Source organism: Schistocerca serialis, chromosome 12 (assembly GCF_023864345.2).
Source record: "Schistocerca serialis cubense isolate TAMUIC-IGC-003099 chromosome 12, iqSchSeri2.2, whole genome shotgun sequence".
In the NCBI taxonomy this organism is placed as follows: domain Eukaryota; kingdom Metazoa; phylum Arthropoda; class Insecta; order Orthoptera; family Acrididae; genus Schistocerca; species Schistocerca serialis.
This window is the reverse complement of record NC_064649.1, coordinates 108,691,242-108,835,420: the sequence shown is the minus strand read 5'-3', so window position 1 is coordinate 108,835,420 and position 144,179 is coordinate 108,691,242. Positions and strand designations below refer to the sequence as shown.

The 144,179-nt window shown below is 41.5% G+C and overlaps 2 protein-coding genes and 1 non-coding gene across 3 annotated transcripts in view; all 3 read right to left on the bottom strand.

Annotated features, from left to right (window-relative positions):
* The window catches only part of LOC126428153 (39S ribosomal protein L32, mitochondrial), a 15,645-nt gene extending 10,570 nt beyond the window's left edge, over window positions 1-5,075 (bottom strand). Inside the window, exons 1-3 of the mRNA XM_050090062.1 lie at window positions 4,788-5,075; window positions 4,462-4,704; window positions 4,239-4,381 (exon numbers count right to left, since the gene is read on the bottom strand). Of these exons, the coding sequence (XP_049946019.1) occupies window positions 4,239-4,381; window positions 4,462-4,704; window positions 4,788-4,878 (477 nt within the window). The 5' untranslated portion in view covers window positions 4,879-5,075. The remainder of the gene's footprint in view (window positions 1-4,238; window positions 4,382-4,461; window positions 4,705-4,787) is intronic.
* Window positions 5,076-65,138: 60,063 nt separating this feature from the next.
* LOC126428341 (translation initiation factor eIF-2B subunit alpha) lies at window positions 65,139-109,937 on the bottom strand. The gene is made up of 8 exons (XM_050090274.1): window positions 109,794-109,937; window positions 109,475-109,576; window positions 109,235-109,374; window positions 104,242-104,358; window positions 91,444-91,556; window positions 84,238-84,382; window positions 73,235-73,360; window positions 65,139-65,334 (listed from the first exon to the last, which is right to left on the bottom strand). Exons 1-8 carry the CDS (start codon window positions 109,804-109,806, stop codon window positions 65,179-65,181), a joined length of 912 nt encoding a protein of 303 aa, XP_049946231.1. The 5' UTR covers window positions 109,807-109,937; the 3' UTR covers window positions 65,139-65,178.
* A 14,200-nt stretch (window positions 109,938-124,137) lies between these two features.
* Window positions 124,138-124,211, bottom strand: Trnas-gcu (transfer RNA serine (anticodon GCU)). The gene has a single exon. It is a non-coding gene; the product is annotated as a tRNA-Ser (tRNA).
* Window positions 124,212-144,179: the final 19,968 nt, after the last annotated feature.

Here is a 144,179-nt window from a genome sequence, read left to right as displayed (position 1 = left end):
CGAGGCGGAAGTACAGAGGCAAAGATGTTGTTGAAAGACAGGTGAGGTATGAGAGGCGGCAACTTGAAATTAGCGGAGATTGAGGCCTGGTGGATAACGAGAAGAGAGGATATACTGAAGGGCAAGTTCCCATCTCCGGAGTTCTGACAGGTTGGTGTTAGTGGGAAGTATCCAGATAACCCGGACGGTGTAACACTGTGCCAAGATGTGCTGGCCGTGCACCGAGGCATGTTTAGCCACAGGGTGATCCTCATTACCAACAAACACTGTCTGCCTGTGTCCATACATGCGAATGGACAGTTTGTTGCTGGTCATTCCCACATAGAAAGCTTCACAGTGTAGGCAGGTCAATTGGTAAATCACGTGGGTGCTTTCACACACGTGGCTCTGCCTTTGATCGTGTACACCTTCCGGGTTACAGGACTGGAGTAGCTGGTGGTGGGAGGGTGCATGGGACAGGTGTTACACCGGGGGCAGTTACAAGGGTAGGAGCCAGAGGGTAGGGAAGGTGGTTTGGGGATTTCATAGGGATGAACTAAGAGGTTACGAAGGTTAGGTGGATGGCGGAAAGACACTCTTGGTGGAGTGGGGAGGATTTCATGAAGGATGGATCTCATTTCGGGGCAGGATTTGAGGAAGTCGTATCCCTGCTGGAGAGCCACATTCAGAGTCTGATCCAGTCCCGGAAAGTATCCTGTCACAAGTGGGGCACTTTTGGGGTTCTTCTGTGGGAGATTCTGTATTTGAGGGGATGAGGAAGTGGCTCTGGTTATTTGCTTCTGTACCAGGTCGGGAGGGTAGTTGCGGGATGCGAAAGCTGTTTTCAGGTTGTTGGTGTAATGGTTCAGGGATTCCGGACTGGAGCAGATTCGTTTGCCACGAAGACCTAGGGTACAGGGAAGGGACCGTTTGATGTGGAATGGGTGGCAGCTGTCATAATAGAGGTACTGTTGCTTGTTGGTGGGTTTGATGTGGACGGACGTGTGAAGCTGACCATTGGACAGATGGAGGTCAACGTCAAGGAAAGTGGCATGGGATTTGGAGTAGGATCAGGTGAATCTGATGCAACCAAAGGAGTTGAGGTTGGAGAGGAAATTCTGAAGTTCTTCTTCACTGTGAGTCCGGATCATGAAGATGTCATCAATAAATCTGTACCAAACTTTGGGTTGGCAGGCCTGGGTAACCAAGAAAGCTTCCTCTAAGCGACCCATGAATAGGCTGGCATACAAGGGGGCCATCCTGGTACCCATGGCTGTTTCCTTTAATTGTTGGTATGTCTGGCCTTCGAAAGTGAAAAAGTTGTGGGTCAGGATGAAGCTGGCTAAGGTAATGAGGAAAGAGGTTTTAGGTAGGGTGGCAGGCTCCATCGCAGCGAGGCCCTCGACGTGCGGAATATTTGTGTATAAGGAAGTGGCATCAATGGTTACAAGGATAGTTTCCGGGGGTAACAGACTGGGTAAGGACTCCAGGCGTTCGCGAAAGTGGTTGGTGTCTTTGATGAAGGATGGGAGACTGCATGTAATGGGTTGAAGGTGTTGATCTACGTAGGCAGAGATACGTTCTGTGGGGGCTTCGTAACCAGCTACAATGGGGCGGCCGGGATGATTGGGTTTGTGAATTTTAGGAAGAAGGTAGAAGGTAGGGGTGCGGGGTATCGGTGGGGTCAGGAGGTTGATGGAGTCAGGTGAAGGGTTTTGTAGGGGGCCTAAGGTTCTGAGGATTCCTTGAAGCTCCGCCTGGACATCAGGAATAGGATCACCTTGGCAAACTTTGTATGTAGTGTTGTCTGAAAGCTGATGCAGTCCCTCAGCCACATACTCCCGACGATCAAGTACCACGGTCGTGGAACCCTTGTCCGCCGGAAGAATGACGATGGATCGGTCAGCCTACAGATCACGGATAACTTGGGCCTCAGCAGTGGCGATGTTGGGAGTAGGATTAAGGTTTTTTAAGAAGGATTGAGAGGCAAGGCTGGAGGTCAGAAATTCCTGGAAGGTTTGGAGAGGTTGATTTTGAGGAAGATGCGGTGGGTCCCGCTGTGACGGGGGACAGAACTGTTCCAGGCAGGGTTCAATTTGGATAGTGTCTTGGGGAGTTGGATCATTAGGAGTAGGATTAGGATCATTTTTCTTTGTGGCAAAGTGATATTTCCAGCAGAGAGTACGATTATTAGATAAACATCAGATTAAAAAGTTATTGTTAAAAAATATTAACAGGAATTACAAAAGAATGGAACAATTGACAGAAGTCAATCTTGGAGCGCATCTACTTGGATTCTGGAGGAATGTAGGAACACACAAGACAAATCTGCTCCTACGACTTACGTTAGAAGAGAGACTAAAAAAGGCAAACTTAAATTTATTGCACTAGTAGAGGAAGTTCAGACAATACTGAATGGAATACACTCTTTGAAATTCTGAAGCTGACAGAGATAAAAATACAAGAAGTGAAATGTTGTCTAAAATGTGTAGCTACAGTCAAAACTGCAGTTATAAAAGTCAAAGGACATGAAAGAAAGGCAGTAATGGAGACAAGACTGTGGCCTACCCCCCCCCCCCCCCCTTTCCATGTTATTTGTACACTTACAGGAAGCAATGAAGCAATTGAGGAGACATTTGCAAAAGTAATTAAAGTTAAGGGGAAAAACTAAAACGTCTGTGATTTGTTGATGAGATTGTAATTTCTATTATAAACGGCAATGGGCCTGAAAGATCCATTGAGTACAATGGTTAGTGCCTTCAAAACGGGTTATAAGACAAATATCAAGAATAATAAGAGTTATGGAATGCAGTGAAATTACATCAGGTGAAGCTGAGGAAATTAGATTAGGAAATGAAACTCTGAAAGTAGTAAATGTGTTTTGCTGCAAAATAACTGGGAATATAACATGAACAATGGTAATAGAGAGAAAAGTGCTTCTTAAAAAGAGATATTTGCAAACATCTAATATATAAACAAGTGGTAGGAGGCCTTGTGAAAGCAATTGTCTGGAATGTAGTGTTATACAAAAATGAAACATTGATGATTGACAGTACAGGCAAGGAGAGGAAGAAATTTTTGAAACATGGTGTTACAACAGAATGCTGAAGAATACACGGGTAGACCGGGTAACAAATGAAGAAGTAGGCTACTGTATCAAATTAGCACAAAAAATGTTATGTGATACAACTAGGCTAAAAGAAGGTAATGGCTGGTAGTATGAGAGGGGGGAAGGGGGACTGAGGGTAAAAATCGTGAGGCAGACTGAAGCTTAACAACAGTAAGCAGGTTTAATTGGACATAGGTAGCAGTGCAGTTAAACAGAACTGAAGTGAATTGCATAGAACGTTCCAACCCAGAGAGCATACTTTGCACTAAAAACTGCAAATGTGTTTGCAAGTAGAAAAGATATGACAGAAACAATCATTCAAAACAAAAAAGTCTAGTAAACATGGGCTGTAAAACGCATACACAAAGAGCTACGAGCACTTCTTTATCTCTGGTATTGTGCAATGGATATTTTCTAATACAAGCTCTTTGCTTTTCATATTTTGTGAGGAGGTAGTACGGACCAAAACAAGAAACAAATGACCACTAATCATGGGCCCCAACGTGCATTCCTTTAGATCTATAAGCACCTGCTCATCTTCACTGCTATCAAACACATCTCTTCCACTGAACAAGTCCTGCTCATAGCTATGATGAAATGTATTTTAAAACCCATGTTTACTAGACTTATTTGCTTTGAATGATTGTTCCTGTCATATCCCTGAATATTGACCAGTACTCCTGGAACATGCTGCATAAGTTAGTCCACAGATTAAAGCAATCACACTGTAAACATCAGAGACTTCTTAAAAGTTTTGTTTGGTGACAAATTATCACAGCTAGCTTCACATCTACCTGTATCTCAGATTTCTTTTCTGTCATAAAAAAGTGTTCTCGTTAAAGTTGGTACTAAAATTATAAATATTGGTGCTTTGTAATTAGTTGTCACATTTTTCAATCATGCTTAGGTAAGAGGTAACGTAAGTGGATGAAGTAATCTCTGTCTGTATCTTAATCACTGACTTCTCGTTACATAATTTTGAAATCAATATGTAACTAACTGCAAATACAAGAACCACATAAACTCACAATTGTGTTGCATAGCAATTGCTTACTGGTTACACTGTTCCAGTCTTTCTCGGTAACACATCCAATACATTTACTCAGATTGGCACAGTAACATACAGAAACATTATGTCAGCTGAACATACCTTCCAAAATTCATCCGACTGTTCTTGCTTCTCACCCTCATAGACGACTACCACTTCTTGTTCAACAGGATTCAAACCTAGTTCTTTTTGAATTTGTTCTTGCATCGCTTCCGTTTCCAGCTTCACTTTCTCATAGCAATGGGCTGTTTAAAAATGAAATTAACTGTTTATGTGACGCTGTTTTTCCGCGGTACAAAGGCGAAAGAAAATGCTTTTTACTTACGACACAGATTTCTTGCTTCGTAAGAATTGCCACATGTGTTACATGTTAGTAAATGCTTCTTTGGCTTGAGAATCTTGAGATGGTATTCGGGATTGCCATACTTTCTCTTTAGCCTCCTTTCGATCGTGCGCCTATTTCGTGGAACAGCCCACAAAAATCCGTCACCCACAATACTTTCTAACGAAAAGGCACTTGTTGACGGCGTTGGAATTACATTTCCAGCGTATGCTAGAGCGTAGTTACCTATTAATTATTGCACAGGATTAATTACACTCTTAATATTCTTGTGTATACAAAGTATCCGAAATACTGCGGATTGTACTTGCCATGGGGGAAGTTCTGACCCATAAACATTTGAAGAAATACTTCTTCTATTCTTTTCAAGGCAGTGCGCAATCTAAAAATGACTGCAGCCATAGTGGTTTGCAAAACTAATCGAACTCAGAATAATTTTACCAACATGCAATTTATAACCTCAACATCGCACAACCGGCACAAAATACACCAAAACATCAACATTGTCTTTGGTAAATAAACATACCAAAGTTTGTGGCTGCCACTAAGTTCGACTTTCAACTGTCCAAAACTCGAACGCTTCAGCCATAAACCTTCACTTATTCTTCTTATATTGGCGTTTCAGCCACATACGGACAAAGCTACTTACCAAGGCTTTTCTTTTTCCCTGTCCCTGGACTTCACGTTAAGTCCACAACTGTCATATTCGCTTCCGGGCTGTTCCTTCCTCGCTTCAGTCCATGTTTTGGCTTTTCTTGGAAATCAAGATGCGGTTGTAATTTTGTCTTAACGGAATGCTTTCCTGGAGATCCTTCTGTGATATACCCACTTCTTGCAGCTCATGTTATATCTCGATGAACAACGCCTCTCTGGTTTCTGGTTGAGATAATAGCGTAAGCTTCCATTGCTTAACCACGTAGGACTCATGCGGTTATAAAAAACAATTCTTCTGTTGCAAAGTACAAATGTGGTATACGATCTTTCGTACACGTTTGTAGAGTTCGTATTTTATATTATCTTCTGAATTTGTCTCTTCTTTGCCTGAACACTGGAAATTCCCATGCTCTCTATTTTTATCTCCATTTTCTCGATCAGGATATCGTTTCCTGATGTTAATGGGTACTGATTTCTTCTTATAGACGTTTCTGTTTAGTTGATATACTGCTCCCATTTTCCTGACCTGTGATGCAAAAGCTTCTTTCTCAGAGGTCTATCAACGCTTCTAGGTACTCAAATTTCTCCGCTTCTTTGATTTTCCTTTCTTCTGTCTCTAGTACTTTTAGTGTCTTCTTGTTTGTTCCATTTTCTCGGAGATGTTGCGTCCTCCTTTGCTGCTTTTCTCTTCAGTCTACTGATTTATTCTGCAGCTGTGTCTAGCGAATAGAGACAAAAGAAAGAAAGAAAGGTCATATGCATGTATTAGACAGTCAATTATCAAAGTAATGTTTCTATACTTAAGGCCAACTCCATTTTTAACAGCTTTGTTACTCACTCTTTTCGGCACTCACGAATAAATTTCTCGAGTAAGCCTGCCCAGTTGAAAAGTGAAGGTGAGAGTCCATCTCCTTGTCGGACTCCCATTCTAACTTCAAAACGGTCTGAAGTCTGAGATAAATTTCAGTTACGAGCTGTGTCATTTATTTATTTTTGGCTGTAGGGCTGCGTCTGGTTTGTCTGACTGGTTAGCCTGTCTGTTTCGATTAAAATAAATCAAGCATAAACGATAACTTTGCTGGGACGACAAAGACTTTATTTGTACGTAGGTCAGGTAACACAGAACTTCATTAAACGCGGTGTACATCAAGATAAACTCGAGAGAGAACAAGACTCTTGTTGAATAAGAATGAACATATCAATTGCTGTAAACTAAGAGCAAACGACACGCTATAGACGAAATACAGCGCTCCTGGTGGCCAGCGTGGAACCGATTTGACAGCGTGAAATCAAACACTAATAGCACGACACACACGTGAGAAACGCACACACTACACTGCTCTGAACTGCTGGCCGCGGTCGCTACAACAGATCCCTCGGCCCAAGTGGAGCGCCATCCAGGAAGCGCGTCGAAAGTGAACGCGTCGACCAGATCTCGTGACACGCCGGTCCCCCAGTACTGACGTCATGGCCGGTGCTGGTGCAAGATTTGCTGTTGCTGGACAAGTTATGGGTGAGGCTGTGCCTGTCGAGTCTTGGTGGAGGGCGGTCACTGAAGACGTATGTCGGCTTGATCCTGTCTATTGTAACAGTAGTGTGTTTGCTGTCGACCAGAATGTATGAGGGGCGATCTCCCCTCTTGACGATACGATCCAGTCTGGTGTATGATGCGTAGGGCCGATTTGACGCCATCAGCAAACAACATTATGTTTGTGCATATACTGAGGTCTTTGTGGAAAAAAAGTGATAACAGCTCCGAGTCAGGCTGCGGTGGTCGGACCTCCGTGATGTGATCTCTAAGGTGACTGGCGAAGGTAGACATATTTGTATCAGGTTGCACAGCAACATCTACAAATTCGCCAGGCAGTCATAGCGACTCTCTGTACACCAGTTCTGCAGAGGAACCATCTGTGTTTATGCGCATTCTGTAGGCCAATTACAAGTGTCGGCAGAGCTTCTGCCCACCTGTCAGTGTGGCACGTTAGAGCTGCTTTTAGTGTTCAGTGCCAATGCTCCATTGTTCCATTGCTGACTGGGTGGTAGCTTGCAGTTTTGTGATGATTCGTGTCACAGAATGCTGCCAGCTTCGCGAACAATTCTGATTCGAACAGCTTGCTGTGATCTGTTGTAATTTGCACAGGACACCTGAAACAAGATACCCAGTTTAGCTTTGGTCCGTTCCCCTCCCCCCCCCCCCCCTTTAAACCAACCAAGCAACCCAGTATAGCAATAAGGCAAGCACCAAAGTTTCCATGGAGATGTTACCCAGAAGTGCCGCTTCTGGCCAACACATGAATTAGTCATTCATTGTCTGCATGAACTGTGGACTGTTGAAAGGCAGTAGTGGTCCCATGATGTCCTTGCGCAAGTGAGTGAAATGCGTGGAAGTGTCAGTGAAGTTGCTAACTGGTGCATGTACGTGCCAGATGACATTCCAATGCTGACACTGTATGCAACATTGTGTCCGCTCACAACAGTCTTTCTTCGTTCCTGGCCACGTGAAATGATGTGTGATGACACATAATGTAGATGGCACGCCACATGACACAGGTTGTGTAAAGACTTGAAGACTCTCTTCCAAAATCTTGCTGGTAAAAATGACTGTGATACTGTTGTTGATTCATTGCAGTATAACATGATGCAAGAACGAGGAATGCTGACTAATTGCAAGTCTAACGAAGAAGTTGACTTGTGAGAGACAGTCTGCTACTACATTCTCAATCCCAGATATGTGTTGGATCGTGCTGATCTGTGCGATAAACGTAAGTCGGTAATGCTGCCGCAGTGAACAGTCGACTTTGTTCTACAGAAATGAATATGTGAGCGTCTTGTGGTCAATGAAGACTGTAAACTCATGAGCTTCCAGCTGAGGTTGAAAGAACTTGGCTGCCACATAGATTGTTAACAGTTTGCAGTCATAAGTGCTCCAATTCTGTTGAGTTGTTGACAGTTTCTGTATGCAAAAGGCTTTTTAATTGTTGCGTTGCTGCAACACAGTGCCCAACACCATCTGGTTCACGTCCACCACCAGTGCTAATGGTACACTTGGTTCAGTGTGTGCCAACAGTGCAGCATCCACTATCGCTTGTTTTGCTTGCTTGAATGCAGCAGTTATGAGGTCTATCTAAGTTCGAGCTGCGTTTCCTTTGCATTTTGGACCTACAAGCACAGCCGTTAACGGTTCTTCTTCTTGTGGTAGAAGCCGACGAAAAAAATTTAGCATCCCTAGAAATCGTCGCAGCTTCTTCATTGGGGAAAGCTGGGGGATCTTCAGGTCCCACTTTTTCAGGTAGTGGTATGGAGCCTGACTGCATAATGCAGCGTCCAAGGAAATTGATTTGTACTTACTTACTTACTCCTCGGCTCTACAGAACTTGAAGGGCGTTGGCCTGCATCACAATATCCTGCCATTCTATCCGATCCATGGCTTTCCGTCTCCATCCTCTGACACCCAGCTTTTTCGTGTCTTCTTCAACTCCATCCACCCATCTCTTTCTGGGGAGTCCCCTCCGCCGTCTGCCTCCAGCCTTGCCATCAAAAATCCTCTTACATGCTCTGTCTTCTTCCATTCTGACCATGTGCCCTGCCCATCGCAGTCTTCTTATTTTAATGGTAGTAACAATGTCAGGTTCTTCAAAAAGGTGTTGTAGTTCTGCATTCATACGAATGCGCCAACTTTCTTGCTCATATACTGGGCCATATATTTTACATTGCACCTTTCTGTCCCACATGCTAAGGATCTTTTCCTCATTTAACGTCATGATCCACGGTTCGGCACCATACATAACAACTGGTCTTATAATTGTTTCGTAAATGAGGATTTTGGATTTTCGTGATAGAAGCGAACTCCTAAGCAGGGGTAATGCGGCAAAGTAGCATCTGTTACCTGCTGCTATTCTGGCTTTCATTTCACTGGCAATGTCATTTGTCTCAGTGATCGTCGACCCAAGGTAGTTGAAGTCTCTCACCCTTTCAAACTCCCTGTCGGCTATCCTGAGATTTGGTAGGTTTTGTTGGTTGGTCATTGCCATATACTTGGTGTTTTCGATGTTGACTGTCAGGCCAAGTTCCCTTGCACCTTTCTCCAGTTGTTGATAGCCTTCACCTAGAACAGCAGTATTTCGTGCGAGTAATGCCACATTTTCAATGTAGGCTAGGTACTGTAGTAAACGATTTAAGAAGGTTTCTCGTTTATTTAAATCTATCTGACTTATGACCTTTTGTAGGCAAAGGTTGAACAGCAATGAGGAGATATTGTCAGCCTGTCTAAGACCCTTCTTCACTTCCACTTCTCTGGAGATTTCGTCCTTTATTTTTACTTTACAGTTGGTTTCGCTAAGGGTCATCATAGAAAGTTTAATGAACTTCTTAGGCGTTCCAGCCTCTTCCATTACACTCTGAAATGCCACTCTTGAGTTGCTACCATTGGCTTGTTTAAAGTCGATATAAAGCTGGTGTAAGTTAATTTGACGTTTGTAACATTTTTCAAGTAGCTTGCGCTATGTGAATATCTGGTCAGTTGTTGACCTATTTCTTCCTAAAGCCACTCATAGTCTCCAACTCTCTCTTCCACATATGGAGTAAGCCTGCTGGTTAGAATCTTGGAGAAAACTTTATAGTATTTAGTAGGGATATTCCTCGATAGCTCTGGTCGTTTAATTTATCTCCTTTTTTATGTATGGGGCACATTATAGCTGTTTTCCGCTCCTTTGGCATGCTCTCCTCTTGCCAGATATTCAGTATTATTTTATGAATTGTTTTCCACAGTGTTTCCCCACGATACTTGAGAAGTTCGGACTGGATCTGATCTTCTCCAGGTGCCTTATCGTTTTTTAAGGTCTTAATGGCTTGCATCACTTTCTCCAGTGTAGGTTTGGGTGTTAAAACCTCTGGTCCATAGTAAGTTAGTTCGACCTGTTCTTCTCATTCTAACCCTTCTACTTCTGGGTTCAGTAACTCTTGGAAGTATTCTGCCCACCTGTCAAGTATTTTATTACTCTCCCCTATCAAATACCTTTCTTTGCTCCTACATATATTTGTTCTGGCTTGGAACCCGGTCTTTCCTTCTTTAATCTTTTGGTACATTTCACGACTTTGCTTCTCTTCTCCTAGCTGTTCAATTTCTTCCAGTTTTTTTCTCTTCTAGTGCTCTTTTCTTCTGTCTGCAGACTCTCTTCACTATACGGCGCTTTTCATTATATTCGTTCAGATTTGCTCGAGTTCTTCTCTGCAATAATTTCATTCGTGCTATATTACGTTCCTCAATTCTTCTCATACATTCTTTGTCAAACCAATCTTCCTTCCTTTCAGCCCGTTCATGTCCTAAAACCTCTCCAGCTGCCTCGAGGACTGCAGTCTTACATTGTTTCCACATTACTTCTATATGTTCGTTTGATGTGTCGGTCTCATTCTCAATCCTCTCTTCTCTTTTCGTCTGATATGCTCTCTGTATTTCTTCTAACTTCAGTTTCTTAATGTCAAACCTCTTTTGTCGCCGTCCGGTGTGGCTGTGCGGTTCTAGGCGCTTCAGTCTGGAACCGCGTGACCGCTACGGTCGGAGGTTCGAATCCTGACTCGGGTATGGATGTGTGTGATGTCCTTAGGTTAGTTAGGTTTAAGTAGTTCTAAGTTCTAGGGGCTGATGACCACAGATGTTAAGTCCCATAGTGATCAGAGCCATTTGGACCATATGAACCTCTTTTGTTTGCGGCCTTTTTGTTTGCTCAATAGTGAGGTCCTGTGTCTATATTTAATTCTCACTAGATGGTGGTCTGAATTGCAGTCAGCTTCACGTTGGCTCCTAACATCCATTATGTCTGATCCTTGTCTATCTGGGTTCTGGTTCGTCCATCTGGTGAGATCCATGTTTCTTTGTGTACTTTTTTGTGTGGGAAACATGTACTGCTGACAGTCACGTTTTTGCTTATAGCAAAATCTACAGCCCTAAGTCCATTGTCGTATGATATTTCATGGTTGCTTGAAAGGTCTCTTCTTTTCCCATTTTTGCACTCAGGTTTCCTATTAATATCATGGCATCATGTTTGGGAGCCTGATCATACAGTTGTTCTACTTTGCTGTAAAACTCGTCCTTTTGTTGTTCATCTGCCTGCTCTGTGAGTGCATCATTGCAATGTTTAAAAATTTTCCCCTTAATCTTAATATGGACATCCGTTCATTGATTGGTTGGAAGCACATCACCGCATGTTTCAGTTCTTTAGCGACCACAAAACCTGTTCCAAAGGTATTCATCCTACCACCACTACAGAAGATAGTGAAATTTCCTGCATCCATTATGTCACTCCCCTTTCACCTAATTTCCTGGAGACCCAATATTTTTATACTGTTGTTGTTGACTTGTGTTAGCAGCTGACATAGGGCTACAACTTGGTATAGGCTCCGCACATTCCATATTCCTATGTACATACCTCTCATCCTTTTTTTGTTTACTGGGGTCGTCATCGAGATATCTTTCCGGCTTAATCCTTTGCTAGCATTCGCAACAATTGATGTTTTAGAGGGGGAGATTGTTAATCTTCCGCCCAACCATTTGGGGGGTTGCCCCTTACAGCTCGCAGGGTAGCTGGCTCCATGTTCAGGGGGAGCATCCTTAGCCTTTATAGATCACTCTACCAACTGCAGGCAGCAGGTGATTTGTATTTAGTTTACTGCCTTAGGGAGACAGGCTTCACCATGCCTCTAGAGCCCTCCCTGCCCTATGTTGTAGGATGTTAAGAATGATAAGGGAGAGAGATAGGCTTAGGATAGGATCGTCCAAGAGACAGGAGATAGGTCATTGTGGGACATATTTCGTTTGGCTCCTCCCCATTGGCCTGTCCGGCATGGGTGGCCCTGCTGGTAACTACGCTACCGCCGCGCCGGCATAGTCCTCTGCATCCAGAGCACGCAAACCTCCTCGCCTGCACGAACAGTGCTACGTTAAGGCAGTGTCCCCTGAGGTCAGTGTGTGCCAACAGTGCAGCATCCTCTATCGCTTGTTTTGCTTGAATGCAGCAGTTATGTGGTCTATCTAAGTTTGTGAAAATTTAATAGTCATGGGTGACTGGAATTCGGTAGTAGTAAAAGAGAGAGAAGGAAACGTAGTAGGTGAATATGGATTGGGGCTAAGAAATGAAAGAGGAAGCCGCCTGGTAGAATTTTGCACAGAGCACGACTTAATCATAGCCAACACTTGGTTCAAGAATCATAAAAGAAAGTTGTATACATGGAAGAAGCCTGGAGATACTGACAGGTTTCAGATATATTATATAATGGTAAGACAGAGATTTAGGAACCAGGTTTTAAATTGTAAGACATTTCCAGGGGCAGATGTGGACTCTGACCACAATCTATTGGTTATGAACTGTAGATTAAAACTGAAGAAACTGCAAAAAGGTGGGAATTTAAGGAGATGGGACCTGGATAAACTGAAAGAACCAGAGGTTGTACAGAGTTTCAGGGAGAGCATAAGGGAACAATTAACAGGAATGGGGGAAAGAAATACAGTAGAAGAAGAATGGGTAGCTTTGAGGAATGAAATAGTGGAGGCAGCAGAGGATCAAGTAGGTAACAAGACGAGGGTTAGTAGAAATCCTTGGGTAACAGAGGAAATATTGAATTTAATTGATGGAAGGAGACAATATAAAAATGCAGTAAATGAAGCAAGCAAAAATAAGATCGACAGGAAGTGCAAAATGGCTAAGCAGGGATGGCTAGAGGACAAATGTAAGGATATAGAGGCTTATCTCACTAGGGGCAAGATAGATACTGCTTACAGGAATATTAAAGAGATCTTTGGAGAAAAGAGAACAACATGTATGAATATCAAGAGCTCAGATGGAAACCCAGTTCTAAGCAAAGAAGGGAAAGCAGAAAGGTGGAAGGAGTATATAGAGGGTCTATACAAGGGCGATGTACTTGAGGACAATATTATGGAAATGGAAGAGGATGTAGATGAAGATGAAATGGGAGATATGATACTGCGTGAAGAGTTTGACAGAGCACTGAAAGACCTGAGTCGAAACAAGGCCCCGGGAGTAGACAACATTCCATTAGAACTACTGACAGGCTTGGAAGAGCCAGTCCTGACAAAACTCTACCATCTGATGAGCAAGATGTATGAGACAGGTGAAATATCCTCAGACTTCAAGAAGAATATAATAATTCCAATCCCAAAGAAAGCAGGTGCTGACAGATGTGAAAATTACCGTACTATCAGTTTAATAAGTCACGGCTGCAAAATACTAACGCGAATTATTTACAGACGAATGGAAAAACTGGTAGAAGCCGACCTCGGGGAAGATCAGTTTGGATTCCGTAGAAATGCTGGAACACGTGAGGCAATACTGACCCTACGACTTATCTTAGAAGCTAGATTAAGGAAAGGGATACCTACGTTTCTAGCATTTGTAGACTTAGAAGAGAAATCTTTTGACAATGTTGACTGGAATGCTCTCTTTGAAATTCTGAAGGTGGCAGGGGTAAAATACAGGGAGCGACAGGCTATTTACAATTTGTACAGAAACCAGATGGCAGTTATAAGAGTCGAGGGACATGAAAGGGAAGCAGTGGTTGGGAAGGGAGTGAGACGGGGTTGTAGACTCTCCCCAATGTTATTCAATCTGTATATTGAACAAGCAGTAAAGGAAACAAAAGAAAAGTTCGGAGTAGGTATTAAAATCTATGGAGAAGAAATAAAAACTTTGAGGTTCGCCGATGACATTGTAATTCCGTCAGAGACAGCAAAGGACTTGGAAGAGCAGTTGAACGGAATGGACAGTGTCTTGAAAGGAGGATATAAGATGACCACCAACGAAAGCAAAACGAGGATAATGGAATGTAGTCGAATTAAGTCGGGTGATGCTGAGGGAATTAGATTAGGAAATGAGACACTTAAAGTAGTAAAGGAGTTTTGCTATTTGGGGAGCAAAATAACTGATGATGGTCGAAGTAGAGAGGATATAAAATGTAGACTGGCAATGGCAAGGAAAGCGTTTCTGAAGAAGAGAAATTTGTTAACATCGAGTATAGATTTAAGTGTCAGGAAGTCGTTTCTGAAAGTATTTGTATGGAGTGTAGCCATGTATGGAAGTGAAACATGGACAATAACTAGTTTGGACAAGAAGAGAATAGAAGCTTTTGAAATGTGGTGTTACAGAAGAATGCTGAAGATTAGATGGGTAGATCATATAACTAATGAGGAGGTATTGAATAGGATTGGGGAGAAGAGAAGTTTGTGGCACAACTTGTCTAGAAGAAGGGAGTGGTTGGCAGGACATGTTCTGAGGAATGAAGGGATCACCAATTTAGTATTGGAGGGCAGCGTGGACGGTAAAAATCGTAGAGGGAGACCAAGAGATGAATACACTAAACAGATTCAGAAGGATGTAGGTTGCAGTAGGTACTGGGAGATGAAGAAGCTTGCACAAGAAAGAGTAGCATGGAGAGCTGCATCAAACCAGTCTCTGGACTGAAGACCACAACAACAACAACATGTGGTCTGTCTAAGTTTGTGCTGCGTTCCCTTTGCATTTTGGACACACAAGCACAGCTGTTAATGGTTATTGAATTTCCGCTGCTTGTGGTAGAGGCTGACGAAAAAAATTTAGCATCCCTAGAAATCGTCGCCGCTTCTTCAGTGGGGAAGGGTGGGGGAACATCAGGTCCCACTTTTTCAGGTAGTGGTTGGAGCCTGAATGTGTAATGCAGCGTCCAAGGAAATTGATTTGTGGCTGACCATAAATAGACTTTGCTGTGTTCAGAACAACGCCATACTCGTCCAGTCACTTGGAAACCGCTATGAGATGGTGACACTGTTCTTCTGGCGAAACTGAGAATACCAACATGTAATCAAGGCAAGCAAAACAGAATGGCAAGTCTTGCACCACTGAATCGATAAATCTCTGCCATTTCTGTGCGGCGTACTTGAGGGCAAAGTAATGAATTTGCTTTAGAACAGGCTAAACATAGTAATTATGGCTGTCTCTGGGATGTCTTTCTCGGCGACAGACGTCTACGTGTGTACCTCAGCACAGTCCAACACACTGTACAGGCATGAAACCCCAAACGAACAGCTGGTGTAGACCTAAGTCTAGCTCAGACTGATGTGGGCCTACCTCGTGATAGAAGTGCAGTATCCTCATAGCCACTGTAGTGTCTCTGTCGCCACTATGTTATTCTCATCGCCATTGTAGAGTCTTGTGCCAAGGGTGTAAGGGAGAAGATGTTACCGGTGACTGGTATCCCCTTTCTGAAACACATATGTACTCGTGGATTAACACATTCTTTATTTACATGAACGAGAAGTTTTTACTTAACTGGAATAGATTCCACGTGTTGTGCTACAAGCACTTCAGTCATTGTCCTCTTGCAGACAATATCGGTAATCTTGCTATAATCTGACGCTTTGTACTGTTGTAGCCTAAGCCTTCTCTGAGAATTAATGACAGATGCCAAACTGGAGAGCGAGTTCATGCGTCAGTGACTCAGTGACTGAGCTAGTGACTGAGACCTCAAGTGAGTGGCCGAGCGGTTCTAGGCGCTACAGTTTGGAACCGCGCGACCGCTACGGTCGCAGGTTCGAGTCCTGCCTCGGGCATGGATGTGTGTGCTGTCCTTAGGTTAGTTAGGCTTAGGTAGTTTTAAGTTCTAGGGGACTGATGACCTCAGAAGTTAAGTCCCATAGTGCTCAGAGCCAATTGAATTGAGACCTCCGGTCAGCGACGGCGGCCTAAATACTTGTAGTCGAGAGACCGTTGATGGCATGTTGCTTGCGAGCCTGTCTCTGGCCTCTCACGTGGTAGACGCACTTGATCGAGCGCTACTATCGATCTTAGCGCTACATGTTTGCCAACTGGTGTACTGGCGTCAGCTTACACCAGCACAAAAAGAATGATTGTTTTCAGCAGTTAGACAGAATAATTAGTGTGGCCTGGTCCAGTGTAGCGTTGTTCATGTGAAGATACATAGATCAGAGCCAGTGCCAACCAGATATTTCTGATCTGTACATCAGTCACTTACAAGCAGATGCTGTGACTCTGACTGACAACTGTATGATGTGTCTACATCCGACTACACTTGGCATTTGGGTTTGGTACAGAGATGTGCTTGACTGTCACGTCTACATCTATATATCTATATGGTTACTCTGCAATTCACACTTCAGTGCCTGGCTGCTGTGGTACCGCCATATCTCCTGCTGCATTTCTGTCCCAGCAGTAGACGAGGTAGTCGACGACCCACTGTATGAGCGCTTCCAGAATCTGGATCGGTCATGGTCACTTCTGCCATCATGGTGGAATAAATATAGCCAGATCTGCTGTGCCAGTACGTCCAACGTTGCCGTCAGAGCGTTTCAGTCGACAGGCGATACTCTGCATACTGCACAGTTGTTATGCTGATAGGCGTGGGATATACAGGGTGTTACAAAAAGGTACGGCCAAACTTTCAGGAAACATTCCTCACACACAAATAAAGAAAAGATGTTGTGTGGACATGTGAAACGCTTAATTTTCATGTTAGAGCTCATTTTAGTTTCGTCAGTATGTACTGTACTTCCTCGATTTACCGCCAGTTGGCCCAATTGAAGGAAGGTAATGTTGACTTCGGTGCTTGTGTTGACATGCGACTCGTTGCTCTACAGTACTAGGATCAAGCACATCAGTACGTAGCATCAACAGGTTAGTGTTTAGCACGAACGTGGTTTTGCAGTCAGCGCAATGTTTACAAATGCGGAGTTGGCAGATGCCCATTTGATGTATGGATTAGCACGGGGCAATAGCCGTGGCGCGGTACGTTTGTATCGAGATAGATTTCCAGAATGAAGGTGTCCCGACAGGAAGACGTTCGAAGCAATTGATCGGCGTCTTAGGGAGCACGAAACATTCCAGCCTATGACTCGCGACTGGGGAAGACCTAGAACGACGAGGACACCTGCAATGGACGAGGCAATTTTTCGTGCAGTTGACGATAACCCTAATGTCAGCATCAGAGAAGTTGCTGCTGTACAAGGTAACGTTGACCACGTCACTGTATGGAGAGTGCTACGGGAAAACCAGTTGTTTCTGTACCATGTACAGCGTGTGCAGGCACTATCAGCAGCTGATTGGTCTCCACGTGTACACTTCTGCGAATGGTTCATCCAACAATGTGTCAATCCTCATTTCAGTGAAAATGTTCTCTTTACGGATGAGGCTTCATTCCAACGTGATCAAATTGTAAATTTTCACAATCAACATGTGTGGGCTGACGAGAATCCGCACGCAATTGTGCAATCACGTCATCAACACAGATTTTCTGTGAACGTTTGGGCAGACATTGTTGGTGATGTCTTGATTGGGCCCCATGTTTTTCCACCTACGCTCAATGGAGCACGTTATCATGATTTAATACGGGATACTCTACCTGTGCTGCTAGAACATGTGCCTTTACAAGTACGACACAAGATGTGGTTCACGCGCGATGGAGGTCCTGCACATTTCAGTCGAAGTGTTCGTACGCTTCTAAACAACAGATTCGGTGACCAGTGGATTGGTAGAGGCGGACCAATTCCATGGCCTCCATGCTCTCCTGACTTCAACCCTCTTGACTTTCATTTATGGGGGCATTTGAAAGCTCTTGTCTACGCAACCCCGGTACCAAATGTAGAGACTCTTCGTGCTCGTATTGTGGACGGCTGTGATACAATACGCCGTTCTCCAGGGCTGCATCAGCGCATCAGGGATTCCATGCGACGGAGGGTGGATGCATGTATCCTCGCTAACGGAGGACATTTTGAACATTTCCTGTAACAAAGTGAAGTCACGCTGGTACGTTCTGTTGCTGTGTGTTTCCATTCCATGATTAATGTGATTTGAAGAGAAGTAATAAAATGAGCTCTAAGATGGAAAGTAAGCGTTTCCGGACACATGTCCACATAACATATTTTCTTTCTTTGTGTGTGAGGAATGTTTCCTGAAAGTTTGGCCGTACCTTTTTGTAACACCCTGTATAGCGTCTTACACCTTCTCTGCTAGTTGTGCCACTGTATCTAAAGGTATGTTACATTGTGACACGATAATTGCGTTAAAGGCAGGCAGTAACTGAATACTTGGTTTGGTTCCCAGCAGGCTGTCCACTATTGTGCCAACATCGATTTTGCTTCACAAATGGCGCAAGTACTGGGACGGTTTGCGATCCCTGTGCCTAGAATTGGCAGTGACTTTCTTCTTGGGAGGTGGGTACATGACGGATTAGCTCTGCTTTGAGACAGTTGTACAAAGCAATCTCTGATGGCGAAGTTATCACATCTTGCATTTCAGCTGTGTGCTGACGGTGACGTTGGCTCACAACCAGTGCGAACTTGGTGGCATCAGTATTTATACTCGAATAAAAGAAACTGGCTTCGACATGAGCAAACCAAAATTCCGTGTTGTGAGGTCAGATAGGCAGTAATCGTACGGCGAGCCTGGAGACAGCAGGGGTGGTCGATGTCGGATTTTCCGTCAAGCTGCAATATTATTTTTTTAACTGTGCATCAGGCAGGCGTAAAGAACGACGGGGTCACCAATTTGGCCATGGGGCTAGTCTGACCCTTTGGACTGGCTGGCCTGTTTGGATTAAAATAAATAATGCACAAACGATATCTTTTTGCTGGGACGACAACGACTTTATTTGTTCGTAAGTCAAGTGATAAGGACGTCATTAGATACCTTATGCACCAAGACAAATTGGAGAGAGAATGAATAAGACTCTTTTTGAATGGTTACTAAGAGCTAAGCACAAGTATAGAACTCAAGAAAGAGCAAACATGAACACATCAAGTGCTATAAACTAAGGGTAAAGGGCACGGAGTTTATAGACAAAATACAGCGCTCCTGGCGGCCGATATGGGACTAATTTGACAATACGACTCGCGGCACGAGAAACGCGTGAAGCACTCTCACACTACGCTGTCAAGAAATGCTGGCCGCTTTCGCTACATATTCGCCCCGCGACCCTCTCACAACATTATAGAATTTTTCACAGTAATACAATAAATAGCTCTAACATACATGCACAAAGAATATATGTTTTACGAGACTAAGACAGGTGGCTGAATGTGGCCTTGCTTTCAGCATGTGGCCTTGCCTGAAATAGACATCAGTGAACCTGTGCTCGGCGCTGATTTCCTTCGCCATTTCCGGGTACTACCGAATTTGGCCAGTAGTACGTTGGTTCACTAAGACAGCGATATCATGATTACGTGCATTGTACACCTTTGGATAGCGATTGCCTTGATTTTTGCTATGTGGTGCAATATTTATTCTGACTGGATCACAGGAGGAATTGGGGTTATGAATAAAAACCTGGAACTAAGCATCATCAAGTAACGAAAAGAACTAGTTTGAAACTTTAGCTGTTTGTCATACTGAGACAAATATATATATCATAATATGGAGAAAAGTTCTTGCCAAAATCTCGAAAAGTTCTTGATCGATTTACTTCAAATTTTTGTCAATACTCTGACAAACATTCAGGCTGACATAGGATGTACATATTTTTTAAACAGCACTGTACATGTTTTTTTTAAAACAGATTGCGAGAAGAAAAGAACGTTGTGCTTTGCAAATGTGTGGTTTAGTTTTCTTTCTCGCAGTCAGTTTTAACTACGACGTCGGGTTATTTAAACCATTAGCCAAAATTTTGTATTGTGTTGTATTGTATGGAACTGGGGACCTAGAAACGATGGGGAGGCTTCGTCCCCCCCGCCGTAGCCCTCAGTGATCAGTGATTCACAACCCCACAACAGACTGCAGCAGTCCACTCACCCCACTGCCCCCCCCCCCCTCCCCGCTGAACGCAGGGTATTGTGCGGTTCGGCTCCCAGTAGACCCTCCCTCTGGGAACATCTCACACCAGACGAGTGTAGCCCCAAATGTTTCCATGGTATAATAATTATGGTGTATGCGTACATCGAGACAGTGTTTGCGCAGCAATCGCCGACATAATGTAACTTGCGCGGAATACGGGGAACCAGCCCACATTCGCCAAGGCAGATGGAAACCGCCTTAAAAACCATCCACAGACTGGCCGGCACACCGGACCTCAACACTAATCCGCTGGGCAGATTCGTGCCGGTGACCAGCATGCTTTCCCACCCGGATAGCAGTGCGTTTGACTGCACGGCTAACCGGGCGGGCTAGGCACATTGTTAGTCCTTTATATTCTTCCTCCTTATATGTAATTTTTAAAAAAAATCATACAGATAACAGTGTGCTGATTCGTTGTATTCCTTGCAGTCAGTTTGAACAGAAAATAGGACAGTTATCAGCTTATGATTAGAATATTATTATAGAATCTGAATTGTCCAAAACTTTGTAGACCTAATGATACTGTCATTGAAGCTACTACCCTGATACACCAAGCACCTGGAGAGGTCTTGGTTGGTTGGTTGGTTTGCGGGGGAAGAGACCAAACAGCGAGGTCATCGGTCTCATCGGATTAGGGAAGGAAGTTGGCCGTGCCCTTTCAGAGGAATCATTCCGGCATTTGCCTGGAGCGATTTAGGGAAATCACGCAAAACCTAAATCAGGATGGCCGGACGCTGGATTGAACCGTCGTTGGAGAGGTCTCTTTCAAACCGAATATACTAATAAGAGCCATACAGGCCATGCCACCTGCCCACCACGAGCTATCCAGTTCTTACCAAAGATTTCGTCCAAATGCATTTCCATTTCATGTGTGAAGTTCGCAGGTACACTAAGGTGGGGTCACCAAGTTTCTGTTGCACCTTCAGTGGAACATTTTCCAACAACACTGGTAGAGTTTCTCATAAGTCACCGGAGGAACATGTGTGAGCCGGTTAGATTATCGTGTACAGAGCAAGCCCAAATGTTGACAGTGAGCCAATCTTCATGACCACAAAGAAAGATGGTGTTCAGATTTTCCCATGCCCACATGTATTGATTGTGGCTGTTGAACATACCCTCTTGTATAAAGAATGCATCATCTGTAAAAAATAAATGGTTCAGAAAGTCCAGTTGAATGCCACACCTTTGCAAAAACTACCAGCAGAATTCAATTCGACATAAAAAATCGTCTGGGTTAAGGGCATGAATCTTCTGAAGGCGGTAGGGGTGCAAATCACCTTCATACCATACACGCCAAATCGTGGAACGGCTTACACCCATTTCACGTGAAACACGCCGTGAGCTTGTTCAGGGTGTGTTTTCCAGCGATTCTAACACCTCCTCTTCAAGCCCTATGGATTGACGATCGTGCACCTGCAAACACAAAATGATAACATCGGGTTTCGAATCGAAGTAGGCCTTAAATGCACATGTGCCATTGTGAGAACACGCCAATGGAAAACGTACCTTAAGTGAACCTGTCTCTAATAGTGACCTGTGAATGACAGTAAACGTGTGTCGATCTGACACTTGACAGTTTGCAAACCACCGAACATACAAACTTTGGACAGAGTGAGCATTTTCATTGGCTGCTCTTTAAACAAAGTGCATGTCTGCCCTTTCCTTCCAAGAACAGCACTCCATTTCCTGTCCGCTCCACACAGTAACAAACACAAGGATGTCCCCATTTGATGACACAAACTGATGCAGGGTGAACCAGACGACGCAGTCTCCACAGGTGCTGTCCTCTAATCAATATCTATCAAACAAAAAGTAGCACAACCAAGATCAATGCATTCATATCCCAGTAAGAAGCGGAAAACCTGTAGCATTGTCACACTTGGAATATCCGCAACTATGTTGAATACAGCATTTGCAAATAAAGGTTATAAAAATTCAACCTCTCGTCCCTTTTATCTTCATGTCACAAATACATAGAAATCGTTGCCCTGCAGACCTGCTACCATGACTATCTGTTTGGTTTGATGATGATGTTTGGTTTGATAAACTGTGTGGTCATTAGCCCCCGTACAGAGGCCCAATTTTAACACAGTCTGATTACTTTACACAGTCCAATATAGCCACTGCCATGAATGATGATGATGGTGATGAAATGATGAGGACAACACAAACACAGAAAAAATCCCCAACCTGGACGGGAATCGAACCCAGGACCAGGATTCAGATGCAGCAACGCTAGTCACTATACCACGAGCTTCGGACATCTGCCGATCTGGCACTTGACAGTTTGCAAACCACTGAACACACAAACTTTGAACAGAGTGAGCATTTCCATTGGCTGCTCCACAAGCACAGTTCATGTCTGCCCTTTCCTTCCAAGAACAGCACTCCATTTCCTGTCCGCTCCATATAGTAACAAACACAAGAGTGTCCCCATTTGATAACGAGCTGATGCAGGGCAAACCAGACTCCGTAGTGTTCACAGATGCAACATCTATCAAACTTCTGTGTGTCTATATACCGGGTGATCAAAAAATCAGTATAAATTTGAAAATTGAATAAATCACGGAATAATGTAGATAGAGAGGGACAAATTGACACAAATGCTTGGAATGACATGGGGTTTTATTAGAACCAAAAAGATATAAAAGTTCAAAAAATGTCCAACAGATGGCACTTCATCTGATTAGAATAGCAATAATTAGCATAACAAAGTAAGACAAAGCAAAGATGATGTTCTTTACAGGAAATGCTCAATATGTCCACCATCATTCCTCAACATTGGCTGTAGTCGGGGAATAATGTTGTGAACAGCACTGTAAAGCATGTCCGGAGTTATGGTGAGGCATTTGCGTCGGATGTTGTCTTTCAGCATCCCTAGAGATGACGGTCGATCACGATACACTTGCGACTTCAGGTAACCCCAAAGCCAATAATCGCACGGACTGAGGTCTGGGGACCTGGGAGGCCAAGTATGACGAAAGTGGTGGCTGAGCACATGATCATCAACAAAAGATGCGCGCAAGAGATCTTTCACGGGTCTAGCAATATGGGGTGGAGCGCCATCCTGCATAAACATTGTACATACCAGCAGGTGTTTATCAGCCAGGCTGGGGATGATGCGATTCTGTAACATATCAGCATACCTCTCACCTGTCACGGTAGCAGTTACAAAACTGGAATCACGCATTTCCTTGAAGAAAAAGGCCCGATAACGGTAGATGTGGTTTTAATAAAACCCCATGTAATTCCAAGAATCTGTGTCAATTTTTACCTCTTTATCTACATTATTCCGTGGTTTATTAAGTTTTTAAATTTATACTGACTTTTTGATCACCCGTTATATATAAAGCTGAGTATATTTATGTATGTCAAAGAACTCCTCCATGCCCCAGGATTGGGCCAAATCTGACTTACAAACTCCTTGCCTCAAGAGGACCAACATAGGGTGTTTATAACACTGTAGCTTTAATACAGGGTTATTACAAATGATTGAAGCGATTTCACAACTCTACAATAACTTTATTATTTGAGATATTTTCACAATGCTTTGCACACACATACAAAAACTCAAAAAGTTTTTTTAGGCATTCACAAATGTTCGATATGTGCCCCTTTAGTGATTCGGCAGACATCAAGCCGATAATCAAGTTCCTCCCACACTCGACGCAGCATGTCCCCATCAATGAGTTCGAAAGCATCGTTGATGCGAGCTCGCAGTTCTGGCACGTTTCTTGGTAGAGGAGGTTTAAACACTGAATCTTTCACATAACCCCACAGAAAGAAATCGCATGGGGTTAAGTCGGGAGAGTGTGGAGGCCATGACATGAATTGTTGATCATGATCTCCACCACGACCGATCCATTGGTTTTCCAATCTCCTGTTTAAGAAATGCTTCTGCTTTAGCCTTTTCTGCAAGATTTTACAAACCGTCGGCTGTGGTACGTTTAGCTCCTTGCTTGCTTTATTCATCGACTTCCACGGCTACGCGTGAAACTTGCCCGCACGCGTTCAACCGTTTCTTCGTTCACAGCAGGCCGCCCCTTTGATTTCCCCTTATAGAGGCATCCAGAAGCTTTAAACTGTGCATGCCATCGCCGAATGGAGTTAGCAGTTGGTGGATCTTTGTTGAACTTTGTCCTGAAGTGACGTTGCACTGTTATGACTGACTGATGTAAGTGCATTTCAAGCACGACATACGCTTTCTCGGCTCCTGTCGCCATTTTGTCTCACTGCGCTCTCGAGCTCTCTGGCGGCAGAAACCTGAAGTGCGGCTTCAGCCGAACAAAACTTTATGAGTTTTTCTACGTATCTGTAGTGTGTCGTGACCATATGTCAACGAATGGAGCTACAGTGAATTTATGAAATCGCTTCAATCATTTGTAATAGCCCTGTATTTATTGAGATACAGACTGGCCTGTTTCTATAAGCGCCTGCCACATAGGCTGCCCAGCACGACAGATGTGTTTTGTGGATAGTTATCAACCTGCCTTGTCGACCTGCTTGGCAGGGCAACCTACACTCCAGGTTCAAGAAGAGATTATTTTTTCCAGCCCCACATGTATAGGCTATCCAGCACAACAGGTGTCCGTGAGACGAGTGATTGTTACTGACAGTTCCGGCGGGCAGACGGCGCTGTTGCCGAACGTGACTCACAGCACGCGGCGCCCTGTCTGCTACACGCATTCTCAAGCAGCAGAAATAAATGCGAGGCAAAATACAAGTCTTATTGGTACGCGTGAATTTATTTAAAGTTGATGCTTGAAATATATTAACTCGAAAACTGATAAGAGCTATTTAGTACAAGTATCTGAGATGCTGAAACATAATAAAGTTATTTGTTAAACTTCACAACTGAAATGAAAACTATTTTCGCAAGTTGTTGAACATTAGCAGTTTTGGTTTCCATTGTTAAGTATTAGCATTATTAATTTGTTCTACTACAAGCTACAGAATAATTGGTCAGTGTATTAAGAGTTATAATCTGAAGAAAGTACTCACAATATGATGATCTGGTTGTAGATCGATAGCAAACTCCCTCCTTACATTCCTGAATACATTGTAGTTACTGTAATGGAATAACACCACTCACATCACTGTCAGAATCTGATTTGACATTGTCTTCCTCAGCACTACTCGAACTATCACTGCTCTCTCCCAGATGTATAATTAAATTTTCGATGCATTCTTCCACAACCCCTTCGGTTTTGGCCGTCTCTCTGATGGCACTTGCAGTGCTGTTTACAATTTAAGCCCACGTCTCGCTTGTTACTTTATTGATAGCTGCTGGAAGGAGAGTTTCCACTTCAGAGATCGTGAATTTTTTATTGTTTGCAGCAATGTAATTTTTTATCTGCGCCAACACTCCTTCAATTGCATTGAAGTGACAGTGGTATGGAGGAAGCCGAACGATTTCATGCCCGTGCCTTTTAGCAATCTCGTCAATTACATATGTTGGAAATTGGGGTTTCTTTTGTGCCACAATTTCGAGCAGTTCCGCCTATCTTAAATCTTCTCTGAAATCTACTTTTCGCCGTTTCAACCACTGAATGATATCGTCTTTTTTTGTTGCCAAGGTTGGTGCCTTATCGTGAACAACGGAATGATGAGGCGCATTGTCCATAACAATCACTGATGGACTTGTCAGATTCGTCATAAGCGATGTATCGAACCGTTCATGAAATACTACACTGTTCATTTCTTCACGGTAATCTCCCGTCTTTTTTGACCGAAACATTTTCAAGCAGTTTGGCACAAAACCTTTCGATGTTCCTGCATGTAAGACAATAATACGCCCTCCTTTGCCAACAGGCACTGCCATTGTCCCCTCGGGCGTTCCATCATTCCAGCCTCTACGTAAAGAATGGCTGGCATTGACCCAAGTTTCATCTAACCACACTATACTTTCGAATTCCACACCCATGATCCTGCACAGAAATCTGCACCGCCATGCAACTACATCTGTCCTTTCCATTAATATTTTGCGGCCGTTAAACAGTGAATAGCTGAAGCCTATATCTTTCAACACTGTACGTAATGAAAATTTGCTCCCTTTATAAAGATCGTCTTTCTGAAGCGACACCAGTAATTTAGATAGAGTGGGATGTTCCCTTCTCTTATAATAGCTGTATATATGACGACGAATAGCGTCTTTCTGAAAATCATCCAAAGCTGTCACCTGCTTATTTCTCGGTCGCTTCTTTCCTGGTGTGTGCAGCTTTGTTGTGCCACTCTCGTCACAATCTACACTATACTGTTCTCTTCCTATCTTTACAACAGTGTTCTTACTTATTTTCAATGCTGCTGCAGTTCTCTTCACAACCTGAACAACAGGAATTAAGGGCCTACCTTTGTCCTTTTCTTTCTCAAAGTAATCCCTCACAGAGCACACGAATTCACGGGCATGGGTGTGTAGCACACTTTTCTTCCTCTGTTTCACTTCTTGTGTTGGGCTGGTACTACCCGCCGCACTAGGCATTGTTTACAACGAAACATAAACAAAGAAACACTAAAAACAACAAAAACGAAATAAACTGCGAATTCAACTTCAGACAAACGACGAACGACCGCACCGCCTGCACGCGAGACACTGGTGAGTTTCATAAGCGCGCGTGACCGGGTGTCAGAGCGGCAACGTGGCCCTTGCTACCCGCTCAAAGTCAGGCCGTCATTGGCTGCCTGCCTGCGGTCGCTAGGCAACGGAAAGACGCTACCGAGCTGTCAATACCAAAGACTCGTCTCCCAGACTATAGTAATATTAGTGTGCAGTGCATGGCAGCCTACCCGTCATGGGGAAGAAGGGTTTCAAAGCCCTTGGCATATAAGCTGTATTACATAGAGGCATGTTGTGGGAGTAGTACCAGAGTGTGTTGTCAGGAGAGAAGGGGCAGTAGAGCATGCATTGGGAGAGATGGGTCAGGAGGAGATGTACAGACCGAGATGGAGTGGGTGAAAGAAAGAGACAGAGACAGAGGGTGGTGGATGAGGTGGATACAAAGTGGGGAGATGACCAACAGAGACAGGTATCTGATGGTCAGATAGGAAAACAAAAACGTGATTTCTCCAGTCCCTGGCATATAGGATAATCTCCATGACAGGTGTATTGTATGGAAAATGCATCGACTGCCTGATCGATCTACTTTGGAGGGCAGCCTACATGTCAGGGACAAGAAATGATTTTTCAGCCTCCTACACGTAGGCTGCCCTGCATAACAGGCATGCTATGCTGTTCGAGGGTCATTCCGCAAGCAATGCCTCCTATATTTTTGTGGTGACTTTGGGGGTACATGCCAGATGTGTAATGCCAATGATTGAACCTTCCTCTTTCATGTGCAAGTAGTTCCATTGTTCTACAGTAGTTGGCGCCAGCAGAGAAGTGTTCATGAATGGATTCTGATGTGGATGTGCATATAAAACAGCAATGTGTGATTGAATTCCTCACTGCTGAATAAATTGCGCCAATTGAAATCCATCGACGCTTGCTAAAGATGAACGGAGATGATACAATAAATGTGAACAATGTCAGGCAATGGGTATGGCATTTTCAAGGTGGTGAAAAGGGTGTATGTCACAAGCCACGGCCTGGTCGACCCAGTTATCTCTTGCAATGAACAAGGTCTTGATCTACTATTCCATACTGATCAGCAGATAACAACCAGAGAATTGTGTGCCAAGATCAAGATGAATGTTGGCTTTAATGCCTTGGAAACAATTTTGGAACATCTCGATTATTACAAAGTCTGTGTGAGATAGGTCCCACAAATGCTTACAGGAAAACAAGGAACTAATCGAATAGAAATTTGTCAGGACCTGCTGGACCAATATGAAACTGATGGTGACAATTTGCTGAATAGCATCGTCACTGAAGATGAGACGTGTTGTCACCACTATGAGCTGGAATCGAAAAGACAGTCCATGGAATGGCGACATGTGAATTCTTCGTCAAAGAAGATATTCAAGACGCAGCCATCTGCAGGCAAGGTGATGTGCACATTCTTCTGGGATAGACAGGATGTGGTTCTTTTGGGTGGCCTGGAGCCTGGGGAAACTGTCAATTCAGCACGCTACAAGGCGACACTGACTAAGCCGAAAGCCCTAATTTCCAGGATAAAGCCAGAAAAGAAGACCAACTTTCACCTGCAACATGATAATGCCAGGCTTCACACCAGTTCTGCGACCACATAGCTCATTGCAAAATTCGGCTGGACTGTCTTACCACATCCACCATACAGCCCCAATTTAGTGTCTTCAGATTTCGATCTCTTTAAGCCTCTGAAAGATGGACTATGTAGCGAACATTTTCAAGACTAGGATTCTGTTGCCAAAGCTGTAAGAAAGTGGTTACCCTCAGCTGGTTCCGATTTTTAGAAGCGCAGCATGCAGGGTCTGGTTCATTGTTGGCAAAAGTGCGTAACAAATTGTGATGACTACATGGAAGATGGTAGTCTGTAGCTGAAATATCGCTCTGTTTAGCTGTGTTATTGTGATTGATGTATCTCCTGTAGTTTCCATGTATAAAAATAGGAGGCATTACTTTCAGAAAGACCCTTGTAGTAGTATCAGCCTGCCTTATCAACCTGCTTTGCTTGGCGGCCCATATGTCATTAGCAAGAAATGGTTTGCAGCCCCCAAATTGTAGTGTGCCCTGTATAACAGGTGTGTTGTGCTGAAATAGTATAGGCCTCGATGAAGGGATGGGTACGGAGAGAGGGAGACAGGAGTGGATGGAAAGAGAGAAGGGGGGAGGCAGATAAGAACAGAGACAGGGAGACGAGGAGAAGGACAGAGAGTGGGAGGTGATAGAGAGTTGGAGGAGGAGAAGGCAGATGACAAGGAGGGGGCAGAGGATTTGAACAGAGATATAAGTGAAGAGGGGATAGATTAGTCGAGAGAGGGGGAGATGTACAGACAGAGAGGGAGGAGGAGGTGGTCAGAGAAAGAGAGGAAGAAGAAGATAGAGAGAGAGGAGGGTAAAAAACGAATGGACAGAGAGAGGTGAGGAGGAGATATGCAGAGAGAGGGTGTGGAGAAGATGGACAGAGAGGGGGGAGGAGGAGATAGAGAATCAGGAGGAGGAGAAGATGGAGAGACAGAGAATGGGGGAGAAGATAGACAGAGATGGGAGGATGAGGTGAACAGAGTGACAGACGAAGATGTGGGAACAGAGACGTGGAGCATGTGTGGGCAATATTGTGTTGAATGCATATGTGGGAAAAGCCAGACCCCTGGACCTAGTTGGACTAAATTTGACACATAAACTCATTGCCTCAACATATGGGGAGTTTATAACACTCTAGCTCTAATAAAACCTTAAAAAGGCTTATGTTTTCATTTATTCTGAAAACATATTTGTTTATTTATTTTATATACACGATTTGGTTCCGGAAGCATTCGTATAAACAGTATTTGGTCTGAAACTTCCTGGCAGATTAAAACTGTGTGCCGGACCGAGACTCGAACTCGGGACCTTTGCCTTTCGCGGGCAAGTGCTCTACCAAATGAGCTATCCAAGCACGACTTACGCCCCGTCCTCACAGCTTTACTTCTGCCAGTACCTCGTCTCCTACCTTCCAAACTTTACAGAAGCTCAGTTGGTAGAGCACTTGCCCCCGAAAGGCAAAGGTCCCGAGTTCGAGTCTCGGTCTGGCACACAGTTTTAATCTGCCAGGTTGTTTCATATCAGCGCACACTCCACTGCAGAGTGAAAATCTCATTCTGGAAACATCCCCCAGGCTGTGGCTAAGCCATGCCTCCGCCATATCCTTTCTATCAGGAGTGCTAGTTCTGCAAGGTTCGCAGGAGAGCTTCTGTAAAGTTTGGAAGGTAGGAGACGAGGTACTGGCAGAAGTAAAGCTGGGAGGACGGCGCGTGAGTCGTGCTTGGGTAGCTCAGTTCTTAGAGCACTTGCCCGCGAAAGGCAAAGATCCCGAGTTCGAGTCTCGGTCCGGCAGACAGTTTTAATCTGCCAGGAAGTTTCATATCAGCGCACACTCCACTGCAGAGTGAAAATCTCATTCTGGAAGCATTTGGTCTATAAAATCAATCAAGAAAAATGTTTCTTAAACAAGTATAACATGTATTCTCAACAGAATACACATTATTCCTGTATAAAGCAACAGTAGCCCATAAATTAAAATTATTTATTATATATATTTTATAATATGTAATATATATATTATATATATATGTTACTGTCAATGGTTCACAGCTCTTATTGAAAGGAATACCACTGATATATATATATATATATATACACTCCTGGAAATTGAAATAAGAACACCGTGAATTCATTGTCCCAGGAAGGGGAAACTTTATTGACACATTCCTGGGGTCAGATACATCACATGATCACACTGACAGAACCACAGGCACATAGACACAGGCAACAGAGCATGCACAATGTCGGCACTAGTACAGTGTATATCCACCTTTCGCAGCAATGCAGGCTGCTATTCTCCCATGGAGACGATCGTAGAGATGCTGGATGTAGTCCTGAGGAACGGCTTGCCATGCCATTTCCACCTGGCGCCTCAGTTGGACCAGCGTTCGTGCTGGACGTGCAGACCGCGTGAGACGACGCTTCATCCAGTCCCAAACATGCTCAATGGGGGACAGATCCGGAGATCTTGCTGGCCAGGGTAGTTGACTTACACCTTCTAGAGCACGTTGGGTGGCACGGGATACATGCGGACGTGCATTGTCCTGTTGGAACAGCAAGTTCCCTTGCCGGTCTAGGAATGGTAGAACGATGGGTTCGATGACGGTTTGGATGTACCGTGCACTATTCAGTGTCCCCTCGACGATCACCAGTGGTGTACGGCCAGTGTAGGAGATCGCTCCCCACACCATGATGCCGGGTGTTGGCCCTGTGTGCCTCGGTCGTATGCAGTCCTGATTGTGGCGCTCACCTGCACGGCGCCAAACACGCATACGACCATCATTGGCACCAAGGCAGAAGCGACTCTCATCGCTGAAGACGACACGTCTCCATTCGTCCCTCCATTCACGCCTGTCGCGACACCACTGGAGGTGGGCTGCACGATGTTGGGGCGTGAGCGGAAGACGGCCTAACGGTGTGCGGGACCGTAGCCCAGCTTCATGGAGACGGTTGCGAATGGTCCTCGCCGATACTCCAGGAGCAACAGTGTCCCTAATTTGCTGGGAAGTGGCGGTGCGGTCCCCTACGGCACTGCGTAGGATCCTACGGTCTTGGCGTGCATCCGTGCGTCGCTGCGGTCCGGTCCCAGGTCGACGGGCACGTGCACCTTCCGCCGACCACTGGCGACAACATCGATGTACTGTGGAGACCTCACGCCCCACGTGTTGAGCAATTCGGCGGTACGTCCACCCGGCCTCCCGCATGCCCACTATATGCCCTCGCTCAAAGTCCGTCAACTGCACATACGGTTCACGTCCATGCTGTCGCGGCATGCTACCAGTGTTAAAGACTGCGATGGAGCTCCGTATGCCACGGCAAACTGGCTGACACTGACAGCGGCGGTGCACAAATGCTGCGCAGCTAGCGCCATTCGACGGCCAACACCGCGGTTCCTGGTGTGTCCGCTGTGCCGTGCGTGTGATCATTGCTTGTACAGCCCTCTCGCAGTGTCCGGAGCAAGTATGGTGGGTCTGACACACCGGTGTCAATGTGTTCTTTTTTCCATTTCCAGGAGTATATATATATATATATATTCATCAATTATACAGAGGCATATGCGCCAGAAGCTAGTTTTAGAGAACAGTACAGTTAAAGATTTACTGCACTCTATTAACAGAATCTTTAAAAGACATTAATTAGCGTTCAGATGTGAACATATAAAGTATAACTGTAAAACGCTGCTTGACAAATATTCAAGCTTTCTGAACGCTAATTTCATAGAAGTGCTATTTACATAAAGTATGCTCTCACGTTTGTGATGGCCGAAACTGTTTTCCTATAACGTCAACATTTGGCAAGAATTGATCTACTATTAATCATTAATACAAATAATAAGTAATACACAATAAAACATAATGAATAAACTAATGAATATAACGAAATACGTAACTATAAAGTGTAGTGCACCGAAGACGACCAACTGCTGGTTCAGGTTGGGTTCTGCTGTGAGGAGCATGAGTATGTCAGTAATGTGTGGCATCATCGTCCACTGCTGCCTCTTCTTCTCCTTCTGGTGTGTCATACATGCTCTCTTAATAAGTAAATACACTTGTGAAGTATGCATGATGATTCGCGGGACTGTACGGAAGAAGTGAACGATGTTTTCCTGGTGAAATAATTACAGGTTTAGTGCACTTATTCAGTAAACTGACTGTCGAAAGATTGAAACGATGATCAAAGCTCTTCACACGTCCTTAATGGAGATGCACTTGATAAGGTGCTCCGCTGTACGTAGGTTTAATGCCAAATCCCATTCTGTAGTTACCGGAGAAAACTAAACTCTTCGCTCTGAAAATTTGTCGCTCGCAACTTGCCTCTTCGTTAAGTGCTTTTGCAAAATTCCTGTATCTTTAAACTTGTTCTCGTTACCATAATGGCATCCAAAGGGTTCTTCGTTCTGTAAAGGTGTGTCTGGCACAGGTCAGAACCATTTCATGTTTTTATTCTGCCTACTACAGCTATCGCCGAAAATACGTAACGTCTTCGCTTCTGGTGGTATTTTACTTTCAGTATAGCGAAAGACGCAACCTGAAATATCAGCAGAGCCTCGTTTCCCAGTGCTTTCATCTCACAGGTACATTGGAGCCGTTCTGTCCTTTATGCTGTGGACACCAAAATTAAAAGTAAAATTGGATTCTAGAATTTGTTTTGGATGTGGGATGTGCCTGCTGAATTTCTATGGCAACAGCAGCAACTGTTGGAGCCTCGTTATCAGCCATTTGTTTTAACAGTGTTTGTGCCATCATTGCTCTGCTTTTATGCGAACTCTTTCCCCGTTTTAATTCCGTTATTTCGGAATCGTTGTCTTGTCTCATTGTCTCTTTGTTTTGTCACAATAGTTGCCGGCGGCAGACAAAGGATGAGTAAACCAAGATTTAATTCTGTGTTAAGGACGTGATGGTAAAATGACTCAGAGACTGGACGATCTTCAGCACAGTTTTCAGCAATCCAGTCACAACCAAGCTCGTACATTTTGGATACATTTAAATCAGAGTCTAAGTAGCTCCTGTGTGGACTTTTAGCTGTGCTGTAGTGGCAGGATAAGGCAGGGAAACTGTTAATGTGTGCCTTTATTTTGTCTCTATCTAACTCTATCAGCCTACTGTCATAAAGACGCCAGCAGCTGTAACATGAATTTGTAGACAGCTAATGTTCACCTACCACAACCCGAAAAGATCCACTACAGTAACTTTAATCATTAGGTACACCATCCTTGTCACTTGAACAAATTATTTTTCGAGGTTATAATCCACACTTCAAATTTGCGATAAAGATCTTGCCTACTAGTTGTTTCCAATAAACCTGGGATTTCGGTCTATAGAATCCGAGCTACATCCCGATTACGATATTTTTCATCGTCGGTATGCCACAAACTACTCATTTGACTGAATTTATCAGCTCCCCACAGTCCATGTTTCGTGTCGTATCGGGCATTATGACCGAAAACAACAAACTGATTTGAATTTCACCGACTGTCGTCCGAAATCTGAATGTTCGGGCGATGAAATCGGTTACATTGTGACTGCTCACTGGTTTACTGGTTTGAGAGAAGTGGCGTATTAAAGTAAACGTCGACAAGTGCGAGGCAGTTCTGTTCACTCGCAGGCCGAAATTACTGCGCAAACACCAAAATTGCAGACCAATAACACTACATACAAGCCCAATACCCTTCACTGCGAAAGTCAGATACCTCGGTGATTGGATAGACCGGAAGCTTACGTGGGGGGAACACATACAATACATGACCAACAGGCCAAACGCGATGCTCAAACAACTCTATCCTATGCTCGATACGAATAGTACACTGAATAGGAGGGTGTCTAGGACATTATACATGACACTGATTAGACCGCTGATGACATACGCGGCAGCATCCACACACCTGGACCGCCTCCAGAAAATACAAAACAAGGTATTACGTATCACAAGCAATGCTCCCCGATACACACGGTGTAATGGTACTTTGACTACCGCGCCTTCGCCAATACAAAGATATGATTTACGATCGCGCATGCGGAAGAGCGCTGCGCCAGCGACTGATTTTTATAAATAATTTTGTTCTTTTTTTTTACTTTTGCGTAGGTTTTGTTTTTAACAGCTAATTGATTACTCTCTCTCTCTTGTCTTCATACGAAAGACGTGTATTTTTCGGCGCTGTGTTAAATATGCTTTTGGGTGGAAATTAAAATTATATTACAAAAAAATGGTTCAAATGGCTCTGAGCACTATGGGACTCAACTGCTGTGGTCATCAGTCCCCTAGCACTTAGAACTACTTAAACCTAACTAACCTAAGGACATCACACACATCCATGCCCGAGGCAGGATTCGAACCTGCGACCGTAGCAGTCGCACGGTTCCTGACTGCTCGCCTAGAACCGCGAGACCATCGCGGCCGGCAATTATATTACAAAACGAAGTTGTTTCAATAGTGATTCGAAATGGTTTTCGCCAAATTTATAAATTAATCCTGACAGTGACAACTTAAAGAAATTTTCAACAGATGGAGAACAATGAAAACAGGTCATACTACAAGAAAATTAAGAAGACAGCCACGAAGACTATATTATAATTAATACTACGTTTCTAACAAAATTATAAGGTAAATTTCAACTAATTTCTGATGCTACTTCCGTACAGTCGCTTTTTGTAGTGTTGGCGACGCGATCTGCCATGCACGGTCAAATTACAGCACTATCTCAATCAATAATATGAAGTCCGCCTTATCCGTAACTGAAACCACCAAAATTCAAAACCCAATCAGATTTTCTATTTTATATTTTCGCGGCAGAACCCCGAGTAAAGTAAACACTACAACGGACAGCGGACCTTCACCGAGAATACCGACTGGGGACTCTCCAGGAGGTATTCAGAAAACTCGCCACACGATGGTACAAGAAATCAAGTCACTCGAAAAATCCTCACGTCCTACACCTGGGCAACAACGATCACAACCATAGATGGAAACACAAGCGCCCAAAGACACTCCTTAGGGACTAACCATCTATGGTAACTTCGTAACTACGCAAACGACACTGAGGCGAGCCTCTGCACTTCAGCCACTGACTAGCTTGCTAGCTGAGCCTCTGCCATGAGAACTGGCAATCGCAGGGAAGCCAAACATGGCTCGCAAACAAACCCCCAACACATATCACACTGCCAATTCCTACAGGACCATCGAACTGACAAACCTATAACGACATGGCTATGTTACAGGAGCAACAGCTGGTCCAGGAGACATGGTCGGCCCAGCAGCAGCAGCGCTCACCTCCTCGACAGGACTGGTCATTCCATGACAATCTGGCATTTCTTCTATGGTACTGATGCATGATACTCAACCACTGACATAACCTTACTTTGCACGGTCTGTCGCAGAAAGCAAGAAACCGCTACTGCCCTTACTATCCAACCTGGCACTGTCGCAAAGCTTTTTTTCCATTGGCGCTTTTTTCCCTCTGCCCTTCAAACCGCTCTTCTTTCAAGCTTGACATTTTCGACCACTTCTGTCACCTAGATGCGCCCGTATTAATGGGTAACCCTACCCAGACGTATGGATAACGTCGTAGTTCCTCGCTCCTGCGATCTCCTCGATTCTAAATACCAACAATGAAGAGGTGACAGTAGACCTTTTGAGTTGGTCACCATGCTTGTGCGAGCGTGGATGGCCTCACACCTATATACACTGCTGGCCACCGTAAATCAAGTGAAATTTACACCATGAGTTTGCAGCGATGAGATATGCAACTGATTAGAATTTCAGCGCAGACGCACATCACGCGCGCCTGTGGCGCCACCTCATAGCGCCATTTAAGGCTTGGCGATTTCGACGAGTGTACGTTCGGCACGTGTGTTTACCTTGTGGTTGTTTCACAAGACGATCAGTTATGCCTCGTAGACAACAGCGAACATCGTTTGATCAAGTATCCGAGTTCGACAGAGGAAGGATAGTGGCTTACCGAGATTGTGGATTATCATACAGAGAAATCGCTAGTCGTGTTGGACGAAACCAAACAACTGTAATGCGGATATGTGACCGTCGGATGCAGGAGGGTACGACGGACCGACGTGGTCGATCGCATTCACCTCGGTGCACCACTGCACGTGCTGATAGGTAAATTATGTGCATGGCAGTGACGGATCGCTCAGTGACATCCCGAACCATAGCACAGCACATTGCGTCTGTAACGCATCATCCAGTGTCTGCGCGTACCATTCGACGCCGTTTACAGCAGAGTGGTCTGTCCGCAAGACGTCCATTGCTTCGTCTACCATTGACGCAGAACCACAGACGTCTCCGTCGCCAGTGGTGTGATGACAGACGGATGTGGACGGCAGAATGTAATAACATTGTCTTTACTGACGAGGCACGCTTCTGTCTGCAGCACCACTATGGTCGGATTCGAGTGTGGAGACACCGTGGAGAGAGGATGCTGGACTGCTGCATTATGCACCGCCACACTGGTCTTGCACCGGGTATTATGGTATGGGGCGGTATTGGATATTACTCTCGCACGCCTCTAGTACGCATTGCCTGTACTTTAAATAGCCGGCGCTACATATCCGAGGTGCTGGAGCCAGTTGTCCTTCCTTGCCTTCAGGGCTCGGCCACAGCCATATTTCAACCGGATAATGCGCGACCACACGTGGCACGATTGTCCAAAGGTTCTTCGTCAATAACCAGATTGAATTGCTTCCCTGGCCGGCTCGCTCTCCGCATCTTTCACCGATAGAAAACATGTGGTCCATGGTTGCTCAACGAGTGACCCAGATTACATCCCCAGCTGCCACACCAGATGATCTTTGGCAACGTGTGGAAGCTGCTTGGGCTGCTGTACCCCAGGAACACATCCAACGTCTCTTTCACTCAATGCCGAGACGTGTGGCAGCGGTGATCTCCAACAATGGCGGCTACTCTGGCTACTGATTCTGGCAGGAACCACATGTCACAGAAGTCTGTAAACGTAATCATTTGATACTTGATCAACATGTTATCTACAAAATAAATTTTGTTGTGCTACCTCTTGTCTTTCTTGGTGTTGCATTTACGGTGGCCAGCAGTGTATATATATATATAAAACTGGTTTGAGATTTGAGACCAGCCGACCAGCCGTCTTCTGGCAATTTCAGTCGTCGGCAGAACTGATCGATATTGGTGCTACTGTGACCGCAGCCTTAAGCGAAGCGTGTGAGCTTGCAAGATTACCCACAGTGCACGGCGCCGGCCTGTGTCGCCGAGCGGTTCAAGGCGCTTCAGTCTGGAACCACGCGACCGCTACGGTCGCAGGTTCGAATCCTGCCTCGGGCATGGATGTGTGTGATGTCCTTAGGTTAGTTACGTTTAAGTAGTTCTCAGTTCTAGGGGACTGTTGACCTCCGATGTTAAGTCTCATAGTGCTCAGAGCCATTTGAACCACTTTTGAACAGTGCACGGCTTCCCCCGGCCTCTGCCTTGTTGCCCAAGATTCACGCGTACGATCTCTGTTAGATAGAGTAGGATAGATCCTATTCTCACGCGTATGAAAGTTCTTAGAGGTTGCACAGACGACTGAGTGGGGAGCGCAACTGACCAACTGCACGAAGTTCTTCCTGAATTGTGTCTCCTGCTCAACGGATCGTTGTAGTTTGTTGATCTCATAAATACATCGAAGAGCCAAAGAAACTGGTACAGGCATGCGAATTCAAATACAGAGATATATAAACAGGCAGAATACGGCACTGCGGTAGGCAACGCCTCTATAAGACAACAAGTGTCGTGCAGTTATTGCTACTGCAATGGCAGGTTATCAAGATTTGAGTGAGCTTGAACGTAGTGTTATAGCCGGCGCACGAGCGATGGGACACAGCATTTCCGAGGTAGCTATGAAGTGGGGATTTTCCCGTACGACCATTTCACGAGTGTACCGCGAATATCGGGAATCCGGTAAAACGTCAAATCTCCGACATCGCTGTGGCCGGAAAAAGACCCTGCAAAAACGGGACCAAAGACGACTGAAGAGAATCGTTCAACGTGACAGAAGTGCAACCCTTCCGCTAATTGCTGCAGATTTCAATACTGCGCTATCAAGAAGTGTCAGTGTGCGAACCATTCAACGACACATCATCCATAACGGCTTTTGGAGTCGAAGACCCACTCGTGTACCCCCGATGACTGCAAGACACAAAACTTTACGCCTCGCCTAGACCCGTCAACACCGAAATTGGACTGTTGATAATTGGAAACATGTTGCCTGGCCAGACGAGTCTCGTTTCAAATTGTATCGAGTGGATGGGTATGGAGACAACCTCATGAATCCGTCAACAGGGGACTGTTCAAGCTGGTGGAGGCTCTGTAGTGGTGTGGGGCGTGTGCAGTTGGAATGATATGGGACCCCTGATACATCTAGAGGGGTGACACGTACGTAAGCATCCTGCCTGATCACCTGCATCCATTTGTGTCCATTGTGCATTCCGATGGACTTGGGCAATCCCAGCAGGAAAATGCGACACCCCACACGTCCAGAACTGCTACAGAGTGGCTCCAGGAATGTTCTTCTGAGTTTAAACACTTCCGCTGGCCACCAAACTCCCCTGACATCAACATTATTGAACATATCTGGGATGCCTCGCAAGTGCTGTTCAGACGAGACGTTCACCCCCTCGTACTCTTACAAATTTATGGACAGCCCTGCAGTATTCACAGTGTCAGTTCCCTCCAGCATTACTTCAGACATTAGTCCAGTCCGTGCCACGTCGTGTTGCGGCACTTCTACTTGCTTGCGAGGGCCCTACACGATATTAGGGAGGTGTACTAGTTTCTTTGGCTCTTCAATGTAGTTAATGGGTGGAAGTTAAATCAGTCATCCGGATCTATCTGGAACTGCTCTTAAAAAAATGTTCTTGTCCACTCGCACATGTGCCATAATGTGTATTCCCACGAAAGGGAAAACGTGAGTTAATCTAGTAAATTAACATTGGCAACAGAGAAGGAATATTTCTATAGGTTTGCCCATGATTTCCAGCTTTTAAACTGAGGTCGTTTACACCTGTAAGTAACTTAGTTTCACATAAACTGCACGAAGACAACTAAATTCAGCGTCACAGTGTCCGTCTAAAATGCAGTTAAACATAGTAATCATTATTAAAGGACATAAAAACTTGATAGTCACGAAAAGTGAACTGAAGCCGTCGATTCAGTTGCTGTTAAGTTGACAACAAAAACAGTAGGCACGCAGAGCAGACGACTTGACAGGCAAGCACCCTGTTAACGCTTCTTTTTAGATGGATCATCTGTCGCGTGGAACGCTGCAGCATATTGCGACTTCCATGTTCGAGCGCACGTCCCTGTAGCGTAGATTCGGCGATACGGGCGGCCGCAGAGCCCTTGATTGCATATGGACTATCAGACCAATTGTGTGATTGGATTGAAGGGTTCCTAGATAACAGAACGCAGCATGTCATTCTCAATGGAGAGAAGTCTTCCGAAGTAAGAGTGATTTCAGGTGTGCCGCAGGGGAGTGTCGTAGGACCGTTGCTATTCACAATATACATAAATGACCTTGTGGATGACATCGGAAGTTCACCGAGGCTTTTTGCAGATGATGCTGTGGTGTATCGAGAGGTTGTAACAATGGAAAATTGTACCGAAATGCAGGAGGATCTGCAGTGAATTGACGCATGGTGCAGGCAATGGCAATTGAATCTCAATGTAGACAAGTGTAATGTGCTGCGAATACATAGAAAGATAGTTCCCTTATCATTTAGCTACAAAATAGCATGCCAGCAACTGGAAGCAGTTAATTCCATAAATTGCTACGGTCGCAGGTTCGAATCCTGCCTCGGGCATGGATGTGTGTGATGTCCTTAGGTTAGTTAGGTTTAAGTAGTTCTAAGTGAAACGTCCCCTTTGAACAATTATACAGGACTGTGCTTAAACTGACATACAATATTTTTTAGCGCAACGCAATCTGACTTTCAAAAATCCCTACAAAAGAATGGCCCTGACTAACATTAACCTATACGTTTCACAAATCACTTACCTCACAAAAATCTTGGTTACTCGAACTACTGCAATACAGCGAGCACCACTACTGCCAGCTAAATAAAAGATTCAAACTACGGAAGGCACTAACTACTGATAGGGATAGTTAGCAAATGAAAGATATTAATAGAGAACAAACAATGTATTTACCTTAATATCATCAAAAGTCATAATATATATATATATATATATATATATATATATATATATAGTTCATAACATCCATTCTTACAAATATCAAAACTCCGCCATTTCTCTCTCCACATCCACCACTGCTGGTGGCTCACCTCCAACTGCGCAACGCTACGCGCTGTTCACATCCAGCTGCCGCTGCCCAACACTACAATGGCAGACAACAATGCAAACTAGCCAGAGACTGCACACAGCATAGCCAGTGATTTTCATACAGGGCGCTACGTAACGTTGCCAATAAGAAAACATAAACAGCCTACTTACATAAGTTCTAGGGAACTAATCACCACAGCAGTTGAGTCCCATAGTGCTCAGAGCCATTTGAACCATTTTTTGAATTCCATAAATTATCTGGGAGTAGGCATTAGGAGTGATTTAAAATGGAATGATCATATAAAGTTGATCGTCGGTAAAGCAGATGCCAGACTGAGATTCATTGGAAGAATCCTAAGGAAATGCAATCCGAAATCAAAGGAAGTAGGTTACAGTACGCTTGTTCGCCCACTGCTTGAATACTGCTCAGCAGTGTGTGATCCGTACCAGATAGGGTTGATAGAAGAGATAGAGAAGATCCAACGGAGAGCAGCGCGCTTCATTACAGGATCATTAAGTAATCGCGAAAGCGTTACGGAGATGATAGATAAACTCCGGTGGAAGACTCTGCAGGAGAGACGCTCAGTAGCTCGGTACGGGCTTTTGTTATAGTTTAGAGAACATACCTTCACCGAAGAGTCAAGCAGTATATTGCTGCCTCCTGCGTATATCTCGCGAAGAGACCATGAGAATAAAATCAGAGAGATTAGAGCCCACACAGAGGCATACCGACCATCCTTCTTTCCACGAACAATACGAGACTGGAATAGAAGGGAGAACCGATAGTGGTACTCAAGGTAACCTCCGCCACACACCGTCAGGTGGCTTGCGGAGTATGGATGTAGATGTAGCTTGCACTGAGGTCGTCCATTGTCGCTGTTTGGACGCAGATCGGTGAGTCTAAGTCAACACACTCGATGATCACTTCGTGCCTAGAGCAGCTCGACATCTTGTGATACAGCGCTGTCCATTCGATACCTCTGCACTCAATGTAGAACAGCAGCAGGCCCGGATTTATGGGGTTAGCCCGGCGAGTGATCGGGGGAGGGGGAGGGGGGAGGGGGCCGGGCTATCTGCCCCGGCCGGCAGTGTCAGGGGGCGCCAGATTCATATTCGGAAGAAGAAAGCTTTGTTTCACAAAGCGCTTAGCATTCAGCGCACGTTGGTCTATCAATTATTCATGTTGTTGTTGTTGTGGTCTTGAGTCCTGATTTTGGGTTTGGGTTGTTTGGGGAAGGAGACCAGACAGCGAGGTCATCGGTCTCATCGGATTATGGAAGGACGGGGAAGGAAGTCGGCCGTGCCCTTTCAAAGGAACCATCCCGGCATTTGCCTGGAGCGATTTAGGGAAATCACGGAAAATCTAAATCAGGATGGCCGGACGCGGCATTGAACCGTCGTCCTCCCGAATGCGAGTTCAGTGTCTAACCACTGCGCCACCTCGCTCGGTTTTCAGTCCTGAGACTAGTTTGATGCAGCTCTCCATGCTACTCTATCCTGTGCAAGCTGCTTCATCTCCCAGTACCTAATGCAGCCTACATCCTTCTGAATCTGCTTAGTGGATTCATCTCTATGTCTCCCTCTACGATTTTTACCCTCCACGCTGCCATCCAATACTAAGTTGGTGATCCCTTGATGCCTCAGAACATGTCCTACCAACCGATCCCTTCTTCTAGTCACGTTGTGCCAAAAACTCCTCTTCTCCCCAATTCTATTCAATACCGCCTCATTAGTTATGTGATCTACCCATCTAATCTTCAGCATTCTTCTGTAGCACCACATTTCGAAAGCTTCTATTCTCTTCTTGTCCAAACTAGTTATCGTCCATGTTTCACTTCCATACATGGCTACACTCCATACAAATACTTTCAGAAACGACTTCCTGACACTTAAATCTATACTAGATGTTAACAAATTTCTCTTCTTCAGAAACGCTTTCCTTGCCATTGCTAGTCTACATTTTATATCGTCATCAGTTATTTTGCTCCCCAAATAACAAAACTCCTTTACTACTTTAAGTGTCTCATTTCCTAATGTAATACTTTCAGAAACGACTTCCTGACGCTTAAATCTATACTAGATGTTAACAAATTTCTCTTCTTCAGAAACGCTTTCCTTGCCATTGCCAGTCTACATTTTATATCCTCTCTACTTCAACTATCATCAGTTATTTTGCTCCCCAAATAGCAAAACTCCTTTACTACTTTAAGTGTCTCGTTTCCCAATCTTTTTCCCTCAGCTTTTGTTGATGTTCATCTTATATCCTCCTCTCAAGACACTGTCCATTCCGTTCAACTGCTCTTCCAAGTCCTTTGCTGTCTCTGACAGAATTACAATGTCATCGGCGAACCTCAAATGTTTTATTTCTTTTCCATGGATTTTAATACGTACACCGAATTTTTCTTTTGTTTCCTTTACTGCTTGCTCAATATACAGATTGAATAGCGTCGGGGAGATGCTACAACCCTGTCTCACTCCCTTCCCAACTACTGCTTCCCTTTCATGCCCCTCGACTCTTATAACTGCCATCTGGTTTCTGAACAAATTGTAAATAGCCTTTCGTCCCCTATATTTTACCTCTGCCACCTTCAGAATTCGAAAGAGAGTATTCCAGTCAACATTGTCAAAAGCTTTCTCTAAGTCTACAAATGCTATAAACGTAGGTTTGCCTTTTCTTAATCTAGCTTCTAAGATAAGTATTTTACGGAATATTTTTACGAAATGCAAACTGACCTTCCCAGAGGTCGGCTTCTACCAGTTTTTCCATTCGTCTGTAAAGAATTCGCGTTAGTATTTGCAGCCGAGACTTATTAAACTGATAGTTTGGTAATTTTCACATCTGTCAATACCTGCTTTCTTTGGGATTGGAATTATTCATATGATTTTGAAACACATCCCCGTTGGTTTCTGAAAATTTTGGAACAGATTCTAAGATAATTTCTGAAAGAATCATAAATTTATTTATGAATGCGTGCTTAGTATACGTGATGTTTCTGCCAGGGGAATCCCTGTCGCATCTAGAAATAAAAAACTTTCCCGCAGACAAAAGAAAACGGGGCTACATGACCTGAGCTGAATGAACCCGAACGGGTGAATGCCAATGGTTGTTTGTTTATTTATTTGACTGGGTGTGCGAGTTATCAATGTTATAATTATAAACAAAATCCACCGATTCAGACTACCAGAATGGTAGTCTGAATCTGTGGATTTTGTGGTAGAATGGTAGTCCGGAATAAGAGGTAAGAAATATTGCATGTTAATCTTCTCGGTGTATCCAAGAAAATAAAATTTTGACAGAAAATTTTTGCTAGATCGCTACACTGCTAAGTGCCAGTTTTACAGTCGCCGGTTAGCAGCCACTTAAGTTCTATTCTGGGAATAGTGTGGGAGACACGTTGTACGAACACGCAATAACGCCTAACCGCAGAATAAACGCGGTATAACGAAACTAGTGAATCTGGCAGTGTTTGTGAAGTTAACTGGAGAATAAGTTTTGACAATGGCAGGAATTGTTACAGAATTAGTGATTAGTAGATTGTTTGTTAGAACGACGAAGGACAAGAAACGGGGACATCACGCAAATACACTACTGGCCATTAAAATTGCTACACCACGAAGATGACGTGCTACAGACGCAAAATTTAACCTACAGGAAGACGATGCTATGATATGCAAATGATTAGCTTTTTAGAGCATTCACACAACGTTGGCGCCGGTGGCGACACCTACAACATGCTGACATGAGGAAAGTTTCCAACCGATTTTTCACACAAAAACAGCAGTTGACCGGATTGCCTGGTGAAACTTTGTTGTGATGCCTCGTGTAAGGAGGAGAAATGCGTACCATCACGTTTCCGACTTTGATAAAGGCCGGATTATAGCCTATAGCGATTGCAGTTTATCGTATCGCGACATTGCTGCTCGCGTTGGTCGAGATCCAATGACTGTTAGCAGAATATGGAATCGGTGGGTTCAGGAGAGTAATACGGAACGCCGTGCTGGATCCCAACGGCCTCGTATCACTAGCAGTCGAGATGACAGGCATCTTATCAGCACGGCTGTAACGGATCGTGCAGCCACGTCTCGATCCCTCAGTCAACAGGTGGGACGTCTGCAAGACAACAACCATCTGCATGAACAGTTCGACGACGTTTGCAGTAGCATGGACTATCAGCTCGGAGACAATGGCTGCGGTTACCCTTGACGCTGCATCACAGACAGGAGCGCCTTTTATGGTGCACTCAACGACGAACCTGGGTGCACGAATGGGAAAACGTCATTTTTTGGGATGAATCCAGGTTCTGTTTACAGCATCATGATGGTCACATCCGTGTTAAGTGCCATCGCGGTGAACGCACGTTGGAAGCGTGTATTCGTCATCGCTATACTGGCGTATCACCCGGCGTGATGGTATGGGGTGCCATTGGTTACACGTCTCGGTCACCTCTTGTTCAAATTTACGCCACTTTGAACAGCGGACGTTACATTTCAGATGTGTTACGACCTGTGGCTCTACCCTTCATTCGATCCCTGCGAAACCCTACATTTCAGCAGGATAATGCACGACCGCGTGTTGCAGGTCCTGTACGGGCCTTCCTGGATGCAGAAAATGTTCGACTGCTGCCCTGGCCAGCACATTCTCCAGATCTCTCACCAACTGAAAACGTCTGGTCATTGGTGGCCGAGCAACTGGCTCGTCACAATACGCCAGTCACTACTCTTGATGAACTGTGGTATCGTATTGAAGCTGCATGGGCAGCTGTACCTGTACACGTCATCCAAGCTCTGTTTGACTAAATGCCCAGGCGTATCAAAGCCGTTATTACGGCCAGAGGTGGTTGTTCTGGGTACCGATTTCTCAGCATCTATGCACCATAACTGCGTGCAAAATTGATCACATGTCAGTTCTAGTATAACATATTTGTCCAATGAATACCCGTTTATCATCTGCATTTCTTCTTGGTGTAGCAATTTTAATGGCCAATAGTGTAGAAGAATGTGATGATCCCAAATTTATATAAAAATTTCATACTGCTACTACTTTTCGATCTGATTCCTGAGAAACTAGAGCGTATGTATCAAATGTGAAACTATTTCCCAACATAAAACTTTATGCTTGTGGTAGGCCTAACAGGCTTTAGATACTGTTATTTCGTGACTTTTATTCTGGCGTCTTATTTGTGTAAATGAGGTAGATAAAAACGACCATTCGTCCCAAAACAGTCTTGCCTATGTGACGTGTGTTACAACTGCTGCAATATTAGGAAAGCCTATTTCGTTTTCTCTAGCTGGCAGTGACAAAATAGACGTAATCAAATCGAGAAACCACACCAGTTTTGGGTACAATTCGTATGAAGAGCTTTTTCAGTATTACACAACGACATTTCGGTTTTTCATGTAGCAAAACATTTGACAAACCTTGTTGAGGTAATAGATTCTTTCTCAGAAAGGAAGGCACGCCGTGTAAAGTTGTAGCAAGATTAGAGAGAAAAAAATGGTAGGACGTAAGGATTGAAGGAATGTGCACTGTCTTGTTTGTCTCTTGCCTTTACTGGTTTTATGTTTCCTACATTTAATTTTATATCACACAAAAGAGAAAGTTATTAGCTAATAGGCAATAAAGAGTGCAAAGTTTCTGAAGAGTTCTTATTCTCCCAGGTACAAATAACCCATCCAGTATTAATTGTGAGCTTTTTTTTTTTTTTTTTTTTTTTTTAAAGAAAAAGGAGGTTACGATTCAAACCGACCGCCTGGGAGAGGAGAGGCATCACAGGACATTTTAATTTCCACTACCGTGGATACAGGTTTGATGGCTCCCATTACAAAATTACTAGTTTGATTTCTACAGAGCGAAATACAGTGACGTGCCATAGAAGAGTGGTGTGTGAAGAGGCGTGGCATTGCACTTTGGCATACTTAAGACCAAATAACACGTATTAAATTTCCTCGAACATACATGTTTTACATGTCAAACTGTTCAGACGTGGAATCATCCTACACGTCGGGCAGGGGCCTGAATGAGGCGTAGTAAATCGCAGAAACTAGTAGCCAAATAAAATAAGTTTGGAAACTAGACGGCTGACATCCTGTGTCGAGCAGCCGAGTCCCGAAACTATCTCTGAAAAGATGGACATACAGAGACTGTTCAGAAAGATGTGCACTACAAAATGAACTCATTTTTGAAGAATCATATTTTTTTCATTTTTTAAGTCCTGTCTCAAACGCTCAAGGGGAGAGGAGGGGGACACCACTATTAAGTTTTTGCTCGGTTCGGAAATATCGTAGATCGAGGGCTGAAGGAAGGGGGTGGGTGCAGGCCACGACTCCACTCGGATCAATCGTAGCCACTTCCTTCTGCCCGGCCTTTTTGCCCGTGCTGTGGTGTGGAGACACACAATTTGCTTCGTTGTGATAACCACGCGAAACTTACTACAGGGTGTTACAAAAAGGTTCAGCCAAACTTTCAGGAAACATTCCTCACACACAAATAAAGAAAAGATGTTATGTGGACATGTGTCCGGAAACGCTTAATTTCCATGTTAGAGCTCGTTTTAGTTTCTTCAGTATGTACTGTACTTCCTCGATTCACCGCCATGATTTCATACGGGATACTCTACCTGTGCTGCTAGAACATGTGCCTTTACAAGTACGACACAACATGTGGTTCATGCACGATGGAGCTCCTGCACATTTCAGTCGAAATGTTCGTACGCTTCTCAACAACAGATTCGGTGACCGATAGATTGGTAGAGGCGGACCAATTCCCTGGCCTCCACGCTCTCTTGACGTCAACCCTCTTGACTTTCATTTATGGGGGCATTTGAAAGCTCTTGTCTACGCAACCCCGGTACCAAATGTAGAGACTCTTCGTGCTCGTATTGTGGACGGCTGTGATACAATACGCCATTCTCCAGGGCTGCATCAGCGCATCAGGGATTCCATTCGACGGAGGGTGGATGCATGTATCCTCGCTAACGGAGGACATTTTGAACATTTCCTGTAACAAAGTGTTTGAAGTCACGCTGGTACGTTCTGTTACTGTATGTTTCTATTCCATGATTAATGTGATTTGAAGAGAAGTAATAAAATGAGCTCTAACATGGAAAGTAAGCGTTTCCGGACACATGTCCACATAACATATTTTCTTTCTTTGTGTGTGAGGAATGTTTCCTGAAAGTTTGGCCATACCTTTTTGTAACACCCTGTATATTCGCCACTACCACGGCAAGCCAATTCTTACATTAAAGTGCTATAGAACTTACAAAATTTAATGAATTTTTATTTTTTTATTTTTTTTATTTTTTATTTTTTTTACAGACACATTAAGTAAGTTCTCTCATTTATGTATGAAAAATTATACCCTCCATATGATCACCTAAGGCTGCGCAAAAACGAGCCATGTACTCATTGAAGTTTTCGATGACGCGTTCACAAACTGCTGGTGAAATTACCTTAATAATTTCATCCCTCAGTTAGTGTATTGTTTGTGATTTGTTCACGTACACTTCTGATTTCTCAAATCCCCACAAAAATAAGGTCACAAGGCGTAAGGTCGCATGATCTGGTTGCCACGCAAAGAGATAATTTTGTGACGAAACTTTTCATTCAGCGGAGCAATCGTTTCACAGGGTGTGTGACATGTCGCACCATCTTGTTGAACCCAAAAATCGACATATTCATCAGTAAGAGGGACAAAAACAATCAGAAAGCACGTTTCGGTAACGGTCGCCATTCAGTGACGACAGCTCCCTCATCATTTTCAAAAATGATCACTCCTCCTGATCAGAACCCACACCATACAGTTCTGTGTTGTGGACACATCTTCCACAGTCACTCGCGTATTTTCGTTACCCCAAATTCTGCAGTTCTGCTTGTTGACGTACACACTGAGGTGGAAGTGCGCCTCATCTGAGAAAATTACTATTTTTGCGAAGTTCTCGTCCTATGTTTGTCGAGCAGAGATCCACTGAGCAAATCGATGTCTCTTTCCATGACCTGCAGGCTTCAACTCTTGTGTAAGCTGAATCTTGTACTCGTGCATTTTCAGATCTCTCGAAAGGATTTTATGCAGTGAACTTGCTGATAAATTTAACTATTGAGCTCGCCGGCGAACAAATATTCTGGGGCTTACGGTCACATCGTCACGCACGATAGCAATGTTTTCTTGTGTTCGAACAGAACGCGGTCATTCTGTTTTCTTTTCGTTTGAAAACAGAACTCGTGGTCCCAAACTTCCGGATCAACTTCCGAGCTGATGATTTAGTTAAAGCAGCATTACGACCGAGTGCCACACGCAATTCTCGAACGGTTGCCATGGGTTTTCATTGTTTTTATAATAACTTTTTACGACTTGGATACGTTGCTCAGATGTCATCTGCTCCATGACGAAAATGAACAACAATGCTCAGCACACAAAAGCTATCAGGCTACTAATAGGAAGGATCGCAGGTAACAAACAAAAAAAAACCACGGGTCCTAAGCGTCATATGCACAAAAATACGCAAAATTCAAATTCGTCCTTACTTCCCTGACACCCGGTATGCAAATTATCAGGCACATAATTTTAAATAAAATTCCTTACAGACCATTACAATATCTCGGTGTACACGAAATTTGACATACGAATTTATTCTTCACGTATTTTTTTCTTTTTGATTTTCCTTGTTGTTGTTGTGGTGGTCTTCAGTCCTGAGACTGGTTTGATGTAGCTCTCCGTGCTACTCTATCCTGTGCAAGCTTCTTCATCTCACAGTGCCTACTGCAGCCTAAATCCTTCTGAATCTGTTTAGTGTATTCATCTCTTGGTCTCCCTCTACGATTTTTACCCTCCACGCTGCCCTCCAATGCTAAATTTGTGACCCCTTGATGCCTCAGAACATGACCTACCAACCGATCCCTTCTTCTAGTCAAGTTGTGCCACAAACTCCTCTTCTCCCCAATTCTATTCAATACCTCCTCGTTAGTTATATGATTTACCCATCTAATCTTCAGCATTCTTCTGTAGCACCACATTTCGAAAGCTTCTATTCTCTTCTTGTCTAAACTACTTATCGTCCATGTTTCACTTCCATACATGGCTACACTCCATACAAATACTTTCAGAAACGACTTCCTGACACTTAAATCTATACTAGATGTTAACAAATTTCTCTTCTTCAGAAACGCTTTCCTTGCCATTGCCAGTCTACATTTTATATCCTCTCTACTTCAACCATCATCAGTTATTTTGCTCCCCAAATAGCAAAACTCCTTTACTACTTTAAGTGTCTCATTTCCTAATCTTCGACTACATTCCATTATCCTCGTTTTGATTTTGTTGATGTTCATCTTATATCCTCCTCTCAAGACACTGTCCATTCCGTTCAACTGCTCTTCCAAGTCCTTTGCTCTCTCTGACAGAATTACAATGTCATCGGCGAACCTCCAAGTTTTTATTTCTTCTCCATGGATTTTAATACCTACTCCGAGCTTTTCTTTCGCTTCCTTTACTGCTTGCTCGATATACAGATTGAATAGCATCGGGGAGATGCTACAACCCTGTCTCACTCCCTTCCCAACCACTGCTTCCCTTTCATGTCCCTCGACTCTTATAACTGCCATCTGGTTTCTGTACAAATTGTAAATAGCCTTTCTCTCCCCGTATTTTACACCTTCAGAATTTTTAAGAGAGTATTCCAGTCAACATTGTCTAAAGCTTTCTCTAAGTCTACAAAAATGCGAGAAACATAGGTTTGCCTTTCCTTAATCTTTCTTCTAAGATAAGTCGTAGGGTCAGTATTGGCTCACGTGTTCCGATATTTCTACGGAATCCAAACTGATCTTCCCCGAGTTCGGCTTCTACCAGTTTTTCCATCCGTCTGTAAAGAATTTGAATTAGTATTTTGCAGCTGTGACTTATTAAACTGATAGTTCGGTAATTTTCACATCTGTCAACACCTGCTTTCTTTGGGATTGGAATTATTATATTCTTCTTGAAGTCTGAGGGAATTTCGCCTGTCTCATACATCGTGCTCACCAGATGGTAGAGTTTTGTCAGGACTGGCTCTCCCAAGGCTGTCAGTAGTTCCAATGGATTGTTGTCTACTCCCGGTGCCTTGTTTTGACTTAGGTCTTCCAGTGCTCTGTCAAACTCTTCACGCAGTATCATATCTCCCGTTGCATCTTCATCTACCTCCTCTTCTGTTTCCATAATATTGTCCTCAAGTACATCGTCCCTGTATAGACCCTCTACATACTCCTTCCACCTTTCTGCTTTCCCTTCTTTGCTTAGAACTGGGTTTCCATCTGAGCTCTTGATATTCATGCAAGTGGTCCTCTTTTCTCCATAGGTCTCTTTAATTTTCCTGTAGGCAGTATCTGTCTTACCCTTAGTGAGATAAGCCTCTACATCCTTACATTTGTCCTCTAGACGTCCCTGCTTAGCCAATTTGCACTTCCTGTCGATATCATTTTTGTGACGTTTGTATTCCTTTTTGCCTGCTTTGCTTACTGCATTTTTGTATTTTCTCCTTTCATCAATTAAATTCAGTATCTCTTCTGTTACCCAAGGATTTCTACTAGCCCTCGTCTTTTTACCTACTTGATCCTCTGCTGCCTTCACTATTTCATTCCACAAAGCTACCCATTCTTCTACTGTATTTCTTTCCCCCATCCCTGTCAATTGTTCCCTTATGCTCTCCCTGAAACTCTGTACAACCTCTGGTTCTTTCAGTTTATCCAGGTCCCATCTCCTTAAATTCCCACCTTTTTGCAGTTTCTTCAGTTTTAATCTACAGTTCATAACCAACAGATTGTGGTCAGAGTCCACATCTGCCCCTGGAAATGTCTTACAGTTTAAAATCTGGTTCCTAAATTTCTGCCTTACCATTATATAATCCATCTGAAACCTTTTAGTATCTCCAGGGTTCTTCCACGTATACAACCTTTTTTCATGATTCTTGAACCAAGTGTTAGCTATGATTAAGTTATGCTATGTGCAAAATTCTATCAGGCGGCTTCCTCTTTCATTTCTTAACCCCAATCCATATTCGTCTACTACGTCTCCTTCTCTTCCATTTCCTAATGTCGAATTCCAGTCATCCATGACTATTAAATTTTCATCTCCCTTCACTACTTGAATAATTTCTTTTATCTCATCATACATTTCATCAACTTCTTCATCATCTGTAGAGCTAGTTGGCATATAAACTTGCACTACTGTAGTAGGCGTGGGCTTCGGGTCTATCTTGGCCACAATAATGCATTCACTATGCTGTTTGTAGTAGCTTACCCGCACTCCTATTTTTTATTCATTATTAAATCTACTCCTGCATTACCCCTATTTGATTTTGTATTTATAACCCTGTATTCACCTGACCAAAAGTCTTGTTCCTCCTGCCACCGAACATCACTAATTCCCACTATAACTTTAACCTATCCACTTTCCTTTTTAAATTTTCTAACCTACCTGCCCGATTAAGGGATCTGACATTCCATGCTCCGATCCATAGAATGCCAGTTTTCTTTCTCCTGATAACGACGTCATCCTGAGTAGTCCACGCCCGGAGATCCGAATGGGGGACTATTTTACCTCCGGAATATTTTACCCAAGAGGACACCATCATCATTTATTCCTACAGTAAAGCTGCATACCCTCGGGAAAAATTACGGCTGTAGTTTCCCCTTGCTTTCAGCAGATAACAAACATGAAAAAACCACGGGTCCTAAGCGTCATATGACAAAGAGTACGCTAACTTCAAATTCGTTCTTACTTCCCCGACACCCGGTATACAAATTTTCAGGCACATAATTTTAAATAAAATTCCTTACAGACCATTACAATATCTCGGTGTACACGAAATTTGACATATGAATTTATTCTTCGCGTATTTTTTTGTTTTTTCATTTTCCTTAAGGGGTGTAAAAATATTGGTTGATTTAGTTACCCTTGAAAAGGCTACGTATAATTATCCGTGACTGAAGACGGGATTTGGTAAATATAAGTATTTTCTTTCAAGAGTTTGTCTCTGCTACTTGTTTATAATGATCGCAAATGCAACTTTAGTAGGCAACTGTCTTTTCGTGAAATGAAAAGGCATGCTTGGATCAGATGTTTTTAAGTTTATCTGTGGTATTACGGTAGTTTCCCCACGTATCAATCAGTTGGGCATTAATTCTAAATTCATTGAGTTCTGTTACAACCATGCGTGCTCCATTTACTAAGCCCTGTTCAGCGTTGTGGTTCTCATAGCCATGACAGTAGCGTGTTTCTTTAGTTCAAGCATATGTGGCGGCGATCCTGACGGATATAATGAATGTAAGAATTCTTCTATATACAACTGTTTGTCTGTCACCTCGTCGGACTTTATTGAGTCGCAACTGTAGAAAATGCGAAATGTGTTGGTAACTTCAAAGCAAATAAAATAGTATTCGTAATAAGATAACATGAAAACGATCTTTGTTATTCGTGATTAACAAGTTACCTTCGTGAAAAAGAGTTGTAAGCTGCGCATCCATGAAGCCCTTTTGTTTGTGATAGTCCTATGGGGAGGGGTTCCTCTTTCATCCCTCCCTTCCCCCCCCCCCCCCCCCCCCCTCTCGCTCTTTGGCTACATTTTTAGTTCAGTACTTTGCAAAACATGAAGCCTTGCAACAGCAATTATTTTTGTGAATGTCTGCTTCTTTGCAGCTGAGTTGCAGAGAGTCGTGACGATATTTCATTTAATAAATTGATCGAGAAAAGGTTTCAATACTGACTTGTAATGTTATGTGTGTCTCACTGTTTTTTTCTTTTACTAATTTGTGTCTGATTTTATTCTAAGAAGCTCAGTAATGTATGTAAATATCGTAAATGTAAATGTGATTCAAAAAGTACCGTACTTGAAATTAAGTGAAGCGCAGCCGCACAGCAAGAAACTCTTTAGCGCGCAATCCCCGCAACGATATTATTAGAGAATCTTTGAATATGGACTCAAAAAAAGGCAATTGATTTATTAAAAAAAGGACTGTTAATCTGTATCTTGTGGAAAGAGGGCGTGTTGCTAGGCCGTCGATCAGAACGTATTGTTACATTTAATGAAAATTGATATTTTAGTGATAAAACCGAGTAAAGTATGTGTAAGAGTTACCAAACATTTATGTATACAAATTTTCTGGAAGTGAAGAATAGAAATATCTTGTTTTTGGAATAGGAGGTGAACTTCATTGTAGTTGCCGGCTATCAATCGTCAGAACTGTAAGTGTACAAAGTTCACTAAAATACAGGAAAAGAAATGCATTCTCTATAGTTTTCATTCAATAAGTAACAAACTCTCATAATTTATTAATTACAATAATTGGATTATGTTCTTGTACAATAGTATGGTGCTGAACTCCACTGACCAATTTTGATGTAGCAGGACGTGTAGTTTGGAGGAAGTTTGTGTGCCAAGTGATCTCCTTTTCCCACGCACGAAAAGCAGATTACTGTTTGATTGTATTTACTAACAACAGTGGTCCGTTAGGTATAAAAAGCTACGAAAACTTGGGCTCAAAGCTATCCGCAATACGGCCAAGTAACTGACAGAGTTGTATTTTAAACCTTAAAGGACAATAACTTCCTCCAAATTGTAATACGTCACCAACTGATGCAGAAGCTGATCATTCAAGGAGGCAGCAACCAGAATTCAGGTACCAGTTACGACTTTAAGTAAAAATCTCAATCAAAAATCAATCTCTCCCTCCCCCTCTCTCTCTCTCTCTCTATCTCCAAACACATATATAAATATTCACATTATTATAAAAAAAGTCATTTTATAAGCTGAGTAGCCTTTGTTCCTAGATGGCGTTGCTTCCTTCGATACTCGGCGGAATACCCTTTGTTGCCAGCGCCATTACTGTTGCCGTAACTATCCCGCGCAGTGCAAGGTTTGGCTCGTGTATCTCAACGCATTCTTGTAGTGACGACTATAATTATTGTCTACACTCAGAAGACTTAGCAAGGAAGACTTGACTGCAGTATCAAGCAGTTCCTGATCACTGACAAACATCAAGACGGGCAAAGGGGAGGGAGTTACTCCAAAGGCGAGAAGGAGGAAGTATGATGACAACTATTAATTGCTAGGCTTCCTTAGACCATAGATACTAGTAGACTGGCCTTGCTGTGCAGAAGCTATAGGGCTGGTGTGGCTCCAACATAAACCACGCGACTGTTGGCAAAACGTGGCGGGATTTCAAATCAGCGGTCTGCCATCCTATGTTTGTATCGTATTTTACCCACATTTCTCAATTGACTGCCAAACGCTTCCAACAAAAATTACTTTTTTATTTGCTAAAAATTATGTCAGCACTACATTTGACCTGGATTTGTTCACAGTACAATTTATAAAATCTAACAAATACATCGAACGCCCCTCTGGTGGGCAGCGGGACGAAATTACTATAAAATATCAATTAAAGTAAAATGTCGTTAAAATTCTTTTAAACAGTAAGAGTGGGCTCGTGTCAAAACTTTAAACATTGGATTCGCCGCGTTTTGAGCTCTAGTCACTTATAAAAGAAAATGGGATATGGGAATTATGTCAACTATAGGTGCCAAAATTGTCGACTTTAGGAGCAGGTCCATTTTAGAGTATCAATTTCAGGTGCACTTCAAAGGTTCAGTTCCAACTATTTTTACAAAAGTTTAAACTATGAGTTTAAAAAAAATATTTCAGATGAAAGGTGAGACTTTGAAGTTTCAGAAAATAATTTTGGAACCTACATTTATATAATAGTATTAGAAGGTAGAAAAAAATTCTCTTCATGTGTCGACTATAGGTGCTCTTACCTTATTATTATCTCACTTATATATACAAAAAGGCGCGTATGTGCAGATGGCTTCAAGTTTTTCCGTTTCAGGCCTGTATCCAAAGCTGCCTTCGGTTTTCATCCTTAGGGAAGCTATGAGTAGGAACGAGAAACAGTTATACTTACTTCTGTAACCGAATTATCACAGATACTTTCCAAAATGTAATATGAGTCTGACTTTACAGGCATCACTTTCAACACTTTAATTTACGTGATACTCTATTTCAAGTGTAAAAAACATATAAAAGTCACTTCAGCAGATTTCAATAAACGCATCTGCACTATCATAGAAACACTTACACGTGAAATGTAATGCCATTTCCCCCGACAAAACGCTGATTACAGCCATAAGCGCAACACGAAACAACCATGTTTTGCCAACATTCACGTGACTTTAGCCCAGAGATGTTGGAGCCACGAAAATGACGTCAGGGCCGACCTTGGTCAGGGCCAGTCTATTAGCCGGCCAGAGTGCCCATGCGGTTCTAGGCGCTACAGTCCGGAACCGCTACGGTCGCAGGTTCGAATCCTTCCTCGGGCATGGATGTGTGTGATGTCCTTAGCTTAGTAAGCTATAAGTAGTTCTAAGTTCTAGGGGACTGATGACCACAGCAGTTAAGTCCCATAGTACTCAGAGCCATTTGAACCATTTTGAACCAGTCTATTATACTTATGGTCGAAGTAGGCTTCACAAAAACTACGATCAATGGCGAAGAACGTCCGCAGTGTGTAGTTTGTCTAACGATTTTAGCTACTGAAGTTAAAGAGACAGCTTGATACCAAACATCCTGAATTATGGGGAAAATCAAATTTTTTTTTGTCAGGAAACTAAATGTTTTATTATCTACCCAGAAGAACTTTGCTAGAACGGCGAATGTAAATCTAAGGCCCTTTTAGCCTCTTACCAGATTTTTCATACAATTGCTAACTGCAAGAAACCACACACGGTTGCAGAAACTTTGGTTTTACCAGCAGCACTTGATGTAACATCAACAATGTTTGGCGACTCATTTGCTCAACAGTGAAACGTATTCCTGTCTCTAATGACACAGTACGCAGAAGAATTTTAGACATTTCTGACGATTTAGTCGAGCAGCTAATCGGTAAAGTGCGCAACAACGATTTTGCACTTCAAGTGGACGAAGTAACTGGCATTCATAAAGACGCTTATTTGTTTGCTTATTTTCGTTTCGTTGATGAATTTCTTTTCTGTGAGCCGATACTGGAAACAGCTACAGGTGAAAGCCCTTTTGACACGTTCAATGCTTTTTTAAATCAAAACGGTATATCATGGAATAGATGCGTTGAAGTATGCACAGACGGAACTCGCTCAATGTCTGGAATTCATGGTGGATTGCAAGCGAAAGTTAAAGCTGTAGCTCCTGATTCTGAACGGACTCACTACATGATACATCGGGAGACTGGCCGCAAAAGAACTTAATCCACCCCTTCTTGAAGTTCTGCAAGCGGTTATACAAACAGTTAATCTTATTAAGGTAACATCTATAAATTCGATGCTTTTTAAAGTGCTATGTGAGGAGATGGGTCTGAACACACTCAGTTGCTCTTTTTTAGTAATGCTCGATGGCTTTCAAGGGGTGAAGTATTGAAAAGCATGTTTCAACTGAGGAACGAGGTATTCTGTTTTTTAAAGGAGAGAAGTCACTCTTTGGCAGACAGTATACAATCAGCGTAACAGTATATTAATGTCATTTTGTCCAACATCTAGGGTATAGTATATGTACCTCAAAGATTCAGGACGTAAATAAATAAATAAACGGAGATTTTTTTAAATGACTCACCTCATTGATATTTTTGAGAAACTACATATTTTTAACACTTCACTTTTAGGTAATCAGATAACTGTACTATCTTGGAATGAAAAGGTGAGGGCGTTCATAAAGAAATTAGAGCTGTGGCAAAACCGAATGGAGAAGCGTACTAGATATGTTCCTTACTATGGTTTCACTGTTAGAGGATACAGATAATCCGATACTTCCAATGGCGATAAACTTCGAGAACTATTTCAGCAACGATTTTGATAAATTTAAATGGATTAAAAAGCCATTCATAAATACTCCTGGACCATCATTTCTAAATGTAGAAGAGAAAGAACAACTTATTGAACTCACTTCATTGAAGAGTTAATTTAATGAAGTGTCTCTGTTGGAGTTTTGGATACATATTAGCAAGGACTTCCCAACGCTAATCCAAAATGCAATGAAAAGCCTGATTCCTTTTGCAGCAACATACTTGTGCGAGACAAGATTTTATCTTTGTCGGCTGTGAAGTCGAAATGCCGTTCAAAGCTAAATGTAAACAAAGAACTTCGAGTGGCTCTTTCTGCTAATCCTCCAGGTCTTCAGAAACTCATCCATCACACTGAACTTTTTAATTTATAATTTTTATTGCTGTTATAATTATTATTTGCTGAATTGTAAATAATGTTCATTTCACAGTTTTTAAATAAATGAAAACGCGGCAAATATAAAAATTTTTCCCGTATTTTCGTTATAATAAATTATTGTTGGTTTCTGTGGCGTAAAATCCTTTTAAATTGAGTTTGGCAAACATAATAAGGAAAAATGTAAAATACAACTATTTTTATTTATAACAATACGCTGGGAGGCCGCGATGAAAAAAGTTTGAAAACCACTGACATATATTCAATCAGCTCCGCTGTCAAATCGTACGAAGTCAGGTCTCGTAAGTCTGTGTGTCTATGGCATTACAGCACCGACACGAATGCAACGATACCAACACAGATTTTTTTATATATTCGAAGGCTAGTTTAGTCAGAGTTGTCGTGACATATGTTTGATGAAAGTTTCTTTAACCGTTTAATGGTAATCTGCTATATAAAATAAAGAGTTTTCTGTCAGCAACACGATGCCTAATCAATTTGCGGTACATAATTTTACATCATACTACACTATACTTCATTGAATTAAAACACAATGCGTTCTCCACATTTTTCCAGAAAAAAACTTAATGATGCAAGCGATAACAACACAATACAACGCTATTCAACATATGACAAAATGCGACATATAAAAATTATTTATTATTTATTGGTATTTGGACATCGCAACACAGCTATCCATCACATGTAAATGTACACATTAACACCGTCCAGCGGTGGAATGTGGTAGCTACGAAATATTGTTTCTTTTGATCAGTACCGACATTGCTTCGGATAGATGTTAAGGCGTTTCGAAAAATAATTCCAAGGGGTGCTCACATCAAATAGCCATAAACATGTTTTCTTAAAAAAATATGTTTCAAGCTCTGTGTGTACGTGCATTAAGGTTCTACAAGAAATTGATGCCATGGAGAGTGGACGGTAGCCCTGTGGTTCACTTGGGCTGTAAGTTAATTATGATTCCAGATGCCTTGGTAACGTGTTTATTTTACGTAAAGACGATAATGGTGCTTAATTATGACAGCAAGGAGACATAGTGACAGTCTGCACCTTAATCGGAGTGTGCGAATGCCAAGAGGAAGCCATCATCACTTGTTGCTTTTCTGTTCCGCTGTGGGTCACCCTCCTAACCTCGGAAAGGGAAAGTGTGCCCCGACCGACCGTTGGTCGACTTCTCAGGCAGGTCGGCAGGTCACGTAACTGGGATTCTAGGCTGCCTACGCCAGGAACGGGGTCACTGGAATACGAAATGTGTCGCCGGGCCACGGAATACTGCCCCACAGACGAAACCAAAACAGGGACGAGCCGAGCGCGCCTTTAGTTCACAAAATTGCCACGAGTGCGCTCGCGCCTCTCGGTAACACCACAATCGTATCGCTTTGCGATATCTCGAGTTTCCGATAATCATGCCGATAAAGCAGATTTTAATGTTCAGCAACTGCGCATTTTTAACCAAAGTTTCGCCTATTCATACTAGCCATCATTAGTGGTCTCTAATAGAATGAAAATTATTTAATTATACTTGTTTCGTTATGATATCTCTGGCGTTTCCTGGCAGCACATTTAATTTATCTGTTTAGGCATGTAGGCCTATTGTTGTCATCTTTCACGTACTCATTTTTCTATTCTATTCATGTCCCATTTGTTCTTCTGTAAGCATTTGATGCACACAGTGCAAGTTTTCGATTGGTGGAAAACTGAACAGTTTGACATATTTCTGCAGTTGTCAAAATACGGCAGAACAGTCATAGTTTACAGTGCACAAAAGTAACGAACGAAATCCAAGATCACGGGTTTCCAATACACTTACTGCCCAAGTAGCAGAATCGTGTGTTAAATGGGCCTAGATTAACGATCGAATTGAAAAATATTGGTAAATGGAAGGGCAAAATAGTAAAGCGTTAAATCCGATAGCAGATAAGGAATGGTGTATCATGCTATGCAGTTACAAATGGGATTTTGAGGTTTGACGATTTTCTTTAAATAGAACAGCATTCAACCAAGCTCTTGAATGGCATCTTTTGGATCGTGTCATACTTTATGTATGATGTTTCTTGAAGTTCCCGTGGCCTGTCATTAGTCCTACCATGAGTTTAGTCTGCTTTTGTTTTTGGCTCATAGTCCAATATTCTACATGTTACCTTCTGATCCAGTTTCCTAATTCCGTTTTAACTCTGTCAGTGGTGGCTCGTGCTCATTTTCTTTGGTGGGGCCCAGATAAAAAGTCAATAAACTATTCAACGGAATTGTTCCAAACTGTTGTTATATAACCTTCATGTCTGCCATTTATGTTAGAGGAAAGAAATCTTTCAACAGGTTTCTTCTCCGTAATGTACTGCTGTATAACTGTTTTGTTTGTAATACATATTGTTTCATCTGCCTGAACAGGAACAAAAGTGGCAGTATTAATGTGTTTAATCAATTCTTCAATGTAAACTTGATAGAGTCTAAAAGTTCATTTTGCATCATGTGCGACATATTTACTGATAGAAGCACTAGGGCTGCATAAGTGGTCATCTAAAATATTGTAAAGGAGTTCCTCAAAGAGGCAAGAAATCTAAGAAATTGCCCATAGTGCTAACTCTCAAATTCCACAAAACGTTAAGCACTACATTACTCTGTTTAATGTGTGTCTATTCTTCATAACTAATTTATTATGTTTTTGAATTAACATGTTATACACTAAATCAATTTGAGCAGCAATGTTAATGGTGCCAAATATTTTGTATTTACAAGTATTTTCTAAATACAGTCCGCTTTCTCCACATCTTAATCCGTTCACCACAACTCTTCACCATTGAAATAACTTTTCTTTCTCTGCAGTCACCGTTAACCACTACTTTTTGCAGACCCGTGTATTGCAGAAAGTTGTTTTCTTCCTTCTATTGGGCTGAGACATTAAGAAACTTTTCACTCAATGTCCACATGACTACTTGATTTCTAGCTTCTGTTTCACACTTAATAAATTAAAGGCTTTTTTAGCAAACAATCTACTTCATTAATTTTAAAATCACTGTATGAGTTATTATATCCACTTTGGCTGGAGAACACCACCGTTGATTTTGTACATTACACTGTAGGAAATACTGTAACCAGCCACAAGTTTTCTTGAAATTATTTTTTTATATCATTACTAGTTTTGGGTCTGAGCCTACAGTCGGACAGTAGTGTTAACTTCTTTTACATTTATGTCCTAGAATATAACAACATTTTTGTGAAGCATAGTTCACAAAAGATTTTACTGTAAGAATACTCAAGTTTCAGCCACAAAGCTCCAGAATACAGAACACTACTGATAGATGACTACTTTTGCTGTTTGTGGCATTTCCTGTCGGCCCAGAGGTGTAAAGTGACGTAGGTTAAAATTCGGGTTACAATCCTGAGGCAGCTGCCCCAGACACTGTGTACAGATGCGGACGAGGGGTGACACGGCAGACCCCATGGTTCGCTGGGGTGCAGGAAAAAGAGGAGTACGCAGGAGACGGTCAGTCCGCTGGGACTACGCGATGTGACCCGAGCTGTGCCGTGGCAAGGGGTGAGGCAGAAGATGGGAAATGGCTAGATGACATCACTACAACTGCAGTTACAGAGCTGCGGGTGTGGATGTAGTATGGACCACAATGTGCTGGGCCATGGCTGAATTGGGTGGGGAAAGGAAAACAGATCCGTCACTGCGGAGTGACGGACTGAGAGGAGCAGTGAGAGACGAGTAATGGAAGACTTGGCCCCACCACTGGCAGCTCAGAGTAGCACTGTGTGTTTCTTCAATCGAGCAGTGGAAATTGTGCGCAATTACCTCTAGTCTCTGTTTACCGTACTACACCAAAATCGTGTCGTACTCAAACTGTTCAGTACAATACTGGAAAAAAAAAAAAAAAAAGAATGCATCATTCCTGAGTGGCCAGGGACCCAGAGAAGGTTAACCTTTTCACTTTAATCTCACACGGACTTCATGGTATTCTGCAATGATGTTTGATCTTGCTGTGAGGGCTGATAAGGGATTTAAGGGCTGCTCGACTGTCCGAACACGTGTAGACACTACAATACTTGTAGCACCTACTCAAATTCTTCTCTGCACAGACTGTGATAGCGGATATTTTCACTGTATAAACACTGCGCTCTCTTGTCTAGCCTGTACCCTGTATAGTCTAGTCCCAGTGCCTTTGTCTGTCATTGACCCATCAGTAAACTAGATTGTGTGTTCTGAATGGTGTCATGGTTTCTTCTTACAATGCTCCCTACTACCAACTGTTACACTGAAAGGTTTATTGAAGTGGCCGGCAGTTATTCTGTAGTCAGCAGGCATTTTCCTGTCCATTCCTTTATTTACATTTCCTTCGCTGGTTTGCGATTCCGGATGTCCTAAAGGAGTCCACTTATTTCCAGTTTTTAGCATGTATAACCCCGACAATGCCACATTTTAACCCATACATGTAATGGCGACACATTCAGCACAGTCTCAAGCCAGCAGTGGATGTGCTGGTAATTCCACCTGTTACGGCTACACCTTGCCAAGCTCCTTAATAGCCCCATTCTATTCTACTTTGTTCCACCATATTGTGGCCCCAAAAAATATCATGGGTCTTGTCCTCTGATTACTTGTGTGTGTGGTTTTTCTTGAACTGAGAGTTGGCTCCCAGTCCAGCAATAACTACCTCATATGCAAGTACAGTGGAACCTCACTTGATGAGCACCTCCCATAACATGAATAACGAAGGAAACAAATTGTAAAAACATGACTAGCTTAACAAGCGACATTTCATATAACGAGTGACAACGAGAACACCTTTTGTTGTTGGCAACAGCATATGAACAATGTCTTTAGTTTGCACTGCAGTCGGAGTTTAGCGCTCTTTCTGCTACCATCTAACTGCAGCCTGTGATCACACATTTTTCTAAACTTAAGTTCACACAGTGTTTTTTTGTGTGTAAATTTTAATAACCTTCATAGAAATGACCCCAAAGATAAATCCGCAAGAAGACAACCATATGAGAAAGAAAATTACCTCAGAAATGAAATGTAAAATTGTTAAAAATGTGAACGTAGTGTAAGCATTGCTGATTTAGCATGCATGTACAACTATTTGCACTATACTCAAGTACAGAGACAAGATTAAGGAGATACATGCTTCAAAGGGAATGAGAAGAGTGTCTAAACAATGGTTTTGTATTTTGGATGATGTCGAAAGGTTGTTACTTTTATGAATAAAAGAAAAGCAATTGCACTAAAAGAACTGGCATCCATAGTGTTGTGAGGCATGGCAAAGGTTGTTGCTTTTATGAATAAGAGAAAAGCAATTGCACTAAAAGAACTGGCATCCATAGTGTTGTGAGGCATGGCAAAGCAGCCAGCTCTGATACAAAGGAAACAGATAACTTCATCAGCAACTTCAAGACGCTTGTACATTCTGAGGGTTATCTGCTGCAGCAGGTTTTTAATTGTGAGGAGACGGGTCTATTCTGAAAAAAGATGCCGAAGCATGCCTTTATAACAGCAGAGGAAAGTGCATTATTCAGTCACAAGGCAATGAAAGGCCATCTCACACTACTATTCTGTGCCAACGGAAGAAGTGATTTGAAAATTAAAATTCTGCTTGTTTACCATTCAAGAAGTCCATGAGCATTCAAAAAGTGTAAAGCCCTGAAGAGCAGGCTAAATGTGATGTGGAAGTCCAACAACAAGGCTTGGGTGAAACGTGATCTTTTTTTGTGATTGGATATGAAGTATTTGGCCCTTTGGTGCAAAAATATTTGCTTGAAATTAATCTGCCACTTGCTTGTTATGGAATGCTCCAGCCCATTCTCTTGGCCTACAACCATCTCCGTGAGGAATTTAAATTCATCAAGACCCAATTTCGGCCTCCCAACATCATTTCATTACTCCAGCCTATGGACCAACAGATTATTTCTAACATTAAGAAGCTCTACACTAAGCACTCTTCAAGTACTACTTTCACTTGACTGAAGCTAGCAATCTCACTCACAGAGAGTTTTGGAAATATCTCTTCAACATCTTTGCCTGTGTAAAGATGATTGAAAAGGCGTGGGAAAGGGCTACTAAGAGAAATCTCACTCCTGCTTGGGAGAAGCGTTGGCCAGAACGCATTGTCGAATATTACTTTTAAGCATTTGAGTCAGTAGTATCTGTGGAGCCTGTGGTCAACAAGATTGTGTCTTTGGCCAAGAGCATGGGACTAGAAGTGGATAACAATGATATCCATGGGCTTGTTGAAGATCATAGCCGAGAAATGACCACGGAAGAACTTATGGAGTTGGCAGTGTGTTTCACAGCAGGAAGTTGTGGAGAGGAGTTCTTCAGAGGAGGAGGGGGGCGGGGGAGGAGGAGGAGGAGGAGGAGGTAACAACAAAGCAGCAATCTTCTGGCGCAATGAGAGAAATGCTGAAAGCATGGGAATCGGTTGCATGGTAGCATCATACAATGAAAATCATAACCCCAACAAAGCAGTGGCTATATGCGCTAGAAATTTATTTGATGAAAATGCTGTTTTGCATTTTTGCCAAGCATTGAAGCGTCGGAAGAAACAAATGACTATAGATAGCTTCCTAGCAAAAAGAATTAGTTATATGTCAAACAATGGAAAATCCACGATGGCATGTAACAATATTATGAGAAGGAAAGTTGCTACTCACCATATAGCAGAGATACCAAGTCTCAGATAAGCAAAACATAAAAGACACTCACAATTATAGCTTTCGGCCGTTAAGGCCTTCGTCAACATCAGACAGACACACGCACATACACACTCACGCAAACGCCACTCACACACATGACTGCTGTCTCAGGCAACTGAAACCACTCTCTCCGACTCAGCATCTCTGCTATATGGTGAGTAGCAACTTTCCTTCTCATAAAATTGTTAGTTATATGCCATGAATAATAAAGTACATAATACTGTATGTACAATTTTCTTTGAATAAATGGCATTAATAAAATAAAACATTTAGTACTTTTTCTGCATGGAATGCATATCATATTTTACTTTAATTTATACGGGATAAACTGTTTCGCTCAATGTGTGTTTCACACTACGAGTAAGATTCTGAAACGAATAATGCTCGCTATGCAAGGTTCCACTGTACTTTTGCCATCTATTTTAGAGCCTTTTTACTTTATTCAATTATCGGAGCTTCGGTATTAATGTACTAGAGGATCTTTGTCAATATATATATTTTAACTGAGTCTGAAGTTGACCCTTATTTAAACAGAGTTGTGCTGTCACCTTCCATCGATAATCTATCATCATGTTTTACCTATTCAGTGTGGATTGTGAAGACAAGATCTCATCACAACTCGTAGTAGGAGGTGAATTCACTGGTTTGGGCATAGTCATTCCCCAAACACATCGCTGGGAACATTGTTTCACCTTTTCACAAAGAGCCTCCCACAATTACATTAGACAATAGCAGAAGCACAGGCAACTGACGACCAGTTTATTATGTTATCGAGGTAGTTTCAGAAAAATGGAACAGAATGGCGGATGTGGTAAGAATAGTTTTATTACTAGAAGAGACGAGCTCTACAGGTACAGTTTGACAAGTTCGTCACTGACGGCAGACGGCGTGAGGATACCGAGGTCCGTGAAGAGGAGGCTGATGTAGGAGGGCGGCGTATAGTCCACCAATGGGTGCTCCTCCTGCAGGTCCTTCCCGTTCTCCAGCTTGCTAGTGGGATGCTGAAACAAGATGAGAAATAATCAAAAATAAATATCACTGCACAAGTACTGTACGGGCAGATGGATAAGTTGGGCAAAAAATAATGTTACAAGAAGTCTATATCCAACTCAGCATTATGCTCATTCATAGCGCAAATAACTGTTTCACTCGACTAAGCAAACTGGTGAGCCAAAACGTGTGATTGAGTGAGGGGAGTACGAGACTGAATGGCGAGATCATCAGGTCCATGATTCCAAAGTTACACATGGGAGAGAGAGGGTCTGCTGAAAGTGGAGAGAGGTCCAACTATAAAAATGAGAAAGTTACAACACACACACCAGAAGGTATAAAATGGTAGCCCAAGTCTAAAAACTGGGAAAACAGAGTGATAAAAGAGTGGTCTATGCAGAGGGGAGTGGTCATGGGTCCCAGACCAAGAACACATGGAGAGAGGCCCAAACCACAACCATCTTGTCCCTGATCCAGGAGCACAGCAAAACCTTATATCTGAAAATAAAAACTGTTTTCACAGAGGAGACTGAGGACCTATTCAACCACCCGTGAATTGTCTGCCAATATTAAATTTAAGGAATCTGGAAGACAATACTTAGGACAAAGGGCCAAAACAAGGGGACATTCCATCAATATATGGGATACTGTCAATCTGGCTCCCAACCACAGTGTGGGGTTGGTTTGTTATGCAGGAGGAAACAATGAGTTAGCCTGGTATGACCAATGCGTAGACAGCATAAGACAGTGGACTCCTTCCGATAGGAGCAGAAAGAAGAGCGCCAAATGGCAGTAGACTCCTCGAGTGCGCAGAGTTTATTACTGTGAGCAGTAGTGCACCAGATGTCAGTCCACTTTTGGGTAAAGAAAGATTTGACATAGATGTCCACATATCTGTAGCTGGAATCATTAAAGGGAATGGGGGCAAGTATCTGCTCCTCTAGTCAAATGGTCAGCGAGTTCACTCCCTGAGATGCACACACGACTTGGAACACAGAGAAAGACAACTGAGCAGGTGGTACGGACAAGGGCAGAGAGGTGGTCATGGATAGCAGAGACCAAAGGGTGATGAGAGTTGCACTGGTCGATAGCCTGCAGGCTGCTCATTGAGTCGGTACATATAAAAACACAGTGGAGGGAAGCCTGAGTAACAAAATGGAGGGCCCTGTTAATGGCTCGCAGCTCCGCTGTGAACACACTACATAATCCTGCCAATAAATGGTATTCTAAACCAGTAGGAGATGTAGAAGTGTATTCTGCTTTATTATTGTCTTAGAACCATCAGCGAAGAAGATGGTAGCACCATGAAAGGATGGAAAATACAAGGCGTCGGAAGACTATAGGGGCAACAGATACCTACCCTGGAATAGGTCAGTTCTAATCCATTGTCTAGGCACCAACCAAGGGGGCATGCGGGAGGAAATATGCGGAGTGGATTCCATCGAATGGAGATAGAGATCATGACAGAGGGAAGTGAGACACATTCTAACCAGTGATCCGACCTGTGGGCAGTTATCAGGAGGGAGACATCCCTCTTTTGCAAAGAGGACAGGTTACACTGGATGGTCAGGTAATTGGCAACTGTCAACTGCATAAGAAATCAGTTGGCTCCATCATATTTGTAGAGGGGGAATCCTCACTTCTATAAGGAGGCTGTCAACACGACTAGTGCAAAAGGCACCAATAGCCAGGTGCACCCCACAATGGTGAACTGGGTCAAGAACTTTCAGAATGGAAGGAGCCGTTGAGCCATGAACCTGTCATAGTCTACTCTGGACCAGACCAGAGCACAGTAAAGATGGAGAAGAGGAGCACAGTCTGCAGGAAGCAAAGAGCATTACGCATCCGCATGAATGTAGTCTTCAGGTGGCGAATGCAGGGTAACCATGTCTGCTTTCTATCAAAAATAAGGCCCAAGAAATGGGACTGTGCTGCAACATCGAGGAGCTAGTAGCCTAAATAAATTTGTGGATTGGTTTGTACTGTGGGTTGGCGACGAAAATGCATAACCCGCATTTTGGAGGGAGAAAACTGGAAGCTATGGGAGATGGACTATACAGAGGTCCGTCAGATGGCATCTTGGAACCAGTGCTTAGCAGATGCTACAGAGTGGAAGCTGCACCAGGTGCAAAATTGTCAACGTACAATGCCAGGGTAACTACAGGCTCAACAAAGGTTACAAATCCATTGATGGCTACGAGGAAGAGCACGACACTTAACGGAGAACCCTGTGGGATACTGTTCTGAATCCGAGGGGTGCTGAGTGAAGTGCCAACTCAAACCCAGAAGAGACAGAGATAAAAACTCACAGATAAAAATCTGAAGGGGTCCATGGAAGCCCCAGTCATGGAGGGCAATGAAAATGTGATGGCACCAAGCTGTGTCATATAAATTATGTAGGTCAAAGAAGACCGTGACAAGGTGCCAGTGGTTAGTAAAGGCCTGTCGGACTGCTGTTTGCAATCTGAGTAAATGGTCGGTTGGAGATAGTCCTTCCCAGAAGCCACACTTTTTATCACGTTAAGTCAGCGATGCCTGTGGCCACCACTTCCAGCAGCTCTTATACACAGGTAGCTACATGTTCTTTTTTTTTTTTTTTAACACTTCTATTATCTGTTCTTTTTTTAGTTATTTCATTGTTACTTGAGTCTCAGGTGGGAGTTTTACCATTTTATGTGGGACACCATGTGGTATTTGCAGATTTAGAAAAAGCTTTTAAGTGTTGAGTGAGCTGTATTCTTTGAAATTCTGAAGGTAGCATGGGAAACGTCCAAAAATAACAACAGTACATCAGATAAATATAAAATGCATTCTTACATTAAAAATGAAAACTTTCTTTTCAAAATCTAGCTTCATTTGGACAAAAGTCTACATTGGTTACCAAGCTATGGCAGTCTAATGTGAAAATTATGGTAGAGCAAAAGTTGGGAACCAGAATGAACAATGCCCTTATCATAGCACAAAAAGGCAAATATGCCCTGGGGAGAGTCAGGGATGTAAAAGTGTGGAACTAGCTTTACAACTTATCTGGTAGCTCCAAAAACATTTGGATCAAAACATATCGACTTGTTCACACTCTTTTTACAAGTTGACCCTACTTTCACAGTGTGAAACAAAAAAGGCCTAATGAAATTATGTCCAGAAATCCACGATTTTCGTTCTAGAGGTCATTTACTCAATCACACATTGTTACAGAGACTGCAGTCTAATATGCGCTGTATCAAGCAGCCACAGTTACAGTATGTGTTGGAAATCATTTCCATGTGTCTCAATGCATGCTTGTACACCCAGTATCATTATCTGTCTCACATGTTCACGTCGGCCAGGCTGCATCCGAACAGCGTCAAAGGCAGCATGTACACACTGCTCCAGTGTCTCCACATCTGAATGGGGTCTGCACACTTGACACTTTTGAGATGGTCCATAACCGGAAATTGCACGTGTTGAGACCTGGTGAATGAGCAGGCCATGCAACTGGACCCCCTCGTCCGATCCGTTGCCCAGGGAAGACACGACTGAGATGCGTCTGGACGTTGGCGGCGAAGTGGACCAGAGCACCATCTGGCAGCAGCAACATAACCCTTAGAATCATCAATGGAACTTCTTCCAGCAGGGAGGCAAAGTCACCCGCAAGAAATGCCAATAGTTCCGTTTTTTTAGACTGGTCCCAAAATATGTTCGCCTATTATCCCGGCCCACACATTCTGGATGCACCGATGCTCATAATTCACTGACACCATACCATGAGGGTTCTGCATACTGTCCCACAGATGACAGTTATGAAAACTGAAGATACCACTCTGCATAAAGGTACTCTCATCTGTGAATACGATGGATGATACAAATCCTGAAATCAAGGTTGCCTGGTGAAGAAACCAGTGACAAAACTTCTCCCGATGTGGAAAGTCTGTCGCTAGTAAGCCCTGTACATGCTGTAAGTGATAAGGGTAGTAACAATTGTCATGGAGAATGTTCCACACACTCGTCTGGCTTACCCAGTACTGGTGGGCTTACTGGGTTGGGGTTGGGTTGTTTGGGGAAGGAGACCAGACAGCGAGGTCATTGGTCTCATCGGATTAGGGAAGGATGGGGAAGGAAGTCGGCCGTGCCCTTTCAGAGGAACCATCCCGGCATTTGCCTGGAGTGATTTAGGGAAATCACGGAAAACCTAAATCAGGATGGCCGGACGCGGGATTGAACCGTCGTCCTCCCGAATGCGAGCTTACTGGCCGATACTGATATTGTGGGTGCCTTCCGCAGTGTTGATCACATTTTCCTCCAAGTCTCGTGTCTGAACATTTCGGGTGTCCTTCACGATTTCCTGCTTCCTGAAATGACCCTACCACAGACAAACGGCAAAACACTGTCACAAACATTGAATGCTGTGGTTGTTGTCGGCGGGGATAGGTCTCCTGTTACAACCTTGCTGTCTGCCACCCGTTGCCTGTTGCCATTTGCCTTTCCGTACGTAAACACGTCAGCACGCTCTCGATTAGAATATGAAACGATTGTGTACAATGCTGTAACACATCCACTACAAGGTGAGTCGGCAAGAGAAGTTAATCGGACACAACACTGCCAATTACCATGGCAGGAGATGGTGCTAGGGCATGACGTATGAACGAATAGTACCACCCTCCAGGAGGAAATCATGCATACTGTAACTGTGGCTGCATGGTACAGCATGTATTAGACCGCAGTCTCTGTAGTAAAGTACTATGGAACAAATGGTCTCTAGCACGGAAACTATGCTTTCTGGACATAAGTTCATTTGAGCTTTTTTGTACTGTATATGCTCATTGTTTGCAAACGGGGTGAAAAAAGCACCCTGTATAATATCGTATGGCTGACGAGCGTACATGAAATAGCTAAAAAAAGTTTTCCTGGGGCAGTAAAATTTCTGTGGTGTATTTGTTCCTGAAGGGACTGTAAAAGAATTGATTATTTGGTGTGGGGAGGGGAGGGTGTGATATTTCTCTCCACGGGGACCATTTCTTCCCCATACCAACACTCTGTATTAAGTATGGTTAGGGGTGTAAGAACAAGTAGACACAAATTTATGTGCTTCTACAGTGTGGAATGCATCTATTAAAGGAAGTATCCAAGAGCGGGGGTGCAGCTATAATTGGAAATACCCCAGAGTGGGATGCATGCATCCTAAACTTTAATGACACTTTGTGCCATATTGCTCAACATGACAAGTACCACGTTGGACAACATGATGACATGTCATGTTACACAGCATGACATCAAGTATCATGTTACTTCACTGGTCATATATATAACATGATGTTGGTATTAATACCAAACAAATAAAAAAGTGGGAATACATCACGATGTTTTGATTTAAATGTCTTTGAAGCTGCCAGATAAGTTGAAGAGCTAGTTTCCTCCTTTGATATCCATAACTCTGCCCAGGACATAGTCACCTTTTTTGTGCTACAGTAGGAGTATTTTTCATTCTTGTTAAAATAATGTGCAATGGGCTCGATGGAGGTTATACTGAGAAATTGTTTGTAGAGAAGAATGTCATATGCTAATTTTGAATTATTAAATCGTGCCCAGAACAGATTATTTAGGTGTCTAGATACTGATACCTATAAAGATCACATGACATTATGTGAACAACACTTTAAAGCTCAGGTTCAGTTTTCTGTTTTGTACATCCTACCACTCCAATATGGATCCAACACTGAGAGCACTATCATTTTTAAGAGGCCCAACATTGTATGTGGGGACACATTCAAAACAGAGAGCAAGAAAATTTCAATACATGACTTTTCATGCAATAAAAATCAATGCCATTGCCCATTAAAAAAATCCACATCTAAAAAATTAAGGACATATTCTCTACAATAATTATTTCACTTTTCTTCACAACATCAAATTTCCACTGTTTGTATAAGTTTCTCAGCAGAGAAGCATCAAGATACAAGTGAGCTATTACAATACGACAATAGGCTATTTTCCTATGTTAAAAATATGGTTCAGATTGTTATTATTCGGAGTGATTACAACATTCAAAAAACATTTACTATCAATACTCTCACAAAATATCAGTTATTTTTATGTAATTAAAGCTTCAAAATCAATAGATACCAAGATTTGGTCACATTATCGAAAATGCTCTGTTATTGGCTGAAGCTCTTGTAATATCACAGACTAGGAGTAAGACGAAGCTATATGTGTGTCACAGGAGTATTAGCCGAAGTTACAATGTTTTTATGTACTTTTTCTGCAAATAGTTAAGCTCCTTAGTATAAAAAATGCATTTACAACTTTTAAGTAACAATAGACAGGAATTTTGTGAACGCTGATGGTGGCAATATTACAAAAATTGATGCGTTTATGCTCCACTCAATTAGAGCGGCGATATTTGTCACGACGGACATTCTTTTCTCAGCTCCCTGCAACATCATTAAACCTGCTCAAAACTAAGGGTTTGTGGAATTTTGCAAATTGGTCTATATCCTATATCTAGATTGTTGATGTCAGTCATGAAATCTGACCCAAAACACAATAAAATTATTCTTGGCAAATATTAGTGCTGCTTTCCACTCTACAAGATATTCAGCAGATGGCCACGATCTGTAGTGCAATAGATAGCGCATGTAATTAGGGATATGAAGAACACGGGTTCGATTTTTGGAAGGGTCATAAATTTTTAAAAGTTTTAAATGAAATATGAAAATATCGCTAGCAAGAATGAATGCATTGTAGCAGTTGTTTCAATGGAGGAATGTATTGCATATAGCTTCTTAGTCTGGGAAATGGACACGTGAGAATAGATGCATCTATTTTGCTTATACACAATTAACTTTTTTGGAACTTACACACAATTCACTTTTTTGGAAAGCATAGCTAGTAGTGAAGATATCACGATACTCCTGCAGTACAACGAGGTGTAGAATGATGAGGTTTCGTATCCAGAGAGATATAAAGCATGTATAGGGCTATTACAAATGATTGAAGCGATTTCATAAATTCACTGTAGCACCATTCATTCATTGACATATGGTCACGACACACTGCAGATACGTAGAAAAACTCATAAAGTTTTGTTCGCCTGAAGCCGCACTTCAGGTTTCTGCCGCCAGAGCGCTCGAGAGAGAATGTAAAGTGTGTGAACAGCTATTTTGCAATGGCACATGTAAATGTCAACAAAAACACAATAATACTCTGTTTTTAATTGGTGTGGTGAAATTTTGTAATTGTGATTTGGTTTTCACATGAATGGACTGTCAATTTGTTTTATAAATAAGTTAAAATATTGTTGCAGGCTAGATTTGAACTAATGACCTATGGATATCGCCTTTGAATATTCAATAGTACACCGCTCTACCAACCGAGTTACCAATAATATTCAAGGGACTGGCTATAACGACAGTTTTTACTAAGAGTTTAATTACGTTGACCAACGCTACCCTTCTTTATAACACTGGGAAAGCGTATCTCAGAAGTAAATTGTTAACTTTAGAGTGTAAGACATTTTTAATTAAGTAACGGAAAGTGGGCATTGACGGAGTGGCATTTTGCCGGGACAGTGCAACCAATTTTTATGCACCTTCTCATTCTCTGAAGCACTCAAAAACAATTTTCCAAGAGTTTTTATGGATGTATCTGTACAGTGTGGTACTACGTGCCATTTGCAACCCATTTTCCGAAATGTAAATTCCAAAACAAGACATCACTGTGAATTAGCTTCATGACAGTGATGTCACAGGCATCACATGACTTGAACGGAGCGTTTTAGCGAGCTTTCAAATTATTTGAATATCACTTCCATTTTTATAAAAAAAAATACTGAAAGTCAAGAAGGGAAAAAGCACGTTATGGGTATAAACTGACATAATTAACCATTTTAGATGATTTACAGAAAACAGTCAGATACTCTATTCTGACTTCTCTTACCTTGAATTCATCTGGTAGATCCTGCTGGTTGAGCGGATAGAGGCGTACAAACTTAAAACTTTCGCACAGCACGTAGAACGGCTTCTTCATTTCCCTCGCACACAGTGCCATTGTGTAACTCCCAACCTGTTGGGTCACAATACATAACATTATTATGAAACAATGATGACTTCGTTAACTGTAAATAATATTACTTGAAAAAGGCTATCATACTGACAAGTAAATCTCCAATTACAGCTTGCTTTATCAAAACAGAAAAACATAATTCTGGCATGCTGCAGCCCAGTAAAAAAGTTCGTGACGGGAGGGATACTCCATAATACACAGTCACTGTGAAGAAACTTCTAAAGATACAGAGACTACTGCATAACAGGCCTAAAACAATGCATAGGCCTATAGGCAGAGAGATTCTGAATGAAACACACTTGGCTGTCAAGAGAGAAATGTATGAAGCATTCAGTGACTACCATAGTAGAATACTGTTAGATAATCTTCCACAAAACAAAAAAATCTGGTTATATGCAAATGCTGTTAGTAGCACCAACATTAGTGGGTATCAAAACAAAAGCTGAAATACTTATCTCTGTTTTCAAAAGTTCCTACAGAAAAGAAAACCCAGGAGAATTGCCCTAATTTAATCCTTGTGCCATTGAAAACATGATTGAAATCAGTATTAGTGTCAGTGGTGTTGAGAAACAGATGAAATCATTAAAAATCGAAATCCCTATCCGATCATATACTGAATTTGCAGCTGAGTTAGCCCCCCTTCTAACTATAATCTATTTTAAGATTTCTTGACTAAAAAAACCTTGCCCAGTAGTTGGAAGAAAGCACAGGTCACACCTGTCTACAAGAAGGGTAGTAAAAGTGATCAAAAAAACTACCGTGCCATATCCTTGACATCAATTTGTTGTAGAGTCTTAGATCATATTTTGTGCTCAAACATAATGAGGTATCTAGAACAGAATGACCTTCTCAATGCCAACCAGCACGGATTCTGAAAACATCAAACATGTGGAACTCAACTCTCGTTTTTTTCACATGACATACTGAAAGCTTTGCATAAAGGCAGTCAGGTAGATGCAGTATATTTCTCGATTTCCAAAAAAAACATTTGACTCCATGCCACACATGCACTTATTGTCAAATGTTTGATCACATGGGGTATCAAGTGAAATTTGTGACTTGACTGAGGACTTTTTGGTAGGGAGGGCACAGCACGTCATGTCATGTCACCTTGGGTGGAGAGACATGGTCAGATGTAGAAGTAACTTTGGGTGTACCCCAGGGAATGTGTTGGGACCCTTGCTGTTCCTGTTGTATGTTAATGACATTACAGGCGATATTAACAGTAAAATCAGGCTTTTTGCACACAATCCAGTAATCTATAATGAAGTACTATGTGAATGAAGCTGCATACATATTCAGTCAGATCTTGGTAAGATTTCAAAGAGGTGCAAACATTGACTACTTGCTTTTAATATTCAGAAACGTACAATTTTGCACTTTACAAAAGAAAGACATGTAGTATCCTATGACTATAATATCAATGGGTCACAGATGGAATCAATCAACTCATACAAATATCTGGGTGTAACATTTTGCAGTGATATGAAATGGAATGATCACTTAGGTTCAGTTGTGAGTAAAGCAGGCACTAGGTTTCAGGTTATTGGTGGAATACTGGGGAAGTGAAATCAGTCTAGAAGGGATATTGCTTACAAATCACTCATGCAATCCATTCTAGAATATTGCTCAAGTGTGTGGGACCCTTGCCAAATAGGACTAATGTGGGATATTAAATGTATACAGAGAAGGACATGGATGGTCACAGGTTTGTTTGACGAATGGGAATGTTACTGAGACACTGAAAAAAATGGCTGGGCAGACTTTTGAAGACAGGCATAAACAAACTCGAGAAAGTCTAGTATCAAAACTTCAAGAACAAGTTTTAATTAATGACTCCAGGGATATACTAAACTCCCTAAGTATCGCTCACTCAGAAATCATGAAGACAAGATTAAAATAATTACAGCACACACAGAGGCATTCAATCACTTTTCATACGCTCCATACATGAATGGAATGGGAAGAAACCCTAATAAATGGTGCAATGGAATGTACCCTCTGCCATGCACTTCACATTGGTTTGCAAAGTGTAGATGTAGATGTAGATGTAGAAGATCAAAAAGCTCTAGAGTATAAGTAATAGCATATAATACATGCCCTGTCTACCCTATTCAATAGAGTCGGTCTGCAGTTTAAATTCTTAGCAAGTCATCATCATCATCATCATCATCATCATCATCATCATCAACAACATCAGATGATTGTTAAACAAGAAAGAATAAATAAAACTTTGTATGAAAGATAAAAGAGCATTTAACTTTCTTGTGCAAGGATTTGTCTAAAAGCGGGAAATAACATAGATTAGAAAAGCATTAGACATGCCTTTGAATGGTACTCGCAGAAGAGCTGTATGTACTTTAGTGACATATGGAGATTACCAAGTGAAATTGTGCCAGACAAATATTCTCTAGTACTCTATAAAATTGTAAGATTCTCAATTAAACACTGAACATTAAACTCTCAATCAGCACATCATCTGTATGTGGTTTTGAGCGCATCATTCAAAGGAGCCTCATGTATTTCTCTAATCTAGTATATAATTAGAAAACATGACTTTCCCATTTTTTTAAAAAAAATTATATTCACTTTTTTTTCAGAAAGCATAAAATATAATATATTTAAATACAGATCAGTGTTCTATTATTATTATTAGTGTTATGACTACTACTACTACTACTATTATTAAGAGTACATACGCCAAGAGAAAACAGAGAAGTTTCAATTTATGATGAAATTTGATATTTTTTGACACTTCTTTTACATGGCTAACAGCAGCTGTTTGTGAAATATTTCAATTTGCCTTAAAGCATTCATTAATAGTGTCTTAATCACATAGATTATTTTCAAGCCAAATAATTTCATCATCATCATCTTCTTCTTCTTCTTCTTCTTCTTCAAAATTAGACCTCACACTGGTCAATTTGATATGTCCATTTCCCACTCTTCTTTTGGCTACAAAAATTCAGAAAGAAAGAACATTGTGTAATTTCTAGGGAGTCTTGTATTCACTCTGCTCAATCACTTCATCAAAAAGGGAGATGGTAAAATATTTTTAAAACAGTAACACTGTAATCAACTAGAAGATTGGTTGGAATTTCACGACGTTTCACTATGCACAGTCCCATCAGAGATGGTATTCCGTTGCCACTCTACAACCTTCGAACTGACTGACACAGCCAGTTATAGGGGGATCTACAATGTAATCTGAAGCAAGTCCCTGTTTTTCACATTATCAAAAAAAGTGACAGATAAAAATCTTAGGACTGACTGTGGATCAACCAGAGACCTTTGGATCTGCAGTCTGCTACTTTAGCATTGAGTCATAGGAAACTAGATTACAAAATCTAAGCAACTTCTACTCACAACTACATGTGCTTGAATACATTGTGATGGAGAATTTGTATCACTGCACATGCGACACCTTTTCAGTCCTCAACAATGATTTTAACGTTGATTTAATATATTACTAACACTGTAAAAATGTGATCTTTATTTTCAAAGGTAAACCCAAATGTATGTTCTATATAATATTAAGTGCTATGGTCTGACAAATTAAATTTTATTATTGTAACTTTACTGAGAAACAAGAGACAGTTGGCTACAGAAGCTGGAAGTGGAAAGATAGGCAGTGAGGGCTCCTCGGCTTGTTAGTGGAGAAATGTTTGTGTTTTGCGGAAAGGATGTCTTATTTCCATGCTAACAGTTGGACAATGTGTAGTAACCAAAACCAACTGCAGAAACGCCTTGGGCTGCGGATCGGAGCCGCCAGGTGGGGAAGCCGCCAGTGGTGGAGCACGCACCACTGGGTAAACACAAGGACGAGTCGGACGACAGACCAACGACAACTGACAACAACCGACTACGACTGACTATGACCGACACAACAAGGAAGAGATAACCCTTTAGTGAGCAAATTATTTCCATAAGTTGTAGACTTTTTATGAACACTTTATTGGGCTAAGGAACCATTCATAAAATCATAGTTTAAATCTTAAAAGTGAGAGTTTAGCCTAAGAGTATAAAAAAATTAGTGTGAACTATTGTTCCCACCGAACTCTGGAGTAACTTCTCTTGCTAATTTAATAAAAAATGTATATCCTTTTTTTTAGTACAAAAAGCATGTTAAACATTACATTTATATTAGTATTTGTTCATATTGTCCTTAGAGTTCACTAAGGTGATGTACTATGGAACTTAGAGAAGCATGGTGCTACACACAAAGGTACCCGACAGTTGCTGCACATTAGTTTCGTTCTTTTCTTTGTTCTTGGTGCTACATTGGCGGCATCTTGTGTTTGTTGTACCTTTTGTAGGCAAATGAGTTCCAACTTTCTCCAGACGAACTTCATCTGGCACTCCAGACCTGTCCCCTTTCTGGTGTTTGAAAATGAACAGACCTTCTTCTTCGCTTATGACCTGAGATTCCAGAGATAAGCTGCCTCGCCAAGTGCAAACTAAATGTTAGCTGGTCTGCTTCTGTCTTCTGTAGCTTCCACATAATGTAGGAATTGACAGCTGCCAAATCTACAAGAAAGAAAAACAGTGTGCCACCACTTCCATGAACGATAGCCTACAGCATACCGTTCATGCAGGTGATAAAATCTATCCACTCCTCCCATTATTTTATTATACTCTGCCACAGCCAATGGGCAGAATACTTACTTCACTTCTGCTTCCATCTTTGTTTCTTCTCAAAACAGTTGTAATGTGTTTGGATTGTGGTAATTTGATAGTATACAAACAGGTTTGCTATCCTGCCACTTCACTGCAGCAACACATGACCTGACAGAAAATTCGAATTCTCCCCTGCTAAGTCTAGAATTTTTTTTCAGCATATCTGTGAAGTATTTGGTGACTCAAAATCATCATCAGAGTCAGCATCGATATCTGAATCTTCTACATCTTCAGGTAAAGCATACAAAATTCTGAAAACCTCTTCTGCCATCAGTCCAGGCATTCTAAACAATAAGAAACAAACAATAACTACGATGCCAATTACGCAGCCATATGCACTGCACTTCACCCAAGTTCAGTGGGAAAAATAATTCCCACTAACCTTGTAATATTTACGTACTTTTTAGTCAAATCCAGCAAATATACACGAATACTATCTCCCTCACAAATGTAAAAGTAGATAAATATGACACAAGTCACTTCACACGCAAAAGGAAAGCACACTGTACAAAAAACGCTGTGGCGGTCGAAACAGTGGCTCGTTTTCGCACGGAAACTGCGCTTCTGCATTGATTGACTAACAAGGTAGAAATACAACCGCTTTCGCACACCCGTTGACAATTTACATGTAGTTAGCATACTCTAACAGAGCTGACAGCACAAGTTAGAAGTGGGAACACGGGTTACCACTGAACTTACAGCGAAAACAAATAAGTGGGCACTATAGTTCCCACTGGTCACTAAAGGGATAAACAACGGAGGCTTGTGGAAACCACAACACCAAACACCAACAGTAAATCCACTCGGAACCAGAGCCAGGCAAATGTCAACAACGAGCAACGACCAGAACGCAGTACCATCGAGATAGAAACGAAATCCAGAGCGAGTACCAGACTGACTGGACTAGGGCAGAGCAGGTCCCTATACACGAAACCGGAGAGAGCGGCTATTGGCCGCTGTCTGCACGTGGCGTAGCGGTGGCGCCCTCGCTGCGCAAGAGCCGCTGCGCAGAATAGCCGCCGCGGAGGCGGAGCCCTCTATGGGCTGACCACGTCCATTTGTTCTGGTGCGTGTTCGACTTCTGCGGCGGAAGGTACTAGACAATGTAGCACAGAGAGGAGACTGAAAGTATTGAGAGAGTGGCATGCAGTTTTGGAAATTTTGCGATGAGTGGAATGAAGATGATGTCACAATGGGTGATGGTCTTGTTTTCCTCTCACTTAGGGTCATCAGAGACCATGCCTAGCAACTTCTTCTTTTTTTTTTTTTTTTTTTTTTTTTTTTTTTTAAAAAAAAAACCCCAAATGGATTACGCTCTTTCCTGGTTGCCTGTCTTCTCTCTGCTGTCCATCCACTGTTCCGGTTTTGGTCGTCGTGAAAGCCTTTAAAGTTGTTGATGTGTGATCTGCTCTTCGATCTGTCACAGATGTCCTGATTCACTTCAATGCTCTTGAGGTCCTTCCCTGAACCATTTATCATAATGTTCAGGTCTGTTGCCCAATACATTAAGGTAAGGTAAGGTTGTATCCATCCTGAACAGATATGCATATGATTTCAGCTGTCATTTTCCTACTGACTTCAACAGCCGTTCACTGTCGCTGTATAACTCTCCTCTTGCTGGAAGCTTATACTGTCTATCTATTGTCCTAGGGCCCATTACTTTGCAAATTTCTCAGATTTTCTCAGTCCAGCTTTTCATGTCATTCTGAGGCATTCACTTGTGTAGAGACTGTCTGTTTTGACCACTGTATAATGACTGACTTAAGCTTTCTTGAAATTGCCTTTTTCTTGTATAGGACACGTGTCCTATGAAGAACAGCACCCATCTTCTCTTGCTGCTGTTGATGGCTTCTTTTTCACTTGCTGTCTAACTGAGGTATCTGAGACTGACCACTTTTTCTATTGTTGTTAGATGATGAAGCGCTGTTTGGATGTAGGTTATGTACTTTGTTTTCTCAAATGAAATTTGCAGGCCAGCTTTTTCTGCCTGTAACTACAGCATATTTATCTGTTCCACAGTTATCTCTGTGTTTCTTGACAGGACTGCCAGGTTGTCGGTGAAGGCAAGGCCATTGACTAATACATTCTTTAATCCTCCAATGTAAACGTTGTGCAACACAACTTTCCCAGCTAATTCCTTTCCCCATTATCGAATGACCTTCTCTGACATGCAGCTGAAGGAAACTGGAGACAATCCATCACCCTGCCACACTCCAATTTCAATTAAAAACTCTCTGGTAAATTCTTCAATGAATTTTACTTGTGAATGTGTTGCTTGATAATTTCCACTGTCGTAGAGATCATTCCAGATGCTATCAAAATGCCAAACAATATTTGCTAGTTAACTGAATTAGAGGCTTTCTCAAAACCAATTGAGACCACTACCAGGGCCTTAGACATGTAATTGTTGTACTGTGTCATTGAACTGTGAGATGAAACATCGACATTTTAAAGTTTCGACAGAGAGAGGGTTTGATGAGGGAGAAGGCAGAAAAGAGAAGACAGAAGAAATAATACGCAAGAGATTTCTCAAAAGAGTCAATGCAGAAGAATGTCAATAACACAGAAATCAAGAAGTCAAAAGAACAAAAATTGTGAAAGTTCTTGTCAAAGACATACAAATGTACGAACAATAGTGGTGACTGTGAACAGAGAAGAAACAGCTATTTGTTTTGACAGAGAGATGGAAGAAGCCGGTGAACTACAGCGACTGTGGATAGTACATAAAAAGTGACTGTAGAGTGATTTTTTTGTGCTTTGGAAACAGATTTGGAACAGTGTACCAATTGTTAAAATTATTTATTGTGATGGATACACATTCATTAGTTTGAAAGTGAAAGTTTGAATAAATTGACATCTTGCTGTTTAAATGAATAATTGTGAGGGTGTAATCTGCAGTGAACATAGTGAATTAACTGAGTGGATCCCATTGAAACATCCCATCCCAGCATTGAAGAGCCTCAACAGCAGGACCACACAATGATACAGAAGTCTGAGTCCATGAGCATACAATATGCTTAGTTACGAAACTATTCTTTGCCATATTGTCAGTTTCTGGATAAGTAAGACATCTGCAGTGCCAGAGATTAGCAGTCATCTTCAGTCAATGCCACTGCTACAGCCACAAGTGAGGAGAAAAACAAGCTCAGTGGAGCCATGTTCAAAACAAACAAACAAGTGTGTGGATACGTGAAGTTAATGGGACACCACTGGCAATATTTCAAGCCAGTTAACAGCAAAGAACATTATAACAGTGGTGGTTATTCCTAAAGTTAATAATAAAACAAAATACTTTTCTTATTTTGCAGGAAAAATTAAATTATTACTCACAGCTATATACAGTGACTGATTATATAGAAAACTTCAGCAGGAAAACCTTTTTTCTTAAAAGGGAAATGTTAAATAAATTCTTAAATGTTCACCATTTCTTTGACAACACAACACGGTTTAAAAATTAGTTCAATTATGTCATTATGCTTCCATATTTACTGAAAGACCACACTTGTCACATATGGCTACATACACAGAAGTAGGTACTTTGCTATAACTGTTTCACATTAAAGTTACAGTTGAGTGACAATCAACCGCACCCAGATTGTGTCATAGTTTTTCAATAAATTCACAGTAAGTCAGGCATTTATAAATTTAAGTAGGAAAATTTGCAATAGTGACATAATTATTCAGTAATTCTGTCTGAATCTAGACAATTCATTTAACCTATCTAAATATATAAAATGCTACTATTTAGTGTTATAATTGCAACTCGTGTGTGTGTGTGTGTGTGTGTGTGTGTGTGTGTGCGCGCGTGTGTGTGTCTGGGCGCGCGTGTGCACGTGTGTGCACGCGTGCGCATGCACGCACACACGCATATACTAGGTTTAGCTTTTATTAGCAATTCTAACATTCTGACGGAACTGTAGCCAGTGAAGAGATAGTTTTTTTGTGTTCTGGTTAAGAACAGTGACAGTCCATCATCCATAGATTTGTAGTGAAAAAACATTTTTCCAGTATTACTTTAGGGGAGGCCATAATATTGAGTTTACAGATTTACTTCAAACTTTTTACGCCTTTAGTAGGACATTAAAGCAACATAATGTGCAAGAAGTAAGGTGAAATAGTCCGGCAATTAGGAGAAAATCACAACAGAAGCTTAACACATGTCTTAGGTAACTGATGTATCTGTGCATAGACACTGGACATTAGAATTCAAGGTGGTAAAGTAGTTAGCGTTTGAGCTTCGTAAGGTTTGACTCTTGCTCAAACTTAATTTTTAATCTATATTTTTTTCTTCACTGGTCATATTATTTAATTTATATGACATTTTAGGGGTAATATAATTTTAAAAAATCACAAGTATTTGCATGAAGTTTTAGTGAATTTCATGTTATTTGAGTATTTACTATTTTTAATTAAATTTGATTATTAGAACAAACATATAATTAGCTATTGACAAGTAAATGAAGATAACACAAGGAGTTTTCCTGAAAATGTATGACTGTCATGATTTTCGAAATCCCTTGTACATGCAATCTGTGAAGGTACCCGGAACTACTTTGCACCTCGACACTTCGAGCTGCGGACTCAGAGGCAGTCCCCCATTTGGCAGTTCACCTGCATAGCAGTGAGGTGTTTCTAAAGTAGCAAGAATGAACAGTGTAGGTACAGTTTTTTTTATATCACCGGATTTACACTTGTACTACAAAAACAAAAGGTCTGAGTGGTAATCGAACCATCGTCTCATACACATTTGTCTTATGAAGCTCGAGCGCTAACCACTTGACCACCATGAACTCTATTCCAGAATGAGATATTCACTCTGCAGCGGAGTGTGCGCTGATATGAAACTTCCTGGCAGATTAAAACTGTGTGCCCGACCGAGACTCGAACTCGAGACCTTTGCCTTTCGCTGGCAAGTGCTCTACCATCTGAGCTACCGAAGCACGACTCACGCCCGGTACTCACAGCTTTACTTCTGCCAGTATCTCGTCTCCTACCTTCCAAACTTTACAGAAGCTCTTCTGCGAACCTTGCAGAACTAGCACTCCTGAAAGAAAGGATATAGCAGAGACATGGCTTAGCCACAGCGTGGGGGATGTTTCCAGAATGAGATTTTCACTCTGCAGCGGAGTGTGCGCTGATATGAAACTTCCCGGCAGATTAAAACTGTGTGCCGGACCGAGACTCGTACTCGGGACCTTTGCCTTTCGCGGGCAAGTGCTCTACCAACTGAGCTACCCAAGCACGACTCACGCCCCGTCCTCACAGCTTTACTTCTGCCAGTACCTCGTCTCCTACCTTCCAAACTTTACAGAAGCTCTCCTGCGAACCTTGCAGAACTAGCACTCCTGAAAGAAAGGATATTGCGGAGACATGGCTTAGCCACAGCCTGGGGGATGTTTCCAGAATGAGATATTCACTCTGCAGTGGAGTGTGCACTGATATGAAACTTCCTGGCAGATTAAAACTGTGTGCCTGACCAAGACTCGAACTCGGGACCTTTGCCTTTCGTGGGCAAGTGCTCTACCATCTGAGTTACCGAAGTACGACTCACGCCCGGTACTCACAGCTTTACTTCTGCCAGTACCTCATCTCCTACCTTCCTCCTTTCTTTCAGGAGTGCCAGTTCTGAAAGGTTCACAGAAGAGCTTCTGTAAAGTTTAAAAGGCAGGAGACGAGGTACTGGCAGAAGTAAAGCTGTGAGTACTGGACGTGAGTCGTGCTTCAGTAGCACAGATGGTAGAGCACTTGCCCGCGAAAGGCAAAGGTCCCGAGTTCGAGTCTCAGTCGGGCACACAGTTTTAATCTGCCAGGAAGTTTCATGAACTCTATTGTCCCACACCTACGCACAGATACATCAGTTACATAATAGATGCGTATAACTCCTCTTTTGATTTTTTCGGGACTGCCACAGTAGTGCCCCTTACTTCTTGCACATTATGTTGTTTTAATGATCTACTAAAAGTATACAAAGTTTGAAGTACATCTGTGATGCCAACATCGTGGCCTCCCCTTGTTAGTCAGGCATCGTGCAGCAGTAATGTTCTGTTTTAACATTAGCCATTAACTACAACTGAACAGGAACCAAAAGTGTTGAAAACAAGAGAACTGTGTGTTACATACACGTATACATAGATTGTGCACTGAGATTAACACTAAAGGTGATGCATTTCACTGTACGAGATGCCGAAAAGCTGTGTCACCTTGTTTATGATGCCTCCACTTTCCACAACACCTTCTGCTCCGACCATGACGAGGTCGACTTGTTCCATGATGTAGCCAACAGCGGAGTCGAGGATGACTGTCACCGGAATACCCAGGTCACGCAACTTTTTGCTCATCAGAACCCTTGGGAAATGAGGAAAAATATCTCAGGTTACAACCATATTACAGACAAAATTGCAAATTAAAACAATGAGTAAGGAATGGGAACAACCATTATAAGGTTACAAGCAGAGAACACTTTTATTGCAGCATATATATCCTGGTTTGTTTATGTTCCCTTCACAGATGTGTAGCTATTTCCTGCTTTAGCTTTTGCTGCTCTCACAATGCAGAAATGTTGACTGCTGCACTTTTGCACTCTCACTTTGCTGTAAAGTATGGCCCACATAGATGCACCTTACGTACCACTTATTAATGTTTATGTGACTGTCTTAAGAAAATAAATGAGCAATAAGTCTACGAGGGAAGTCCAAAAATAACTGAAATCAAACTGTCATGCGCATTGTGCCACTAGGTGGTGTTAGTTTGGGGTCTCCGATGTCACCGAGTATGCTGATGTCAGTCGGGGTTAAATAGTTTGTTTGTGGTGTTCTGTTGTTTGTGTTCCTGTTTCAACCCTTATGTGATTAATGACATGGCCAACAAGAAGGCGCAAAGAGTCTGAGTGAGATATTGTTTTCTGTTTCAGCAATCCTTTAATGGTGGTGCTTTCGGCAAATCACAGATCTACAAGTGGTTTCCTCGTATAATGTGGCAATGTGTCAACTGAAGATACGCCACAGAATTTTTCGGTAAGCCTTTACTGACGATGCATTGGGGAAATCACAGGTCTAGGAGTGGTTTTCTTGTTTCAAATCTGCCAACATGTCAACTGAAGACATGCCATGACCCAGTTATTCTTAGATAGGAAGAAGTGACGAAAACATTGCCACAATGAAACGCGCAATTGATTAAGATTATCAAAGGACCACTGACCAAATTTCTGAGGAAACAAAGTGTCACAGAGCATGGTCAAGCAAATTTTAACTGAAGGTTTGAGCATGAGGCAGGTGTGAGCAAAATTTGTTCCTCACTTTCTCACATATGACCAAAGAAAAAACTGCGTGAATGTTTGCCACAACTTGAAGAGTTAAGTGCAGATGATCCAAATTTTCTTAAGATAATTGTGACTTGGGATGCAAGTTGGTGCTATAGGTATAATTCAGAGTCAAAGCAAACATCGAGCTAGAGGAAAACTGAAACACCACAATGGCCCAAGAAAGCGCATAAAGTGCGATCCAATGTGAAAACCTTTTAAGACAATGGCATTCTCCACAAGGAGATCATTCCTCCAGGACATTTTATCTAGATGTGTTATGAAGATTACGAGAGAGTGTGCGGCAAAAATGGCCAGAAATGGGGAGCAATGGGGACTGGTTGCTCCATCACAACAATGCTCCAGCCCACACAGCTCCGACGGTCCGAAACTTCATGGCAAACACCATCATGGTGCTCATGCTTTACCCACTCACCCAATGTGGCTCCATATGATTTTTTATTTATTTTTTTGTTTCCACGGATGAAGCAAACCCTGAAAGGAAAGCATTTTAGTGATGTGGGTGATGTCAAAGAAAAAGACACTAACAACACTGAACAGTATTCTGCCTCAAGAGTTCCAGAACTGTTTTCAGCAGTGGCAAAAGTGCTAGGACAAGTGCAGTAATGCACATGGACAGTACTTTGAAGAGGACTAAAGTATAGTGAATGGACAATACTCTGAAGAGGACTAAAGTATAGTGAATGTAGAGTTCAATAAAAGCACAAAATAAGAAAAATTTTGTTTTTCCTGATGAAAGCTGGTTTTGGCTCAGTGCCAATTATGTTCATCTGTCAAGAGGAGATCAGCTGAAAGCCTGCATCCAACCTGTCTGTATGCTAGATATGCTGAACCTACACTTGGAGCTGTGATCTGGCATGCGATTTCATATGACAGCAAGAGCACTTTCATGGTTACCCCATTCACTTCGACTGCAAATTTGTACATCAATCTGGTGATTTGACCTACTGTTCTGCCATTCATGAAGAGCACTGCAGGGGATGTTTTCCAACACGATAACGCCTGCCCAAATACCGCTGTTGTAAGCCCAACATACTCCACAGTATGTCGAAATGTTGACACTAGACCTGTCTCCAATGAAGCACATATTGGATGACAACTCCAACGTTATCTACAAGCAACATTAACTATCCCTGTATTGACCGACCAAGTGCAACAAGCATGAAACTCCATCCCACAAACTGACATCTGGCACCTATACAACACAATACATGCACATTTGCACACTTGCATTCGACAGTCTGGTGGTTAGATCAGTTATTAATGTACCAGCATTTCACATCTTCAATGGTTTCTCACACATTTGCATTTATCTGTGATCTTGCAATGTTAATCACATAAATATGCTTTTTTTTATTTTAAATTCAATGCATTAGTATTTGTAAAATGACTCTTAGTGTTCATTAAAAAATGACGATCATTCCACTTGGGACCTGTGGAATGGTACATTAGCTTATTTGTTTTAGTTGTAAATATTTGTCATGTATTGTTGTTTTTCTGACATGTTCCACATCCTGGAGGACCTCCTCACTACGGATCAATTGGAATGAAAGTGAATCTAATCTAATCTAATCTAGACAAATGTCCCAAAATTTCAGTATTCTACATTAATTGTTTTATGGTGTTGTGATTTTTTTACTCGGCTGCGTATTTTCAGGCTCTGGACCCTACTTATACATAAGTAAGTCTTTAAAAACTATGTTGTTAATAAAAAAGAAAAACAATTAATGACATTATAGGTTTTAAAAATTTTTCCTTGTTGTGGGCATAAAGTACCCCCTCCCTGTTATGGAAAAGGCGTTGGTATTGCTGGGATTAAAAAAAAACACCGTCAGAGGTGAGAGAAGTGAAATGTAATTAAAAAAAAAAAATCCTCATACTGACTGCAGACTGAATCCCAGATCTCTCACTTAATAGTCTGAGATTTACTTGGTGAGCTACAATCGCCGTCACCATGGGAGCAACATTTACAGAACACAATGAGTAACAGCAGGAATTTCCAAAGCAGTTATTAACAAAATATTTAAGTACCTTTTTCAAATATTTGTCATTTCAGATTCTACAGCGCCAGGTGAGAGGGTAGATTGGCGAAGGCATGGGCCTTTCTGGGTGAGCTGCCTGTCCTTTTCAGCCAAAAGCTTGGTCAGTGTGTAGAGAGGGCTTACATTTTCCCTGGAGTTATGCACTGCAGGCAATTCTATCACACAATTTTAATTTGTTTTGACAGAATTTTCCTTCTGATGGCAATAAAAGTGTGGCACCTCATATAAGAGTGTGGTTTAATAAGTCTGGTGAATTTCCATGAAAGAATGGAACATTTTCGTTGCTCCTTCACAGTTGGTGAGCTCTGTTATTCCAAGGACCATTTAGAGTTTCAACAATTTACAGCGTATAACTCGTTGCTGAGGGTCATCTGAACTGATCAGTGTGTCAACCGTGATTCCAAATTGAGAAAAGTGAGTTTTGTGCTGTTACTAAACATTTTCATTTAAATGGTAGGACTGCCGTACAAATCAAAACAGAATCAGATGAAGTTAACGCCAATTTTGCACCATCACTGAAGACCATTTACATTTGGATTAATAAAGTTAAACATAGTTGGACAACGGCTGAAGACGTGTGCTCCAGCTGTTGCAAATGAGGTCACCACAAAGAAAACCACTGACAAAAACCATGATATGGTAATCCAAGGTGACCAAATGAAAATTCGTGAGACTGTAGGCATCCATCATTACACAACATAGTCAAAACAACAGGCAAATCAATGGACAAAATCTGATGAAAGAGCACCATAGAGGACAGAGACCATTTTGTCAGCTGACTAGGTGAGGACTATTTTTGGCATTCCCACAGAATAACTGACATAGATTACTTGGAAAAAGGCAGAATCATAGCTGGACCCTAATATGCTTCATTGTTGGACTGTTTGAAAATTGCATTGTCTGAAAAAAGACCATGGTTGACATACAAAAAACTGTTCTTTCACCAGGATAATGCACCACCCTACACATCAGTGATAACAATGGTGAAAGTGCACGAACTGGGCTTTGAACTGGTTTCTCATGCACCGCAGCTACCAGACTTAACCCCAAGTGACTTCTTCCTGTTCCCTAACTTGAAACTTTGGCTTGCTGGGAAGAAATTTCACAGAATGAGGAAGTGAAAGTTGAAGTCAACAAGTATTTTTACGATGGGACTGAAAAATCTGGAGGATACCTGGACTAGGTGTATATCCCTCCAAGGAAATTACGTTAACAAGTGAGATGCTTCCAAAGCATTTTTCCTTGCTATTTTACCAGACTTATCATACCACCCTTGTAGTATGGTCAGTCGCCTCCCAGGTGGTGGTCATATCAGGAAGTACTTTATATTTCTGCATGAGACATTCAAATAAGGGTGTCCATCAGCCAACAGTTACGACTGTTACTACCAAGTAGTTTACAAGATGACATTCAGATGCCAAGCACTTGATATGAGTGACCGCATACCTACACTCTGCCAGTTCTCAGTAGTTCCTACTGTTATCACTTCCAGTCCTGGAGTTGCCAAGAAGTTATCTACAGTGCGAGCAGTTCCAGTCGTCTGACAGTTTGCACAGAGTGTAGAACATTAGTGAAGGTGACACCAGAAGGATAATCTATTCAGAGACTGAACTTATTACACTCTAAACTGCAGCCCAAACTCAACTTCAACTACATTAGTTCATAATAACTTAATGGATTAGGTCAGGTTAGGTTCAGAAGTTGACATCAGTGGCATGTCTTCTCTGCAAGCAAAAGCCGAGTTTATTTTGGTGTACAATATCCTAAAAACTGATTCTCATTACTCGTGTGTTGCCAGTGTTATTCCGTTTAAGATACATTGCTCTGTGACATGGCAGAGTGCAGTAGGCCACTTTTCTATAGCCACAGATTTCGGTAACTAGATGTTCGCTTCCTGCTACCTTATTGTTGGATACCTAGCTTTGAAGAACTCAACAGTATGACATTTCCCTGAGGCACATCAGAAGTTACTTCTTTGTCCTTGTGTGCCCCTTTCTCTCAGTATAACACAATTCATTCTGCCTGTCAAAAAGCTTACAATTCATTCACAAAACAGGACTGCATATCCCTTATGAAAATATCTTCTTTAGAAGCCATCACTAGGTACTGAATTGAAATTAATCCAATCTGATACAAATTCCTCACACACAGTTTGTATTCCCACTACTACTACTAATAATAATAAAAATAGTAACAATAATATCAAAATCAACAGTCCTCTACGCAAGCGAAACATTGACACTCAAGAAAGAAGAGAGAAAGATCACTACGAAAGTTTTAGGAGCAAGGCATACTCAACATGTTTACGGGCTACAATCAATCAAAAACAATAGAAAAGTCTTCAAACATCACAACTGATATTAAGAAAAGATGAATGAGTGTCGTCAGTCATCTCAACCGACTACCTGAAAAGCGACTGACAAAAAGGATAACAGACTATGTAAGATCACTTAAGAACTCAACACCTAGGCTGAATGAAGTTCGGAAGACATAAAAAATGCAAACATAAGTCAAACCTACATTTTAGAAAGAGATACCTCCAGACACAAAGAAGACAAATCTGAAGTTACATCAGAGCAACCAAAACAAAACTAGTACAAATGAAAGTGGTGAGAAGAACATCAACAAGCCTTCCTGGAAAGAATGTAAGCCTGCTGGAACAACACGAAAAACCTAAAGAAAAGCTTATTGAGTCATTTGCTTCACCCTTCACATGGATGACGCTAGTCATCCACATGATTTTTCCATTCTATTTTGTCTCACTGGGCATAAACTCTCCACACGTGAGCTTCAGGCATTACTAGCTTTCAGTAACACATGCTGCAATGTTTTTGAAACATTATTGTAACTTGGCGAACACTGGACAACCATGCTAGCTCTGTTGCTACAATCTCAAACAAGTGTATGTTACTTTATTCTTTTCCTAGATTCAATCTAACTTTTGTATACATAATTTTAGACATATCAAAACTAACAACAGTTAATTTGCTTTTTACTTACAGTACTTACCTAAGAAAAGTAAATATTGTGAAATAAATGTCAAAGATAAAAAAACATAGAGCAGGGTTTAGCACGGATCCTGATGTATGACTAGCATGGCTCCATGAGCTGAGTGGTGAGTGAGTGTGTGAGTGAAAGAGGTTTGTGTACCTAAAAGCAGCTGTGGTTCAGCAACAGAAAATGATGAATTTAAATCACAGGAAGAAGCAAGTTAAGAGGATATGTTCCTTTGAGGAAAAGATGGTATAACTAAAAAGAGGAGAAGTAAATATCCTTCCAATATCAGAACATGGTGGTGTTTTATTATTATTATTATTATTATTATGCATTTACTTTGTTGGATCCAAAAATGAATTTCGCATAACAAAGACAGAATTAGATATTCTGAAGTGAATCTTGGATGAAAATATAATAGTACACATCATTGCAACAGGTTCTAATATTTGTATCAACAAAGTTCTTGGTAACTTTTCTAGTGAAAAGGATGTTGCAGAAACTGATGTTATGGAGATCAGAGCTTTCATTGGTATTTAATATCTGTGCAAACCTCTGAGATGTTCTAGAAAGAATTTATTGAAATTCTGGGACAACCCAAACGGCAACAGGCTTGAATCATGTTACTTATGCACGAGTGCAGACTGCTTCAGGTTTCTCTTGAGATGTCCGATGTCTGATATCATCCTTGATAGAGGTGTCTGCAGAGGGACTGACAAATTGGCTGCTAACGGAGATGGAGTGGAGCTGTTTATGAGCAACTGCCAAAAATATTTCACACATACTGTACACCTTACCGCAGATGTGTACTAAATAGGTTACATTTAGATGTAAATAAAACACACCTAAAATCATCCACATAAATCATTCGATGACCAGATAAGCTGTTTATGTTGTGGACGACACCTGTCATCCGCGTGAGTGACCATATCACGAATTATTGCACAAGTAACAGAGGGTTAACATCTTCCATTTATTGGGAGAATTCATTACTACTACTACTACTACTACTTCTACTGACAATAATAACAACAAGAATAAGAGACACTTACCCGCTATTATCTGGTGAAGACACAGTGACATAGACATCGAAGCGCTTGTTTGCTTTGGCTGCTTCCTTCATCGCTTGCAGCACGACACGCGAGTGGGAATGGGTCAATACCCGCTGCAACAAAACTGTGTAAAAGTGACTGAGAACTCCGATTTAGTAGCAGTGTACTCATAACTCCTCCAACTGCAACGGGCCACCACAAAAGTCAAAACAGACTCTGCGACGGGCACAGTCGAGTGCACGACTGCTGGAGAGTTTTGCGGCTCTTGCTTGTTTATTGCTTAACTGTAAATGTCAGTGCTATTTTCAAACTCTCATCCCATTTTTCCGTTTGTTTTAAACCTAACAGAGGACATTTCAATATGTAATACTCAGCTTCCAGAATCTATATTTACTTCTACACAGATACTCTGCAATCCACTGTACTGCACGTGGCGGAGGGTATCCTGTACCACTACTAGTCATTTCCTTTCCTGTTCCACTCGCAAATAGAGTGAGGGAAACATGAACATCTACATGCTTCCGTACGAGTGCTAATTTCTCGTATCTCATCTTCATGGTCCTTACGTGCAATGTATGTTCAAGGCAATAGAATCGTTCTGCAGTTAGCTTCAAATGCCAGTTCTCTGAATTTTCTCAATAGTGTCTCTCGAAAAGAATGTTGGCTTCCCTGCAGGGATTCCCATATGAGTTCCCAAAGCACATCCTTAATACTCGCGTGTTGTTCATACCTACCAGAAACAAATCTAGCTGCCTACCTCAAAATTGCTACAGTGTCTTCCTTTAATTTGCCTGGTACGGATCCCAAACACATAAGAAAGACTCAAGAATAGGTCGCACCAGTGTCCCATATACCTCCTTTACAGATGAACCACACTTTCCTTGTATTCTCCCAATAAATTGAAGTTGACCATTCACCTTTCCCACTACAATCCTTACATGCACATTCCATTTCATACTGTTTTGCAGTGTTACGCCCACGTATTTAAACAACATGACTGTCAAGCAGGACACTAATAATACTGTATCTGAACATTATGGATTTGTTTTTCCTACTAATCCACAGTAACTTACATTTTTCTACATTCAGAGCTAGCTGCCAATCATCACACCAATTGGAAATTTTACTTAAGTCATATCATATCATCCTACTGTCACTTAACTTCGACACCTTACTGTACACCACAGCATCATTGGCAAATAGCCACAGTTTTCTGCCCACCCTGTCCCTCAAATCATTTATGTTTATATTGAGTAATAGTGGTCCTATCTGGGGCATTCCTTACGATACCCTTGTCTCAGATGAACACTTGCTGTTGAGGACAACATACTGGTTTCTGTTGCTCAAGAAGTCTTTGAGGCACTCACATTTCTATGAAGGTACTCCTTGTTCTCGTACCTTCTACCTGCAATGGGGCACCCTGTCAAACACTTTCCGGAAATCAAAAAATATGGAATCTGCCTGTTGCCCCTCGTCCATAGTTTGTAGTATATCATGTGAAATAAGTGAAAGCTGAGTTTTGCAAGAGCGATTGCTTTCTAAAACCATGCTGATTCGTGGACATAAGATTCCTGGTCTCCAGAAGATTTATTATATTCGATCTGAGGATGTGTTCACAGATCCTGCAGCACACCAATGTTAGGGATATTGGTCTGTAATTCTGCAGGTCTGTTCTTTTGCCGTTCTTATATACAGGAGTCACCTGTGCTTTCGTGCAGCCACTTGGGACTTTGCACATGGTGAGAGATTTGCAATAAATTCAGGCTAGGTAAGGAGCCAATGCTGTAGAGTACTCTTTGAAAAACCAAACGGAATTCCATCTGGACCTGGTGACTTATTTCTTTTCAACTCTTTCAGTTGTTTCTCCACGCTGGGGATGGTTATTACTATGTTGTCCATACGGGAGTCTGTTTGATAGTTGAACAATGGTATGTTTGAACAATTCTCCTGTGTGAATGATTTCTTCAATGTGAAATTTAAAACTTTGGCTTTTGTTTTTCTATCTTCAGCTGCCACACCAGACTGGTCAACAAGTGATTGAACGGAAGCCTTAGTCCTACTTAGCAATTTTAGACAGGACCACAATTTTTTCAGGTTTTCTGCCAGATCTTTTGCTAAGATCTGACTGTGGCTGTTATTGTATGCTTCATGCACAGATCTTTTCACAGACGTGCCAATGTCTACTAATCTTTGCTTGTTATCATTTGTGCTTTCTCTTTTGAACCGAGAGTGCAACAGAATCTGCTTCCTCAGTGTTTTCCAAATCTCATTATTAAACCATGACGGGTCTTTCCCATCCTTAATCCACTTACTAGGCAAGTAACTCTCCAGACCTCGATTTACAATCAACTTAAACTTTGCCCATAATTACTCTAAGCCCATCCAACTGGAACTAAGTGATGTCAATTCACTGTTTAAGTGAGATGCTAACAACCACTTATGTGCTCTTTCTACCAGAAACACACGCATAGCTTTCTTGACTGGTTTACTAACTTTTGTAATCATAGTTGCTATAATGACATCATGATTACTAATGTATTTTCACTCTAGAGTGTGCAGTGATTTGAAACTTCCTGGTTGATTAAAATTGTGCTCCAGACTGGGACTAGAACCTGCAACCATTGCCTTTAATGGGCATTTACTCTACCATCCAAGCTATCCAAGCATGACTCAGGACCCACCCTCACAGCTTTAACCTGGCACAAAGTTTCAAATCGGCACATGCTCCACCACAAAGTGAAAATTCATTCTGGTAACAATGCCCGAGGCTGTGGTTAGGCTGTGTGTCTGCAATACCCTTCCTTCCAGAAGTGCTAGTCCCACAAGGTACACAGGAGAACTTATGTGAAGCTTAAAAGGTAGGAGATGAGGTACCGGCAGAAGTAAAGCTATGAGGATGGGTCATGAGGCATTCTCGTGTAGCTCAGACAGTAAGTTTACAGTAACAGAAAAGTGCTGATGTCCACAATGTGTATAAATAAGAACATAAATTGATGAAGCAATTTTTATTAAATAACATTTTAACTCTAAAAGTCAGCTCTATTGAAGGAGAAAAATACAATCATTTATGTTTTTGTTAGTTAAGTAAGAGAGAAACAACATAAATCATAAGGTACACAGGCTCTATATATTCCCCAATAAATATTATAGAAATGGAAGAAGATGAAGAGGAGATGGGACGTGTGATATGGCTAGAAGAATTTGACATAGCACTGAAAAGACTTATGTGGATACTAGACCCCTAGGAGCAGATGACATTCTATCAGACCTACTGATAGCCTTGGGACTGTCAACCATGACAAAACTCTTCCATCTGGTGTGCAAGATATATGAGGCAGGCAAAATAACCTCAGACTTCAAGAAGAATTTAATCATTCCAATTCCAAAAAGAGTAGGCGCTGACAGGTGTGAATATTACTGAACTATTCGTTTAATAAGTCACAGTTGCAAAATACTAACATTAATTCTTTACAGAAGAATGGAAAAACTGATAGAAGCCAACCTCAGGAAAGCTCAGTTTGGATTCCAGAGAAATATAGGTTTGGATTCTGGAGCAATGTAGGAACACAGGAGGCAATACTGACCCTAAGACTTATCTTGGAAGTTAGGTTAAGGAAAGGCAAATCTACATTTCTGGCATTTGTAGACTTAGAGACAGCTTTTGACAGTGTTGACTGGAATACTCTCTTTGAAATTCCGAAGGTAGCAGTGGTAAAATGCAGGATGAGAAAGGGTATTTACAACTTGTACACAAACCAGATGGCAGTTATAAGAGCTGAAGGACATGAAAAGGAAGTAGTGGTTGAGAAGGGAGTGAGACAGGTTTGTAGCCTGTCACAGATATTTTTCAATCTGAACATTGAGCAAGTAGTAAAGAAAACCGAAGAAATATTTGGAGAACGTATTTAAATTCATGGAGATGAAATAAAATCTTCGACATTTTCTGATGATATTGTAACTCTGTCAGAGACAGCAAAGGACTTGGAAGAACAGTTTAACAGAATGGACTGTGTCTGAAAGCAGGATATAAGATGGACACCGACAAAAGCAAAAAAAAGGATAAAGGAATGTAGTCGAACTGAATCAGATGATGCTTAGGGAATTAGACTAGAAAACGAGACATACAAAGTAGTAGATGAATTTTCTTATTTGGGCAGTAAAATAACTGATGATAACCGAAGTAAAGATTATATAAATGTAGACTGGTAAACACATTTCTGAAGTAGAGAAATTTGTGAACATCGAATATAGATTTAAGTGTTAGGAAGTCTTTTCTGAAAGCAATTGTGTGGACTGTAGCTATGTACGGAATTGAAACACAGACAATAAACCGTTTAGACAAGATGACAATAGAAGTTTTGAAATATGGTAGGTACTGAATAGAATTGGGGAAAAAACAATTTGTGGCGCAACTTGACTAGAAGAACAGACCAGTTGATAGGAAACATTCTGAGACATCAAGGGATCACCAATTTAGTATTGGAGGGAACTGAAGAAGGTAAAAATCATAGACACAGATCAAGAGATAAATCTAGTAAGTAGATTCAGGAGGATGTATGTTGAAGTAGTTAAATGGAGATGAAGAGACACGCACAGGATAAAGGAGCATGGGGAGCTGCATCAAACCAGTCTTCAGATTGAAGACAAAACAACAACAACAACAACAAAAATATTGTTCAACGTGCTTGCGTATATATATTTTCACTTCCAAATAAATATCTATGTTCTGAAATGTTTCTTCTAAACATTTTACCATGTGAAACTGATAAAAGAATATACGATACGAACGGACTTCTAGAATGCTGGAGTAGTTTGAGTCAGCAACTTCTGTTAATCAGTAGAATGAAAACCCAGTCCAAAGTTGCAGATTTTTACTTTTATTCACTAGATGACTAGTTCGGGCCAAGACCCACTTTCAAATCATCATAACATAGTCGAAAATGGGATTTCCGAAGATGTAAAAAATGTGCAACGAACATTTACAGTGCTCGAAAGTGGCATTTCCGAAGATGTCACAAATGTTCATTGCACATTTCTGATATCTTCGGAAATGCCATTTTTGACTACGTTATGATGATTTGAAAATAGGCCTTGGCCCGAAATAGTCATCTAGTGAATAGAAAGTAAAAATTTGCAATATGATATTGCAGGGCCTGTGTTATTCTGCATTGCGGTGACCACAACCGTTACAAAACACATCAGACAAATTCACAATTACGAATAATGACTACCATCAGCTGTAGAATGGAATGACGACAATGAAAATTTGTGCCAGACCGGAACTCGAGTACGGATTTCCTGCTTATCATGAGCGGTCGCTTTACCGTTTGGCTATCCGTGCACGACTCACGGCCAGACCCAAACTTCCACTTGTCGTCAACAATATGTCTACGATCTGTACTCGCACATCTATTGTGTGTATTCCCGTACAGATCAGACAACGTGCTTCAAAGTAGGATGCCCGGTATCAGCAGATAAATACAATATTACGTGCCTGTGTTATTCTGATGACAATGCACTGTGGTGATCACAGCCATTATGAAACACATCAGATGAATTCGCAATTGCAAAGTTTGGGTCTGTTCATGAGTTGTGCGTACGTAGCCAAATGGTACGGGGACTGTTTGCAATAAGTGGGAAATCCGTGTTCCGAGTCCCTGTCCGGCACAAATTTTCATTGTCGTCATTCCATTCTACAGTTGATGGTAGTCATTATTCGCAATTATGAACTCATCTGAAAAATTTGCACATTTGGACTGGTTTTTCATCCTACTGGTACAATATGAAGTTTGCTTTGGCCATTAATAAACTTAATAGTCATTAGTTCCTCAATTCCGATACTATACTCTGACTTTTTGTATCATGAATGTTACCTCATAACCTCACTTTCACCATTCAGTGCTGGGCTAAGTGAACTGACCTGACGTGACAGACAGTGTGTATACACCCTGACGTGTCGCAGCTGTTACGTGACGGTCGGTGCGAAGAAGTGATCTTTAGCGATCTAATCATCATGGATGAGTTCTGTGTGTATCACTGTGACCCAAATACAAAGGAGTGAAGCAAGCAGAGGAAACATGCAGATCTCCCATCAACAAAAAAGGTGGAGATCGGACTGTCATTAACAGAGGTGATCTCCAGAGTTTCACAGACTTGAAACAGTGTGGTGCTAACAGATCATGCTCGTAAGGGGCAAACCATCATCAGAGCATGGCACCAACTCATGTTGAATTTGCAGGAGGCTATCAAGATCAAGCATCATAGGCAGCTAGGGGCTGCTTCTGGTCCACTGTGACACTCCAGCTCATTCTGCATGGCACACTGTCACAGCAAATGCTTTCACACTCCCATATTCTTCTGTCATGGCAGCCAATAACTTCTTCCTGTTCCACTGGCTGGGCAGAGCATTGCATGGCACATATTTTTCTCAGTAACAACAAGTTGATTTTCAAGGTGGAAAATTTCCAGATCTACCAAAATGTAGACATCTGTTACAGAGGTGTCCACCGAGTCAACCGTAATTAAGAAAAATGTGTTGCACTGAAGGGTGAACATGCAGAGGAAGTCTAAATCATCACCAAGTGTCAAGGTCAAGGCTTGATTTCTTTTTCTTCAACTTGGCCCACAACCACAAGTGAGACTTGCAATAAGGAAGTTGGGCCATAAACGATAAGCATGCAGCTGCCCTGTGGGATTCAATGCAGACCACACATAAAAAAGACAAGCCTGGCGCATCATATGGCACAAACAACATCAACAACATGAATTGGATCATAGTTAAACAATTCTTAATAGTCAATTACATGAACTCCTTTGTTGCACTCACTCGTGTTCATTATAATTCCCTAAAATAATTAAACAACCCACATACCTGTAATGTCTATAAAAAGATTATCTAATATTGATGACACTAGTCATAAGTGCATTGTTATTGTGGACAGTGATTCAGTAGATCCCACCAATAATAACAGTGATGGCAGTGGGCTGCATGAAAATGTCCAAAATACTAATCACCAAAAATGACACCAATAATGAAGACTGTATTTGTCCTCATCGTTGAAGTATTGCATTTGGAAAGAAGAAAATATCAAGACAAAAATCTCTGAATATACACAGGCTCCTGGCATAAGAGTGCCAATTGGAGAACAGTCAGGTTGAAGTACAAGAGTGTCTGACTCTTTTATATAATGTCTGACAATGTTTTGATAATATTGTCACGGAAACAAATCGGTACATAGAACAAACAATGATCAATGAAAATACAAGAAAGAAAATAAGACATGGATCCCTGTCAATTGTAGTGAATGTAACATATACTTTGTTTTATAGATAACAATAGCTCAGGTAAAAAAGAACAAAAATTCAGATTTACTAGTATAAAAGATCCATCGTAGAAACACCAACATTCAAGAACATTATGTCACTGTAAAGATTTTTGCAAATTACAAGTTTTTTTTTCATTTTGCAAATAACAATACGACTTACATAAATGATAAATTATGTAAAGCCATGCCTCTGCTAAACTATTTTGATAAAAAATTCAAAGAAGTACATGTTATGGGAGAAAACACTGCAATTGATGAATCACTGATGAAATTTAAAAAAACGCAGGTCTCAAAAAATTTAGTCCTTTGAAGAGGGCGAGATTTGGAATAAAATGTTATAAACTGTGCGATTCACCATCAGCCTATTCCCATAATTGTAAAATATATTCACGAAATGATAAAGCAGAACTTGAGTACAATGAACCTGAAACTGTTGTGATTTCAATACCAGATAAAAGGCACACTTTATATTTGGATAGTTGGTACTCTTTGGTGAAACTGTTTGTAACTTTAGCTGAAAATGGAACAAATGTTGTTGGTCCAATAGTTTTAATAGGAAATATATGCCAGGAGATTCTGTTAAAGTAAAATTAAAAAAAGTTGGAACTCATAATGAGAAGCTGCATTGGCACATTACTGTTGAAGTGAAAGGATAAACAGGCTGGTACAAAAATGTAGAAATGACTGAACAAAACGAAAGTCAACATAACCCTACTTTCGCACTAAAATGTACTATTCATTACAACATGGGAATGATTGTTGCTGGCTGCCAAGATCAGAGATTAGCAGGTTGAGTATTATGAGGCAATACTTGAAAGGGCACTGAAATATCTTTTTTTAAACACTTGATATGGTACTTAATGATTAATATACTCTGTACAACAAAAACAATATGAAAAAGAAACAGAATTACTTCAAATAGCAGAAGCATTAATACCCAATGTGCTGTCACAAATTTATAAAACATGAGGATCATTATCAATATTATGAAAAGGAAAGTTGCTACTCACCTCACACAATTTTCAAATTGTGACATTTTTTTAAACAATGAGGTACATGTAATGGAACTTGAAAGTGTTTACATTCCCACATTGTTTCATTCCATTTCTAATTTTTGTACATACTTTGCAGGCTGTTGGATTATTTTCTATGGTGTATATGTTTCAGAAAGTAACTATATTATGAAAAGGAAAGTTGCTACTCACCATATAGCAGAGATGCTGAGTCGCAGAGAGGCACAACAAAAAGACTCTCACAAATAAAGCTTTTAGCCAGTAACGCCTTCATCAAAAATAGATGACAAGTGCCTGCCCGCCCACACACACACACACACACACACACACACACACACACACACACACACTACTGCAGTCTCTGGCAACTGAAGCCACACCAGTTGCCTGAGATTCCAGTCATGTGTGTGATCTGCGTTTGTGTTAGTGTGAGTGCATGATTGTGAGTGTGTGTCATATTTATATAAATATGTCTGCTTGTGTCTGTATATGTGTGGATGGATATGTGTGTGTGTGCGAGTGTATACCCGTCCTTTTTTCCCCCTAAGGTAAGACTTTCCGCTCCCGGGATTGGAATGACTCCTTACCCTCTCCCTTAAAACCCACATCCTTTCGTCTTTCCCTCTCCATCCTTCTTTTCTGATGAGGCAACAGTTTGTTGCGAAAGCTTGAATTTTGTGTGTATGTTTGTGTTTGTTTGTGTGTCTGTCGACCTGCCAGCACTTTCATTTGGTAAGTCACATCATCTTTGTTTTTAGATATATTTTTCCTACGTGGAATGTTTCCCTCTATATATATATATTAGGGGGAAAAAAGGACGGGTATACACTCGCGCACACACACACAGACACAGGTCTTTAAATATGTCTGCTTGTGTCTGTATATGTGTGGATGGATATGTGTGTGTGTGTGTGTGTGTGCGCGCGAGTGTATACCCGTCCTTTTTCCCCCTAAGGTAAGTCTTTCCGCTCCCGGGATTGGAATGACTCCTTACCCTCTCCCTTAAAACCCACATCCTTTCGTCTTTCCCTCTCCTTCCTTCTTTCCTGATGAGGCAACAGTTCGTTGCGAAAGCTTGAATTTCTGACTTCCAGCATTGCGTCTCAATCCTTCTTAAAAAACCTTAATCCTACACCCAACATCACCACTGCTGAAGCCCAGGCTATCCGTGATCTGAAGGCTGACCGATCCATCGTCATTCTTCCGGCGGACAAGGGTTCCACAACCGAGGTACTTGATCGTCGGGAGTATGTGGCTGAGGGACTGCGTCAGCTTTCAGACAACACCACATACAAAGTTTGCCAAGGTAACCCCATTCCCGATGTCCAGGCGGAGCTTCAAGGAATCCTCAGAACCTTAGGCCCCCTGCAAAACCTTTCACCTGACTCCATCAACCTCCTGACCCCACCGACACCCCGCACCCCTACCTTCTACCTTCTTCCTAAAATCCACAAACCCAATCATCCCGGCCGCCCCATTGTAGCTGGTTACCAAGCCCCCACAGAACGTATCTCTGCCTAAGTAGATCAACACCTTCAACCCATTACATGCAGTCTCCCATCCTTCATCAAAGACACCAACCACTTCCTTGAACGCCTGGAATCCTTACCCAATCTGTTACCCCCGGAAACCATCCTTGTAACCATTGATGCCACTTCCTTATACACAAATATTCCGCACGTCCAGGGCCTCGCTGCGATGGAGCATTTCCTTTCACGCCGATCACCTGCCACCCTACCTAAAACCTCTTTCCTCATTACCTTAGCCAGCTTCATCCTGACCCACAACTTCTTCACTTTTGAAGGCCAGACGTACCAACAATTAAAGGGAACAGCCATGGGTACCAGGATGGCCCCCTCGTACGCCAACCTATTCATGGGTCGCTTAGAGGAAGCCTTCTTGGTTACCCAGGTCTGCCAACCCAAAGTTTGGTACAGATTTATTGATGACATCTTCATGATCTGGACTCACAGTGAAGAAGAACTCCAGAATTTCCTCTCCAACCTCAACTCCTTTGGTTCCATCAGATTCACCTGGTCCTACTCCAAATCCCATGCCACTTTCCTTGACGTTGACCTCCACCTGTCCAATGGCCAACTTCACACGTCCGTCCACATCAAACCCACCAACAAGCAACAGTACCTCCATTATGACAGCTGCCACCCATTCCACATCAAACGGTCCCTTCCCTACAGCCTAGGTCTTCGTGGCAAACGAATCTGCTCCAGTCCGGAATCCCTGAATCATTACACCAACAACCTGACAACAGCTTTCGCATCCCGCAACTACCCTCCCGACCTGGTACAGAAGCAAATAACCAGAGCCACTTCCTCATCCCCTCAAACCCAGAATCCCCCACAGAAGAACGACAAAAGTGCCCCACTTGTGACAGGATACTTTCCGGGACTGGACCAGACTCTGAATGTGGCTCTCCAGCAGGGATACGACTTCCTCAAATCCTGCCCTGAAATGAGATCCATCCTTCATGAAATCCTCCCCACTCCGCCAAGAGTGTCTTTCCGCCGTCCACCTAACCTTCGTAACCTGTTAGTTCATCCCTATGAAATCCCCAAACCACCTTCCCTACCCTCTGGCTCCTATCCCTGTAACCGCCCCCGGTGCAAAACCTGTCCCATGCACCCTCCCACCACCACCTACTCCAGTCCTGTAACCCGGAAGGTGTACACAATCAAAGGCAGAGCCACGTGTGAAAACACCCACGTGATTTACCAACTGACCTGCATACACTGTGATGCATTCTATGTGGGAATGACCAGCAACAAACTGTCCATTCGCATGAATGGACACAGGCAGACAGTGTTTGTTGGTAATGAGGATCACCCTGTGGCTAAACATGCCTTGGTGCACAGCCAGCACATCTTGGCACAGTGTTACATCGTCCGGGTTATCTGGATACTTCCCACCAACACCAACCTATCCGAACTCCGGAGATGGGAACTTGCCCTTCAGTATATCCTCTCTTCTCGTTATCCGCCAGGCCTCAATCTCTGCTAATTTCAAGTTGCCGCCACTCATACCTCACCTGTCTTTCAACAACTTCTTTGCCTCTACAGTTCCGCCTCGACTGACATCTCTGCCCAAACTCTTTGTCTTTAAATATGTCTACTTGTGTCTGTATATGTGTGGATGGATATGTGTGTGTGTGCGTGTGTATACCTGTCCTTTTTTCCCACTAAGGTAAGTCTTTCCGCTCCCGGGATTGGAATGACTCCTTACCCTCTCCCTTAAAATTCACATCCTTTCATCTTTCCTTCTCCTTCCCTCTTTCCTGATGAGGCAACCGTTGGTTGCGAAAGCTAGAATTCTGTGTGTATGTTTGTGTTTGCTTGTGTGTCTATCGACCTGCCAGCGCTTTTGTTCGGTAAGTCACCTCATCTTTGTTAAACAAAGATGATGTGACTTACCATACGAAAGCGCTGGCAGGTCGATACAAACACAAACAGACACATACATACACACAAAATTCAAGCTTTCGCAACAAACTGTTGCCTCGTCAGGAAAGAGCGAAGGAGAGGGAAAGACGTAAGAAATATATAATCAAAGATGGGAGCACAGCTCCCCCCATTCCCATGGTTCCCCCCTCTGTCAGTGTTGTTGGTGAATCATTGGTGAGTATTTGGATGACTTGGCATGGGTCATTTGCCATGACCCAATAAGTTTCTATATTGCTGTCGTGTAATATTTATTATTGTTTTTTTTATTTTCTCAAGGAAAATTACATTATTTAGAAATCACATAGAAATTAAAAAATATGTTTTTCAGTGTTGTTGGATATTCAATCCCTGAAGGGAGTGAAATAGAAGAGGAAAGGTTTTATGAAACTATTTCATTATGAAAGCATTTTCAAAGCTAAATCTATAAAAAATTGTATTTCGCCTCTCAATTAGAAGTAAAAATACACATGTTTCATTCTTTTTGAATAGTCAACCCCTATGTGGATGATGTAGGGGATTAAAACTGTTAGAAAATATTTTGGTATATTAAAAAATTTTTAAAGCTAAATTATGGAAATCAGTATTACACTTCTCAGTTAGATATAAAGAAATACATGTTAGAGTATGAAAGTCACTGTGCCACTATCACCACAAAAACACAAAAGATGTGATAAACAAAAACCTCTGGCGCCAGCTGCCAGAATCTCTTTTTGGTCAGAAGTACATTCAAAAAATACCATGCTCCTGTGGTCTTAATTAGCCTGAAAAGTGCTGAAGTTTTTGAATACCATAAAAATTCAATTAAGGAAAAAAAAAAATATCTGTGCTGTCCATACAGACTATGCGAACAAAGCAGTGGTCACTATGCTAGTGTACAGTACAGAAACAGAAAATATTTCCAGTCTTGCCAGGAATACGGAGTGCAAACTCATGTGCACACATTTCAATGCAAATTAACACACTTTGAAGCTTTCTACACACTGAACTCAGGATGAATCTACTCACCGAGCCATCTATTATGAAATTAGAGGCCAGCTTGGCAACCTTGCCTCTTGCCTCCATCAGTTTCTTGAGAAACAACTTCCCTCGGTGCAGCATAATTGCCTTACACTCGGCAAATGTCTGTAATTTATAACATTTGCTCGTTAGTAACAGAGTCTCTGAAATAGATCCTTTTAAACGTGCTGTACATAGAACAGGCATATAAAACAAACTTACCACACATGTAAATTCATAAGTATGGTGCAAAGCGACTAAATTTTTTACTTTTTGAAAAATTCTAGCAGAAAATGCTTCCTACTAGAACTTCTTACCATACCATTAGGGTACAAAGAGTGGGAATAACTGCTTGAATGACTCTGTGACCCAGAAATTAGTCAAGTCTTGTCCTCACAATCCCTACAGCAGCAATATTTTTAGATTCCTCATGTGACACTACTTGATGAAATTTTGTAAGTAGGCTTTCTAGAATTGTTGGCATCCGCCAGTGCTTACATTGTAGGATTTCCATAAATCTTTTCCATGAGCCAAAAAAAACAGGTGACTTTTCTTGCATAGCTCAATATCCCCTGTAGTCCTACTTGGTATGCAGACTCCAGCAATATGTGTATCCTTAGTTGCAGGACACCACCCGAACTGTGATGTAGTTGTGCTGTACCACAATGTGTTGTCTGATGTTATCGAGCTGCGGTGTGCTTGTTTTGAAGTGAAATGTTGCTGCCGAGAATATGGTACATGAAGAAGTGGCATGCTCTAACAATTTAATTGTGTGATGCTGATGTATTTGTGAGGTATTTTATTGTGTCATTTAGTGTGCTCCAGTCATCATGAAGTGGAATGCATGAAATTACGTGGTATCACAATTAATTATGCAGGGCAGGATTTGAGATCCATCCTTCATGAAATCCTCCCCACTCCGCCAAGAGTGTCTTTCCGCCGTCCACCTAACCTTCGTAACCTGTTAGTTCATCCCTATGAAATCCCCAAACCACCTTCCCTACCCTCTGGCTCCTATCCTTGTAACCGCCCCCGATGCAAAACCTGTCCCATGCACCCTCCCACCACCTACTCCAGTCCTGTAACCCGGTAGGTGTACACGATCAGAGGCAGAGCCACGTGTGAAAGCACCCACGTGATTTACCAACTGACCTGCCTACACTGTGATGCATTCTATGTGGGAATGACCAGCAACAAACTGTCCATTCGCATGAATGGACACAGGCAGACAGTGTTTGTTGGTAATGAGGATCACCCTGTGGCTAAACATGCCTTGGTGCACAGCCAGCACATCTTGGCACAGTGTTACACCGTCCGGGTTATCTGGATACTTCCCACCAACAGCAACCTATCCGAACTCCGGAGATGGGAACTTGCCCTTCAGTATATCCTCTCTTCTCGTCATCCGCCAGGCCTCAATCTCCGCTAATTTCAAGTTGCCGCCACTCATACCTCACCTGTCTTTCAACAACTTCTTTGCCTCTACAGTTCCGCCTCGACTGACATCTCTGCCCAAACTCTTTGTCTTTAAATATGTCTGCTTGTGTCTGTATGTGTGGATGGATATGTGCGTGTGTGCGAGTGTATACCTGTCCTTTTTTCCCCCTAAGGTAAGTCTTTCCGCTCCCGGGATTGGAATGACTCCTTACCCTCTCCCTTAAAACCCACTTCCTTTCGTCTTCCCCTCTCCTTCCCTCTTTCCTGATGAGGCAACAGTTTGTTGCGAAAGCTTGAATTTTGTGTGTGTGTTTGTGTTTGTTTGTGTGTCTATCGACCTGCCAGCGCTTTTGTTCGGTAAGTCACCTCATCTTTGTTTTTATATATAATTTTTCCCACGTGGAATGTTTCCTTCCATTATATATATATATATATATATATTTTAGTGCTGCATTTTGAATGGTGGTGGTGTTTTTATTATTGAATGTTTAGTTTTTCCCTGCCCAAAACCCCCTTTTCCCTGTCGTCATCTCGCTAATCTCATTGAGTTTAGTCAGCGTATTGGTTTGTGTAGTATTTGGATTTTTGTGTGGGTTCTGACATATTTTGGTTGCCATACTGGATCCACAGAAATAGGAATTATTGGCATGGTGATGTCACTAGTTATAGCAGACAGGTGCTAACCCAGTCTCCAGTAATTCCAGCAACATCCTAGAGGGAGTTCCAGAACTCTTATACACAGATTGCATTTTCCCAGTATTGTACAATTTACCACAGGTTGCCACCTGCTTTACTGTTGATTGAACCTCCAGCAACCAATCTTTGGACCACTTTGAAACCTCATCAAGATGTGACTGGGTATTTGTGAAACTTATTTTCATAGGTCCTTATGATGACTTTATGCTTAACATAGACACATCTCAACTCTTCAGTCTTTTGGAGGAATAAATTTTGTCTAAATCTGCATATTACTCCAATATGAAGGTGGTCATTAGTTGTAAAATTTTGAATAAAAATTACTCCAAAATACATAACAACGCTCAACCTAAAATAACAAGGGTACAAAAAGCTTTAACACAAAAGGAAAGATGGAAATACGGAAGCGTCTGATCCCAACCGTCTGCTTTGACCCATGATGTCACAAATATGGCGGAAACAAAAACAAACACACACACTTTCCACAAGAAGCCTAATGACACTAATGGGACAAGCGCGGGAAATGGGGTGTTTTGGGTGGGGGGGCAAACTAAATATAAACAACCCGTAGCTACAACGTGTAAGTGAAGACAGCCATGCATGAATATCCACCCACCTCCCCAGGGGTCATAACCCCTGCAACCCATAGAAGATGAAGATGCTTCAGTAGCTGATTAGTGTTTTTTGTCTTTTTAAAAAAAAAATCTCACAGGATAGAACGAACAGATCAGAAAGATAAATATAATAAACTAAAACAGAAATTCGAGGAAACAGATAATTAAAATAAGTAATAAGTGTTTTTAAATTTAAAAAAAAAATCTCACGAGATAGAACGAACAGATCAGAAAAGTAAATAAAATAAGATAAAACAGAATTGGAGACAGCCACACTCAAACCAAACTCCGCGCCATCATGACGTCACACACAACACCCTTACGTCACGGGTCAAATCCGACGCGTTGGATCGGACGCTTCTGTCGACCCGGAAAGATACCAGTGTTAAGAATCATTGTTGACGGGGAATAAGTAACTTGAGATGAACTGATCAATGCGAGAAGTAGGCAGCTGAACAAAGAATTCAGTCTAAAAAAAAAAAAAAAAAAAAAAAAAAAAAAGAGAGAGACATACAATGTATCAAGAAAAAATGTTACATTCCAAACCTTGGCCATTGAGAACCTTGCAGTTGAGTGCTACCTCACAAATGTATAAAAACTGAGGAAACAAGATAGAATTTTGTTTCCAATAAGCAATATTGGTCGAGGTGCCAAAGAAAAGGAGACTTATTAAGATCATCATAAAAAAAAGGCTTCTGCAGTAAATAAGCTTATGTAAAAAGGTGAACTGGGCTAAAAGTAAATTATTTAGAAAGTTGTGTAGCTGAAGTACACTAGTATCCTGACAAGAAACACACACAACAGCGAACTTTGAATAACACAAAGACCAAAATGAAAACAGAACACAAAGAACATTTATAGTATGGCTACATGAAACTAAACAACATTAAAAATAAAGTGGATGAGAACCTTACTAGAACATGGAATAGGTTGAATGAACAATAAGTAGCAAGTCAAGCACAGATTTAGAAATAGCTGCTAATCAAATGTTCACCGACATTTATAAATGGTTTAAAGCTAATCACTGTCATTAAACTTTGAGAAGACCCACTGTATGTAGTTCTGAACATGTAAGAGATTTCCTTCCAGCATGCATAAATTTCTGGGATTACAACTCGATAATAAATTTATTTGGGAAGGGCATACCACAGAATTGCTTAAGCGCCTAAACAAGTCTGTATTTGCAGTAAGAATGATGTCAGATGTAGGAGATACAAACATAAAAAACTTGCATACTTTGCTTACTTTCATTCTATTATGTCTTGTGGCATCAAATTCAGGGGTAACTCATCAAACTGAGCAAAAGATTTTAGTGTGCAAAAGTATGCGACAAGAATCATTTGTGGTGTAAATTCAAGAACATCATGTAGAAACCTGTTCAAGGAACTTTGTATTCTAACCACTGCTTCTCAGTATATTCACTCGTTAATGAAATTTGTTGCAAGTAATATATCTCTATTTCCAACCAATAGCTCAATACATAGTATCAATAGTAGGGATAAGAACAATCTACATAAGGACCTAAAATCACTTATCTTGGTCCAAAAAGGGGTCCAATATTCAGGAACACACATTTTCAATAAATTGCCAGCAACCATTAAAAAAGCATGGATTAAACAGAGTTTGAGAGACTTTTTGATAGGCAACTCCTTCTACTCTATAGATGAATATCTTAACAGAGATTGTTAAACCAGATTAAGTAAAAATGTCTGTTAGATTTCAGTTTTGACAGCACTTGGTAGAACAGTCAAGATTAGGCATTTTGTGTATGATACATTTATTAATAGTGCATAACAATGTTTCATTCTGACAGCATGTTAATTCTACAAATATTAACTGTTCCAGTTTACCGCACTGTATTCACCTATTTTGACAATCTCCTGAGAAAAGATCAGGGTAATTCATATTATTTTCAAATGTATTATATTTTTATGTTATACTTTCTGACATGTTCCACACCCACGAATATCATCTCATTTTTTGGCTCTATTGAACGAAAAGTGAATCTAATATAATCTGAACTTACATTATACAATTTAGGATTAGTCCATTACTAGATCAACCAGGCATTACAAATGACAAGGAAGTGGAATTATTATAGGTGTTACATACATCTATTATTTGAAGTACGAATTTAGGAAGGAAGGGAGTGAGGCAACACACAAAAATGGAATGAGATTGTCAAATGACTCAAAAGTCCCTGGCGTAAAAACATTAAAGGAATCATTCTCAGGCAGGATTCATTTGCAACATACCTCTGTATCAAGTTTTGCGAGGGTAATGAAACGCAGAAACAGCTCGCATCCAGATCTGACAGCTGCACCTGGATGATCTGTCTTTCGCATTGCATCTCCGGCTGCGCGAAGGTTTGAATCCAACTCTTGTACTGTCTCTGCTGGAAAATGTATACAAAAGTGTTGCGTTATGATACTTTACTCACGACGTTCAACCACCAAAAGGAGATAGTATTTCTTTTCCGTCAAAACAAAACTTACATTTGTCTCGCTCCAGAACGGTAAGTAAGGTCCTTATTGCGGCAATTCCAGCTGAAACATCTTCTTCTTCCTCCAATATTCCGATAAAATAATCTTGTATCTCTGGAAACCCAAGTTTTTGAAATAAATTTCATCATGCACAAAGTTTTGGCCACAGTTGGCATATAACCATTCAGTGTAGGATGCATCTGTCAGCATTTCGCACGCTAGAATGTATATGTCAAAAGCTAACGAGCATACCCACCGAAAATATATAACGCTATTTATAATTTTATTTTCTCTGTAGTTCTAATTTTTCCAGCTTCCAATATTTACTTACCCTTCTTATCCATCGCTAATTGGTTTCAAACGAGGGTTATTTCTTACTTGCTTCTTCGTAAATATGTGTTTTACACAGCACACACACAAAACCACAACAGTATGTTTACATTCAGAGTCCACATGACAATCACAGTATCCACTATCCAGCTATCCACAGTACACACATGGCAAGGTTATGAGTGTTGGTAACACTGTTGGAGTGACTGATTATATCGAAAACTAAACTGTTTTACTTTCAACTTGGCTGAAAATATATACGTTACGATTTCAAACTATTTTTCCTTGTTTTGAATATTATCGTGACTCGTTCAAGGGGCTGTGTTACCCGTAATTGTTCGCATACTAAATTTATTAAAGGAGGTCTTTGTAGAGATTTCGATATCGTTTGTCGAACAGTTGTCAATACGATATGTCGCGCAAAATTTGAAAGTGTTCGCCGAAAGACGTTTTCTATTCCGGATATTCTCTTACTTGTGTCGTTAATAATAATAATAATCAAGCGATCACAAGCAAACTCAGGGAACGACGATGAGCTGCGAAGAGCTGTAGAATTGATGCAACAGTACGTGCAACCACAAATTAATGTTTTCTGTAAACTCGAACGGGTCGTCTATTCACATTATTTATCTGCCTATCTATCTCTATTCATTTAAAGATTATCTCAAAATGATATACGATTTTTCAAGGTAATACAGTGCCTATCAATAGCCGAAAATATAACATGCTTTATGAGGATAGGACTGGTAGCCTATGGAGGTAGGACAGATGTTCATGTTCCTTCAGTTACACACAATTTGTTTCAGTTAACTTGCTAAATAAAACATTGTTTCCTTCGTCCCTGCCTATGTGCCAAAGTCGCCTGGACTCTTTCCGACCACTTGCAATGTAAAACTTAATTCCACTCTCCACTGCCGCACACACCAAGACACCTACCGATGACTCCTGGACTGAGAAGACACTTCTATACTGTCAGCCTCAATTCCGATCTCGACACTCAAATTGTTCACCTGAAAAACTAAGCTAGGCTTGACACATGATCCTCACAAAAGCAGTCAAACATTACCGTGTATTGAAATGTGACAGGTGTTGTAGTATCCCCTCTAATTGCTATCCACTACTCTTAGTTATCTAAGTACTCTTTAACTGTATAATAAGCATTACTTCTTAAGAAAGTTTTAGCTGCCTTTTAAAAAAATGTATTTTAGCAATCTTTTTCACTTCCCTTGGAAGTTTATTATACAGTTTTATCGACTGATATAAGGTATTGTTTCTAGTTTTTTATTTGTTCTTCCTCAGTAACTATAACTCTAAACTATCTCTTGTGCCATGATCATCAATAGAATAATTACTGCAGTATTTGATAATATTTTCCATGATATGCTCCACAGACTGTTATATGTACACACTTCGTTAAGTAAGACTATTTAATTTTTTTAAATAGCTGTTTACAATGAGTCCCACTACTATTTCCAGTTATTATTCTTATGTATGGCTGTTCTGTGCAGTTTAAAAACTATGTCCATATTTTTTGTCTTCAATCTCCAGAAACGAATCCCATAGCTCAGAATTGAGTGTATGTATGCCTAGTATGTTACCACAAGTCATTGGCTATTACAGACATACTAACACTCTAAGAGCATAGCATGCTGGTAACAAGCTTTTTGCCAGTACCTTTGTATGTTCACACCATATTAGCTGACAATCAAAGCTCATTCCGAAAAACTAAGTGTTTGCTTCACTATCTACAGATTTTTGTCTAGTGATAAGAGTTGCTCCTCCTCTTTATGTTGAAATGCTTACTGTCCGTTTTATTGTGAGGTGTGCCTGTTTGTGTAAATGGGTGTGCATTTTTCTTTTACCAGGAAGTCTTTGGCCAAAAGCTTATATGTAACAGTCTTTTCATCATGCCCGTCGGCAACTTAATGTGTCATCCTTACAGTGAGTACCAGTATGTCCTTTTCTTAACTGTAAATTCAACTAACTTCAGTTGAAACAATGTTGATTGTAACTTCATGATTGTAAACAGTTATGTAAGGGACAGCAGCAGTGGCCGTGCAGAGTCAGTATTATTTCATCCGTGAGGCACTAAACCTGTGTCAGTCTCCATCAGTTCATGAGGTGATAAAACATGTTGTTGAAAGTATTTGGACTATTTCAACTTCATCATTTATTAGATTAACATGACACAGAATGCCTGACATATACTAAATGGACATACGTTATATCACAGGTGAGGAAATACAGCAACCCTGAGTTACAGATCTCACTGAAGATCGCTGATGACTGACAAGTTAAACAGTCCCGTTGTCACCACAAAAGCTGATTACGTTTTAGGATGTAAGCAATACACTGTCAGACATCCTTTTGCTTGGCATATAGCAGCAACTCGACGCAGCTTGGACTCGACAAGTTGTTCGAAGTTCTTTGCAGAAATGTCGAGTCATGCTTCCTCTACAGCTGTTCATAATTGTGAAAATGTTGCTGGTGCAGGATTTTGTGCATGAACATTTTTGTCCCATAAATGTTCAATGGGATTCGTGTTAGGCAATCTGGGTGGCCAAATCATTTGCTCAAATTGTTTGGAATATTCATCAAACTAGCTGTGAACAGTTATGGTCTGATGACATGGTGCATTGTCATCCATAAAACATGAAGTCCATGAATGGCTGCAAATGGTCTCCAAACATAACCATTTTCAGTCAACAATTGATTCAATTGGACCAGAGAACCCAGTCCATTCTGTGTAAACAGAGCACACATTGTTATGGAACCACCATCAGCTTGCACAGTGCCTTGTTGATAATTTGGGTCCACAGCTTCCTGGGGTCTGCACCACACTCTAACCCTATCACCAGCTCTTACCAACTGAAACAGGCACTCATCTGACCAAGCTGTAGTTTTCCAGTCAGGTTCTAGGATCCAACCGATATGATCAAGAGCTCAAGAGAGGCTGGGCGATTTTGTGCTGTTAGCAAAGGCACTCGCATTGGTCATCTGCTGCCATAGCCCGTTAATGCCACATTTCGCTGCACTGTCTTATCACATATGTTCATCGTACGTCCCACATTGATTTCTGTGATTATTTCACGCAGTACTGCTGGCCTGTTAGCACTGACAACTCTAGGCAAACATTGTTTCTCTCTTCAACTTTTGTTGTCCTGTCTTCCTCAGTTGCATGTAATATTACGGTATAATGATAATTTTTACTTTAGGACTCCCTAACTACAACTGAATGAAACACAATTTTCCTAGTGTTGTTAAGTGTGGAAAAAAACCCTCAAATTGAAAATTATAAGAACAAGAATAGTGGTGAAAATGGAACAAAAACACAACATGTAGAAAATTGTTCACCGAACCTGCCACTGAAGGTGCCTTGCAGAGAATAAAAGCGAAATGCGCATGGCATGAAAACTGTTTCTTTCAGTTGTAGTTAGACTGCCCAAAAGTAAAAATTATCATTACACTGTAATACTGTTGCTCTCAGTCATTAGGAGCAGGCCGTCAGCCACTCTGTTGCTCGTGGTGAGAGATAATGCCTGAAGTTTGGTATTCTCAGCACACTGTTTACAGTGTGGATCTCGGAATACTGAATTCCCTAACATTTTCGAAAATTGAATGTCCCATGCATCTAGCCCCAACTACCATTCCACATTCAAAGTCAGTTATTTCCATTGTGCAGCTATAATCATGTCCGAAACTTTTTCGCATGAGTCATCTGAATACAAATGACAGCTCTGCCAATGCACTGCCTTTTTATACCCTGTGTACATGATACTACCACCATCTGTATATGTGCATGTCCCTGTCTCGTGACTTTAGTCATCTCAGTGTATTGTTGTCAGTGATGGTGGTGGTTGTCAGACACAAAGTGCTGGCAACATGAAGTCTTCCAATTTCTTCCAGTTCAGAAGTAAGGAATCTAGCAATTAAGTGATTTACAAACAGTAAGTATAGTGCTTGCTTTTTAACTTGTTTGGTTTTAAGTGAGAATACAGCATGTGGCTGAAGCAAGTGCTGCTAGGGAGAGGAGTGGTGCAGAGGAAGTATGTTCCAGCATAAGTGGATAGTTAGCTTTCTTTTCTGAGAGAGAGTTGTAGGTTTTGTCAGTAACACTCTGAGAATTTCTTCATCATTCTATACAAAAGGGTTGTTAGAAATAAGCAGTGGCAATTACGTCACTGACTCATTGGTTTGCAGTTTAATAAAACACCTATGAAAACTAAATGTCATTTATCTTTTGTCATTTAAAAAAATAATGAAAGAAAATTCTTTTCCTTTCTAAAGTTTAGTTATGCACTAATGTATATAATGGTGGGGTGGACGATTCTAGCAAATATCTGATTGCGGTCAAGGATAATGATCTCAGAAAGATTGGGAACCACTGTTGTAATATGTTGTAGAGTGGGACATACTCTGTGTCATGCACCTCCCAGTGGTTTGCAGACTATGGATATACAGGGCGATTCAAAAAAATTTTACAAACTGACATGGAACAAGGATCAGTAATCACATAGGAACTGGGGATCACAAATGCCATGAGAGGGTGCTACAGTCATGTGTGGGCTGGCATCATCGGAAACTGTTTATTTGGGCCGTACGTTTTCCCAGACTGACTCTATGATTGCATGTATCTTGTATTCCAACAACAGGTTCTGCCAAACATGCTGAATGATGATCCCATGCCTTTTCATCACCGCATTCAATTTCAGCACGATGGAGCCTCCAAGCATTTCAGCAGACAGGTGAGGGCACATCTGCAGGCAACCCTTCCCAGCTGCTGGATTGGTTATGCTGGGACAGTCGCATGGCCACCATGATCACCCTATCTGTCCCCAATAGATTTTTTCCTTGGGGTTATCTGAAGGGCCTTGTGTATGAAATACATGTTACACCACCGGAGGCTCTAGTGGACAAAATTGTTGCAGCAGCAGGATGTCTTTGAGATACACCAGATATCTTTGAGAGAGTGCGCCATTCAATGCAGTATCAACTCAGGTGTGTCTCGATGCATCTGGGCAAAACGTTGAACATCTCCTGTTGTGTGTTCCATTTGTAACCTGTGACTAAATAACTGCAACACCATTTAATAGCCCTGTATGGCCTTTACGACCCCTGATTCCTTTGCTATTACTGATCCTTTCTGTATGCCCGCTGTGTCTTGTCAGTTTGTGAACTTTTTTAAATCACCGTGTAGATGTTTGACGTAGGTGTAAAGATCAGTTCCTTTGAGCCTTTTCGTTAAATACATGAAGTGGCACAAAATGTAGTAATGAGAATCATACACTAGTTTTACTATTTGTAGCCATTTCTTTTGTCAGTGGATTTTTATCACAGTCAGTGAGTTAGTTAGTTGCTTAACATTATGGCGATGCTTCCAAAGAATTTTTGATTTTTCAATCATTGAATTTTGATGTGCAGGCACTTTAAACTTGTTACAAGGCTGGTAGCAGACATGCAAAGAACAAAGATTATCTACTATTCTGACTTCGTTATTGGCAGCTAGTGCAATGCACAATCCTACTAAGGAGGACTGACATGGCATAAAATAACAGCCGTTGTTTCAAAGAAATGAGAAGGTAGAAAATACCGCATTATAAAACTTGAGTTTGAACTTTGACAATGCTACATTGTTTAGTATTTGTTTGGGAACTATCAATAGTGAACAGTCTCAGCGAATTTGCAGACATGGATAAAACTGATCCTTGTTATGTGATATAGTGTTTTCAGTTGAAAGGTCTTAGTTCATCTTATATTAAAGAGCTAGAATAAACTCTGGGGTGGGGTCTGCTCCTTCATTTACAACAGTAAAATATTGGGTGGCAGAGTTCAAGCAAGGCTGCAAGAGCTGCCAAGACAGGCATAGCATTGGCCGACCAAATGTAGTAATCACAACAGGAAGTGTGGAGAAAATGCACAAAATCATATCAGATAACTGTCAATTGAAATGCACAAGCTGTCAGACATCATAGGCATTTCAAACAACTGTGTTGTACATAGCATAATGGCTAAAAATGTGGACACAAGAAACCTGTGTGCAACAAGAATGCCATATTTACTCCCGGTGGAACAAAAACACTGTCATGAGGACGTGTCGGTCAATTGTTTGGCCATGTTTCACTACAATAAAGCCAAGTTCGTGTGTTGATTCATAACTGTGGATGAAACCTGTGTCCATCACCTTAAACCAGAGATAAAATGAAAGTCAAAACAGTGGACTGCAAGGCTTCATCTGCTGCAAAGAAGCCAAAGACAGTTCCATCTACAGGGAAGGTCATGGTGTCAATTTTTAGGGATACATGTGTGATAATTTTCACCGATTGTCTTCCAAAAGGGAAAGCAGTGAATAATGCTTATTATGTGAACTTATGCTAGCATTCGAATGATGAAATCAATCAAAAACAGTCATACTTAGCTAAATAGAAAGTTTTTCTTCATCTTGACAGTGCGCCAGTCCATAATCCATTATCACCATGCTCAAAATCATTGCTTTAAAAGTTCAAATTGCTTCCTCATGCTCCCTATTTACCAGATTTAGCTGTCTCTCATTATTTTCTATTTCTGAACTTGAAAGAAACAGATTGGTGTTAAAAGATTAGCCAAAAAAGATGTGGAGTCTGCAGTCAATTGTGAATTGTGGTTTATTCATCTCATAATGCACATAATCTAAATCTGTTGTGACTCGCCAATCTTTCAAAGTGCTGCCGCGCAGTTACGCGCGTCCTCTACATGCGGCGCTGTCTGCCAGCCATGCAGCAGCAGCGCCACCTAAGCGGCCAGCCAGCCAGCGCTGCTAGACTTGGACTCAGTTATGATTTGACTGTTAAAGTGTACACACGTCTTACTCTGTTTACTTGATCTGTGACTTACATGTATTGCGTCTTCCTTGAAATATATTTGTTCAACTTGAAGTTACTACAAATGGTGATGAGATAGTGATTTTTCTTTTCCATCGTTGACACACGTTTCCATGGCTACTTTAGAGCAACTATTACAAGGTCTCATAGGACAGCAAACGCTTCTCACAAATGCGATTCGTAATTTCGTCATGGCATCAAATGCCCAGACGGCAGAAGACTGGTCTGATTACGAAAAATGTCTTCGTCAGCACTTCTTGGTATCTCATGTCGCGGACGAACAAACTGTAAGTCTCTATTCCTTTCATGGATTTCACCTCAAATGTATCGGTTGTTGTCGCAATTGGCTCCTTTGAAAGATCCTGCGTCTTTGTCCTTTGCTGAAATGTGCTCACTTCTGTCCATCTATTTTCAAAAGCAAACGCATGTGGTAGCCTCTCGTGTTGCCTTTTATCATTGTCAAAAACAACCGAATCAATCCTATCACATTTGGGCTGCTGAACTTCACGACCTCAGTAGAAAGTGTCAATTTGTTACTGAAGTTCACAAAGAATCCTATGCCGATTCCATGGTACAGGATGCTATTATCCGATCGGCGCCCAACAAAGAAGTTCGGCAACATGCCCTTCAGTTGGCAAATCCGACTCTAGACGAAGTCCTATCCATCACTCAGTCTTTTGAAATTTCTTGCGCTGCTGGAGCGCAAATAGAGGCATGGGGCAACGTCGGGGAAATACGACCTCTGTGCGATGTTGACGAAGCGTGTGGCGTGTCCCCACCAGCCGACGTGGCCGCAGTACGCTCCCAAGTGCAGCCTCAGCATAACCGTAAACGAACCTCTAAGAAACTGCAGCAAAACCCACAGCAACTTCCTTCATGTCCACAGTGTTTTACAAAACTTTCACGAGAAGATTGTCCACAACGTTGGGCCATGTGTCACAAATGCAAAAAAAAGGGTCATGTGTCATCCGTTTGTAAATCCGACCGCATACATGCTGTTCATGAACATGGGCTCTTTACTTGTCTCATTTCAATTATGAGATTCATTTCCGGCTGACGGCTCAACATGCGAATGCTGATGCACTGTCTCGCCTTCCCATGGGTCCTGATCTGGCATTCAATAGGGACGAACTTTTGTGTTTCCACCTGGATGTTGCCGAGCAGCGGGTTGTGGACGGGTTCCCCATCACCGGGGACCGGTTGGTGGCTGCTACGGGTTCTGACCCTACCCTCTCCCGGGTTTTACGCTATATTCAGAAGGGTTGGCCAGATCGTCCGTCCGCTAAGACTTCTGATCCGTTGCAGAGCTACTACACTTTGCGTTACCGCCTCACGGCTAGTGATGGTGTTATCGTCCTTTCCACCAACAATGCTTCGCTGTGTGTTGTGGTACCTGCGTCTTTGCGTGCTTCAGTCTTGCGCCTCCTTTACCAAGGGCACTGGGGTGTCTCTCTCACAAAATTTCTGGCGCGCCGTCATGTGTACTGGCCCGGCATCGACTCTGAAATCGCACACATGGTCGCTGCCTGCGGCCCTTGTGTGTCACATGCCGCCACCCGGAAGTCATCTTTGTCTCCGTGGCCTTCGCCTGAGAAGCCCTGGGAGCATATTCATGCTGACTTCACGGGACCTTTTTTAGGTACTTATTGGCTTCTCGTTATTGACGCCTACTCTAACATTCCTTTCATTGTCCATTGCACGTCGCCTACCACCGCGGCAACCACCAGTGCTCTAGCTTTGGAAGGCCTTCCCTCTACTCTTGTTACTGATAATGGTCTGCAATTTGCCTCTTCTGATTTTGCGGATTTTTGTGCCCGTCATGGCGTCATGCATGTCACGGCCCCTCCGTTCCATCCACAGTTAAACGGTGAGGCTGAACGATTGGTCCGCACATTTTAAGGCTTAGATGAGGAAACTCCTGACTTCTTCTGCTGCTGATGATGCACTTCTCCAATTTCTGGCTTCTTATCGTTTCACCCCCATGGGCGACCAGAGCCCGGCTGAGCTTTTACATGGCCGACAGCCCAGCACGCTACTTCGTCTTCTGCGGTCTTCCACCTCACGGCCCTGGGTGCCTTCGTTGGCCCTTTCACCGCCGACGACCTCATCTGGGTACGGGGATACGGCAGGCGGCCAAAATGGAGTCCTGGCTGCATCTTATGACACCGTGGCCGACGCCTGTATGAAATCCAGATGGACACGGGTGTTGCAGTGCGTCATTTGGACCAGCTTCAGCCTCGTGTGCCGGCAACGCCTGTTCCGGATGCCACTACACCGCCTTCGGCTCTACCTGATGCTCGGGATACTGGAATCTCTCATTACTCATAACGTAGTCCTCTCACCATCATATCAATGCCAGCACAAGAACCGACACCACCAGGAGACGTGCCCATGCAGGAACCAGATGACCATCATCTGTCGGAGCAACTCAACTCGCCTCCTTCTCCTACGGACATGGACACATTGCCCATGTCTCCTGTTATAACAACTGGACTTGCTGCAGTGGGCAGATTGGTGCACGGGGCCCCAGCAGATTCGACCCCCATGTCTCCTGTCATCTCGACCCGTTATCATCGGGGACACTTCCGTCCGTACGGGAAGCCTCTGCGCAGTTACACACGTCCTCTACATGCGGCTGTCTGCCAGCCATGCAGCAGCAGCGCCACCTAAGCGGCCAGCCAGCCATCGGCTGCTAGACTTGGACTCAGTTATAATTTGGCTGTTAAAGTGTACACACGTCTTACTCTGTTTACTTGATCTGTGACTTACATGTATTGCGTCTTCCTTGAAATATATTTGATCAACTTGAAGTTACTACAAAATCATTTGATTCAGGTACAGGAGACATGTCAAAATTGTGGTAAAATTTCACCATAAACATAGAACAGCTGATGTTAACAGAAAGCATAATAATAATAATAATAATAGAATTTTGTTATATATACACACAATAAAATCAAATGCTTAATTACTCATTGCTCAAATTACGTTCATCCTCTATGAATTCTCCTATTGAATAGCAGCATTTCTCCTACAGAATCTGCTGAAGCCTCATTTTTAAAATTTCTGGCTGCATATTAAAATGTTTTGCCCATTAACCTGTTATACATTGTCATCCCCATACACAGTGGAGTCTGTGAACATTATTTCAACTGGTGTGTGGGTAACATAAAATAATTTTTATTTCTCTTGTTATATGTGTGGTTAAAATAATTTTTGTCTGCTGTGAAGGAAGATTATAATTTCATTAATGTACATGGAGTGAACAGTTTAGATTTGTAGTTTCTGAAATAATGGGTGCCAACACTCTGTTGTGCAGTACACATGTATCTGACAATTTTCTTTCACAGTTTCAGTATTCGATATACACTGCTTGAACTTCCCAAGAAAATTATACATGTAACAATAGATTCAAAATAACTATGATAAGCAATTTTTCACGTGCTCAAGTCAATGGAATTGGCTAGTATTTTATTTGCATTGCAAGTGCAAAACTGCATAGTTTATGTGATAGGAAGTCAATATGTATGTTCAAGCTTAAGTTCTTGTCCGCATTTAGTCCTAGGAGTTTGACCATGTCAGCGTCTTACATAAGTTGACTGTTATGTTGTATTTTAAGTTCCACACATTTCGAATGTTTGGTTTTGAAATATGCTGTATGGGTTTTTACAATGTTCAGTTTCAGCCCATTTAACTGAAACCAGTTTTCTAAGGTATCCAGTCTGCTTATGATATATCTCGGAATTTTTTCAGCATCGTCATCTTCAATTAAGATAGAAGTATCATCTGCAACTTTGCTCTGCTGATCCAATGATTTGTATGTCTTGCAATAAAGTTATTCACTGAATCCAGAGTATTTTTTCTTGTTTGAGATCCAGATTGGTTACTTATAATATTATCATTTTTTACAATAAAATTTTTGATCTGGTTTGCAGCTACTTTCTCTAGAACTTTTGACAGGCTTGGAAGAATAAAAATAATGTGATAGTTTTCCTTGTCTTTCCTTCACCTATTCTTGAACAGAAGTCTGACTTCCACACACTTCAAAACATCAGGAAAGCATCTCTGTTTAAAAGATTGGTGGAATATTTTAGTTAGGGGAGGTGCTATTATGTCACACATTGTTTCAGTCACTTTAGTGGGTATCCAATCCCGCTTAGCAGAGGGTTTATTTTTTAAGGACAATGTAACATTTTCCACATCCTTTATTGTGACTTTTTTAAAATCTGTAAGATACTCAGCTTCTTGGTGGAGTGCTAAAGGATTTACTTTACTCTGATACTCTGCTACATCAACATATGACTTTGCAACATTTATGAATCAATCATTTAAACACTCTGATATTTGAGCTGGGATTTTTATGTTGTACAGTGAACTTATTGTCTGCCATTTTTCTGGCTACTTTCATAACTTTTTTAAATATAGTTTTATAATGATGAACATACTCAGTAAAATGTCTCTTTTTATTGTATTTATGTTCATTGTGGAGTTTCCTCTTACTGGCACTGTAAATTTTTATACCCTGAGTTATCCATTTAAGTTTATTAGTTGTTTTGTTACTCATGGTTCTAAGTGGAAAAGTTTATTAAATATTTCAGGAAAGCTACTTAAAAAATTCTTAAAGTTACTATTATGCAAAATACAGCTGTTGTAAGGCCATTCAGTATCTCTTAACTTATTTCTAAATGTAACTGAATTTTTTTTATCAAATTTCCTTTTCATATGGCTTTTTTTTTTACATGAAATTTTGTTGTTAATTTTTGGTAGTTCAAAGAATAATGCAGAATGGTCAGAGATCCCTAAATCTATACCTATGCCTAATTTGTGGAGCTGAATGGTTCCTACTGTTGTTGTTGTGGTCTTCAGTCCTGAGACTGGTTTGATGCAGCTCTCCATGCTACTCTATCCTGTGCAAGCTTCTTCATCTCCCAGTACCTATTGCAACCTACATCATTCTGAATCTGCTTAGTGTATTCATCTCTTGGTCTCCCTCTACGATTTTTACCCTCCACGCTGCCCTCCAATGCTAAATTTGTGATCCCTTGATGCCTCAGAACATGTCCTACCAACTGGTTCCTTCTTCTCGTCAAGTTGCGCCACAAACTCCACTTCTCCCCAATTCTATTCAATACCTCCTCATTAGTTATGTGATCTACTCATCTAATCTTCAGCATTCTTCTGTGGCACCACATTTCGAAAGCTTCTATTCTCTTCCTGTCCAAACTATTTATCATCCATGTTTCACTTCCATACATGGCTACTCTCCATACAAATACTTTCAGAAACGACTTCCTGACACTTAAATCTATACTCGATGTTAACAAATTTCTCTTCTTCAGAAATGCTTTCCTTCCCATTGCCAGTCTACATTTTATATCCTCTCTACTCCAACCATCATCAGTTATTTTGCTCCCCAAATAGCAAAACTCCTTTACTACTTTAAGTGTCTCATTTCCTAATCTAATTCCCTCAGCATCACCCGACTTAATTTGACTACATTCCATTATCCTTGTTTGCTTTTGTTGATGGTCATCTTATATCCTCGTTTCAAGACACTGTCCATTCCGTTCAACTGCTCCTCCAAGTACTTTGCTGTCCCTGACAGAATTACAATGTCATTGGCGAACCTCAAAGTTTTTATTTCTTCTCCATGGATTTTAATACCTACTCCGAATTTTTCTTTTGTTTCCTTTACTGCTTGCTCAATATACAGATTAAATAACATTGGGGAGAGGCTACAACCCTGTCTCACTCCCTTTCCAACCACTGCTTTGCTTTCATGCCCCTCGACTCTTATAACTGCCATCTGGTTTCTGTACAAATTGTAAATAGCCTTTTGCTCCCTGTATTTTACACTTGCCACCTTTAGAATTTGGAAGAGAGTATTCCAGTCAACATTGTCAAAAGCTTTCTCTAAGTCTACAAATGCTAGAAACATAGGTTTGCCTTTCCTTAATCTTTCCTAGAATACATAAAATGTCTATAAAATGCTACACTGTACAATGTACTTGCAGTGAGACAGTTGCAATTTCTGTAATCCATCGCCCATGGGCCTCCTGGGTCCATGGATAAACCGAGAAAATCCACCAAATTACGCCCCACACAGTCAGACCCAGCCTGGACATTAGTGGGAAACTATGAGTTTCAGATCGGCACCCACAGAAATGGTCTGCAACCTTGGCCCGTGATAGTAGTCCACTCATGTGGCCAGCTATTCACGTGTCACAGACACCATGTTGATGAAATTAGACTGCAGTGATCACCCACATAACAGACACTTTGCGCAAATACTCTGAGAATCAATGAGGATAGGTAGTAACTCAACATAAAGATGATCGCTGAGCCACACACAGGCACATAGAAAAGACAATCACACTTTCACAACTAAATTTTTGGCCGTAGCCTTTGTCAGAAAACAAGAGAACATACACGTTCACACAATCACTCAGACACAACTCATGCACACATGACCATTGTCTCTGGGCACTTCGTCAGCAAGCTCTGAGAATCAGATCCAAACAAACCACTCCCCAAGCCTGAGTTTCCACTGCTAGTTTTCCTGTGTTTCAGTTGGCTTAAAGAAATCAGTATACTGTCGAAGCAAGATATGTGGAGGAAGACGTGGAGTAAATAGAGTGTGGGTGAAGTTGTGTAAAGATATATCTGTGTCTGTTTTGACAGTAAAATAGAGTAACACTATAATGTACCTGTAGTATGGTTGTGTAGTGCCTTCAGAAGTCATACATATCGTCCCACACTAACATCATTCAGGTTTTCCTGCAGACACAGTTCTGCTCTGTCACAGATAAGAAGTGCATCAAAGTCTGGAAGTGAACTGCCACAGCAAATGGAAGCACACACCAAAGCTGAAGTATGCGGGACAGTATGATTCTTGTGGACAAAACACCATGAAATTCTGGTGGCAGGTGGACCACATGCAATGTTGCATCGAGCTGTAGTGAAATGTGATCAACAGTTTCACCGAGTTTGCACAGATGTGGGTGATTGCAACCAGGAAGGAAGGCTACTGACATTGACCATAGATGACAATGTTTGGGCAATCTTTTTTGGCAAGCTGAAAGAACATAAAGGAGAAAAAGATTTTACAATGATGAGGAAATTCGCATGGCAGTTCTCGAAGGCTCTGTGACTGTGGAGCAGATTTCTATCATCGAGGAATTGAACAACTGGTAGAATTTCCTGAGCGTTGTTTACAGATAATTGGTGACTATGTTGGAAATAGTGTCATGCACCTGTGTCACTTTGAAGTGCAGTTCCAGTGTTCAATAAAAATTACTTGACCTGCCATAATAATGGGTAAATTACGTTTCAAAGTCTCTTCATATAAATACAGTACTGAAAAGTCCTGGCAGAATGTAAATAATTTGCGTGTGAAGGTATTAACTGACTGAATAATAGACACAAAGGAATTAAAGGTATTAGCTCCCAGTGGGCATTGATTCATATTAATGGAGCAAGCTGAAAATTTGTGCCAGACTAGGATTCGAACCTGGACCTCCTGCTATAGCAGGCAGACGCACTGACCACTGTGCCATCCAGACACAGTGATAATCACAACCGCACAGATTACCCTGGCACACCTCCTGTCAGATCCAAATCCTCAACTTATACTATTCACTACTGAAGGGATCACATTAATTATATATGTGGCTAGCGTACTCTGTGCGGTTGTGGTGATCACTGTGTCAGGATGGCACAGTGGTCAGCACATCTGCCTTGTAAGCAGGAGACCTGGGTTGAAATCCCAGTCCGGCAAAAATTTTCGATATAAATCAGTGCTCACTGACAGCTAATGTGTTTAATTCCTTTGTGTCTCAATTTATAGTGAATGCAAGATCAAAATGGTGTCTGTTCTTTCAGACATGTCCGAAAGAACAGACACCACATAAATTGCAAAATAGTAATCATCAAAAGGCATGCGGATAAGACAGAACTTTGCTAGCTTTCGGACAAATCTTTTTTGAGCTAGAGTGCACAGACATATGCGCCCACACTCACACTGGCCACACTGTACTGGCTGAATTCGCTGTGCTGCAACTGCAGTTCTGCAGCTAGACTGGGATAAGGGATTCTATCGTGTAAAGTGAGAGGACATCTCGTTCCGCAGCTGCACACGCTAACCACGGGACCACAGCACTCCTGAGCTCTCACTCTCCTTGATGTTACCTGTCTTGGGCATGGACTACTCAGTTTGTAAATTTGCTTATTTTTTTCGTAGTTCCGCACAACTTCTTCCTGTTTTCTCGATTGATCTGTGTTCAGTTTTTCAAGGTCTATCCACTGTGCCAGCTTATAACTTAATCTGAGGGGGGTGCGATGGGGAGGTTCCCTTGTAAGGAACGTATCACACTTGTACTCAAATGCAAAACACATTACTGACAGATGTCCAATATTCTGTGTTTCGTGTCAGGAGTGAGCTTTTGAGGCACCTCCAGTACACACAGTTTTCCTGTATGGCAGTTCTGCAATGATGGCCTGTACAGATTCTTGTGGTATGGCACACTTACCTGAGAGCTGTGTCCATAATTTACTTTGATGAGTTCATCAATCCGATTTTGATGAGTCTTGTCAGTTACAGTATGCAGTCATTCCCTCTCAGCTCTGTCATACATGTTGAGGTTCGCACCACCATTTCCTTTATTATGAGCAATGTCGCTCATAACTGATGTCGATATAATGATCATTCTAACCGCTTTCATTTTTCTATGGATTTCAATTGGAGGATCGTTTTCTGCAGTTAGAAAGTCTATTACAGCACATTATTTGTCACACATTGCTATGCTACACGGTAAAATACACAGACTTCTAGCAGCAGAAGGTTGCAACTTCCATACGTGAAGTGGGAAAGTCACCCAATAACATGCATGACATGTAACCAATAGTGAGACAAGAATTTAGAAAAATCAGTGGCATTACTTTTCAGCATGCCCTTGTATTTACACTGCAGATATTTTGTCTGCAAATGCAATTTATATAGTAACGATGCTCTTGTTGGGAAGTGGCCCAATTTTAATAATTAATTTCTAAGTATTGTTTTAAACCATATACAAAGACTGAGACTAAGTAAAGTTCTAATTTCTTTCCAAATGTGTTTCTCTTTCTGTGCTTCTTATTCTGTATTGTAGTTCACTGTACTGAATAAATCCAGCCTTATGTTCATCTTAAAATGGTTTTATGTAACTGTATACGTTATGCTCCATCCACATGTTTCAGAATTCTCCACCAGAACAATTCAGTCTCCCGCACCAGTTGACTTCACTGAAATTTGGTAAGTTACTTGAAACAACAGACCACTCTTCCAGCAAGGCAAAAACCATAGCCATGGGTTCTGCATTTCTGCTTTCAGCACAAGGTCTTTCCACATGCACAGCTGTGCAGTTTCACTCATCATCTTTACTTCTCTTCTCAATCACGTCACTTTTACATTGTATCCTTAAAAGTGTTCACTGTTTCATGTTTCGATTGTGTATTATAGGCAAAGGCATGATGCATGCAGTTTCATAGAATATGAAACACCTTCTATAGCACCATTCTGAAGGGCAAATAAAAAAAAAGTACCACTCTTCTACTGGCATACTTACCATAACTGAAACATTTGCTTTGTCCATTTTCATTAAATATTAACTTACTTATTTCTCCATGTAGCTAATGGCTGACATATATTTTTAGTAACTGCTTCAATGCTTCATGGTTCAGCAGCTAGATGATCAGCCCTTATATTAGGTGTGGCGTGCAGTACAACAGATTCATAAATTGTGATTTATTCATCTAATGATGTACATTTGCAATCCATTTGGTTTGCATATAGGAGGTACATCAAAAATTTATAATACTGTTTCTATGATTTTTACACTAATAAATAATAGTATTAAAATAAATAATATAACACTATAATGATATTTCTTGGGATATGTAACACATTGTATCCAGCTCAAATTTTTGGTTTGACCAGCACGAGTTCATCTACCAAGTAATAAAATTTTAGTGGCAGTACGTCACATAGCTTTCTTTTATGTGGACTTGAGTTCATCTGCATTAGCCTGTGTGCTTTTAATTTATTGTAATTTATTTATATAATGAATTCAAAGTAGCTTGTATATGCTACTTTTCATGTGTTCATGTCAGTTGCAGTTGATAATATTTGTATTGCAAATGCAAAGCTTCCCAGTTTATTTGCTAGATGCTCAACACGTGCCTGGCAGCTCAAATTTTTATCCAGATTTAAACCTAAGAAACTGACTGAGTCAGCTTATTCTACAATCTTGATTGTTGTGAATAGTCTTAATTTGCTCACATTTCTATTGTTTGGTTTTGAACTGCATCATTATGTGTGTTAGTTATGTTTAGATTCAACCCATCTAGCTGAAACCAAGTTTCTAAGGTACTGATGACAGATTTGGGAATTTTTTCCGAATCCTGATTTTCAACTAAGACATTAGTTCATTTGTGAACAGAACTGACGGGGAACTGATATTTAATGGCAGGTCATTGACATAGAAGAGGAATAGGACTGGGCCTAGTATGGAATCTCGTGGAACACTCTGACATTTTTTTTTTGTTTTGTTACAGTAATAATTTGCCCCATTTAAAGAGATGCTAACTCTTTGCTTTTATTTGATAAGTAGGATTTAAGCCATTGCTATAAATTAGAGTTTTTCATTCTTATTTGTACCTTTACATATTTTAATACAATAATTGGTAGGAACTCTTTAGAAGTGCCAAGGAAGCCCATTGGTTTATCTATTTTTTTTATTTTTTTTTTTATTTCAGGTACAGCAGTAATTCCACAAGGTATCAGCAACTCCTCAAGGTATACAAAATACAAATGGGAAAGAGTTGTTGATTTTTAAACAAAATGCAAATGAATAGTGTTTCAATAATCAAGATCATTTGTGAGCTGAACATTAATTCAGATACCTGTGTTATTAAGAGTTTACTTTCTACACAAGACCACATTGCTGTACTGGATCATCACTTAGAAACTACAACAAAACAAAATAGGGCCAGCAGTCAGATAATAGCATAAGCACTGAACAAATGATGAGATTTACAAAACACAGTGTGTGAATGAATGAATTCTCCCTTGAGAACTTAATTTCTCATAAGTGGTTGACATTTGTGTTGCTGTCCACAGAAAATTTGCTTGAGAAAAAATTACTGTAATATTACAAGGAGACAGAATGCCTGACCAGTACTTATGGTACTTCAGCAGAGGAAATTCTAAGGTCTGTAGGTAGACACATTATAAAAGTAGTAGAAAACTATCAACCTAGCTTTCAGAGCTGTTAATTCCTTTGTCAGGGAGGAAATAGGGAAAGGTTGGGGAAGGCCGGAAAGGAGGAACAAGTTGCACAGGTGCCAGATTGGGAGGAATGAGAGAGAGAGAGAATGAGGGAGAGGGAGAGAGAGAGAGGGGGGGGGGGGGGGGGAGAGAGAGAGAGAGAGAGAGAGAGAGAGAGAGAGGTGAAAGGGAGATGAGATGCCTAAGGGAGAAGGAGTTTCTGATTGAGAATTCAGAGTGGGATTCTGCATTCTGGTGCAATAAATTTGAAACAAAATACAGACATTTATTAACAGTCCTTTCCTCTTTGTACCTCTTTATATCATCTGATTATCTAGGCTCAAAGACCAATGAGTCCTGTTTCATTCATTCATCATGTTCCTTAGAGCCCATCCAGATAAAGGATTTTAGAGGATGTGCAATAAGTTAAGATATGCCTTACCAAAATACAATTATAGAAAATAAACTGTATAGTGTATTGACAGCAAACTACACCATCTGACAAGAAAAGTAAATCAACTGGAAGACATAGTTGGACGTTAATGTAACTTCGTACACATACACACCATCAGTAGATATGTAAATATACGCCAAGACAAAAAGAAGACACATCACAAAGGAAGTAGCCAAATGGGGTGGAATTGGTTATGTGATGTACATGTACAGGCAAGCAAATTATTATAATTTCAGAGAAATTCGATCATTTATTCAAGAGAAATAGCTCACAAATTAAGCAAGTCAATAACGTATGGTTCCACCTCTGACCCTTATGCAAGCAGTTATTCAGTTTCGCATTGACTGATTCATTGACTGAGTGGATATCGTCCTGAATTCTGTCCACCTGGCACATAAAATTGTCAAATCCCTGGAGGGCCATGCCCCTAATGCTCCAAACGTTCTTAACTGGGGAGAGATCCAGTCACCTTCCTGGCCAAGGCACAATTTGGCAATCATGAAGACAAACAGTAGAAACTCTAGACTTGTGTGGGCAGGCATTATATTGCTGATATGTACACCCAGTATAGCTTCCCACGAAGGGCAAGAAGTGCGGTGTAGTAAGTTTTTGATGTAGCACTGAGTTGTAAAGAGTGCTGCGGATGACAACCAAAGGGATCCCAGACTGTCCCTCCTGAGTGTCAAGCCGTATAGTGGGCGACAGTCGCCTTGGTGTGCCACCACTGTTTGGGGCATGTCCCGATACATCTTCTGCCTGAATCTCATTGACTGAAGTAGAATTATCCTCGTATGTGAGTCATGCTTCAAACTTAGCTCCAACAATCAGCGAAGAGTGTACAGACATGCCCCGTAAGTGGTGGTATACCAACCTGACTTTCACCCGCCACATGGCTCGACAATCAAGAGTGATGGTTTGCAGTGACATTTCTTTCCGTAGCAGGATCCCCTCAGTTGTCAGCTGTGGAACCCTTACAGCACAGTGGTATGTCAATGATACTCTATGCCCCATTTTGTTGCCCTTCATGGCAAGCCATTCTGAGCTCTTACATCTAACATCTACATCTATGTGATTACTCTGCAATTCACAATAAAATGCCAGGCAGAGGGTTCAATGAACCATCTTCAAGTTGTCTCTCTACCGTTCCACTCTAGAACGGTGTGCGGGTAAAACGAGCACTTAAATTTTTCTGTGCAATCCCTGATTTCTCCGTATGTAGGTGGGTGCCAACAGAATGTTTTCGCAATATGAGGAGAAAACTGGTGACTGAAATTTCATGAGAATATCCCGTTGCAAGGAAAAACACCTTTGTTTTAAAAATTGCCACTCCAATTCTGTCTGTGGCACTATCTCCCCTATTTCGTGATAATACAAAACGGGCTGTCCTTCTTTGTACTTTTTTGATGTCATCTGTCAGTCCCACCTGATGTGGATCCCACACCGAACAGCAAAACTCCAGAATAGAGCGGACAAGCGCAGTGTAAGTAGTCTGTTTAGTAGACCTGTTGCACCTGCTAAGTGTTCTACCAATTAGATAATGCCTGCCCACACATGGCAAGAATTCCTACTACTTGTCTTTGTGCTTACCAAAAACCTGCTTCGGCCAGCAAGGTCACTGGATCTCTCCCCAACTGAGAACGTTTGGAGCACTGTGGGCAGGGGCCTCCAACCGCTTCAGGATTTTAATGATGTAGCATGCCAATTGGACAGAATTTGGCATGACATCTCTCAGGAGGGCATCCAACAACCACACGAAGCTGAATAACTAGTTGCATATGGGCCAGAGGTGGACCAACGTGTTATTGATTTGCTCAACTTGTGAAGCTCTTTCTCTTCAATAAATCATCCAATCTTCCTGAAATTATAAGTGTTTGTTTGTCTGCACATGTACATCCCATGTACCAATTTCCATCCCAGTTGGATAGTTCCTTCATGGTGTGTTGTTTTTTCTTTTTGTCTTAGGGTGTAAGACCCTGTGACAGGTAGAATGGCAGTCAGAGTGTATTAGTGTTATTTGTGTTTAGTGTTATCAGATGTAGTAGGATATACATGGGGTTTGAACAGCATCAGGTGTCGAGTGATCCCTGTGAAGTGCACAGGGATGCCAGGTGCTTGTTTGCCATAGCGTTATCAGCACCTCATTGAGTTGAGTTTGAAAGGAGTTTCATTGTCGGTCTCCATTCGATCCTCTGGTTGAATCGTGGAGTATCCGGATTTGTGGAGTATTCGCATGTGACAGTGGCCCTATGTCAGACTGCACGGGAATGTAAAGGCGAGCAAACTCCTCGTCGAGGTGCCACGTCTGTCCGTCATGAGAGAGGATTACAGTATTGTGCATCGGGCATATCATATACTTTAATATCTGTGCCTGCTCTCATAGAATAAGTAAGGGACTCCCTGCAACATTCTGGGCCATCCTGCACCACTGCTCATGGACTAGTAGCATCCGGACGATTTACTGTCCCAGGCATAGGCTGCTTTGTGACACCAGAAATGGCTGTATTTGGCATTGTACCGTGACTAGGGAGCATGGACTGCTGATGAATGGTGTCGCACTGTGTTCAGTGATGAACTGTGGTCCTGTACTGGACGCGAGAATCGTCGTCGGTGGTTATGGTGGGGACCTGGGGAGAGGTTGCTTTCTTCCGATGTTTTGGAAAGACGCAGCAGCTGCTAGAGTCACTGTGTGGGGAATCATGGAGTACGACTTTGAGTCATAGCTGGCAGTGATTCAGGGAACGGCACAACAGTACGTCACAGACATCCCGCATCTTCGTCTATTACTACCCGAGTGACAGTATCGTCATGCCATTTTTCAACAGCACAGCGCTCATCCATACACGGCACGTGTCTCTTTGAACTATGTGTGTGACGTTAAGTTATTGTTGTAGTCATTGAGAGACCTCACATTGCTCCTCACAGGACACATAAGGGACGAGTTTAGATATCGACTCCCTTTTCAGTGCCAGTATTGAGGGCCAGTTACACCAGTTGTGGACCAGCTCGCATCAGGAGAGGCTACAGTGGCTCGACAACACCCTTCCTGAACAAATCAGTGTGCAGGCCAGATGGGGGTGCTGTGTCACACTTGATATGTGGGTTTGTACTGCTCAGTTCTTTGTGAATTTTACTCAATATTGTAATCACTGAAATAACATCAGACAGAAGTTTCATTTAATTTCATCCGCCCATTCAGGGAGCTCCACTTTTGTTGTCGGGCAGTATACTCTGAACTGCTTAATGTTGCTCATTCTGATTAAAGCTAATTTCAGTTGACAGGAAGTTGCTGCTTTGAAAGGGGAAGGAAAAAAAAAAGCCAGTGCATCCTTAGTTGTACGAGGCTGGTTTGAAAAGTTCTTGAATTCACCATGAGAGGTCAGTGCTAACGCAACGAGTTGTTTATGTGATATTCATCGGACTGTTTCTTGTAAACACGTGCCACGTCATTGCTATTGGAAGAGAGCTGTGGTGGTGATGTGACTCTGTTAATGTTCCCACGTAGTGATTTGCGAAGATGAAAAAAATAGAGTTTCGAGCTATGATTAAGTACTTCATAAAGGAAGGTATGAAAGCAAAGGGCATTCATGCCCAGAATACACTACTCCTTCATATTCAACTGTTACCTAGTGGCCAAATGAATTTAAATTTCGTTGGAAGAGCTTAGATGATGACCCGTGCAGTGGGGGGCTAAGATGCGTCACTACTCCAGAAATCATTGCAAAAGTGCACAAAACGGTCATGGAGGATCGCCGATTGATAGTGTGTGAAATTGCTCGTGCTTCCCAGATGTCATCTGAAAGGGCATATCACATTTTAACTAAGAACTAGAAATGAGGAAATTATCTGCAAGGAATGTGCCGCGACTCTTGATGTGCACTCGCACATGTGTGCTGTCACCATGGCAAAATTGCACGAAGTAAGGTATGAATTGTTGCCACAACTGCCTTATTCACCTGATATGGCCCTGTCAGACTTCCATCTCTTCCCAAAACTGAAAATTTTTCTTGGTAGACAAAGATTCACTTCAAACGAAGAATTGATAGTTGGAGTTGACAACTATTTTGAAGGCCTGGAGGAAACTCATTTTCGAGATGGGATCAAGGCACTGGAACATCATTGGAGCAAGTGCATTAATCTACAATGAGAGTGCATTGAAAAATAAAAAAAAAGCTTTAGGGATGTAAGTACTTTTCTTTTATTCCAGTCTAATAACTTTTCAAACCACCCTCGTATTATACAGGTGCTATTTATTGGCTATTAGTCACTTAATATTTGCTTGATTACAATAGTAATTTTGTGAATAAAATACTTTTTACATGTATAGTTCATTGTTACTTGTCATACTACTGTGTAACAAGCATTGCTACGTGCCATGTGGGCTAACAGAACCTTCACAGTCCTTGAAGCTAGAAATTAAGATAATTTGTAGAAAAAGTGGCTAATGATTATGTTTTTAATTTTCTTTTGAATTGGAAGGGATTCCCAATCACTTGCTTTATTTTAAATGGGGGCTTCTTGAATAACTTACCACCAGAGTACATAACAGCATTCTGAGCCCTGGAAAAGAAGACCAAGTCTACATGAAAGTTATTTTTGTGTCCTGTATTGTGACTGTGTACATCACATTTCAGTTAAAACTGATTTTTATTATCAGCAATTATTAGGTCAACACAATGAGAGATGTAACTAAGGGCATAACACACAGAGCTGAGCTTCTAGGGTAGTTTATCCATGTGCTGATTCCATTTTAACTTCTTATTAAGCTGGACCCCAAGAAGTTCAGTGTATGACCAGTAAAGTGTGTTTCCAGTGCTAAAGGTCACTACTGCTTGAGAACGAAGTCTTTTGTACAAAACATTCTCAGGCTTCTTGCAGTGTCAGTTCAGAGTAAAACCTCGAGTTTTCAACAATTACCTCCATCATCGTCATCAGGAGCAACTGACTGTCAAACCTGCAGCTGTGAAGGCCTTCTATAGCCCATAGACAGCTTCTGATCCATCAGCAATTACACAGCGCTGTTGCAGACGATGACAACGTCTATACTGGTGGCGCCACCGCTCCTGCTGTAGCATAAACATTGCGACGACCATCTCTGGGTCTTCTCTGCATCGAAAGCTCGCTTTTGTGCACTGCTAAGTTTACATCTGCTGTCACAGTTGAAGTTCTTGTCTACAGCCTCTTAATTACAGAATCCCAGTGTGTAGGAGCCTGAGACAAAACTTTTATTTCATCAAACAATATTTTGTGTTTGTTTGTGAGGCTGTACTCAGCAACTGTACATTTCTCAATTTTTAATATGCTTTTGATGCTCTGCACAGTGGTCAGGAACGGGACAGATGGATTGACTGTGCAATTGCTTCCACACTCGCACAGAATGTTGCAAATCCCAGGGACACTGAGCTGAGTCTGTCCTTAATGGGTTGTATCATGTCATTTATCTTCTTAGGAGGTTGGAAAATAGGTCATATAGCTCGTCTTCCCAGGACTCTGCCTGTTTTGCTGAAAGGAAGGAATGCTGTCAGTGGCCATCACATGTATATTCATTTTCACATTTCCTTTCCTTGGAGAACACTGACTTCATATAATGTTACCTGTAGCTGTTCTTTCAGACCATGTTCTTCAGGTGATTAATTTTGGAATTCTCATCAGGAACAGTTTTTGCTCTGTGTATTAGTGTCTTTAAAGCTGATCTCTTCTGAACTCAATGGTAAAAACTCTGGGCATTAAGACAGAAAGGACTGAATTTTGCTCCTACACCATGCACTGCACATATCTTGGAGTTCATTAGTGAAGTGGAACAGGCAGAGCAGCATCTCTCACAAGATGACACCGATAAGGTACAACTTACTGCCAATAGCATTTAAGCCTCTGCCAAGCCGCCCAAACCTAATGTCAGCAGAGCAGAGACAGAGGGGCTCTGTGCATTGTAGGATGTCATAAAAATCCTTAGAGCATGAGCTTCTAGAGCGCCTAGGCAGTACAGACTACCCAAAGACCCCGTGAAGGAATTCTATTGAGGCCAATTGTTTGCCCTATTGGTTCTCCTTCCTATAGGCCGGCCAAATATTAAACTAAGTTGACGATTCCGATAGCTGGCTGCTGTGAACATCACATCAAAAACTCTCAGATGTTCGATGAGAAAATGAAACAAGTTAAAGTTGTCCCAAAAAAATATTTTAGTCTGTCTGGATGTGGTCTCAACATTTACAAAAGTTACTGTGAAGGACACATTGAAACTGTTGGGAGAGCATTTTCCACCTGAAACAGTAAAGTTGTTCTTGCATGTTATGACCACCTACTCCATGTATGGGAGAAAATATTATGAAATAACAGAGAGAATGGCTATGGGTTCTCCGTTGTTGCCAGCAGTGGCCAAATTTTTAAGGAACATTTTGAGGAATGTGCATTAAATTTGGCTCCCCTTCATCCACCTACATTTTATCATGACATTGATGACATGTGTATCATCCTGGCCACACAGTGTAGAAGGTCTTGAGCCCTTCTTGAACATATGAGCAGTATACACCCAAACATCCTGTACACCCTAGGGACAGAGAGAGAAGAAAGGCTGTCATTTTTAGATGTTTCAGTACAACAGAAGTTGGATGGACGTCTCAGCCAATCAGTGTACTGCAAGCCAACACACACCAATTTATACCTTAGTGCCTAGAGTTTTCATATCCAGTTCAGAAGAGAGCAGTTTTAAAGATATAAACAGAGAAAAAAAATTGACGAGGACCACTTGGATTCCAAAATTAATCACCTGAAGTATGTATTCCAAAAGAAAGGCTATGGATGAAGTCAAGTGTTCTCCAAGAAACATTCGCGTGGTGAACCACAGACAGCATACCTTTCTTTCTGCAGCACTATGTCCAGCAAAACAGGCAGTCCTGGGAAGACGAGGTATATGATCTAGTTTCCAACCCCCTAAGAAGATAAATGACATGCTACACCTCGTTTAGGACGTCTTGGCCTCAGAATCTCTGGAATTTATAACATCCCTCGTGAGTGTGGACGCAATTACATCAGTCAGTCCATCTGTACTGTTTCCGACCACTGTGCAGAACATCAATGGCGTTTTAAAAACTGAGAACTGGAGAAATATGCAGTTGCTGAGTACAGCCCCACAAAGAAACACAAAACATTGTTTGATGAAATAGAAGTTTTGTCCCAGGCTCCTGCATACTGGGATTCTGTAATTAATGAGGCTGTAGAAATAAAAAAATGCAAGAATTTCAACCGTGTCAGTGGAGATAATCTTAGCGGTGCTGGGAAGTGAGCTTTCGATGAAGAGAAGACCCAGAGATGTATGAACGCATGCTTTCATGGCAATATCCATTAATAAAACATTCTCCGGTTTCAAGCTGCATCAAGTGGTTTACTGCCCAAGAAGTTTCGGCAGAGATCTCCTCTGCCATTGTCAAATGGACGACTGTCCTGTGGTTGTCATTGCCGTGCTTTTATAGCCGCCGTCGCTCGTGACGTCACTGGTGCTCAGTCCCGCACCATATATGGTGCGACCAACGGACCCCCGCTTCAACTCCCTCAACACTGGATTCCACACTGTACCCAGCTGCAATCCACCGTCTCTATTGAAGCTGTTATCAGAAATTCTAATCTCTATAGCTTCATTTATCATGCTATCCCAGAAGCCATTAGTCCGTTTAGTAAGAGATGACTCATCGAATTCAATTCGGTGTCCATTTTCCAGCACATGTTCTGCTACAGCTGACTTTTCAGGATTGCACAGACGGTAGCACCTTTCATGTTCTATGTGGCGCTGTTCAATAGTGCGAACAGTCTGGCCGACATAGAACTGCCCACACTCACACAGTATCTTGTAAATTCCTGGCATTCTGAGGCCTACATCATCTTTCATAGATTTATTAGTTGCCGGAGGCCTGAAGATTGTGTCTATTTCACGTCTCTTCAGGAGCCGACTAATCTTCTCTGTTGTTGAACCACAAAACAGTAAGAATGCAACCTGCTTGGTGTCTTCTTCAGAGGTCGTCTTCCTTCGAGGCTTGGATGACACTGCTTGTGAGATCTGTTTGTTGTTGTAACTGTTTTCCTTAAAAACTTTGCATAAGTGGCTCAATTCGTGGGTTGGGTTGTTTGGGGGGAAGAGACCAAACAGCGAGGTCATCGGTCTCATTGGATTAGGGAAGGACGGGGAAGGAAGTCGGCCGTGCTCTTTGAAAGGAACCATCCCAGCATTTGCCTGGTGCGATTTAGGGAAATCACAGAAAACCTAAATCAGGATGGGATTGAACCGTCGCCCTCCCGAATGCGAGACAGTTTCAGCTCGATGTACGAAGGTCCTCAGAACTGACTCTTTCTGTGCTGGGTGATGGAAGCTGGTGTCGTGCAGATACCGATCTGTATGGGTGGGTTTGCGGTAAACGCTGTGACCCGGAGACCCATTGGGAAATCTTCTAAATTTCGATTACACGATAAGTTGCACAAATCTGAAGGCTGTAAATTCAAATAAATACTTAGGGATTACAATTACAAATAACTTCAATTGGAATGATCACATAGAAAATGTTGTGGATAGAGCAAACTAAAGACTGATTCAAAGGTGCAACAGGTCTACTAAAGAGACTGCTTACACTACACTTGTTCACCCTATTCTGGAGTACTGCTGTGCGGTGTGTGATCCGCATCAGGTGGGACTGATTGATGACATCGGAAAAGTACAAAGAAGGGCAGCTCGTTTTGTATTATTGTGAAATTGGGGAGATAGTGGCACAGATATGATACATGAACTGGATTGGCAATCATTAAAACAAAGGTGTTTTTTGTTGCAATGGTATCTTCTCATGAAATTTCAATCACCAGTTTTCTCCTCCGATTGTGAAAACATTCTGTTGGCACCCAACTACATAGGGAGAAATGATCAACACTATAAAATAAGAGAAATCAGAGTTTGCACAGAAAAATTTAAGTGCTTGTTTTTCCCGTGCGCCGTTTGAGAGTGGAACGAGTGAATAGCATAGTGATCATGTAGATATAGATGTAAATGAGTATCATGTCCATAGTTCATAGGCCACATTTTTTTTTTTTCTTTTGTTTATTGGACATGCAGAATTATGACAGCAAGTACTACTTTAAAAATATGCTTTATACTGAAGTTAATGTGGCTGTTGGACAGATATTATTGACAGATTCAACTGAACTTCACATGGACTATTTGCTTCCATCCGAAAAATGAATATTATGAGTAAGCAACTATTCTCATTTAAACTGTTTTATATTTTGACTTTGTATGTTTGTAATTTAAAGAATGTTTTTCTTTTTATAAGTGGAAAATAAAATTTGAAGGCAATGCCCCAAACACCAGCACCACCTGTCAGCTAGAACTTACATCTTTGTGTACATTTTGAACCTGTTGTCAGTTGACATTGCAGTTAGGGATAGGTTTTAATATTGCAAGTTTAAATTTTTTTGGTGAATGAATTTCCTAAATATATTTATTAACTTGTTAATTTTTTGTAGCTTGATGTTGCATAACAAATGCCTGCCACTATTTATGTTGACTTTAATCTTAACTGCAGGTATCTCATGATGGCAGGAGACAAAATAGTATAACAAATAATGAACTTATTTAGCGGTCCAGGTTGTTTCACTCACAAAATATTCACAATGATTGCGGACTCGTATAGGAAAACTATTTCCTTTCTTAACAGAAAAAACCAGAAGTTAACATTTGGCAAAGAAAATGGTAATGTTTCTTAAAAGACTTAATAGTCGCCGTTGACTGTATAAATATTTATTATTACGATTGCAATTTTGGCGTTAGTACCATTTTCAAGTAACACTGCAAACGTTACCCTTTTAGCTCGCTTTGCTGCTGTAGATGTCGTCTTAATTTTGACATCATATAATTAGGAGTTACATTGTTTGCTTTACATTTCTTATTAAATTTCATATGCTCTATTGTCTTCAGTAGTTTAATCTTGGTGTGTTGGTAATGGTTGGAGCTCATGTTGTCAGGATACGAGATGGAAAACAATAGCAATTTCCCTGATGGACGCATCCCATTCTCTCATGCCAGAATTGTGCACTCTTTTAAATGCATGGATTTGATGCTAAGGTTGGTGCATACATCTGCAAGGTATCCTACACATCTGCTCAAGTCACACTGATCCATTACCTTTGGTTTATAGCAACGAGAGTCACAGGCACATTTTAACAGTAGGTGGTATTTCACTGTGATAGCAATGTTTACTTTGAACCCACGGGTCAATATGGTTCAAATACTAATATTTTTGCAGAACATAGTAATCTGCATGTCCTGTGAATATGAATGTCCTGTCTCTACTCGTTCAAAGTGTTCTGTTTTTCTGAACATGAGTGTAATTACAGCATGCACAGAGGCATTCCAGCAATCAATCTTCTCACGCTCCATGTTGTTGTGGTCTTCAGTCCTGAGACTGGTTTGATGCAAATCTCCATGCTACCCTATCCTGTGCAAGCTTCTTCATCTCCCAGTACTTACTGCAACCTACATGCTTCTGAATCTGCTTAGTGTATTCATTTCTTGGTCTCCCTCTACGATTTTTACCCTCCACGCTGTCCTCCAATGCTAAATTTGTGATCCCTTGATGCCTCAGAACATGTCCTATCAACCGATCCCTTCTTCTAGTCAAGTTGAGTCACAAACTTCTCTTCTCCCCAATCCTATTCAATATCTCCTCATTAGTTATGTGATCTATCCATCTAATCTTCAGCATTCTTCTATAGCACCACATTTCAAGAGCTTCTATTCTCTTCTTGTTCAAACTATTTATCGTCAACGTTTCACTTCCATACATGGCTACACTCCATACAAATACTTTCAGAAATGACTTCCTGACACTTAAATCTATACTTGATGTTAACAAATTTCTCTTCTTCAGAAACGTTTTCCTTGCCATTGCCAGTATACATTTTATATCTTCTCTACTTCGACCAACATCAGTTATTTTGCTCCCCAAATAGCAAAACTCCTTTACTACTTTAAGTGTCTCATTTCCTAATCTAATTCCCTCAGCATCACCTGACTTAATTCAACTACATTGCATTATCCTCATGTTGCTTTTGTTGATGTTCCCGGTGAACTTCAAAGTTTTTATTTCTTCTCCATGGATTTTAATACCTACTCCGAATTTTCCTTTTGTTTCCTTTACTGCTTGCTCAATATACAGATTGAATAACATCGGGGAGAGGCTACAACCCTGTTTCACTCCCTTCCCAACCACTGCTTCCCTTTCGTGCCCCTCGACTCTTGTTAACTTCCATCTCGTTTCTGTACAGATTGTAAATAGCCTTTCGCTCCTGGTATTTTACCCCTGCCACCTTCAGAATTTTATTCCAGTCAACATTTTCAAAAGCTTTCTCTAAGTTTACAAATGCTAGAAACTTAGGTTTGCCTTTCCATAATCTTTCTTCCAAGATAAGTCGTAAGGTCAGTATTGCCTCATGTGTTCCAATATTTCTACAGAATCCAAACTGATCTTCTCCAAGGTCGGCTTCTACCAGTTTTTCCATCCATCTGTAAAGAATTCGCGTTAGTATTTTGCAGCTGTGACTTATTAAACTGATAGTTTGGTAATTTTCACATCTGTCAACACCTGCTTTGTTTGGGATTGGAATTATTACATTCTTTTTGAAGTCTGAGGGTACTTCGTCTGTCTCATACATCTTGCTCACCAGATGGTAGAGTTTTGTCAGGACTGGCTCTCTTAAGGCCGTCAGTAGTTCTAATGAAATGTTGTCTATTCCCGGGGCCTTGTTTCGACTCAGGTCTTTCAGTGCTCTGTCAAACTCTTCACGCAGTATCGTATCTCCCATTTCATCTTCATCTACATCCTCTTCCATTTCCATAATATTTTCCTCAAGTACATCACCCTTGTATAGACCCTCTCTATATACTCCTTCCACCTTTCTGCTTTCCCTTCTTTGCTTAGAACTGGGTTTCCATCTGAGCTCTTGATATTCATATAAGTGGCTCTCTTTTCTCCAAAGGTCTCTTTAATTTTCCTGTAGGCAGTATCTATCTTACCCCTAGTGAGATAAGCCTCTACATCCTTACATTTGTCCTCTTAGCCATTTTGCACTTCCTGTCGATCTCATTTTTGAGATGTTTGAATTCCTTTCTGCCTGCTTCATTTACTGCATTTTATATTTTCTTCTTTCATCAATTAAATTCAATATTTATTCTGTTACCCAAATATTTCTACTAGCCCTCATCTTTTTACCTACTTGATCCTCTGCTGCCTTCACTACTACCCTCAGAGCTACCCATTCTTCTTCTACTGTACTTCTTTCCCCATTCCTGTCAATTGTTACTTATACTCTCCCTGAAACTCTGTACAACCTCTGGTTTAGTCAGTTTATCCAGGTCCCATCTCCATAGGTGAATGGGATGGTAAGAAATCGAAGAAACTGTAATAATTAGTACAATGGGATGCAAGTAGAGGCACAATTTGACTGCTAAAATATTAAGCTTTCGGACAAAATCATCCTTCTGAAATAGAACACACACACACACGGCCGCTGTCTGGGCACTGGAGACTGACTGTAACTGCATCTGATGTGAGCAGCCATCTGCTGGGGTGAGTAGTGGGGGCAAAGAGGCCAGGGGAGGAAATGGATAGCAGGACAGGGGTAGGGGGAGATGCTGTGCTGCCTGTGGAAGCACGGTGGGGACAGGGTAGGGCTGGTAGACGCAGAGTTCAAAGGCTGCGCTAGGGGTGGGGAAGATGAGTGAAGTGAAAAAAACTAGTAAGAGTGTAAGTGGGAGAGAATGCATGTGTAGTGCTGGAGCGGAAGCAGAGAAGGGTATATGTAGATGGAGGACAGGGACTAGCCAAGGTCAAGATCAGGGGGCTTAGAGGAGCGAAGGATACCTTGTAAGGAGTGTCCCCACCTGTGTACTTCAGAAAAGCTGGTGTTAGTAGGAAGAACACAGCTGGCACAGACTGTGAAACAGTCATAAAAGTGATACAAACAGTGTTGGAAGGCATGTGGAGAAATGGGAGGTCCAGCATTTTCTTGGCCACAGGTTGTCAGCGGGGATTCATGCACACGACGGCTTGTTACTTGTCATGCCCATGTAAAAAGAGGCACAGTCGTTGCAACAGTTTCTAGATCGCGTGGCTGCTTTAACAGGTAGCTTCGTCTTTGATGGGATACGTGATGCTTGTGACTGGTCTCGAGTAGGTGGTGGTGGAACGACGTATGGGACACCGTCTTGCATCTAGGTCTGTTGCAAGGGTATGAGCCATGAGGCAAGCTGTTGGGAGCATGAGTGGAGTAGGGACGGGCGACGGTATCGAGTAGGCAGCAGGATACCACATTGGGGGGATAGAATATTCCTCGTTTAAGGGGACGACGAGAGGTTGTCAAAACCCTTATGAAGAATGTGACTCTGTTGCTGCAGTCCTGGGTGGTACTGAGTCTTTAGATGAGTGTCCTTTGTGGCTGGACTGTGGAAAGTGAGAGATGGCTGGTGACTGGAGAGACAAGGCACAGAAGATATGTTTCTGAAGAAGCTAAGGAAGGAACTAAGCTATGCAAGTACTGCACTAATGAATATGAACCACTCAAATTCTTTTCTTTGTGTGTTACAAGGAAAGTTTACTTCAGAAAACCACATGAAATTACAAAGGCAGAGACTAGCTGAGTAACAGTTACCTTCACGATGCACAATTCCAATACTAATGAGAAAAATATTTTAGCTGAGAAAGATGTTTCAACCCTCTAACCACGGGCAATTTTCTGTACAAAATCATGGTGCATTTTTATTCGATAATTAATATAGTTGTCATGCTAAAATTATAGGAATGTGACAATAAAACCATAAACTTACTTTGAAGTTGATTTTTAATTGACATTTAACGTGAATAATGTAGGAAATGCAAAAATTGCATTCAGCGGTATAAAAGCAGAATAAAGGTACTGATAAATTTTCTGAGTGTTAAATACAAGGTGTGATCAAAACGTAAGAATAATTTTTGTTTTTCTTAAAGAAAATTTTTTTATTCATCAATATCAACTTTATACCTTTCAATGTAGTTCTCTTCAGATAGAATATACTTGTGCCAGCGCTTTTTGCAATTTCGGAAGCACTTCTGGAACTCACTTTTCATCATGGTGTTCAGCTTCTAAAGATTCTGTTTTTATATCATCAATGGTGGCAAAACGACATCCTTTCACGAGTCTCTTTAGCCTCTGGAATAGAAAGGAGTCACAAGGGCCATGTGTGGAAATACAGTGGCTGAGGCAACGATTTTGTTTTTTTTTCCCCAAAAAATCATGAACTCACGAGGCATGAGCAGGAGCATTATCGTGATGCAATCCCCACGAGTGGTTTTGCCACAATTCTGGTCTTTTCTTTAGACACCTTGAAGCAAACAGCACTTAACTTCCAGGTAGTATTCCTTATTGACCATACGACCAGAAGGCAGGAACTCATGATTCACTATCCCATTATAATCGGAAAAAAACCAGTGCGAGGAACCTACACATGAGATTGAACTTGTTGAATTTTTTTTTCAGTCTTGGGTCTTCAGGCAGTTTCCATTGGCACAATTGGGCCTTGATTTCCACATCGTACCCACGTCATATCCTTCTGGATCATTGTTGAGTTCATTCAGCGATTCCTCAGTGACGTCTATGTGACACTAACAGTGTTCCATAAGGTTAGGCTAAACCCAGTTGGCAGTGGCGTGTTTTTGTTGCTATTAGAAGTAGTTTATCTTGTTGCAAAATTGATGTAGATAGTTCCTGTGAGCTAGTATGGGCAGAGGTCATTCTCGGCAATGAGAATAAAGTAATAATGGGGTCCTTTTACCAACCTCCCAACTCTGATTATACAATTGTGAAAACACATAACCTCTTAGCAACAAATAATCTTGAGCACATAACAAGCATCCAAATGGAAACAGGGATTAGTTAACACAGGGTTGTCTTAGTGAGACTGAATATTGTAACTCACAAATACTCTTCCAATAAACGAAAAATTACCTATTCAAAAAAGCAGATAAAAATTCACTTGACACCTTCCTGAGAAACAATCTCCGCTACCTCAAAATTAACAATGTAAATGTGGGAACCAGTTGTGGCTCGAATTCAGAGAAATAGGATCAAGTGCAATTGATTTATATCAAATAAATTAAACGCTGGAGCTAATCCTCTTTGGTACATAAAGTGGGTCAGAACACTGTTCCAGAAACAACGAAGCAAGCACGCCAAATTTAAACAAACACAAAATTTCCAAGATCGGTGATCTTTTACAGAAGACTGAAATTTAGTGTGGACATTAAAGCAACATGCTTATAATAGTTTCCACAGTGAAACTTTGTCTTGAAACATGGCAGAAAATCCAAAGAGATTCTGGTCATAAGTAAAGTACGCTAGCGACAAGACACAATCAATACCTTTTCTGTGCGATATCAACTATCAACAACAGTGCTGCCAAAGCAGAGTTACTGAACACCGTGTTCCAAAATTCCTTCGCCAAAGAAGACAAAGTAAATATTCCAGAATTTGAATCAAGAACATCTGCTAACATGAATAACTTAGAAGTAGATATCTTCAGAGTAGTGAAGAAACATAAATCACTTAATAAAAGCAAATCTTCCGGTCGAGACTGAATATCATTTAGGTTCCTTTCAGGGTATGCTGATGTAACAGCAATCATGTACAACCATTCGCTTGACGAAAGATCTGTATCCTAAGACTGGAAAGTTGCACAGGTCACACCAATATTCAAGAAAGGTAGTATCA

Excerpts from the sequence above, each read along its gene's own strand:
- LOC126428341 (XM_050090274.1), bottom strand. Across the intron at positions 91,557-104,241 it reads ATTTCATAATAGATGGCTCG|CGGGTATTGACCCATTCCCA; the intron begins GTGAGTAGATTC and ends GTTTTGTTGCAG. Across the intron at positions 84,383-91,443 it reads TCTTCACCAGATAATAGCGG|GGTTCTGATGAGCAAAAAGT; the intron begins GTAAGTGTCTCT and ends TCATTTCCCAAG.